Source organism: Gopherus evgoodei, chromosome 4, assembly GCF_007399415.2.
Source record: "Gopherus evgoodei ecotype Sinaloan lineage chromosome 4, rGopEvg1_v1.p, whole genome shotgun sequence".
In the NCBI taxonomy this organism is placed as follows: domain Eukaryota; kingdom Metazoa; phylum Chordata; order Testudines; family Testudinidae; genus Gopherus; species Gopherus evgoodei.
In genome coordinates, this window is record NC_044325.1 from 132,935,271 (window position 1) to 133,036,531 (window position 101,261).

Genomic DNA, 101,261 nt, shown 5'->3' on the forward strand with positions numbered 1-101,261 from the left:
AGTGCAGGGGTAAATGGATTAAATTCTCTGGCCTGTGGTATACAGAAGATCAGGCTAGATGATGGCATGGTCCCATCTGGCTTTAAAAGCAGTGAATCCTGACAAACATGAAGAGGTCAGTGTGCATGGAGGACATCAAGGAGAAGCCGGAGAGCGTTGGGATGCAACACGCCCTGCTGTATCAGTAGGGCATAGGGAATTATACAGCTCCCATTACTGTAATATCCATGCACTGTATTTACTCTCACACACCTCTATAAGGCAGGGCAGTGCTATTATCCCCCCTGGACGGATGGGCAAATGAGGCACAGGGGGACTAAGTGACTCACTCAAGGAGCCTGTGGGTGAGTGGAGACTTCACCTCATGTCTCTTAAGCCCTAGGCTAGTGCCTACCCACTGGCCTATCCTTCCTCTCTAGCTATACTGTCCTCCTCTCTGCCCAGATCACCTCCATGTCCTGTGCAGAGCACAAAGACATTTCTGAACCCAAAGACGTCACCAGTTACCTCCAATTCACAGCTCTGGCCCCACACAAAGTTGCCTTTGAAGATGCTGGACAAATTTATGCGTGTGGCTGCATGCCAGGGTCATGGGTGCTGGAACTAGGGGTAGGGGTGAGGTGCTGCAGCACCCCCAAACTTGAATTGATTTCCATCATATACAGGGTTTACAGTTTGGTTCAATGGCTCTCAACACCTTCACTATAAAAATTGTTCCTGCACCCCTGGCCGGGGCTGCTTGTGACAGTGTGAAGCAGGGCTCGGCCGCCCTGGGGCTCACTTCCTGTTTGTCTTACTTTCCTAAAAGCTCATGCTTCAGGGTTTCAGCCGGCCACCGACAGGAGTCAGGAAGGGACTGTCCCCCTCTAATGTATTCTGGGTTGTTGTTTCTTGGTCTCTTTCCTCTGAAGCATGAGAGATGGCCATGGGTGGAGATGGGATATTGGGCAAGGTGGGTCAGGGCTTTGAGGTGGCACTCAGCATTCGCTCTCTCAGGTGCTTGGCTTGGCTAGCTCACATACTCAGCGTCTCGCTGATCACCATATGTAGGGTCAGGAAGGAATTTCCTCCGAGTCAGATTAAAAGGGACCTGGAGGCTTTTTCGTTTTTCTCTGCAACATGGAGGTCACTTGCCAGGATTATCTGGGTAGATCTCACTTAATCATTTCCCGCCAATATTAAGGCTTCACGCACTGTGCATCTCGGTCCCTAGTCTATTCTCTGCCTATGGCACATAATAGGCACTATTATGTGCCACAGGCAGAAAATAGACTAGGGACCGAGGTGCACCAGTGTGTGAAGCCTTCATAATATTTGGATACTTCATAATACTTGGGTACTTCATAATACTGTGATACTTAGGTCTGATTTCAGTTGCTGGACTCAGTGAGCAGGTGCTGGGAGGGGCTGGTGGCCTGTGACATACGAGAGATCAGACTGGATGACCTGGTCCCTTACACTCTATGATTCTATGCCAGTGGAGAATGGTCCCTTTGAAAATCAGGTCACGGAGGAATCTTGCCTTCAGTGCTTTACCCGGCTCCACTCAAATCTCTTAGAGAATTGCCCAGAACACAAACAGTCCTCTCAATGAGCCAAACAAATGTGTTGCCTGTATTATAAGATCCTTTGTTCTCCAGACAATAGTCATGCTCGCCTGAGTGCTGCAGGGTAATGGAGCCCCGTGTTCTGTTCAGTTTGTTGTTACCCAAAACAGAGCATTGGAACTGGAAAAGCGCAAAGGAGAAGGGGTATTTAAATCAAGCTGTCTGGCTGGCTAGTGGGGTCCTGGTAATGTCACCCGACACCTGATGGCCTGTGTTATGCAGGAGATCAAACTAGACGCTCTTAGTGTTCTGTTCTGCCCTTAAACCCTGTGAAATCTGTGTGCCTCCCAGTCCTGCAGATAACAAACAATGTTGTAATAGGTTGAATATTCTGCCCAGTGTCTGGACTGGGTTGTTTTAAAAGTTTGGGTTTTTTTCCCTTCTCTGCTGTTTTCAATTTCAGTTCTCTTCCATCCCTGTCCTTTCTATCTTGCAACCTCTCTCTTCGCATCACCCTGCTTTCTGCTTTGCCTGGCAAAACTCCCTTCTTGCATTGCACTTTTCTTGTGCCTCTCTCCAAGTGCTCTGCAAACAGATCATTTCCCCCATGTGATAAATGCAGAAGCTGAGGCAGAGGAAGCAGCTCGCCCAAGGTCACGCAGCACAGCGATGGCAAATGTAGGAATAGCCCAGTTCTCTGGGGTCTCCAGATGTGTCTACACTGGAGGTTAGTGGCAGGAGAGGCTGGCTGCCCTGAGAACGATTCTGGCTGAAACCCTAGGTAGGTACTCAGGCCGCTAGCCCCTGGCACCACTGCTCTATACTGCTTGTTTAATGTGCTCGCTTCATTGGATATTGGGCACGTCTACCTAACCTGGGAATTGAACCTTTTAGTCAATGCAGAGAAACCCTCAGTCCAGTGTGCTGCCCACTAGCCCACACTGCCATGCACAGGGGTGGTGGTTGTGTTCTACCCGTATCTCCATCATCCATCACTCCTGTACACCAAAGCAACCCGCCCACTCTGTAATTCCCACTGACTCTTGGCTCCTATTTAGCTCCTCTCTTTCTTCCTCTTTCCCATTCGCTTATTTAATGATCTTAAAAACACTTAAACAGGCTCTTAGGTCCATTAAGGAAAAAGGTTTTAGCCTGTTGTGAATCTTCCCTGACAAACAACACGTAACTTGGGCACTCATGCAAAGCCTCTAGTGAGATGGGTTTTTTCTTTATTTTTCTTGACGTGATTGGTTCCCCTGGGCCTCTTGCACAAGGAAAATTCATCCTTTTCTGGAGTTAAAATCTAGAAGATTCAGAGGCCTGGTCTACACTAGAAAATTAGGTTGGTTTAACGACAGTGCTCAGGGGTGTGAAAAATCCACACCTGTGAGTGGCATAATTAAGCTGACCTGCCCCCCTCCCTCCGGGAGTGGATTACTGATGCCAACAGGAGAATCCCTCCCTAAGGGAGGGGATAGGTCAGTTTAACTAAGACAATCAGGTAGTAGCTACACTGAACAGCCACAGCTGTGCGTGGTAACCTGTTTTATGTTCTGCGTTTCTACAGCTCTCTCCCTCTGGAAGAGATGGGCGTAGTGGGGAGCAATGATCTTATTTCTGCTGTGACCGCCAATGAGCTGTTTTTTTCCAGTGGAAACATTTGGCCTGCTCCTGCAATGCCCTGAACATAACTTCATTGTACATGGTTATTAGGAATTGCTCTTGGATTAGGTCCCAGATTGATAACATTAGTACTAACTCTTTCCAGTGCTGGCTTGGGATTAAAATAGGCTCTGTTCATGGAAAAAGTGTCCATGAATAAAAAGGAAAAAAAAAAACACCTGGATCCTAATGCAAAGTGCTGATGTTCGCCTGTTTCGGGAGACACGGTCCGCTCATGTGGAGCCTGACAAACTCAGGGGCGGGTCAGGAATTTGTTACTTCAGGCAAATCAGATAGTGTAAAAATGTGCCTGGTAGAGCTACTGAGCCTGCCAAGGACAAAACTGGCAGAGATGTCATTTCTGGAGCTTTGGAATGCTCACCTATTTTCCATTCCATCGAGTGCTGTTTCAGCCGTCCCAGGGTACACCGCGAACAGCTCCTCAGGGGCACCTTGTAAGCGCCTGTTTCTCCCCACTTGGCAGGTATGGTGGTTGAGGCTTGGATTTCTATAAACAAAGCATAAATCCTTGCGAGTCCATGCTCGCTGTGGTATGTTTTGGTACTATCACTTTAAAATTACAGAGACAAGGTGGGTGACGGAGTATCTTTTACTGGACCAACTTCCACAGTGGAAAGAATTGAGCTCTTCAGAAGCTCTGTGTATCTCAAAAACTTCTCTCTCTCACCAGCAGAACTTGGTCCAATAACAGATATTCCCTCACCCTCCTTGTCTCTCAAATATCCTGGGACCCTCATGGCTACAATGCTGCAGTCATCTGTAAAATTAGTCATGCGTCATCACCGAGAGGGCTATGTAAGGGGTCTCTTGCAGCCTCCCTCCTACTATACATTAGTCCTCTGAACTAGGGAGCTACACAGTGCTGAACAGGAGATAGACACAAGATTTGTGTCCTTCAGCCCCAGCCCGCCTGCTGCCATACTTAGGGTCTGTCTACACTACCAACAGGGGGTGTGATTGCCCCTTTAATCCAGCTAGTTCAGTGACCGAGAGCATGACGGTTGTGTGGAAGTCCCGCTGGGACCCTGGGTAATCACTTGGGTGGTCAGCCCATGCTGATGTCCATGTTGCTGCAGCTTCACTGCTCTTGGTACTCTTGGGTGCATCAAACATGTGCCGTGTCACAGACCCAATTGCCATATAGACGTACCCTGAGCTTTAGACTAAGCCATGCCCTAGATGACCAGCCAGTGTCTTGGCAGCCCACACATTTGACCTAGTGGCACAGACAGGTCCTCTCTCCGCCACTCGGACTCCTCTCGATGCTGAACCTGGTGTCTTTCTCTCTGAAAGACTTGTACCAGGGAACCACAAATAGCATTCTGTAACAAGGAGCTCATCCTCCCAGCTCCCTGTCATGCTAAGAGATCATCGTGCTTATAGGGGGAAGTATGGCCCACTATACAGAGCACTGGGCTGGGACCCTATTCTTGTCTCTCACACTGGCCTGCTGGGTGAGTTTAGGCAAGTCATTTTTCTCTGCACCTCAGTTTCTCTATCTGTAAAATGGGAGAAATGATACTGATTTCCTTTGTAAAGCGCTTCTGGATCTACGGCTGAAAAGTGCTAGATAAGAATTAGGTACTATTGTCCCCATTGTATAAATAGAAAAGCCGTGTTACCAATTCTTGTGATATTTGATGTTCTTCTTACAGCCTTAGCTCTTGGAGTCATGTGATTATGTGAAAATCTCACTTCTTTTTTTTTTTAATAAAAGCTAAGTTTATAGTCCACATGGCAGAGGATAAAAGCTTGGAAATGTGACCTGATGGCTCAGAAAGCGGACAGCAACTGAAAGAAGCCTGAGTGGTGGACCAAAAAAAGGAAGCCCACACAGCCAGACAATTAGAGCCAGCCTCTTTCCTGGCGCATGGGGTGTGGAGTCAGAGCACTGCTGCACTGCAGTTATACTTAGCTGCCCACCGTCGCATAGGGGCCTCGGACAGCCTACACACAAAATAAAACACCCTGAAGGTTGCTCTAACTTACATCAGGAGCTGGCTGGGACCCGAAGACCAGGAGGCAAAAAGGTATTCTTGCCCTATTTTGCCTCATATCTCCCTGCTCCTGCAGTAAGTGTGTTTTCGGCCCCCCCCTTCTGTTGCCAGTCAGCAGAGGATATAAGTCTGTCATACAGCTAATGAGGGAGTTTTTAGCTCAAGCTGTAGCAGTTTGTGCTTTTAGCTCTGGAGATCCCTAGTTTGGGCCCTGGTGTGTCGGCCAACATGGCAGCCATCATGAATGCAACACAGCACCAGTGGCGATTCAGGTCCTGAGGGAGGCCTGATCATTCTGGGTTGATTGTTGCACAGAATGTATGCAGCTTCTGCAGCATGAGCCACTCCTCTGGGGGGGGCTGCTTCATATCCCCCCAGGGCAGCTGACTCTTGGCCCCTGTGCAGAGCTTCCTGGGCCATTTCTAGACAGCAGAGAGGTGGGCTGGGTGTCTAGCAGCCAGGCCTGAGGTGCAGAGTTTGCCATGTTGGAGCTCTGCTGTGCCTGCATGGTCTGTTTCATGTCAGACTTTCTCTGTATTTGGGGTGGCTTAGAGCTGTTCCCAAGCTCCTGTTCATGTGTCACTCTGACACCCTTTGTCATGGTCCTGCTTTGAGCAGGGGGTGGGACTAGATGACTTCCTGAGGTCGCTTCCAACCCTGATATTCTATGATTCTATATGAGAGTGCATGGATAGTGCAGTGTCCATATAACATCCTCACTGGACATCTCAGGACTCCCCCCACATGTGTCCTTGGAGATGCTGAGTTCCTCAAAGAGCACACAACCCCCACCCAGTACCCTTGGCACGCACGAGTCTCCCCTGGAGGACCAGAGAATGAAAGTTGTGTTGCCAACTCTCAAGATTTCATCATGAGTCCGGTGAGTTTTTGAGGGTTCCCATGAATGTCTGATTTCAGCTTCCAGTTTTGTGATGGTCTGCCCTTATCCAAAATGGCTGCCCTCTCCCATTACTGTTAGTGGGACTGGAGCCACAGGCTGCCCTCACCAAGCTGGCCCCCATCTTCCATTGTGTCCAAAGGGGCTGAAATCAGGTTGCCCTCAGGGAAGATGGTGGCCCCTATAGTCACCGTGGGAGAGCCCAGCAGAGGACAGGAAAACATAGTGGTCCAGGGAATGAGATGGTGCGGGAGGGGGAATGTGATCTGAAACTGGACAGGAAACTAATGGGAGTCAGAGGAAAGCAGGGGAGCAAGGCAGACTGTGGGGTACATGGGAGGTAGGCAAGGCCAAGGGGAAAGGGAAGGAAATATATGGGGTGGGGGTTTCAAGTGAATGTGGAGACTATGGGAGAGCACATAAGAAAAATGTGACAGGGGCCGGTTTCTATCCTGTGTAGCTAAGAAGGGGGTGGGGTGGGGGCATAGAAGAGCAGCTCCCACCATCTCAGTGGTAGGCAAGGGTAGATGGAGCCTCCTCCAATCCATGACCAGGGAAGTCACACTTTTGGGTGCGTACTGAAAGTTGATTTTTTTTTTTTACCTTGGGGCAATCAAGTACACAATGGGCAAGGGTGGAGTTTTAAGCCAGACTCATGCTTTCAAATGCCTGGCATCGGCAGTCCTGGATTTGGATTTTTTCCTGAACCATTCTTGAAACAGAACAGTCCAAAAAAGGTGAACTGACCTGAAAAAATGCAGTCATTCACCTGAGACAATCATACCTCTGATTTCAGTGTAGACCTACCCTTGTGGGATGCGACATCACTGCTTCCTGGTCCCATCACACAAGGCTTCTGGTGTCACACACAGGAATGCTGCTACATGTAACTTCAGCATACAGCTGTGAGAGCATGATTTGGAGTTCCATGTGGGGTCAATTCATCACCTAGAAGGCTTGCACAAGGCCTACCTTCAGGCAGTTTTATCTTTCTCTGATGGAGGTTTCTTCACATTCATTCCTAAACAGAGATTCTCCAAAAAGACTTTCCCACTCTAAAGTGCAGGTGGCGACAAGGCTGGACCATTAGCAGATGGCTTCTAACCAACGTCGTGGGCTGGATTTTCCATTATGCAGCAGCTGCTAAAGCTGACCCTGGAGTCCCACTTTAAACCCCATAACTTTAACGAGAGGTTTGCGGCCTGTAATCAGTGTAAACTTCCTCCCACAAGGCAATACGGAACTTTCCTGATTCACTTACATTCCTCCCTTCACGCACACACACATTCCCGTTGTCCTCTACTGCCAGAGCAGAGTTTCCCTCTGCTTTCGCTGAGGCTCAGAATGTGAGAGCAAATGGCTTTTCTGCCATAGCCGGGTCAAAATCCTGCCGCTTCTTCTTTCAGGACAGTTGTGAGATCGGCCAGTCCACTGTCCACATGGCTAAACCTCTCGTCCAGGCCCCTCGTCATCTCACATCTTCACTACTATGTCCTCCCGCCCTCCCCCAGCCACACCCACAACCACACACCCCCTTCCCAGCCTGTATAAATCCACTTGCATCCATTCAACAAACTGCTGTTTTTGGCTTGCTGCTTTGGCCATATCACTCCTCTCTGCATGTCCCTCAGCTGCCCTTCCATTCCCTGCCACATCAGATGCTAGCTACTCATCTTTGCTTTTAAGGCTCATCATGGCCTATCACCACCCTACGTTATCTCATCCACACTACAGAGATGCCCACTCCTGCCTCCGCTCTGCCAATGGTGCCATCCTCCAGTGCCCATTGGTCAAATTGTCCAACCAGCACCTCTGTGCTTCCTCCCCTGGCGCCCCATAAACTTCCGCTAATCACCTGCCTCTGAACACTCTCCGCTGCTGGAAGGCAGACAAAGAACTCGACAACAGGGTGGCCGCTGGTGTGCCGAGAGCGCAGCTTGTCACGTCGCTCCAGTGGCCTCGTTATTACCTAGTGCCTGCTCCCGTCTGTGTGTTGTAATCGCTTGTTATATACTTGCTTTGTCTTGCACTTCCATTGTGAGCTCTTCAGAGAAGGGGCCATCCTCGTTCTGTTTGTACAGCACCAAGCACGCTGTACAAACCGGCCCCTGTCACATTTTTCTTATGTGCTCTCCCATAGTCTCCACATTCACTTGAAACCCTGCTCCCTTATGCTACCATAATACCAATAATAACTAATATGGTCACACTGACATCTCGCAGTCAGGAGGCATCCTAGCACCCACCAGCAGCCCCCCATCAGCTCCCCCCCCCAGAACCTCCCTCCTGCCAGTGGGCCCACAGATCAGCATCTCCCCCTCCCTCCCTGTGCCTCCCATGAGGCGAGGGGGGAGGAGCAGGGACAGGGCACGCTCAAGGGAGGGGGTGGAACTGGCCAGGAAAGGGTGGGGGAGAGCAGAGGCAGGGCAGGGGTGGGGCCTTAGGGGAAGGGGTGGATGGAGATGGGGCCTGGAGAAGAGCCGGGGGTCCAAGCACCCCTCCCCCCTACACTTTGGAAAGTTGACGCCTGTGATCAAAACTCCCCACTTTGTTGTCAAGAGATGGTCCCACTACTCGAGGCTTCAGCTGTCTGTATTGTCTGTATTTTCCTTGGGACATGGTCCCGATGTTCTCTATAGATCCAGCCAGCAATGATAAATGATCATGCTAAGATGATGGCACCTGAATTATCTAATTCTGTTCTGCAGGAACTTGTTGGTCCATTCTAATGTTAGTTACACTTTCATTCCCAATCCAAGTGTCTGCCCACAGCTCTCTGATGATCCGTTTGCTGCTGGATGATAATCAGAGTGCTTTACTATCTTGAGGAATATTTGAAATTCCTCAGACGCAAACATTATCTGATGTGATCTGGTCAGGTGACCTAGAAGTGGCAAACATTATGCAATGCATCACAGGGCCTGGCCAAAGGAGTGTTCTTCCTATGGCCACCTCGAATTAAGCATCAATCACAACTTATTCTTTTCTGCAAAATGAATGTGCAGTCCTTGCCAGAACCCAGTGAAAGCTTTGGCAGACTGGCTAGAAATCCAGAGATATTTTCACCTTCCATTTGTGCCCTTAGATGGAACTTAGATCTTTCAGCTACAAGGTTAGTTTTAGGCAACTCCTGCTTTTTAAAAACCTCTGGCAAGACTTTCTACTGGAAGTCACTTAGTCCCAGTGGAAAACCTAAACCCTGCAAATGCCAGTTGACCCTACAACATTAGAAAAATGATCTTTTTTATCAATATCCTTCACAACACACTTTGAACCTGAAGACATAAAATCCCCCTTGTTCCTCCTTTTAGTGAAACTGGAAACAGCCCCATATTTCCATAGTTGTCCTTCTAGTTTTTCTGTTTGCTTGTTTTTACCAGGAGACAGGTTTGTTACTCCTTCACTGTCTTGGAGCTCCTCCCTTGGAGGAAGGCCGGCCAGGGGTTAGTGCACTAGCCTGGGTCTTTGGAGAGCTGGTTCAATTCCCCACTCTGCCACAGAGGCCCTACATAAGAACTGTCATACTGGGTCAGACCAAAGGTCCATCTAACCCAGTATCCTACCAACAGTGGCTAATGCCAGGTGTCCCAGAGGGAGTGAACCTAACAGGTAATGATCAAGGGATCTCTCTCCCGCCATCCATCTCCATCCTCTGACAAACAGAGGCTACAGACACCATTCCTTACCCATCCTAGCTAATAGCCATTAGTGGACTTAACCTCCATGAATTTATCCAGTTCTCTTTTAAATGCTGTTATAGTCCTAGCCTTCACAACCTCCTCAGGCAAGGAGTTCCACAGGTTGATTGTGCGCTGTGTGAAGAACTTCCTTTTATTTGTTTTAAACCTGCTGCCCATTAATTTCATTTGGTGCCCCCTAGGCCTTGTATTATGAGAATAAGTAAAAAACTTTTCCTTATCTACTTTCTCCATGTCACTCATGATATTATATACCTCTATTATATCCCCCCTTAGTCTCCTCTTTCCCAAGTTGAAAAGTCTTAGCTTTCAGCTATGAAACAGCACTGCCTTTCACTTTGTGTCCCGAACCTTTAAAGAGGGGAGCTCACACTGGTCAGCAGCCATTATGTTCCCAGGATTCAGCAGGGATACACGCTGTGCTCTCTCTAGGGGGAGTGGTTGAAAACCACTGTTCTAAATCCAAATGGCCTTTCATTTAGGTTTGTGAGACCAGCTGAAGAAGAAAGAACAAAAGTCCACTCCCCCTAGAAGAGACCTCAGGAGGTCATCTAGTCCAACCCCCTGCTCAAAGCAGGACCAACACCAACTAAATCATCCCAGCCAAGGCTTTGTCAAGCCTGACCTTAAAAACCTCTAAGGAAGGAGATTCCACCACCTCCCTACATAACCCATTCCAGTGCTTCACCACCTTCCTTGTGAAATAGTGTTTCCTAATATCCAACCTAGACCTCCCCCACTGCAACTAGAGACCATTGCTCCTTGTTCTCTCATCTGCCACCACTGAGAACAGCGGAGCTCCATCCTCTTTGGAACCCCCCTTCAGGTAGTTGAAGGCTGCTATCAAATCTCCCCTCACTCTTCTCTTCTGTAGACTAAATAATACCATGCCCTCAGCCTCTCCTCCTAAGCCATGTGCCCCAGCCCCCTAATCACTTTCCTTGCCCTCTGCTGGACTCTCTCCAACATGAGCAAGGGGGTCCAAATCTGACTCTGGTGAATTAAACACAAGCGTGCAGATGAGACCATGAGTATGTCTCCTGCATCTCTTCTGTTCGCAGGCACTTCCAGCCAAGCTCCTTGGGAGCTTGATTTGGACAGGGCCCAGGAAGTGCTGGGGGAATTCATCCCCAGAACGCAGGCGGTGTTTACGTGCCGTCCCCCTGGGAATTCTGCCCCGGCTGACAGCCCCACTGTCGGGCTGCGCCGGGTCCCTTGGCAAATGGGAGCTGCAGGCGCTTTCCACCGGGGCAAGGACACAGCCCGTGCCTGGCACTTCATCGGAGCCTGAGGGCAGACGCCGCTGTCGGACCCACTAATCTACCACCCTGCAAAAAAACCCACGCAGCGAGGGGTGAGGCTCGGGTGGGGCCGGGGTGTGGTTCTGGGTGGGGCGGCCCTGGAGAGGGGGCTCGTGCTGAAGCTCGCTGTGGGGCGGGGGGCTGAGTCTGGGTCAGCTGCCTCGGGCGCTGATCCGGATCCTGGGGCTGGAGCACGCCCCCGCCCTGCAGTCCCTGCTTCTTTTTCGCCACTCCCGGCGCCTGGGCAGCCGAAGGGCTCCGAGCCCCTGCCCGGCGCGGCGCGGCGGAGCTGCCGCTAGCTAGTTACCATGTTGCAGGGGCTGAGCGCGGCGCGCGTGGCCATGTGATTGCCGGGGAGGCTGCAGACGGGTCTGGCTGCTGAGCGCTGCGGGGGCGCCAAGCGCAAGGAGTCGGGGTCCCCGGGAGGCGCGCTGGGAGCGGGGTGGCGGAGACCCCAGTAGCCGCGGCGGCCGCTCGCATGGGCTGAGTCCGCCGCTGCCCCGCCGGGAGCCGCGCGTCGCCTGCCAGCCAGGGGCGTGCGGGGCGCAGCCACTTCGGAGCCCGCTGCTCCGGGGGGCAGGAACCTGCCTAGGTGAGGGGGGTGGCCGGCTGGGGGGACAGGTGAGGGAGGGGGTGCACAGGTGGGAGTTGGTGGCCGGCTGAGGGGTGGACAGGTGGGGGTGTGGCCAGGTGGAAGTTGGTGACCAGCTGGGGGGGGGGGGCGGGTTGGGTGGACAGTTGGAAGGGGGGTGGACAGGTGGGGGAGGAGTGGACAGTTGGGAGGTGTACAGGTGGGGAAGGGGTGGACAAGTGAGAGGAGGTGGGCCAACAAGGGGGGGTGGACAAGTGGGAGAGGCGGTGGCTGGCTGGAGGGTGAGTGTACAGTGAGGGAGGGATGGCCAGAGAGGTGGTGGCTGGTGGAGGGGACGGTGAGGGAGTTGGCCAGCAAGGGGGCAGACAGGTGAGGGTTTCTGTCCTCACAGCTGCTCTCCAGTTGGTGGGCTAGGCATAATGCTAATGCCAGGAGTAACTGTCTTCCCTATGTGCTTGCAGGTGGCCGATGGGCCCTGTCTTCAGTGGGGACCAGGGCACTATGGCACAGTTCGTCTCTGCCTTCCAGGCTGCCTACATCACCATCGAAGTGCTGATTGCCTTAGTGTCCGTGCCAGGGAACATCCTGGTGATCTGGGCTGTCAAGAAGAACCAGGCTCTGCAGGATGCCACCTTCAGCTTCATCGTCTCGCTGGCCGTGGCTGATGTGGCGGTGGGCACCCTGGTCATCCCACTCGCCGTCGTTATCAACATTGGGCCGCGGATGGAGTTCTACACCTGCCTGATGGTGGCCTGCCCCGTCCTCATCCTCACCGAAAGCTCCATCCTGGCTCTGCTGGCTATCGCTGTGGATCGTTACCTGCGTGTGAAGATCCCCCTAAGGTAGGAAATCCCCTGAGCACAGCAGAGCCTCTGCTGTCACCTTGTGATGGAGCCAGGACACTGCTGCTGGCAGCATGAAGACGGGTCCATCTATGATCCTGGCTGAGATCAGGAACACCCCAGCTCCCTCTGCAGTAGCAGGGCCACTCTGATGTCTCCAACCCCCTCATGTCTCCAACACGCTTTAAGGGCTGGATGGCCAGGGGGTCTGTCTGTCCATCATAGTGTACACACCTGCCACATAGAAAGGCCAGCCCGTAGTGATCATGACGGCAGTGAATGTGTCCAGCTCCACAAGGGGTGCTGGCAGTGACCGGCTGCCCTAGATGCTGTGGGGAGAAGAGGCCCAGAAGCTGTACCTGATACAGAGCTGCTTGCTCTACTCTGGCCTGCCCACACACTTAACACTTTGCTTCAACACTTCCTCCAGGGATGTGTTTATTTAGAATGTGCCTGCGAATTGTGCTCCTGTTGCCATGTGCCTTGCACCACGTGGCTATGTAATGCCTGACCCCCGCCCCCACTGCCCCACACACTCCCACGCCAGCACAGAACAAAGAAGTGTGCCCTGGAGCTGAGCGCCACTAGAGAGAGGATTAGCTGCATGACAGTGGCATGCTTCAGACAGCAGGAATGTGAAGACAGCCCGGGCTTGACTCCTGGCTCAGAGTGGGGCATGGAAACCCAGTGTCTGATTATAAAGGCTCTGGGGCATCCAAAGCCCCCAGCGAATCTGGTGCCCGTGCTCTGTGGGGGCTCCTGAGGGGCCAGTGCTGGTGCTGCCTTGAGGCAGAGAGAGAGCCAGTGTTCTAATCAGCGCTTGCCACCTGCTCCCCTCTCTGTCCTGGGGCAGAACTGCTTCCCAGAGGAAGCATTGGCTAGGGAGATGCTCCAGAAGTTAGGAACTGTTGAGACTCTTCTTCCTGGCTATTTTGTTTGCTGACAGAGCCAATCCCGTAGTGAGTGATGTCTAATTGCCATCATCTTGTGCCTGGGCAGAATGTGGGGTATAAATCAGGGAATGCCCTTTGTTTGAACTCTGTAGCGCTGATAGGAGATGTTTAACCCCTTCACTTCTCCGCTGCTCCCCTGGTGCACTTGGGCTGCCAGGCTTCATGGCCTTTTCACAGCAGAGACCCTGAAACACATGGTGGCATGGGAGCTGGGTAGAGGGGCTGGCTATGCATAGAGGGTGGGGAGCTGTGTGGTTGCTAAATGGGGTGCATAGATGTGTGGCTTCTAGATGCATATGTACTGTAGGAAGTTCTCTGAATGTCCTGAGGTTCCTGCTTTGGCTGCTTCTGCTCCTACTGATTGGAGTCCCTGGCTAGCTCCTCTCTGCTGTTTTTTCCCAGGGCTTGGCAGAGGGAGAGGGGTGGCACCCCCAGACCATGCTGCACATAGTGATCATGGGGTTCATTAAGCAACAAAGCAGTGAATGAGAAAAGAATAAAACTTTGAATAAAACAAACTAGACACATCTGTGGTGAACAGCTGTGCACAGCTACTCTGGGTTCTCCACCCAGCTTCCAGGGCACATCTCTAAACTCCTTGAGTCATCATACTGACCCTCATGAGGGAGCATCTCTACATTATAATCTTCCACAAACATCTCTCTGCATCTTCCCTCTTAAAGAAAAAAACAATTAGTTCTTGAATACACACGTATATAAATAAACGGCTAACAACTGTCTAATATCTCTCTGGAGTGAGTCTTTACAACTCACTTTCCCTTTCTCCAGGCAGGTTAGCAAGTCTCTCTGTCTTTCAGGCGGTTTTATCTCCCTGTCTGATCTTCTCGGTATTAGCCTTTCATTAGTTGTTATCTTGTTCCTTGCCAGTTTCTCCTTTGTCTGTTGATGATAAAGGATTAGTCAGTTGGGAAATGCCAGAGTCCACATAGCTGTCAATGTGTTGGAACTTTCTTGGATTACTCATAGATCCCTTTGATCAAAATGTGTCCCCCTTGTCTGTCTGGACTACATAAAAACTTGGATGCAGCCGTTCTTTAATAGTATCCCTTTGGCCCCAAATATTAGACGTGTGATTCCTCAGGCATACTCTATCACCTGGGTAAAGAGATGGGCCCCTTTGTCAAAATAATTCAGCTTCCACTTCTGATTTTCTTTCATCTTCTGCATGGTTTCATTCTCATGAGATTTCAGCAAGTTATCAGTGATTGGTACATTAGATCTGATCCTTCTTCCCATTACCAGATGAGCTGGAGAAAAGCCATTCTCCAGGGGCGTACTTTAGTAAACTACTAATGCTTTATACAAATCACCCCACTGTCAAAAATCTTTTTAAAGAGTGCGTTACTGTCCGTATTGACCTTTCCACAAGCCCGTTTGATTGGGGGTAATTTGGGCTTGATGTTTTGTGATGGAAATCCCAATCTATGACAGATTGCCTAAATCTGCACTGGAAAATTGTGAACCATTTAGGGTGATCAGATAGCAAGTGTGAAAAATTGGAATGGGAGTGGGAGGTAATAGGAGCCTATATAGGAAAAAGCCCCAAATATCAGGACTGTCCCTATAAAATCAGGACATCTGGTCACCCTAGAACCATTAGCACTAAAGACTTCATCTGCAATTCCATGTCTGGAGAAGATTCCCTTCATGCCAGCTATCACTGACTTGCTGTTAGTAATGTGCAGTGTGCAAATTTCTGGATACAGAGAATAATAAGCTGTGACTATTAAAGAATCCTTTGATTGCCAAGTGGATAGGTCAAAGCTGACCTTCTCATAAGGCCTTTGTGGAACTGGGTGAGGTCTCAGCAGCTCTGCCTGTTGGCATGGCTTGTATTTCAAGCATGAAAAGCAGTTTCCTACCACATTAGTAATGTTGTGGTTGATCCGCGGCCAATACAGCACCTCTCATGCTCGTTGTTTGGACTTCTCAATTCTTAAATGACTCTCATGGATCTTCTGTAGCATCTCTTTTCAGGGGTTCATTGGACTTACAACCTTACTGCCCAGGAAAATCACCCCATCTATCACAGCAAGCTCAGGCCCGCAGTTCCAATGGTCTCTCCTACTTGGACTGCAATTGCTTATTTCTACAGGCCACCCTTTAATAATCACTTCTTTAAGGATCCCCAATGATTCAGCTTTCTCTGTTTTTTCTCTTATTAGTTGCGGTTTCCTTCTCATTCGGCACTTGTGACAGCAAGTAATGATCTTGGGGTTCATTAAGCAACAAAGTGCTGAATGAGTAAGGAATAAAACTTTTAATAAAACAAACTAGAGAGCATCTGTGGTGAACCGCTCTGCACAGTTACACTGGATTCTGCGCCTCCCCCCCGCCTCCCCCACTCGCTGGGCACAGCTCTAAACTCCTATATTCATCATACTGTCTCTTATGAGGGAACGTCTCTAAATTATAATCTTCCGCAAACTTATCTCTACACTGTATGGACCTTCTGTGGCCGCAACCCAGCTGAACAGCCAGCGTTTGCTTTTTTGGACTGTTTAGACAGGGTATCCTGGCAGAGCTACCATCCCCTCTGCAAGCAACACCCCCTACCCCCACCCCCCAGCTCTTGAGGTGAGCATGATGGCCTGATTATTCCAGACTGGCTTTCTCCTTTTATAAGAATGTTCTATTTATCCCACATTTAAAAAAAAAATTGGCCACAGTTTGGCCAGGAGGTAAGAATTTAAACACTGCAACTGAGGGATGCACAGTTGAAATTCCAGCACCAGGTTTGTCCCTGCAGCTTGCCCATCTCCTATCTAACAGCCTTCCTAAGGCAGTATCCATGCACCCCTCCCATCTGAGAGCTGTACTCTCCCCTCCACCAAATTGAGCTCTGACCGCACTTTTGGATACCTGATGATATGACCGTTGTTATTCCATATTATTATTAATTTCTATTGCGGTAGCACTTAGGAACCCCAGCCACGGGCGGCCAGGAGCCCCATGTGCAAGGCGCTGCACAAGCACGGAACTAAAAGACGATCTCTAGGCCTTCTCAGGAGGGTGAATGAAAAGGTGGGGGTTGTCTTACCAACTCTGAGAGGCAACTCCCACCTTTTCATGCTCTCTGTATGTGTATATATATATATCTCCTCAATATATGTTCCATTCCATGCATCCGAAGAAGTGGGCTGTAGTCCACGAAAGCTTATGCTCAAATAGATTTGTTAGTCTCTAAGGTGCCACAAGTACTCCTGTTCTTTTTGCGGATACAGACTAACACGGCTGCTACTCTGAGAAATGTTTATAAAAGATTTTTTCTGAGCTAGAACCAGGTATAATTTTATACCTGGTTTATCACTGTGTAACCCCCACTCCCAGCTGTTAATATTACTCCAAAAATATTCTTACTGGGTCTGGAACTTGCACCTTTAAGCACCATTGATCAGGATGATGCTAAGGACAGGTTGACCCAGCTACAATACTCAGGGAGGGGTGTGAAAAATCCACACACCTCAGCAATGTTGTTAAGCCAACCCAGTGCAGACGGTACGAGGTAGACGAATGACTTCTACTGCCTCTCGGGGTGGTGGATGAACTCTGCTGACGGGAGAGCCCTTCCTCTTGCTGCAGTCAGCAGCTACAGTGGCGCAGCTGCCCAGCTTGACCCCTGGGTCAGCGGAGTTGATCGGCACACCTGGGTGCTCAGCATCTCTGCAGATCAGGCTGCTTGGGAGAAGTATGGCGATAAAGTGCCGGGCAGTGTCCCTGCCCTGTGTAGCCTGGCTCGGCCAGTGCCAGGGGTGAGCGGGCTGTGATTGGCTTGTGGGATAGGGCAGAGGAATAGGTGCCTTCTAAAGGGGGTGTGAGTCAGGAAGGGCAGTTTGGAGACATTCAGAGCATAAGCCCCATGCCTCTATGCCCCAGCTGGCATTTGGGAAGCCACAGGGAGGGCTGCTAGCCCAGGGGCCTGTGTCTGGCATTTCAGGCACCAAGACACTAGAGAGCAGAGAATCAGGCTGTGGCCTGGTCTACACTACGTGTTTAAACCAAATTTAGCAGTGTTAAACTGAATTAACCCTGCACCCGTCCACACAACGAAGCCCTTTATATCGATATAAAGGGCTCTTAAAACCGATTTCTGTACTCCTCCCCGACGAGGGGAGTAACGTTGAAATTGGTATTGCCGTGTTGGATTAGGGTTAGTGTGGCCGCAATTCGACAGTATTGGCCTCTGGGCAGTATCCCACAGTGCACCATTGTGATCGCTATGGAAAGCAATCTGAACTCGGATGCACTGGCCAGGTAGACAGGAAAAGCCCCGCGAACTTTTGAATTTCATTTCCTGTTTGCCCAGCATGGAGCGCTGATCAGCACGGGTGGCCATGCAGTCCCAAATCCAAAAAGAGCTCCAGCATGGACCATACGGGAGATACTAGATCTGATCGCTGTATGGGGAAACAAATCTGTTCTATCAGAGCTCCATGACCGAAGATGAAATGCCAAAGCATTTGAAAAAATCTCCAGGCTATGATACAGAGTCCACAGCAGGGACTCAGCACAGAATCAAATGGACGCTCATGGAGAAAGGGAGGGGGGACTGAGGACTCCAGCTATCCCACAGTCCCCGTAGTCTCCAAAAAGCATTTGCATTCTTGGCTGAGCTCCCAATGCCTGAAGGGTCAAAAACATTTTCCCGGGTGTTTCAGAGTGTATGTCATCAATTTACCCACTCCCCTCCCCACCTCCGAAAGAAAAGGGGAAAAAATAGTTTCTCGCCTTTTTTCAATGTCACCCTATGTCTACTGCATGCTGGTAGATGGGGTGCTGCAGCGCTGAACAGCAGCATCCCCTCCCTGGTGGCAGATGGTGTAAAATGACTGATATCCGTCCTCATCATCAGCCAGTGAGTGCTCCTGGCTGGCCTCGGTGAGGTCGGCTGGGTGCACCTGTGCAAAAATGGGAATGACTCCCGGTCATTCCTGGCAGACGGTACAAAAGGATTGAAATCCGTCCTCATCATAGCAGCTGGAGGCTGAGCTCCATCAGCCCCCACTTTCAAGTCTAATGAAGATTCTGTACTGCCTGGACTATCATAGCAGCGGGAGGCTGCGCTCCTCTCCTCCCCACCCTTTAATGTCCTGCCTGGACTATCATAGCAGCTGGAGGCTGCCTCTCCCTCATTTTATCTTACTAAAAAGTCAGTGTTTCTTATTCCTGCATTCTTTATTACTTCATCACACAAATGGGGGGATAACTGCCACGGTAGCCTAGGAGGGTTGGGGGAGGAGGGAAGCAATGGGTGGGGTTGTTGAAGGGGCACCCCCTAGAATGGCATGCAGCTCATCATTTCTGCGGGATCTCTGGGGCTGTAACACGGAACGGCTGTGCTCTCTGGTTCTCTAGTACACTTGTCCCATATTCTAGGCAGGACTGACTCTATTTTTAGACAAAACATAAAGAAGGGAATGACCCGGGGAGTCATTCCCATTTTTGTCCATGCGCCCTCGGACGACCTCAGTAGGCCAGCCGGAAGCACCCATAGCAGCAGCAGACGGTACAAAAGGATTGATAACCGTCATCGCCAATTTCCAATTGCAAACGGTGCAAAATGACTGATAACCGTCATCTCATCGCCAATTTACAGTTGCAGATGGTGCAATGGGGATAGTAACCGTCTCTGCTACCTTGCAAAGGCAAATGAACGCTGCTGTGTAGCACTGCAGTACCGCGTCTGTCAGCAGCATCCAGTACACATACGATGACAGTGACAAAAGGCTAAACGGGCTCCATGGTTGCCATGCTATGGCGTCTGCCAGGGCAATCCAGGGAAGAAGGGCACAAAATGATTGTCTGATGTTGCTTTCACAGAGGAAGGATTGAGTGACGACATTTACCGAGAATCACCCGCGACACTGTTTTTGCATTGGGATCTCAACCCAGAATTTCAATGGGCAGGAGAGACTGCGGGAACTATGGGACAGCTATGGGATAGCTACCCACAGTGCAATGCTCCGGAAATCGACACTAGCCTTGGTACATGGACGCACACCACCGAATTAATGTGCTTAGTGTGGCCGCGTGCAGTCAAGTTTATACAATTTGTTTTAAAAAACTGGTTTCTGTAAAATCAGAATAATCCTGTAGTGTAGACATACCCTGTGATAGGATTCTGGAGAAACATGCCGCCACCCTGTCACACAGCAGGGTGGGCTCAGCTCTGACTTTCTCGGCACTAGCTGTTTCTCATCTCTTTTTACCTCCGTCCCATTGGGCTGGGGAGGACTCGGGACTGACAGGTCAAAGGCAGAGCACGCAGTGCAAGCAGGCATTGTCTTCCAGGCGGAGAAAGCAGGCTGTCTTCCAGCGTGAGCATGGCACAGGTGGCTGATGAACCAGCCCTTGCTGGATCATGCTGTTAGCCACGATCAGGCTGTTGGCTATGCTGGAAGGATGGCCAAGTGATGTGCGAGCTAGTCTGGGAACTTGGAGACTTGAGTTTAATTCTTGCTGCGCCACAGCCTTCCTAGATGACCTTGGGAAAGTCACTTAGTTTCTCTCTGTGCCTCACTTCCCCATCTGTACAGAGGGGATAATAGCACCTAATATTGTTCCAGACTGGGTGGGGCTCAGATACTACAGTAGTAGGAGCCATATAAGCAGAGGCGGATTTACAGTGAAACACAGAGTGCCCTGGCAGGAGCCCCCAGGGCCAGGCAGCTGTAGGGCAGAAGCTTGGTCCTGCCAGCTCCTGGGGCTCCTGCTGCAGGCTCCGCATTCACCGGCAGCTAAGCTCCCCACTCCCACACCTCCTCCCTGAGCGTGCCACATTCCCGCCCCTCCCTCTCCCTCCCAGTGATTCTCCCGCCACCAAACAGCTGTTTGCCGATGCTCAGGTAAGTCTGGGAGGGAGGGGGAGGAGTGAGGCCACAATGCTCTCAGGGGAGGAGGTGGAGAAGAGGTGGGGACTGGGCCTTGGGGAAGTGGGTGGAATCAGGGCAGGGTGGAGCAAAGGTGGGGTCCCTGCACTCCCTCTACATATACCCCTCCCAGCCCCCTGCCATGAGCCACTCAGGGCAGGGGGCTGGGGGCACCCCCATGACCCCAGCCTGCACCCCCAGCCCCCTGCCCTCCCTGACTCCTGCGCACACACCTCCCCCCCCCACAATCCCACCTGCACCCCTCGCACCAAACGGGAGCTGCCCCATGTAAGCGCTCCACACCTGAACCGCCTGCCCCAGTCCTGAGCCCGTTCCCTCACCCTAGCTCCTGGACAGACCCTGCACCCCCCAGCCTGCTCCTGCACCCTAACTTCCTCCCAGACCCTGCACCCCCATCCTGAGCCCTGTCCCATACCCTAAGTCCTGGCTAGACCCCAATGTTTTTTTACATTTTTTTATAAAGCGCTCTTATCCAAAGCTCTTTACAATAGCTAGCTAATGGTATGAACAGTATTTGGAAAGATCATTAAGTGGTCCGCTGACACCCTCAGCAATTTTTCAAGTGGTCTGTGGAAAAATAAGTTAGACTACAAAAAACAATCAAGGTACCTCACTTTATTTTCATTTATTTCCTATTACTTATAGGAGGAGGGTGAAGGAAAAAAAGAATGAAAAACGAGGACGGGGGGGAGATAAGAGGGAGTGTTCTTTTTCTTGGCTGGGTCCCAAGGAGAGGCCCCAAAAATGAAGCTAGGTATAGGGCCCTACTAATTCTAAATCCGCCACTGCATATAAGTACTGAAGATAAGTTAAGCAGAGTAGCTCTGAGGAAGGGAGGTTTCCAGCATGGACCACTGTCACTGACCGCCCAAGGCAGGGCAGTTGCTTGGTGGACATCAGTGGCAAGGTGGGGCTCTGACAAGCAGCATCCACCTTGTCTGCTGAAAGGCAATAAGGCCAACCCTTTCAGCTGTTCTGTTTGTTCTTAAATTGTCCTAGAGCCCTAGCTCCTATCAGCAGCTCCCACAGCAAGCACCGGCTCTGTGTTTGTTGGCAGGGCAGGCGCGCTGGTAGCAGATGGGGAATGCTTGTCTGATGCTGCTGACTCCCTGTGAGTGGAGCAGGAGCACTGGGTCTTTGGCCAGCACCTCAGCTCCATCTTCGTGCAAGCAGCCATGCTGGTCTTCAGCCAAAATCAGCGTCTGCCTGAGTTCTGGGGCTTCTGTTCAGGGTTCTGCTTGTTTTTCAGACCCCAGAGTAGTGGAGTCACTTGGCTTCAGGAGGGCTCTTCACATTCAGCCATTTACTGGCAATGGGGAAGTTATGCTCCAGTAGGGACCACTGGCCAGATGAGAGAACAACATGAATGGACTGAATTTGGCCCCATGTTTGAACAGTTTGACTTGACCTCCTCTGCCTCTGTTATCCGCACCTGCAAAATGGTGATAACACCCAGCTAGCTCACAGGGTTATTTCACAAAAGCTCCTCAGATGGAAGCCCCACAGCAAGGTAGCATATTATCGCTACCCACAATGCCTAGTATTTTCTGTTCTGCAGACTAGTGCTCACCTAGCAGGGCAGGCAGACTTTGCAGTTACCACTATAAAATAGGCAGGCTGGCGCACTGGGAAATGCTTTGTTTTGCAAAAGCAAATAGACTCCTGAGCGTTAACTCAGTGATTAAAGCTAAAGCTCCTGGTTCAACTCTGTGCCCCTCCTCCCCCACAATGCACTTTCCCAGAAACCTGCGTGATCAAATTAAATCAAGGAGCAGAGCAGCAGATGTGAGGGAACCCAGAGTGCTGAGTGCTTTCCTTGCCTGGCTCCCATTTTTTGCTGCGTAAGAAGCCACGTGTGAAGTGATCCAAATGTTAATCAGATGCCTTGGTCGCTTTAGAACATGCTGAACCTCGTGCCTGTAAGACAAACTGGGGATATTTGCAGCATGGACACACTCTGCAGCCAGAGCTGACCCACAGAGCTGGTGGGCAGGGATCAGCAGTGGCTTGGCTGCTCGGGGTAAAACGCCCGGCTTCTGTCTCTACTTGGCTGGGTGCATGTCTCACTCCAAAGTTTGCATTCACAGATCCAAGGCCAAATCAGTGCAGAGAAGAACTCTTTGCTTGGGAATGGAACGCATGGTTCAAAACAGGGGAATAACCTTCCTTCATGCTTTCTAAGCACTCCCCCGACCATGATTTTCAGTACAGCTCAGGGCAAGATTCCCAAGCATAGCCAGGGGCAGATGTTCCAAAGAACTCAGTCCCCAATGTGCACCCAGCATGCTGAGCTCTTGGCAAGTTCTTACTGCTTGTAGAGGTGTCTGACTGAGAACAGGCTGTCTTGGAAAATGACTGCCAAGCAATGCTAGTGAGTGCCTGGTTTGGGGAGAACCCAGGAACTCTTTGGATGATGTGTTCAGACTCTAATGCACAGGAGGCTGAGACACCAGCAGGCCCAGGTGACGTTTTACTTTGGTTTTTTTGTGACAAACAGGAGATTTAGCCTTTTTAGTGATCTTCCTACATTCATAGAGGTTAAGGCCAGAAGGGACCATTATGATCATCTAGCTGCCGCTCCTGTCTAACACCGGCCCTAGGACTCCCCTGAATGAATGTACCTGCTTTTGTCTAAAGCTACATCACCAATTTTTCTGCATCTACCTTCCCAGTGAAAGAGCGGGGTAAACTGCTTAAATAACTGACCCTGTCAGTTAATAAATAGATACAGGTCGACAGGCAGAAGGAAAGAAAAATAAAACAGCCTGTAAGTGACTTTCTTTGATGTCCATGCAGAGAAGATTGTAGGCTTGGTGGGGCAGGGGCTATCATCACAATACAATAAAATAATAATAATCTGAACACAGCTGGACTGGTTCGGGTTGTGCTGCAGCACCCTATGTATCTGTTCCCTCTTTCTGGGAGAACAGCGTATGGGGCATCACCACTGAAAGCCAGTAGATACCAACCCAGGCACCTTCCTCTGCTGGGTCATCTCAGAAATAATGGTGGGGCAGCTGCACTGATCTCTCTCTCTCATACATAGTCACACACGCACTTGTGCAAGGAGAAATCTGCTCGTGCCGCTGCTGCTGCTTTAGCAGCTTCCCACAACAATCTCATCTCTTAACCCTTCATTCCTTTTTAAAACCCTCTGCTTTCTGTCCTGACTCTCAACGTCCCTGGATTGAATTAAATCCCAACTTAAATCACCGAGTGGAAAGCCTCCATTTAAATTATGTGTTGTAATCAACTTCCCCATTTGCACGTCAGTTATTTTCTAAAGAACGGCGCCTTTTTACTGCTTGACGTAGCCTTTTAAAATGTGTTGATTTACAATTAAATAAAACCTTTACAGTAGATTTGGTTCATCTTTTTTGCTTCCGAGGAGGGAATACCATAACTATATATATAATTGCTTAAATAAATGAATAGCTTAATATTTTCAGGTTCTTAGTAATTATACACCTTTAGTACGGCGGAAAATGGTGAATGATACACTGCTTATTTACTGCTATTGTGTAATATTTATAAAGCGTGACCTCAAAAGCTTGATGTTTTGCCCCGATTCTTTGTATAGAAAAGCAGGGTTTTTGCTAGAGGCTCACGGATTCAGCGTATACAAAAGGAAGTATTTTTTCACACAACTCACAGTGAACGCGTGGATCTCCTTACAGAGGATGTTGTGAAGGCCAAGACTATGGCAGGGTTCAAAACAGAGCTAGATAAATTCATGGAGGATAGGTCCATCAGTGGCTATTAGCCAGGATGGGCAGGGATGGTGTCTCTAGCCTCTGTTTGCCAGACACTGGGAATAGGCGACAGGGGATGGATCACTTGATGATTCCCTGTTCTGTTCATTCCCTCTGAAGCACCTGGCATTGGCCATTGTCAGAAGCCAGAATACTGGACTAGATAGAACCATTGGTCTGACCCAGTATGGCTGTTCTTAAGGCCTAACGTTTATTTTTTATTTAAATGTTGTAATAGGTTATAATTAGTTTACCCCTGTTGTATTAATTTAGATGGAATATATGGGCTAAAGGTGTTAACATAACCCAGCCATTGTCCAACGATAAACAGTGTTAAATAAGCTTTGGCATATAGCGACCTCCACCTGCTCAGTACCATGGCAAACACACCATGAAAACTCCTTTTAACCTTCTAATAAAGAGACAGAATAGGAGGAAAAACAGCTAAAGCCTTTGCAATGCAAATTATTAAATCAGGCTTTCATTCTAACAACATCCCTTGTTCCCTTTCGGTGGAAAGAGTGTTTTGGAAAACCCCTCTTGCAAGACAGTCTTTTAGCTGGAATCCAAGATGATGGTAACTGTCCTTCTGAGGAAGAGAGAAGTTGAGATAACCACAGCAACAGCTGCTCTAGCTTAAAACTTGGTCCTGACACCCTAGAAAAGAGCCTTATATGCTGATGATATGCAATTATTATTATCTAACCCAAATGTTTTCCTAAAATTAGTTTCTGAAGAAATGAGAACTTTGGGAAAGTGCCTATATTTATCATAAATGATGCCAAATCTGAAACGCTAGCTGTAAATTTGCCAGACTCTGAAAAGTCACTCCTTTAGAAAACAGTTGAGTACAAACAAGTAACGATTTCTATGAGGTACCTGGAAATTTAAATCTCAAACAACCTCAAACTGCTCCAAGATTAAATGTCAAATCACTCTGTCAGCCAATGAACCAAGCTCTGGCACGCTGGGGGCAGTGTGCAATTTCTTGGTTGGGAAGAATAGTAAAAATGAATGTTCCGCTAAGGATCTCTATCTTGTTTCAAAATCTTTCTGTGATTATCCCAGATAAAACCCTAGCAGAAATACAGAAGCGCTTGTTTAGAATTTATATGGAATAAAAAAAGAGTGAAAGCAGATACTTTGTACAGACCCAGTTAACAGGATGGACTAACTGCTTCAGATATTCTATGGTGCTAGCAGGCCAACCAGCTCGCTGCAGAAGTGGACTGGGGATGCTGTAACCCAGTCCAACAGTGGGTCCCGTCGAACAAGAAAATTGCTACAGTGTAAACATTGCTAGGCTACCATGGATTAATAAAAAAGTCTTCCAAGAAATTTAGACAAATCCTTTAGCAAAGGCTTCTCTGGGGGTTTGGGATAGAACCAGAGATAAGAGCAGTTCTTTTCCCTCATCAGTGACACCCATTCCACATAATCCAGCTCTTATCCCAAATTGCAAACCAGAGAGCTTCAAAGACTGGGACAGCCATGGAATACTGACAGTTGGCCAGCTATTCCGTAAAGAAACTTTTCTATCTTACTTAGAGATCAAAACTACTGTAACTTTAACTGGCCCACTGGCACTGGTGTGATCACTTCTGGAACACTATGTCCAGTTCTGTGCCCATAATTCAAGAAGGATGTTGATAAATTGGAGAGGGGTCAGAGAAGAGTCACGAGAATGATTGAAAGTTTAGAGTGATAGAGCTCAATTTATTCATCTTAACAAAGAAAAGGTTAAAGGGAGTCTTGACCACAGTCTACAAGTGTCTACCTGGAGAACAAATTTAATAATGGGCTCTTCAGTCTAGCAGAGAAGGTCTAATATTTGGGCAGAGGGATAGCTCAGTGGTTTAAGCATTAGCCTCCTAAACCCAGGGTTGTGAGGTCAATCCTTGAGGGGACCATTTAGGGATCTGGGGCAAAATCAGTACTTGCTCCTGCTAGTGAAGGCAGGGGCTGGACTCAGTGACCATTTGGGGTCACTTCTAGTTCTATGAGATAGGTATATCTCCATATTTCTTCAGGGGGAGGGATAGCTCAGTGGTTTGAGCATTGGCCTGCTAAACCCAGGGTTGTGAGTTCAATCCTTGAGGGGGCCATCTGGGGCAAAAACCAGTACTTGGTCCTGCTAGTGGAGGCAGGGAGCTGGACTTGATGACCTTTCAAGGTCCCTTCCAGTTCTAGGAGGTAGGATATCTCCACTAATTTAAAGAAAAAAAACACAATCCAATGGCTGGAAGTTGAAGTCAGACAAATTCAGACTGGAAATAAGGCATATAACTTTAATTGTGAGAGCAGCCACTGGAACTGTTTATCAGAGGTCGTGGTGGATTCTCCATCACTGACCATCTTTAAATCAAGATTGGATGTTTTTCTGAAAGCTCTGCTCTAGGAATTATATTGGGGAAGTTCTCTGGCCTGTGCTCAGACTAGATGATCACAGTTGTCCCTCCTGACCTTAATATCTATGGGTCTATGAACATATAGGCCGAGAGTGTTAGCGTAACCAAGTCATTGTCCAACATTAAATAGTGTTAAACAAGATTTGAGGTTTGGTCTACAGAGACCTCCACCTGCTTTGAGCCATGGCAAACACACCATTAAACAGCCTTTTCACCTTTTATTAAAATTGCAGAAAAGAAGGAAAAACAGTTAAAGCCTTTGCAATGCAAAGTAGTAAATAAGAGTTTTGTTCTAACATCCTGTGTTCCCTTTAGCTGGAGAGAGGTTTTAGAGAGAAGACCCTCCCTTGTTTGACAGCCTCTTAGCTGGTATCCAAGATGATATAATTGTTGTTTGAGGGAAAAGAGAGTTATTTGAGCAGGGCTGGAGCTGTTGTTAAATCCGATCCCATCTCATCTTAGGTGGTGGTTGGGATCAACCCAGAGCTGGTAGTGTCATCTGCGTCTCTCTCTCTAGCCTGGTTTGGTCAGGACATTTCTCAAGATCAGGATAACAAAGGCCTAGGTCTCAGGAAAGGGTGCAGGCAGCAGCTGTGATGGTGAAGCTTTTGCTCTAGTAGCCTCTGTCTGTTCCTCCCTCCCATCCTTTTCTTTGTTCTTCAATAAAATTCTGTTCTTTAAAGACCCACAAAGGAAAACAGTTATTTTGTCCACCAATTAGGCCTACTGTCTGACACATCAGTTTTGATTCATTAACTTCTGGCTCCACGTCTCCTGTTTTCACCATGCATGATTTTAGCTCAGCCCTGGAATTAAAATAAAAATAAAAATGGAGATATGCCTATCTTATAGAACTGAAAGGGACCCTGAAGGGTCATTGAGTCCAGCCCCCTGCCTTCATTAGCAGGACCAAGTACTGATTTTGCCCCAGATCCCTAAGTAGCCCCCTCAATGACTGAGCTCACAACCCTGGGTTTAGCAGGCCTACGCTCAAACCACTGAGCTATCCCTCCCCTTATATCTGGAGGCCTTCTCTTGTTGATGTTCTGTTGCACCTGTTTATAATGTTCTTTACTGGGAAAAAAGTGACCTACTTTCCTTGGTAAATTCCTAAGCAGGCAAAAATTACAGACCAGTTGTCACGCATTTTATACAAATGTCAGGTTTACTCATTTAAATAACAATCCAGAATCTGATTTAAATAAAATCCAATTTAATTTTTTTTCCAAGAAATCGTTGATTTTTATCCTGTCCACTTGCTTGCCAGTCATAGCACTGCTGAGTGCAGTGTCTTAGCTCTCACCTCCCACGTCCACCCAACCTTTTCCTTAGAGCAGTGGAATGAGGAGCTCAGCTGGTCTGCACCTGAAAATGGAGCTTCCCTCCCTTGTCTGTGCAAGCTGTGCCCAGGAGACGCCAGGTTCAGAAATATCACAGGCAAAGCCTTTTGCAAGCTCCTTGGACCAAAAGTATAGGCACTGCAAAAGGGTTTTAATGAAATGTCTCTGATCTCCAAGCAGGCTCAGCTTGCTGCTGGTTTTAAGAATGTGCGAGGCTTCTTATTTGCTCTGACTTGATACCCACCACCCCTCTCTCTTTCAGAGATTCCTCCCCTACGCACGCTGCCATCTCCACAGCAGCAACCTGGGCAACACCGCCCAATATTGTCTTAAAGTGTGAGGTGTAATTCTGTAAGGGGGAGGCAGGCAGCGCAGTCTAGAGGGTGGAGCCCAAGGCTGGAAGCCCCAGACTAGGATCCTGGGCCTGCTTTTGGACAAGTCACTTCTTTTATCTGAGCCTTCGTTGCCTGTCAAATGGGGTTGTTGATGATGCTCCCTGTGTGTCACGTGTGAGAGGAGGGAGGGTCCAGTGGTCAGGTGCCAGCCTGGTTCTTGGGAGAGCTGGGCTTAATTCCCTGTTCTGCCACAGTAGCTTTATAACCTTGGGCAAGTCCTTTAGTCCTCTCCAGGCTTCAGTTCCCCATCTGTACAATGGAGATAATAGCACTGCCCTCCTGGAGGGCGGGGAGATGAGGGTAAAAATGGTAATGACTGAGCTGCTCAGATCCTGTTATATGATGAAGGGGGCCAGAGAAATACCATGTGATGTGAGTTTGCTGGAGGAATCTTGTAGGAAAATCGCGATGTTCCTAAAGGCGGTGGTGGTGGTGATGGGATAACGTGTCTCTTTTCGCTTCAACGCTGTGCCTTGCATGCCACAGCAACATGGAAGCAAAGGACACTTCAGGAGCCCCAGCTATACCTAGCAGAACAGAGCAGGGACTCTCCCCTCACCCCATCTGCAATGTCTCCGACCCCTTGACACACAGGCCTGCACTTCCTGTACTGCAGCCACTCTCTGGACTCATTGTGCTAACTACTGGGAAGCCGGACCAAGTTCAAAGGGCCGGAAATGAATGAAAGGGAGCATCTGACAGGAACAGAACCCCGCCGAGGGCCACTTCCGCTTATAGGTTTCCCTATCCAGGATGCTGGTAGAGATATCAACAGAGGGAAACAGCGGGTGGGACTGGCTCCCTCCTCTGTGTCTTTACCGAAGTCTTGACTTTCCTGCAAGATTCCTGGGGGGAAATCACACGGTGGAGGCAAGCTCTGAAGGCCTGTCTGCAGAGAGCCTGCACCTTTGATCGGAGAAACTGCTTCAGGCCTGATACTCCTATGGCACAGTGCCCCAAAGGCAGAGCTCAGAGGCCAGCCCGCTGCCTTAAAGTTATCCTCCAGGTGAGCACCCAAAGTTGTTGCCTGCCTCTGCGCCTGTTTGCAGAGTGAGCCTTGATATGGAGAGGTCAGTGCCTGCCAGGGACATGACCCATCTGAACCAACAGGCTGCTGGGAGATGGACTTTCATAAACAACACCAGCAATTGCAATCGCCGGGAGGAAGGCACGGATTAGTGTTGTCTCACTGTTGGGCTCTTGCATCTGTCTGTGTCCAAATCCAGCTGTTATCTCTTGTTTGATACTCGGTGCTTAATTTGTGCCTGGGCTTGCTAGTGCTGAGTCCTGCCACCTCTAGCTTGGCAGTTCAGATCCCTGGCGCTGCTGGGCTTGCTGCATTGGTTATGAATGTAAAAAAAATTGCTTGAGTCCCATCACCTCTTTCATTACAAATTAAGCACTGCTGATAATGTAAGTTCCCTGGGGTAAGGACCGTCTTTTGATTTTGCGTTTGTACAGCTCCTAGCACTGTGGGACCTGGTCCATGGCTGGGGCTCCTAGATGATACTGCAATGCAAATAGTAAATTGTAATCACCATCCCTGGGTTGGCAAAAAGCTCTCTGGACACCGCTGACTAGTGAATCCCACCCTTCGCTCAGCAGAGGCCAGTAGAGCAAGTTTAAATGTTTCAGGAGAATAGGAAATTCACCTGGAAATGCAGTTTTGGGGTGATCAAAATTATCTGCAAGTGTGGCGAATAGGTTCAGACCAGTAAAAACAAGGACTTTGAAATGGTTCATTCTGACTTTTCGTTTTCAAAATGTTGTTTCGAAACAAGGTTTGAAAACGTTCTATTATTATAATGAGAACATCTCCAATCACACTAACTAGGGGGAAAATAACATAAGGGGTGTGAGCCCTTATAAACCAGCTATGTGTCAGAAATTGGAGGAACTTTCCCTTGGCAGGTGATTCCATAATCATCCACTGGGGCTTTCTTGCACCTTCCTTTGCAACATGTTGCACTGGCCATTGTTGGAGCTGAGACACTGGACCAGATGGGCCCCCTGCTCTGATCTGACAGGTCAATCTTATAGTGTGAGAAAGGGTAGCTGGGAGCTCCTGGCTGACTTTTCCCACACCACTCATTGCATATATTAGTACTATTATTATTTGTATTAATGTAGCACCTAGCAGCCCTAGTCACGGATCAGGGCTCCACTGTGCTAGGTGCTGTACAAACACAGAACAAAAAGACAGCCCCTCCTTCTGAGAGGTTACAATCCAAGTATAAAACAAGAGACAGCAGGTGGACACAGACAGACTGGGGAGCACAAGGAAAGAATGAGAGAATATTGGTCAGCATGAGAGGCGCAGTGGTCTCAGCACACCGGCAGGCTAGCCCTTGCCAATATTTTGTGCCAGAATCGTGACCCAGGGGAGTTTTCAGGCAGGAGTCCAAGCCGGGTGAGGAGGTTGTTCTGTATCCTCAATCTCTGTGTAGTGAAGGCTAAGGGTATATTTACTCCTCAGCAGGGTCCATGCAACATGCAGAGTCCAAGAGAGGTCCCCAGGAGATGCTGCATGGAGGGGAAGCCAAGATGCTACAGTGGGTTTTAACATCAAACAGAGCAGCCCAGGGTAGGGTGACCAGATGTCCCAATTTTGTAGGGACAGTCCCGATAGGGCTTTTTCTTATATAGGGACCTATTACCCCCCACCCTCTGGCCTGATTTTTCACACTTGCTATCTGGTCACCCTACCCCGGGGCCAGTGGTTTAAAATGCAAAGCGCCGCACCTCATTGTTGCTCTGTGAGTGTCTCCCCTGGGTGCTTATTCGTTTGTAGGGAGTCAGACGGGTTCATTTTCCAGAGCCCTGACACACAAACCATTTCCTTCTGGCCTGACAGTTTGCATATCAAAAGGAGTTTTAGGTTATGGTTTGGGGCTGGAGAAAGGGGTGAGTGGCAAGGCTGTTACCATCTAGCCTGTGGTGTAGTGACGGGGCACAGCTCATGAATCCATTTCATGCGATTGCCTCAAGCGAGGCTGAAAAGTCACTCGGAGGTGCAAACTGGACAGCCGCTCCATGGGGCAGAGAAAGGTGTAAATGCCTCTCCAGCTAAGTGAAGGGAACACGTGGGAGGTGGTGATACAGGCGCTACGTGATGGATCCAAGGGGGCTGCAGAGGAACAGCTCTATGTATGGTAACACCAGCACCTTTCAGACGCTGAGCTGTGCATTAAGCTGAGTCTTCCGAGATAAAACAGCTGAGCTAAACCAGGGGCATAAATCTTCCTGATAAGCCTTGTCACAGACTACAGGGAGGCTTCTGGCCCCCCACAGCCAGCAGTAGGGAGAATTCCAGACATCCTTCTGGCAAGACACCCATTCTAGCTAAGGCATGGGAATGATTCTAGCCTGCCAGTCTGCAGCTTTGGGCCAGCAGACCCTACCCTTCAAGGGCAATAAAAAATGTGGAGCTGCTTCTGAGCAGTAGCTCCCGTGGAGCTCAGGTGAATGAAGAGTGGCACTGTGACCCCCAAAATACAGGAGACCTGCAGGAGGTTCATTGCAGGCTGGGGTGGGGTTGATGATGCTGGAGCTCCGTTCCCTCCCCCCCGTTTTGGGGTGCTATCTGAGATGAGCATGATGGTCTCTTCCGGCCTTCAAGTCTATGAGCCTATGAGGCTGTGGCAAGCTGAGCCAGGAGTGATCAGAGAGGAACATTGCTGAGAGATGGAAGCAGCACTGAAAACCTCACGTGTTCAAAAATCATGAGTTAGGATCCCCCCAAAATCATAAGATTAAAACAATGAATAATTCTTGCTTCCCTTTTGGGTTTTGAAACTTTAGGAGTTGTGTTTTCCAGCTTTTCTCTGCAACTATGAAGGCCAGAAACGTCTGTTTGTTTGTTTTATTCTTTACTTGATAGCTGAGATTACCCACAATAACAACATGACTCCAGAAGGTGGGGCTCTAAGAAAAACACCAAATATTGTCAGTTGCAGTACGTTCGCACAAGTTAACAAGGCTATATCTAGTTTAGTGTGAGAGATGGGTCAATCCAGAGATGTGAAGCAAACCACTTCTTCTGTGTTTTCTCCCTCTTTTTTAAATAAATCATGTTTTTAAGGTAACTACTGGAATCTGAAGTGATTTCACCTCATCCACCCCCAAAAGACGAGGACCTCTCAGCTCTCTAAACACATAGAGAAGGTTAAAGACTTTCTGCAGTCTCAACCTTGACTAGGATTTTGGTCAAATGCCCTGTCCTGGGAGGTATGTCACCCAGGACAATGGTCAGGAGCACACAAGATGAGGCCTAAAGACCACGGAGGAGATGTGCATTGGTGCAGGTGATAGCAGAACAGACTGAGTGCATGGGTGGTGTGGCCACAATACTGCTGACACCTGCCCCTTTGGGGTAAGGTGTAACCTCATAGTTTAGGCTAGAAGAGAACGTTCTGATTCTGTAGTCTGCCCTCCTGTCTCACACAAGCCAGAGAACCTTGCTCAGGGACTCCTGCATCTAGCCCAGAGCTTGTGGCTGAGCTACAGCAAAGCACATGGAAAGAGACATGTAATTTAAGACAACCCTGGGGGCATGTGGAGGGAGGAGTTTCACTGCAAGTCCAGTGACTGCAAAGGTGGCTGGTTCACCCGTAGCTGCTCCAGTGTTGCGCACTCTGTTTGTGAGCCCTATGGGACAATCTTGGAACTGTGTTTTCATCGAGTTAGTGAAGAGGTGCTGAGCCTGGGATTTTGTACCAAAGCAGGGAAGCCACTGCAGACCCACAGCACAAACTATTGGTGTGAACTCATGTCCCCTCCTCTTGCTACTACTCCATTGTACGGGCACCCAGCCTGGGGAAATCGGCTGCAATAACTTGCTGACTAGCTCCCAGTGCGGGCACTCTTCTTCCAGAACAAGAGTGCTTTTTTCTGATTTACTTTAATCCCTGTGGTCTTAGTCTAGAGGTGAGAGAGCTGAGGGGCGACATAAGTCTTCAAATATAGAAAGGTTCTTAAAAGGACAGTGGTCAGTGGTTCACCATGGCCACCAAGGGTAGACCAGAAGGAATCAGCTTAGTTTATAGCAAGAGAGATTTGGTTGGGTTTTTAGGAAAAACTTTCTAACTCTCAGGGCAGGGGCGGCTCTAGGCATTTTGCCGCCCCAAGCACGGCAGGCAGGCTGCCTTCGGCAGCTTGTCTGCAGAGGGTTCGTCAAAGCCGCGGGACCAGCGGGCCCTCCGCAGACAAGCAGTTGAATGCAGCCTGCCTGCCACCCTTGCGGCAACTGGCAGAGTGCCCCCAGTGGCTTGCTGCCCCAAGCACACTCTTGGCGTGCTGGTGCCTGGAGCCGCCCCTGTCTCAGGGTAGTTCTGTGCTGGATCAGGTGACTTAAGGAGGCTGTGGAATCCCCAGCACTGCAGGTTTTTAAGACCAGGCTGGACACACCCCTGTCAAGGCTGGTCTAGGTTTACTTGGCCCTGGGGGACGGGCTAGATGACCTCTCAAGGGCCCTTCCCACTCCCCATTTCTTTGATTCTATAAGTGTGTCCACACAGGGACCTATTCCGCAATAGCTATAGCACTGTAAATCCCCAGCCTGCCTTATTCTGGAGTAACTTTCCCATAAAACAGTCACCATCCCACGGTGATTTTCCAGCACCCCTCTGCCAGTGATGAGCCTGAAGCCTAGGGGAGCTCTCACCCCAGTTAGCTGTATGTGCATCGACCAGTGTGAGACTGTGGAAATGGTGGGCATTGGAATGGACTGTAGCAGGGGAAGAAACTGCCTTCTGCTTTGCTTGACAATCTGAGTGCAGCTTTATTTGTGTCCTGGCCCCCGCAAGTGCTTTGCACTGCAAGCTCTGCTGCGGCTAGTCCAAGTGGTTCACCAACTCCTGAGAGCCGGCCGTCAGACTGGCTACGCCATGAACGGGAGGTGTTCTTACAAGCAGGGTACTGCTGTGCTGTGTCCCTGGGTGGATCATCAGCTGTATGGTTTGAACCGGGAACTTCTGAGTCTTAAAGCATGAGTTTCCACTGCTTGCGGTAAAAGGTCCGGCTCTGTCAGCCAAGAATGTAACAGGATCATTGATATCTGTACGTGGCCCAGCCAGCACTGGAGGGCGACAGAGCATCACACTGATGGGTGGGTTACACTGACATCCAATATGTATTGCTCCCTGTGATGACAATACTAAGTGACATCATGTCCTGTTGCCAGTGACCAAAAAGCACCACGAACAAGGTCAAAGCCAGCCTGACAGCAGGTGCCAGGATGCTCATTCTCTAGTAGCACTTCCCTTGTGTAACAGCAATTATTCCTGATCGATGTAGGGCTGCCCTAGGGGCATGTGCTGTTTTAGCTCCTGTTCCGATGCACAGCACAGGCTTCTCCTTAGGTAGAAAGAGCTTATGAATTTGCTTTGAAAAACTATGGATTCCAATAATGGGTGGGGGGAATTCCCCAACTGGAACTTCTTCTAGGACTCCTGCAGACCCATAAAGTCCTTTGTGAAGTTTGGGAAAGCACAGACACCAGGAGACCTGGCCATCCTTGCTTGAGACCTGGATTTGACGTGAGGGATGATTCAACTTGGCAGATGCAAGCAATGGTAGCGCACCAGAGGAGGAAGCTGTAATGTTGCAAGAGACCGAGAGCAGAGAGGCCACAGCCAATTAGACGTGAGTTTGCAACGTGATATGGCAGCAAAAGAGACTTGTGTTTTTTGGCAACACGCTTGCAGAAGGATCAGATCATGGAGCAAGGGGCTAGGGGGTGCTAGAGTCCCCATGGCCCTGAGGAGGCCAAGCCTACAATCTTGCAATCTGTTCGAAGCACTGCTGCCAGGAAGAGAGAGATCAAGTGCAAGGAGTTCAGAAAGCAGTGACCAAAATCATTAGCACCACAATTGCCAGGAGGGCTCAGCTCCCAAAGGTAGTGGACAGATTTTCAAAGAGCCAGGCACATCGAATCATAGAAACGAAGGGCAGGAAGGGCCCTCAAGAGATCATGTAGTCCAGCCCCCTCTGCTGAGGCAGGAGTAAGTAAACCTAGACCACCCCTGCCAGATGTTTGTCCAGCCTGTTCTTAAAAACCTCCAGTGCTGGGGGTTCTACAACCTCCCTTGGAAACCTGTTCTACCTCCTAACTATCCTTAGAGTTAGTTTTCCCTAATCTCTTACCTCAATCTCCCTGGCTGCAGATTAAGCCCATTACTTCTTGTCCCACCTCCAGTGGATATGTTGGGTGCTGAGTGTGTGGAAATCTGTCTGGGCAATCTTTGGCTCCAAGAGAACAAGTGGGTTGAGTTGGGAAGAGAATTAAAATTAGTAAGTGTAGGTGGCTTGGCTGAGGGGCCACCTCCCATCTTCACCGTGCAGAGAGTGGGTGAGCTGGGTGTGGGTGCGAGGAGAATTGGAATAATTGTGTATATCCGAAGGGTGGAACCATCAAGAGAAGTTCGTTAGGGTGGCTCATGGGTTCGGCTAAGAATGGCGGGCGGGGGGTGACGTTAAGAAAGGGAACTGTATGTTGAATATAAGGAAAGTCTTCCTCTCAGTGAGCTGTAGCTGGTTGGGAACTCCCTGTGGATACAGCTGGAAGCCTAGACACTGAGGGTATTGAGATGTAGGCTGGACGGAGTTCCAGATACCGTGCAAATGCAGTTGGGAGCAATTCTGCTCAGCCGATTGAATAAACTACTGAATGGCTCTTTCACTGCTTATTTTTAGTATATGGGTGAAATTTTCAAGAGTGTCTAAGGGCCAGATTTGTGAAGGTATTTGAACTCAGACCGAGATAGGCACCTAAATAGTTAAAAAAATCTGGCCTTAAGCATCTAAATCTCATTTCCAAAAGAGACTTGGGCATTTAGGAGCCTTAATTTCCCTGGAAATCAATGGGACTTAAGATCCTATGTTAATTATGTGCTTTTGAAAAATGTACCTGATACCATTATTAGAATCTCACACCATTCTTACTGGGGTGTGAGCAAAGGCTGGAGGAAACTGATTTCCCATGCTGTTTGAAAAGAGGAAAGTGATAAAAACTGGAGGAGTTAGATCCCTCCAGAAATCGCACAGAGCTGTATTTCTCCTGCAGTGCAGAGCAAAACCTGCAAGAAAGAAAGCAAGCTGCTCTGATGAATCCAATTATTATCCAGGCTGGTATCTAGTTGTAGCTCCTGGAGCTTTAGTTCCATGTGTCTGAAAATACTGGCCGTACTTCTAAGGAAGATCTCCATTTTCCAGAGCTGGGGGGCTCTTGTACAACCCACTCACTCTGTCAGTGGCCCTCCCCCAGAACAATTTCAGTCTCTTCTCTTGCTTCCCACTGGTGCAGAATGATATTTTTAGCTACTGAGGGTGCCCGGAGGGCACCTTTATTCCCAGGAAATAGGTAAAATCCATTGAAAACTCCACTGTCACCAAGGACAAAGAATAAAAGATCAGGAGATGGATCAAAGTCCAGAATCTGGTTTAGCTGCGGCCAGAAATTTTTGACTCCCTCAAGGTCACGTTTTTAAATGCTCCAATTTGAGTTTTCAGGCTTCAGCAAGTTAGGTGTTTAATCCAGCCACAAGTGTCACAACGGGAGATGAGCGGTTCTCAGGCCCTGGCCCTCAATGTTTCAAAGCCATGGATGGGCCATTCAGGCACCTGCCTCCACAATCCCTTTTCTGAGAAAGCAGCAAGGAGTCCTGTGGCACCTTATAGACTAACAGACGTATTGGAGTGGGTGAGCTGGGTGTGGATGCATGCATCTGACGAAGTGTGTATTCACCCACGAAAGCTCATGCTCCAATATGTCTGTTAGTGTATAAGGTGCCACAGGACTCCTTGCTGCTTTTACAGATCCAGACTAACACAGCTACCCTTCTGATACTTTTCTGAGAAAAACTTCTTTCCATCTCTAGTGCCCTAGATTTTTAGTCTTCAGGGTGGATAGCGATTTGTGAGCATTTGACCACCTAGATGCCAAGCGTCAGATGCTCCCCAGGTGGCATTTGATGTCAGGGAGACCCAGATATTATTTGTATTGCAGTAATGTCCAGGAGCCGCAGTCCTGGACCAGGACATCGCTAGGCTGGATGCTGCTCAAGCAGAACAAAAAGACAGTCCCTGTCCCAACACACTGACAGTTTCCGTAAGATACTGACCAACAGTGCAACCCCTGATGTTCGGGCTCATCTTCAAAGGCTCCAGGTACCAATGTAATTTCTGCAAATCTGGGAACAGACACTTGTGTCTAGCTACCTAGATTGGGAGGGCTCAGTGGGAACTGGGATAATCCACTGTCCCCCGCTAGCCACTGTTGTCAGTTTGCCTGCGTGTGTGTTCTCTCTGTGTGTGGCTCAGCTCTGCACAGGTAGCTGGCTCAGCAGTTCTCGAGGGAACTGCCCAGAAAGACCAGACTCGGTTCAATGGCAAAGGTGCCAGCCAAGGCCTGGTTTATCACCCTCAGCACACAGTACTAACATCCCATAGACGCTACAGGGCCACTCACACGAGTATACAGGGGCAAGGACCAGCATAGTTAGCATCAGGACTTTCTGCTGCCCCCGAGGCTGGACAAAGGTGCCCCTCCTAGGATTTCTCTTTTAGACATTGACACGTATTACACTCCTGACATGAGTAGTTACTAACTCCTTGTACCTGCTGTAGGGTGACCAGACAGCAAGTGTGAAAAATCAAGACATGGGTTGGGGGGTAATAAGAACCTATATAAGAAAAAGACCCAAAAATCAGGACTGTCCCTATAAAATCAGGACATCTGGTCACCCTAACCTGCTGCTTCAAACAAAACAGCCCTGTTCATCCTGGCCTCCTGTCTTTGTCTTTGCTCGGGATCACTGTGTTCTTGTACCGTCTCCTGGGATTGTGTTTACACCATAGCTCTGTATTGGCACACACCTGTATTAGCTTCTGGAATGTGTTTACATGAATACCCTGTGCCTAGTACTTCTTGGGAGTGCCTGTGTTTTAGCAACACCAGCTGTGCTTTTGCAAAGTTCATGTACCAGACAAGGAACTTGCAGACAAGCGCCTGCTTTCTGACAGGGCCTGACTTCTGCCCAGAACATGGCTTTTGCTTACTTTGGTTCAGGCCTCAGGCTTGCACCTGGCCCAGTGCCCCAGGCAGGGCTGGCTTCAGGCACCAGCTTAGCAAGCAGGTGCTTAGGTCAGCCACTCTGGAGAGGGGGTGGCACGTCCAGCTATTTGGTGGCAATTCGGTGGAGGGTCCCTCACTCCCGCTCAGAGCAAAGGACCTCCCGCTAAATTGCCACAGATGGCAATCACAGCTTTTTTGAGGGAGGTGGGGGCTGCTTGGGGAGGCTGAACCCCTGGAGCCGGCCCTGGCCCCAGGCTGTCTCTCTCTATTACAGCCACATCCTTGTCTCCTAGGGTACGTCAACACTGCAGTGTAAACCAAGGGTTCAAACTCAGGTCAGGCTTAACCCCTCTTCTGTTTACACACAAATCTCACTAACCCAGGGCTCAGACCAGGTTCCAAGACCCCACCACATTGGGGGGTTCAAGCCTGAGTCAAGCCGGACCTAGGGTTCAAGCCCTGTTGCTTTGCAGTGTAGACACAACCCCACTGGACTTGTGCTCCAGGAATCAGACAAAAGTATCCCACAATCCCCCAGGCCCGCTTTCTTTGTCCTAGGAACAGTCATGTTTTCGCACACTGCACCATGAACAAAGGGCTAGAGCAGTCACATTTTGGGAGGAAGCAGGGAAATCTGGGATATGAGTGGGTGGACTCAGGCCCACATAATGCAGTGTAGACACTGGAGCCCCATGATGGGACCTGGGTTAAATGAATTTCAACCTAGTGTTTCAAATGAGTATAGATGCTCTGCTAACTCAAGTTCTACTAACCCTGGTGTAAACAGTGTAGACAGATCCTCTCAAAGGTCTCACAAAACTAAGTGTTTGGGCAACAAAATGGCAAATGAAATTTAATGTGGATAAATGTAAAGTAATGCACATTGGAAATAATAACCCCAACTATACATACAATATGATAGGGGCTAACTTAGCTACAGCTAATCAGGAAAGAGATCTTGGAGTCATCGTGGGTAGTTCTCTGAAGAAGTCCATGCAGTGTGCAGCAGCAGTCAAAAAAGCAAACAGGATGTTAGGAATCATTAAAAAAGAGACAGAGAATAAGACAGAGAATATCTTATTGCCCTTATATAAATCCATACGTGCAGATGGATTTATATACAAAAAGCTATACTGGCATTAGAAAAGGTTCAGAGAAGAGCAACTAATATGATTAGGGGCTTTGGAATGGGTCCCATCTGAGGAGAGATTAAAGAGGCTAGGACTTTTCAGCCTGGAAAAGAGGAGACTAAGGGGGGATATGATAGAGGTATATAAAATCATGAGTGGTATGGAGAAGGTAAATAAGGAAAAGTTATTTTCTTGTTCCATAATATAAGAACTAGGGGCCACCAAATGAAATTAATGGGCAGCAGGCTTAAAACAAATAAAAGGAAGTTCTTCACACAGCACACAGTCAACCTGTGGAACTCCTTGCCTGAGGAGGTTGTGACGGCTAGGACTATAACAGGGTTTAAAAGAGAACTAGATAAATTCATAGAGGTTAAGTCCATTAATGGCTATTAGCCAGGATGAGATAAGGAATGGTATCCCTAGCCTCTGTTTGTCAGAGGGTGGAGATGGATGGCAGGAGAGAGATCATTTGATCATTACCTGTTAGATTCACTCCCGCGGGGGCACCTGGCATTGGCCACTGTCGGCAGACATGATACTGGGCTGGATGGACCTGTGATCTGACCCAGTATGGCCGTTCTTATGTTCTCTGAGTTTTCCCATGTAAGGCATCCTCTGAGCTTGCTGTGCTTAATGGATGGCACCAGGGAAAAGAAGCTGATTATATATCCCTGGTCACGAGGCAGGGACAGGACTTGAGGATGAGAGGAGCCTCTGCAGCAGAGTTAAGTGAATAATGCATTTTTCAGTACAGGAAATGTTTTGATTCAAACTGAAACCTTGTTATTGTTATTTTTCATCAAATCAAAGAGATTTTGTTTCAAATTGACCTGAACATTTTGGGTTGATTAGCAACAAATATTTTTCAGGTTTTCAATTTGTTCAGAGTTGACCAAACCATTTTGGTTGGCTCAAAACAGTTTTTTGGTCAAGATTTTTGTTAAGATTCAGCCATTTTCAGGTGTGTTTCACCCTCTTTTTGTATTTGGTTTTTGAAAACAAAATAGCTAAAACAAAACATTTAAACGTAAAACAAAAAATCAGATTTTTTTCAGCCAAAACTACATGCCGAATTCCATGTGAATTCACAAGATTGGGAGAAAAATATGTTCACGCAAATAATGCCTTGAACTCTGCTCCCAAGAGTTCAGGAGAAAGCTGATTTAGACAGCGTTGGCTCTGAATCAGCATTCAAAGCCCTTTGAAGAGGACAGGTGTCTTGGGGCCCCAGGTTTGTCTACATGGGTATAGTATTGCCACTAAATTTCCTCATGTAAACAAGCCCTAAGTGTGACTCGCGCGATCCATTCAGGCATTCTGTAGCTCAGTGTTCATTAAGCCAGAGATCAAAGCTAGCTCTGCTCAGCAGGGAGCTTCTCTTGGCAGGGCAGGCGGAAGTCCGGATTACACGGCACTTTCTGCTCTCGAAAGGCGCACAGCTGCCGCTCTGCCGCCGTGGGACGTTTGTTGACAGTCACATACACAATCAGGTCACTTCAGTAAGCCGCAGATCCACCAAGCCAGTCAGAAAGGGATTAACCTGGGCTCTAATCATTGAGTCTGCTGCTTTATCCCTGTTGCAAGTGCCTGGATTTCCCATGGCATCAGCAACCCTCCCTGTGATGGAAGCAGGGCATGGTGACGGGGGGTGGGGGGTCCATAAACCAGTAGGGGAGTATCAGAGGGTAGCCGTGTTAGTCTGGATCTGTAAAAGCAGCAAAGAATCCTGTGGCACCTTATAGACTAACAGACGTTTTGGAGCATGAGCTTTCGTGGGTGAATACCCACTTCCTCAGATGCATGACAGTAGGGGAGGTAATAGGACACTTCATCCCAGCAATAAGGAGGGGGAAGGGCACTGCATCTTGCTTATTCCCCAGAGGGGTATAACGGGACTTCCTGGCATTTTCAGGAGTGTCAATTCCTGGACTTTTAGGACTAAAATTCTGAGGTGATACATAAGCCATGCGAGTGAATTGTGCAGTTGGGCACACCTATTGCACATTGGTGTATGACTGTTGTGGTTCTAGGGCCCCGTGCATGAGGTGCTCACGGTGGCTGCATCATGTGTGAAGCATCAGTAAGTGTTTCAGGATGACAGCGTGATGCAGACGGTGTGCTCAGATGAGAGAGAGCAGGTGGGGTTGTGGGAACAAGGCAGTTTGCATCACCGGGCGCAGCTTGCCTCCTTGACCTGAGCCACATACCCGTAGACAGAGCAGCTCAGAGCACTGACTCACCTTACTCATGCTCCTCTTGCTGACGGTAGCTGATCACACTAGCTGCAGAGGGCAGTGGGAGAAACATTGCTGTAGTAATTATGGATAACGTCCACATAGGGTCATTCTCCTCCTGAGGCCTGCTAGCAGGGGATTACGCCCTTCTGCACATTCAAGGGCATGTGAGTCATTAACCATCTCTCTTTGCCTGATGCTCTGCTCTCCGTTCCCCTCGGGTTGGGCGGTGGGGGAAGATTTGATTCGAAAGATTTTCATTGTTATTGTGACAGGTGAAGATGCCACCTGATGTGCTGAGATATCACTGAGCCCACCTGCTCTGCCAGCCTGGGCATCCTTTTTACCCATCTTACAGAGCCAGGCTATTAAGCCTCCTCCAGCACACACCCAAGCAGGGCCACTCCTGACTGCAGAACGACACAGACACTGAGATCAGCTCCTGTAAGACTCAGCTTAAGGGACTTGCCTCAGCACTCAGGTGTCCCTTGGAATGCAGACCCAAAGGTCCTGCTTTGAGCAGGGGGTTGGACTAGATGACCTCCTGAAGTCCCTTCCAACCCGGATATTCTATGATTCTATGATTGTGAAATCCGCCTCCTCCATCAATGTGGAGGAAGGTGTGCACTGCCTCTGGCACTTCCCCCCATTATGAATTGTACAAACGAGCTTATATTGTAAACAAGAAATAAGTTTATTAACTACAAAAGGTGAATTATAAGTGGCTAAAGAGATAGCAAACAGAACAAAGCAGATTACTAAGCAAATAAAACAAAACACACATACTAAGCTTGTTTCACTAAAGAGATTCTCGCCCTAGATATTGTTGCAGGCAGATTGCAGAAAGTCTTGAAAGGCACCTGCACTGGTCTGCAGCTTGAGACCTCAGGTATTATTACTCACAAGATAGACCTCCTTCCAGCTTGGGCTCAAGCCTTCTCCCCCCAGTTCAGTTCTTGCTTCGAGGTCTTTTTCAGTGTCTTTTTGGGGGGGAGGCAGAGGAGAACCATGGTGATGTCACCTCCCTGCCTTATATAGCTCTTGTGTAAGGCGGGAACCCTTTGTCTTCCAGTGGAAAAACACTGGCATTCCAAAAGGAGAGGAGGGGTGTGCAAGGGTGACTCGGACCCGTGTCTCTGCAGGGCTGTGGCAGCCATTACTCGTAGGCTGTCTCCAGCGCCCATAGGAAGACAAAGCTCTTTTACAGATCATTGTCTCTGTGAATGGGCCATTAGCACTGTCTGGCATTCTCATTGTTGTACCTGAAGGGCTGGGTGGGGGTGATACCCAAGGTAACCCATTTGAAATACAGATACATGGTCAATATTCCTAACTTCAGATACAGGAATGATACAGGCATGCAAATTGGATAATCACATTTAGTAAATCATACCTTTTCCAATGCTATCTTACATGAGCCATCTTGCATAAAGTACATCTCAGTTTTGTCATAGCCATATCATAAGCATATTTCCATAAAGAATATGGAGTGTAACATCAAGTTGTGTCTGAAATTTTGGCCGGTTTCCAAGGTTGAAAAGACACCCACAAACAACGTCCCCTAAATCCAGGCGAATGGAGAGAGCCATGCACAAATAAAGCTGTTCTCAGCATTGCAGCAGGATGGGAATCTGACCTCAGCAGCCCCATTATAAGAGAAACACCTCACCCTTGGCTAAGCCACTCACATGTACATATTCAGCTGAAAATGGATGTAGGCTGGGAGAGAGCCCGAAATGCCATCATCTCTCCCGGTCCACACTCCCAGCTCTGTCTGCACAGGTCACAAGGAGCTCACACGTCGTGAGTGAGGAGAGAAGAGGCTTTTCACTGCTCAGACGGACTCTAGACCCAGGTTCTGGGTGGCATGAGTGCTCCCCACATGTCGCTGGGGGCGGGGGTGATGGGAATGGATAGCCCCCCCCCACTGTGACAGCCAGGAAGGAGTTAATAGACAGACTAGTTACCCACCAGCTGTGACTCAGGGCAATTTAGCAGCAGCTGGCATAAAGGGCCGCAGCTTAGACAGAGATGTGAGGCTGCCAGAGAGGCTAAGCGTGGCCTTGAGGAGGCGAGAAGACAGAAGTCCAGCATGGGAGTAGTGGAGATGTGACAAACAGGAAGGGTAGGAGCAGCCCAGAGAAGGGCTGAGGGTGTGTAAGGTGCAGTCCTTAGCTGCCCAACACAGAGTCCCTGGGCTGGGACCCAGGGGAGAGGGCAGACCTGGTTTCCCTGCATGATGGGAAACACAACCTCAGGCCTAAGAGAGGCACAGAGTGGCAAGTCTGAGAGGGGGATTCAAAAGCCTGACATAAAGACTATTAGACTTCGGGTTTTTCTGTTCCCCCAGAAGGGACGGAATTGAAAGATGACCCACTAGGATGGGAGGAAGCGTCTGACAGCTGGGAGTGGTAGACTAGAGAAACCCCTACGAAAGCCTGGCATGAGGGGGCACTCCAGCCATGAGGACAAACCAAAACTTCCATCTGTGAGGGATTAAGGCCCATTGAATTCAGTGGGAGCTGGCTCAGGCCCTTAAAGAGGATTTGGAGGGGGAGAGTGTTCCTGTTTTTAGTTTCAGCCCCACAGAGGCCTCCAAAAGGGAGTTTGCAAAGACAGGATGTCACTGAGGTGTGTTTGGAAACAGCTGCCAAGCTGAGCCCCAGTCCCAATTTCAATGCATGAAAAGCTGACCCTGCTTGGTAGCAAGGAGGAGCCAAGAGCTAAAGGTGGAATGGAGATTTCCTCAGGAGCACAGGGTCCAGGGTCACCTGTCTGGCAGAGTTCAGAGATGCGAGGAGGATCGGATGTCATTGAATCAATATGCTCCTGATGATGCTGTTTGCAGTGAGAGTCACATTCTCTGCTTTGACCTGTGAATCCAAATCAGTTCATCCCAGGGAACGAGCCCTCAGTGCCAGGCTGGTGCGTGATCTGCAAGGACCAAGGGATCGTCAAAATTCATTTTTCTGTGCTCATGAAAATGCACCACAAGGTTCGGAGGATGCTGTAAGACGCCTCAGACCAGCGCGGTCACTCTGCCATGTTTTCCAAAGCACTCAGCAGGTTGGGTGCGAAGGAGGAGCTCACATGAAAATCCAGACCCACACTAAGCAACCAACAGTTGTGAAGCCCTTGTGCTCTAATAAAGAAAGGAAGCCACAGAACTCGCAGCCATGGTGTGTGTGACGATTGTTGGGAGGGATGCAATGGGTTTTGCAGGGACAAAAGGACAGCAAGGGGGTCACTGTAATTTTGCAAGCAGGAGACACCGGCTCCTAAAAGTTTGTGGAGCAAAACCAGCTGGAAGCTCCTTGGAATTTGAGGAGAGATTGTTCAGGTTCCCACAAGTCTTATTGTCAAAGTTACAGGGGGGAAAAATGGGGAAAGTGATACAAGAAAACAGGAGGAGGCAGGGAAAGCCAAAAGCACAAACTCCAAGCCGCCAAGCCCCTGTTCAAGGATCTGGAGCCTGGGGCCAGCTTGACCTGGTGGTTAATCAGATGCAGAAGGAAACAGGTGTTTCCTACAGAGAGTAGGGCCCTCCTTTGGGAGGGGGAACAGGACGCAGGAGTAGTCAGGTGGCCCCTGGGAAAGGCTGCCAGAGCCCCTTAGGAAGGGTGGCAGAGGGAACCTGCTGGGGAAAAAGGCCTTCAGAACTACAGCGGTGGGCTTGGCTAAAAGAGCAGGGAATAGGAAGGGCTCGCCAGAAGTTGGTGCATAGAAGAGGTGCTTAGAAAGGGGGGTGACCTTCACGTTGTTGTTGTGTTGAGGAAGGGCTTGGTACCCAGCGTTGAAGGCTGGCTTGCAAGAAGCCTCGCTGGCGGTGGAAGAGTGTCAATGATTTTGAAGCTGTTGAACATTGTCTGTCAGGGAGAAAGAGCAGAACCAGCCCAAACTCTTTACAAGGAGCTGGAGAGTCCCAGGAAAGCAGGACTGAGTTTGTTTCTTGCTGACACATATCTTACGTAATGCTTGCCACGGTCTTTGCCCACAAGGGAAGCTGCGGGCAGCCCACTACCGTGCTTGCATGACCTGTGTCCTGGAGTACAGGCTGTCCAGCTGCACGGCCCTTAAGTCTGTCCCATTAACTCCTGACAGAGGCGACTCAGGCGCAGTGGGACCACTCACACGAGTAACTGCTCCCCGGCATAAGTAAGAGTGGCCCAGTCAGACCCAGAAAGGGGAGGAATCCCAAAGAAACCCAACGTGAGCCATACTTTGACAACAAGACTGGGTTATAAATAGCTCATGAGACATACTATGAGATGATAATACCTCGCCACAGCACTTCCCATCCATAGATCTCCTAGTGCTCTACAAGGGTGGTCAGTATCATTATCCCCACTTTACAGATGGGGAAACTGAGGCACAGAGCTGGGACATAACTTGCCCAGGGGCACCTTGCAGGTCAGTGGCAGAGCTAGGACATTTCTAAAAGCATTAGCCTGCTTTTGTTACGTTATTAATAATTCACGATATTTTCTGAACCTAAGGAAAGCTAGGCGGAAATGCAATTTAATATACTCTGCACTGAACTGGCATAGCTCATTAATTTTAATGTTGAAATCAGTCTGTGTTAATAGGGATTAAACAGCAGCCCCCAGAACACTGATCTGCAGAGATATTAGATCATTCATGCCGGCAGAGGCTGACGCTTTCTCTGTTGAACTGTTCAATGTTTTGAAGTCCGATCAGGGCCGGTGCTACCATTAAGGCGAACTAGGCGGTTGCCTAGGGCGCCAAGATTTGGGGGCGCCAAAAAGCAGTGCCCCCAATTTTTTTTTTTTTGGCAGCGGGTTCTCCTGGAGCGCGCGGTCGCTGCTCCACTTCTCCCGCCTCCCAGGCTAGCAGCACCAATCAGCTGTTTGGCACCACAAGCCTGGGAGGGGAGGTGAATTAGAGCAGGGGTGGCGTGCTAGGGGAGGGTGCGTAGCAGAGGTGAGCTGGGGTGGGGAGGTGCCGCATGGCTCCCTGGGGGGGGGAACTGCCACGAGGGTGGGGGTGTCCTCAGGGCAGCGGGGGAGAGTTGCCACAAGGCTGAGGGGAGGTGCAAGGTGGAAGTTTCGCCTAGGGTGCGAAACTTCCTTGCACTGGCCCTGAGTCCGATGCAGCTTTAGCTAACATGCTACCCTGAAATTGTTGACTACATTAGTCAACGCCCGAACTCCCAGGCAAGGTCCACTTCCAGAGAGTTCATTCTGCACCACAGCGGAGAGGAATTTTTTCATTGGCTAGTAAATTAACTGGAAAATGCATTTTTCAGAGCACAGAAACTATTTGTGAATTGAGGTTGAATCTGGCAAAGACTTTGAGCAAAACAAATATCTATAAAGTGGAAATGTTTTGTTTCAGTTTTTCATTTAGAACCATTTTGTTCTTGCAACTTCAAACATTTTGATTTTTTGTTTCAAAACAGACTTACATTTCAAAATTCCATTTTTTTTACAAGCGTGCGCGCGCACGCACACACACACACACACACACACACACACACACACACACACAAAGGTGAAAAAACACCTGGAAAAATGGCCACAAAAAATGGAAAAAAATGTTTTGGTTAAACGAAATGTTTTGTTTGAGCTGAAATTAATTTTTTCTTCCAGATCTGGGTAAAATAAATAGATCAGTTTTGGTTTTATTTTCAGAGTGTGTTGTTTGGCCCCTGAACTGAGAAATCAATTATTCTCTCAGCTCTGTTCTGCACTGCTGATATCTGCTAACCCTAAGGGAGTGGTTAAATGCACAAGTGATTAAAAGTAATCAGCCTGTATATACACATACAAAGCAAAGTGATTGGATCCCTGCTCTGGTCTGGTCTACATGGGTTTTTATAAAAGCAGCAAAGAATCCTGTGGCACCTTATAGACTAACAGACGTTTTGGAGCATGAGCTTTCGTGGGTGAATACCCACTTCCTCAGATGCATGTAATGGAAATATCCAGGGGCAGGTATATATATGTGTGCTAGCAAGCAAGCTAGAGATAATAAGGTCAGTTCAATCAGGGAGGATGAGGCCCTGTTCTAGCAGTTGAGATGTGAAAACCAAGAGAGGAGAAACTGGTTCTGTAATTGGCAAGCCATTCACAGTCTTTGTTCAATCCTGAGCTGATGGTGTCAAATTTGCAGATGAACTGAAGCTCAGCAGTTTCTCTTTGAAGTCTGGTCCTGAAGTTTTTTTGCTGCAGGATGGCCACCTTAAGGTCTGCTATAGTGTGGCCAGGGAGGTTGAAGTGCTCTCCTACAGGTTTTTGTATATTGCCATTCCTAATGTCTGATTTGTGTCCATTTATCCTTTTCCGTAGAGACTGTCCAGTTTGGCCGATGTACATAGCAGAGGGGCATTGCTGGCATATGATGGCGTATATTACATTGGTGGATGTGCAGGTGAATGAACCAGTGATGGTGTGGCTGATCTGGTTAGGTCCTGTGATGGTGTCGCTGGTGTAGATATGTGGGCAGAGTTGGCATCGAGGTTTGTTGCATGGATTGGTTCCTGAGCTAGAGTTATTATGGTGTGGTGTGCAGTTACTGGTGAGAATATGTTTCAGGTTGGCAGATTGTCTGTGGGCAAGGATTGGCCTGCCACCCAAGGCCTGTGAAAGTGTGGGATCATTGTCCAGGATGGGTTGTAGATCCTTGATGATGCGTTGGAGGGGTTTTAGCTGGGGGCTGTATGTGATGGCCAGTGGAGTCCCGTTGGTTTCTCTCTTGGGTTTGTCTTGCAGTAGGAGGCTTCTGGGTACACGTCTGGCTCTGTTGATCTGTTTCCTTATTTCCTCATGTGGGTATTGTAGTTTTGAGAATGCTTGGTGGAGATTTTGTAGGTGTTGGTCTCTGTCTGAGGGGTTAGAGCAGATGCGGTTGTACCTCAGTGCTTGGCTATAGACAATGGATCGTGTGATGTGCCCGGGATGGAAGCTGGAGGCATGAAGGTAGGCATAGCGGTCGGTGGATTTTCGATATAGGGTGGTGTTAATGTGACCATCCCTTATTTGCACCGTGGTGTCAAGAAAGTGGACCTCCCGTGTAGATTGGTCCAGGCTGAGGTTGATGGTGGGGTGGAAGCTGTTGAAATCATGGTGGAATTTTTCCAGAGTCTCCTTCCCATGGGTCCAGATGATGAAGATGTCATCAATGTAGCGTAGATAGAGAAGGGGTGTGAGTGGACGAGAGCTGAGGAAGCGTTGTTCCAGGTCGGCCATGAAAATATTGGCATATTGTGGGTTTTTATGCCACACTCATCCCTGCAGTATCTGAGCGCCTTCCCGAGTCTAGGTGCAAAGTGCAGCTCACCCATAACTCTGCAGCCACAAGCAGCGCTTTCCCAGTAACTTAATTTTGATACACTCTTCTAAGTGGCATAATAATTTGGCCTGAGCATCCATGAAAGAAGTTTTCAGGGCTGTTTGTTTGAAGGGAGACGGGAAAAGGAGCTGTTGGCAGCTGTTCATGGAGGGCCATTTCCTAGTCCTTAATCCCATTGGGACTGGGTGTGAGCCCATAGCCCAGTGGGGGAAAGCAAAGCCAGTAGCAGGCCACCGAGGCCTTTGGCACAATCTGTGCTGTGGGGGCCCCCCACAGGACAGTGCAACTTGGATGTAAAGTGCTCCACATTCACATTTCCCACTCACGTGGGGCAGCATAGGGCATGCACTCTGCACAGGTGCACATGGCACACCAGATGAAAGGAAGGGGGCTAGCCCAGGTGGGCTAGCCTGCAGCAGTGGCTCCAGGCACCAGTGCTCCCAGCACGTACCTGGGGCAGTAAGCCGCAGGGGGTGCCCTGCTGGTTCCTGCGAGGGTGGAAGTCAGGCAGCCTTCGGTGGCTTGCCTGCGGGAGGTCCGCTGGTCTCGTGGATTCAGCGGCAATTCGGCGGCGGACATGCTGAAGACGCGGGACTAGTGGACCTCCCACAGTCGTGCCACTGAAGGCTGTCTAACTACTGTGCTTGGGGCGGCAAAAAAACTAGAGCCGCACCTGCTAGCTTGGGCAATGCAGATGTGGGTTCAAGACCCTGCTCTGCCACAGACTCTCTGTGTGACTTTGGGCAAGTCACTTAGCCTTTCTGGGCCTGTATCCCTGGGGACATTGTGAGGGTAAATACATCATCCTCTAGTGATAAGTCCCAAATATAGTGAGCAGGAGAGAATCAGGCCTGTGGTGTTTTCCAAGAGCCCTTCCTTGCTGGACCAAATTGACCCTTTGAAATCAGTTAGCAGAATGAAACACTCCTGGGAGTGGGAAAGGTACCAGCCACTGTCTCCTCTGAGCAACCCTTGGAGACTAGGGAAAGGCAGGTGATGCCAGAAACCATAATCAATCTGTGAGTTCAGTTCAAGTGAAGTGCTGTTAACCCCACTGCCTGGAGAGTTTAAATGAGCCTGGACACATGTATAGAGCCCTTTCCATCAGCTTAGTGCCACGCATCCAAGAATCAGTCCTGTAGCCAAGGCAGCTGGCCAAGAAAGCAGGATCTCCAGGGGCTTTGCCATCTCCTCCTCTGACGATGTATAGCTTTAAAAGTCTTAGCACAGCTCACTTGGTGAGGTGAAAGCACTACCTGCCTGAGCATGTGAGGAACGAACCCTTTGCAGCTGCTCCTCTGTCACACTTGACATTAGACAATGGGAACTCAAAAAGCATCTTGTTTCTTTCAAAAGTGATTTGACACCTTGTACGGGTCCCTGCAACATCGGGGCTCACCTGAGCTAAGTCAGACAGGGACGGAATCAGTTAAAAGCTGAATGCAGCCGCTTAATTATTAAAGGTGCGAAATACGGTAGAACAAAGGCGGTTTCACGTGCCTGTTAATAACCAGGAGGGACTTACAATGACCCAGGTCATAGAGAGCTGGGAGGGTTCGCAGCTGGGGCTGGCCGAAGAGCCACAGTTTTGTTTTACGACCAATTTTGAAATGTGTTTTGTCCCTTGTTAGAATGCAGAGAGAGATCCTTCCTGCCTGAATATCCAATAGCCCAGTGGGATGGGAGAGACCTGGGTTCGAGTCCCTATTCCACATAACTGAAGCAGACAGTGTAGAGACTGGGATAGTCCACTGGGTTATTCTGGACATCCAGGCTTCCTTTTCCCAACAAAATTTCCATCAAAACCAACATGTTCTTGTGAAACAGTTTGATTTTGATGAAACAGGATTTCCCAACAGGGAAGAAGTTTTATTGGAAAATTTTCAACTAGCTCTGGTAGCATCTCCTGCAGAAGAGGAAGACCGAGGCAGAAGGAAACTTGCTGAGATTAGGATGGTGGAGAGTGATAAAAAGCAATGGGATCATCTTCAAAGGAAAAGGCAATACGCCACGTTTATTGGAGATACAACAGTTAACATATGGATTCAATCACACGCACACACTGTCCTGCCAGTCAATGTTATAGTTACCAGTCCAGAGTCTGAAGCAACCTAGTGGCCAGCTAAGTTGATCACGGGTAGGGAGGAGCCAGGTTCTGTCGGTCACAACATGATGCTCTGGGAAAGTCTTGGCAGGATGAACCTAAAGTTTCGTGGCAAGGCCCATTGTTTATATAGTAATCTTCCTTCATTGGAACCAATGAGTTTTGCACCGTCATGTTGTAAACAATCACCATTTGACGAGTGCTTGTTTTCTTACATTGTTTTTCTCATCCTTTATCTTGTTCCTTCATCAGTCTCTCGGGGAGTTACTCCATGCTGGTTTTGATCACACCTATCTTGTCCCCATTGATAGGTGCCTCCCTCATTTTTAGAGTAATCAATCTACCCTCCTTTGACATCTCAATGGGGCATGTTGCAATCTCCTGGCACCTTTACGTCTGTCCTTGGTTCCTCCCTAGAACATCTGGTCCAGTGACGGCCTTCACATATATCTTCTAACACACACGTTCCTCATTCACACACAAAATAGGATTGATTTACATAGAACATTTGAACAGGAACATCAGATTGCAATGCAGGATAAAACAACCCTTGCATTCTTTTACTTATTTCAAAATGCTAATTTTAAACCTACAACAAAACGGTGATCCCAAAGGTCTATTACTGCCTTGAAATCAGCTTCAGACACACAATTCAGCTGATGCATCTTTACCAGTGGCACACTAGGCCATTCCTTTCTGCTTTCATAACATTTCTGCTTTACATAACACATCAAATCCTAGTACTACAGTGAGCACTAATACAAGCATCAACAGAGACAATGCAAAGTGGCTGAAATTCAGAAATCTAGCAGGCTGGCCCGAGTGTAGCACTGCAGGGATGGCCCTGGCATTATGCACAGAGCAACAGGAATGGAGTGCGGGATATGAGAGCAAAAGGCAAAGGATGTTGTCACACGCTCAGTGAGCTGACTCCGACAAGGGGTGCTAGAGGAGAAGTGCCCGCTGTGCCAGCCCAGCCACGAGGGAGTGCACCAGCGGTGAGCGCACTCTGTCGCTGACGCTTATGGAATGGAAGAGAAACTCTGCCCTGAGAAATGGAGACAGCCAGAGTGGCTGTATGAAGAAATATAAGGGACAGATCTTGGTCTAAGGCAGCAGTTCCCAAACTTCATTGCAACCCCCCACCCTCTTCTGACAACAAAAATTACTATGGCTCCAGGAGGGGGGACAGAAACCTGGGCGCGCCTGAGCCCCCCCACCCTGGGCAGGGGGAGCCAAAGCTGAAACCCAAGGGCCTTATCCCCGGGAGTGGGGGCGGGTCTGTAACCTGGGCCCTTCTGCCCAGGGCTGAATCCAAAGCCTGCGCCCCAGGCCCTGGGTCCCAGCCAGTTTAACACCAGCCCTAGTGACCCCACTAGAGAGGGGTTGCGACCCACAGTTTGAGAACTGCTGATCTAAGGCACACTAGTGTGAACCGAGAGCGGTGGAATTACTCCTGATTCACACTAATATAACTTAGGATCATAGGAATTGCCATAACAGATCAGAGCAATGTATACCGCCTCCAACAGTGGCCAGGGGAAGGTGCAAGACAAGAACCCCCTAGTGGGCAATTATGGAATAACCTGCCTACAGGGGAAGTATCTGCCTAATCAAAACTTTGCTTTCTGCCTAGAAGCTTGAAGGGTTATAGCTCTTCCAGGCTTTGTTTTAAAAAAATAAAATAAAATAAAATCTATCTTTTCAATGCTTAATGAGCAAATCACATATCTGTCACTCGAGGTGACCTTTAGTTCAAATTGAGGAAAACCACAGAGAAAGAAAGAACCAGTATAATGTCTTATGGTTGAGAGAGAGAGCATAGGGTGATTCACTCGGTACCAATCTGCATATGAAATGAGCCACAAAATGGCAGGGGGATTTCTCTGCTTTTAAAGGCGCAGTTCACAGGAAGCAGGATGACAACCGCTCTTGTTCGTTGTGTAGATACATCAGGTAAAAAGCCAAATACTGTAACCTTTGAAATATGATCAGTAAGAAGGAGGAACCCCAGTGGAGAATCATCAAGGCCACTAGACAGGCAGAGAATGAAGGGACTGTCAAAGCAATTGCAGCACAGCTAAATGAGCACCGTGCATGAGCTTTCACCACAGAGGATGCTTGGGGAACCATCTCCCCCCAGGGTGACTCATTACAGGTAGCAAAGAGCAAGCTGTGTTGGAGTGAGAGAGGCATCGAGAGATGATGGGACAATCTGGGAGGTTAAACAGCGATAAATCCCCAGGAGTGAATGGCATCAGCGGGAATGACAGCCAGCACAGCTGAGCTGCTACCAACAGTAGCAATTTATCCCTGAAAACAGCTGTTGTCTTTCCCTGGGGATCCTGCTTCGGGGAAGGGAGCTTTATATTTCATCGGACAAATTGGAGCGGAGCAAGGTGGAGAGGACAGGGGTGGGGAGGGGCGCACAGTGGTTGAGGCAGGATGATCGGGAGACCCGTCCTGTACATCCAGGCTGGTTTCTTCTAAGGTACATGGGCTTTTAACTGAATTGAAGTCTTATCACCTGGCCCAGGCCCCTCTCTGTGCTCAGAGATGAGCATCACTTGGGCCGGTGCTTCAGAGAAGGAGGCTACAAGCGTGGTCGGAAACAAGTGTGCTAATTGTGCAGAGCATCCTCGTTGGGTGCTGGCAGGAAGGGTGACTCCCCTGAGCTGTTTCTGGCGAGCCCTGGGCTCTCACACAGGAAACCTGATCCCAAGAAAGAACGATTGACAAAGTCCAGAGCAGTCACAAAGAGCCATACAGCACTCAGGGTCCCTTCCTGAACAGCTGTGAGCCAAATGCACCACACTAGCCAGCCCGCCAGCCAGCCCACCCCCCTCCTTAGCCTGGTTGGGGGCACGTTGCCATGTTCAGATACCAGTGCCAGCTTTGAACTGACAGCATCCTGGTTTTAAAAAAAATCATAGGCATCGAGCTGAAATAAACTCGTAGGTGGTAAAAATCTCCCTTGCGCAGAGATGGTCCATGCATCACTTATGTGTAGGGCTACAGTTTTGGCACAAGTATTTTTATTAAAAGTCACAGACAGGATGCGAGCAATAATAAATCATGGATTTATTGGCCCGAGCCTGAGCCCTGCTGCCCTGGGCTGAGTTATTGGAGTTCTCAAGAAGTCAGAGAGATCTCGTAAAATGGCAGACTCCGTGATAGGTTCGTAGCCTTACTTTTGTGCCATTTTAGTGGAGGGGACTCTAGTGGTGGGATTTGAGTGGCTTTGGGTGCTGGCCATTGGCATGGGAGTGGGTTTCCCCTTTGAGGTGTACGAAATTGCAATGACACAGTATATGTAGGGTGAAATCCTGACTTCATCGAAATCAATGGGTCCAATGGGGTCAGGATCCTTAAACCACTCGTAGTGATGCGAGATGCTGCATCAGTCCTGCCTCCTACCAGCTCTTCCTCTTCCCTTTTCTCTCCCTTAGCTTTTGTTTCCTGTTTCTTGTGGAACAAGAGCCCCAATTCCCTCCACTGACAGAATTGGGGCATGCTGCACCCAGCGCCGGTTTCTTTGTAGCTGGTTGGCACTTTTGATTATTTTAATGAATATCTTTATGCAAATAGGAGCTGGAGAAGGAGGTGGAAAATTCCCACAGCCCGTGAATCCGTCCTCATTAACATGGTCTGCACTCACCTGTTTGAGAAGCCTGCAGCATAAATGAATGAACAGAGGAAACTGCCTTCTCTCATTAACTGGAGGCCCTGCCCACCACCCCTGCTCCTCTGGAACTAGTTACTCTCCCAAGTCAGTTTCTTCCTACCTACCTTACCACAGTATCTGGAGCTGCAGCAAAGCACAGGCAACATGCCTTGTGTCTGCCTCTAGTGTCTGGCTGGGGGAGTACAACAGCCTTCTACTGCTACCAGCTAATGGAGTTTCTTTTTATCTATCTCACAGGGCAGTTCTTTTGTTCTCCAGTTCAAACATTAACGCTGTCTCCTGCTTCTCATCGGCCTGCCCCTTATCTGTTCCTCCACAGGCCCACCCCCTCCTCTTCCCCAGTCCCTCCCTGGCTGCTGCTGTCTATTCTTTGGATAACCAAAGCCATCTTCCCCAACCGCTGTCTCCTGCCATCAGGCAAAGTTGACTTTCTAGCTGTAAACTGCAAGATCCAGACAAATGTGCTCAGCTACCAGGGGAATGAGTGCAGAGTGAGACCCTGACTGGAACAGAAAGATGTGCAGGGCAAATGTGTAGCTTCTCTGCACAACCACACAGTAATGCCACTGTCAGTCTAAAGACAAATGGTGCACCTGACCCTGCTGCTGTCTAAGGTACTCACCTGCCATTTTGTCTGAGCACCTCACAGTCTTCAATGGATTGACCCTCATCACACCCCCATGAGGCCAGGCAGCGCTATTATCCCTGACTGACACATGGCAACTGAGCTTTAGAAAGGCTAAGTGATGTGACCAGGGTCACACAGGAAATCTGGTAGAGCAGGGACTTGAATACAGGTCTTCAAAATTCTAGGCTAGTGCTCTTGCCACTGGGCAATCCTGCCTGACTACTGGAGACCTCCTCTTATCCGTGATCAAGCAGAAAGAGGAAAGGTCTGGTGAAGGGCAGCAAAACTGACTAGTGAATGTGACGGGGAGGAGAGATTAAAGAAAGAGAGAGTGTTTAGTGTGGGTGGAATTCCCTCCATGCAGAGGGCCAGCAAAAGTCCCCCCCTCCCTTAACGCCCTTCACTAATGCACAGGCCTTTTCTCAGGGGTGAATTTCACCCATGTGACTCCATATCTTGTACAAAGAGAGCCTTTCTTTGGCATTACCAGAGCAGATATGAGCTGTTCTGGCAACAGATTGTGATGGTGGGTTGAGTGGGACCTTTGAAATCATCCTGGGTAAATGAGCTTAGCAACTGCAGAGGTGCTGAAGGAGAGGTGTGTCACGGAGTGTGGGGGAGTCCGGCCCTGCACCCCTCTTCCTGGGACCCACAGTGACTCTTAGCCAGCCAGTAAAACAGAAGGTTTATTGGACAACAGGAACACAGGTTACAGCAGAGCTTGCAGGCACAGTCAGGACCCCTCCACCGAGTCCTTCTGGGCTTTCAGGGTGCTTGGATCCTAGCTAGGATCCCCTGAATTCCGCCCACACAGCCCCAAGCCCAAACTCAAACTGCTTCCCTCCTGCCACTCCCTTCCTTTGTCCCCTTCCTGGGCAAAGGTGTTGACATTTCCCCTCCCTTACCTAGCTCAGGTTACAGCCCTGGCATCGTCCATCCCCTAAAGTCCTCCCCTGCTCTCCCACTCCCCACACAGACAGTCCCTACTGCATCACATCTCTCCCCCCTTCGAGACTGAACTGAGCGGGGTCACTCTGCCCAGTGACCTGGGGAAGTTCAGGGCCCCCTCTCCGGGACAACGCATCCGCTGTCAGGTTGGCACTTCCCTTCACATGGACCACGTCCATGTCATAGTCCTGCAGGAGCAGGCTCCACCTCAGGAGCTTGGCGTTGGCGCCTTTCATCTGGTGCAGCCAGGTCAGGGGAGAGTGGTCGGTATACACGGTGAAGTGTCGCCCAAAGAGATATGGCTCTAGCTTCTTAAGGGCCCACACCATGGCCAGGCATTCCTTCTCGATGGCCGTGTAGCTTTGTTCCCGGGGTAGCAGCTTCTTACTCAGGTACACGATGGGGTGTCTCTCTCCCTTTTCATCCTCCTGCATTAACACTGCCCCCAGTCCCATGTCTGAGGCATCAGTGAACACCATAAAGGGTTTGTCAAAATCTGGGTTTGCCAGAACTGGGCCACTAACCAGAGCCTCCTTCAGCGCCCGGAAAGCCTCCTGGCACTGCTCAGTCCAGATCACCTTGTCTGGCTTCCCCTTTTTGCACAGTTCAGTGATGGGGCCTGCTATGGCACTAAAGTGGGGCACGAACCTCCGATAGTACCCCGCCATCCCAATAAAGGCCTGGACCTGCTTTTTGGTTTGGGGAGTAGGCCAGTCTCTGATCACCTCCACCTTGGCTGGTTCCGGCTTCAGGTAGCCGCTCCCCACCCGATGGCCCAGGTAAGATACTTCAGCCCTCCCCACCTTGCACTTCTCAGCCTTTACTGTTAACCCAGCCTTTCGGAGTCGGTCCAGGACTTGTTTAACCTGGAACATGTGGTTCTCCCAGGTCTGGCTGAAGACGCAGATGTCGTCAATATACGCCACGGCAAAACTCTCCATCCCCCGCAGTAGCTGATCCACCAGGCGCTGGAAGGTGGCCGGCGCTCCCTTGAGGCCGAAGGGCAGGGTCAGAAACTCATAGAGACCCAGAGGGGTGATAAAGGCCGATTTCAGCCTGGCATCTGCGTCCAGCGGCACTTGCCAGTAGCCCTTGGTAAGATCCATGGTGATGAGGTACCGAGCGCCTCCCAGCTTGTCTAGGAGCTCGTCAGGCCTGGGCATGGGGTAGGCATCAGATACGGTGATGGCACTGAGCTTTCGAAAGTCCACACAGAACCGGATTGACCCATCCTTCTTGGGGACTAGCACCACTGGCGAGGCCCAAGGGCTGGAAGACGGCTGCATCACCCCCAAAGCCAGCATGTCCCTGACCTCTCTTTCAAGATCCTGGGCAGTTTTACCAGTGACCCGAAAAGGGGAGCATCTTATAGGGGGATGTGACCCGGTCTCCACCCGGTGGACAGTCAAATTAGTGCGTCCAGGCTGGTTGGAAAACAGCTGTCGGTACAGATGCAGCACCCCTCTGATCTCAGCGTGCTGGCCCGGGGTCAGTTGCTCAGAGAGGGGAATCGCCTCCAGGGGGGAACCAGCTTTTGTCCCAGGGAATAGATCTACTAAGGGGTCATCTCCCTGCCCCTCCCAATGTCCACACTTGGCCAACCCCACATTCCCCGTCATAGTATGGTTTCATCATGTTCACATGGTACACCCGACGGTGATGTGCCCGGTTTGACAGCTCCACCACATAGTTTACCTCATTCAGTTGCTTCATAACCTTGAAGGGCCCTTCCCAGGTGGCCTGGAGTTTGTTTCTCCTCACGGGGATGAGAACCATCACCTGATCCCCGGTGGCGAAGGCACGGGCTCGTGCTGTGCGGTCATACCAGACCTTCTGCCTCCTCTGGGCTCAGGCCAGATTCTCCCTGGCCAGGCCCATGAGCTCGGCCAGTCTTTCCCGGAAGGTCAGGACATACTCCACCACTGACTCTCCCTCGGGAGCGGCCTTCCCCTCACATTCATCCCTCATCAGGTCTAGGGGCCCCCTCACCCACCTTCCATACAACAGTTCGAAAGGTAAAAACCCAGTAGATTCCTGGGGTACCTCCCTGTACACAAACAGCAGGTGAGGTAAGTACTTGTCCCAATCTTGCGGGTGCTGATTCATAAATGTTTTTAGCATCATCTTCAGTGTCCCGTTGAACCTTTCTACCAGCCTGTTGGACTGGGGGTGATACGCTGAGGCCCAGTTGTGCTGGACCCCACATTTCTGCCATAAGGACTGGAGCAGGGCCGACATGAAGTTGGACCCCTGGTCCGTTAAGACCTCCTTGGGGAATCCCACCCGGCTGAAAATTGTCAGCAGCGCATCTGCCACTGTGTCTGCTTCGATAGAGGACAAGGCCACCACCTCGGGGTAGCGAGTGGCAAAATCCACCACCACCAGGATGTATTTCTTCCATGACCGGGTCGTCTTGCTGAGGGGTCCCACTATGTCCATGACCACCTTCTGGAAAGGTTCTTCTATGATGGGTAAAGGCCTCAAAGCCGCTTTCCCCTTGTCCCGGGCCTTCCCCACCATCTGGCAGGGGTCACAGGATTGGCAGTACTGTCGGACATGGGTAAAGACCCCAGGCCAGTAAAAGTTCTGTAGCAGCCTCTGCCTGGTGCGCCGGATTCCCTGGTGCCCTGCGAGAGGGATGTCATGGGCCAGGTACAACAGCTTGTGACGGAACTTCTGGGGAACCACCAGCTGCCTCCTGATCCCCCATGACTCTACTTCCCCTGGGGGAGCCCATTCTCCCACAGGAACCTCTCCTTGCAACCTCTCCTCATGGTCTGTACCGCACTAAGGTCAGCCCGGTCCCTGTGCTTCCGCAAGGAGGGATCTTTCTGCAACTCGGCCTGGAACTCAGCAGCTGGGACAGGGATGGGGACCGGCTCTCTCTTGCTGGCGGGTCTGAGGCCGCAGCCTCTCCGAACCATGCCCCTGGGCATTCTCCGCTCCCTGGGTTAGGATCCTGCACCTCGGGTCGAGTACCTTCCCCGTTGTCGGGGAGCAGTGCCCTTTGCCGACTCTGACTACGAGTCACGACCAGGGCACTCTGGGTGTTACTAGGCCAGTCCTCAAGGTCCCCTCCCATTAACACGTCAGTGGGCAAATATTGGTGTACCCCCACATCCTTGGGGCCCTCCTTGGCCCCCCATTTCAGGTGTACCCTTGCCACGGGTACCTTGAATGGGGTCCCGCCCACGCCCATCAGGGTCAGGTAGGTGTCGGGCACCATCCGATCTGAGGCCACCACCTCGGGCCGGGCCAGCGTCACCTCTGCGCCCGTGTCCCAGTACCCAGTGACCTTCCTCCCATCCACTTCCAGGGAAACAATGCACTCTTTCTGGAGGGGCAGCCCCGTGCCCACCCGGTAAACCAAAAACCCGGAACCTGGAGCATCCACAGGTGGTATGTTGCCAGCCCCACTTTCCTGGGAATGTAGCCCCTCCTCCGATTGGGTTTTTACCCAGTCCACCCTCTGCGGGTTGGGTCTGCTTGGTCTGTCCCTGAGCTTGGGGCACTGGGCCCGTATGTGACCTCGTTGGCCACAGCGATAGCAGCCCATGTCTCGTGGGTCCCCTTGAGTGGGTCGGAGGGACCTGCCACTGGATGTTCCCCTTTTGGGGGGGTTCTCCATAGGCCCCCTTTGGGAGGTCCCATGATGACTCTCTCTCTGCATTGAGGCAGGCCTGCTCCTTCGAGACTCCTCCCTGCCATCCCCTGCCCGACTGTCCACAAATTGGTCGGCCAGCTGGCCTGCATGCTGCGGGTTCTCCGGCTTCTGGTCCATCAACCACAGCCTCAGGTCGGACGGGCACTGCTCGTACAGGTGCTCCAGTACGAATAGGTCAAGCAGGTCCTCTTTAGTTTGGGCCCCAGCTGTCCACTTGCGGGCATACCCCTGCGCCCAGTTGACCAGTTGTAGGTATGTGACCTCACGAGTTTTACGCTGGTTCCGGAACTTTTTCTGGTACATCTCCGGAGTCAGCCCAAACTCGTGGAGCAGGGCCTGTTTGAACAGTTCGTAGTCCCCTGCCTCCGCCCCTTTCAGTCGGCTGTACACCTCCACGGCTGTGGAGTCCAGTAAGGGGGTGAGAACTGCGATCCTGTCTGCAGGGTCAACCCTGTGCAGCTCGCAGGCATTCTCAAAGGCCGTCAGGAAGGTATCTATGTCCTCCCCCTCCTTACGCCGGGGCAGCAAGTGCTTATCAAAGCTCTTTGTAGGCTTGGGTCCCCCCTCACTCACCGCAGCCGGGGCCTCACTGCTCCTCAGCTGGGCCAGGTCCAGCTCATGTTTACGCTGTTTCTCCTTCTCCTCCCGCTCATGTTTACGCTGGTTCTCCTCATGTTTACGCTGTTTCGCCTTCTCCTCCAGCTCTTGCCTCTTTAACTCGAGCTCTTCCCATCTCAGCTCCCTTTCATATTCCAGCCGCCTCCGCTCCACGGATGCCGAGTGTTGCCGGGAGGATCCCCTGCTGGGGGGTGAGCTTCGCCGGGAGGCTCCCCTGCTGGCCGAGGGTGTCACGGTGCCCTCGGTATACACTGGGCTCCTCCCCGCCCTTCCCCTACGCCTAGGAAGGGGAGGTCTCGGGAAGCCCTCGTCCGCCGGCTGACCACTCCCAGCGGGGACAGACACTGGTGCCTGCGCTGCATCTGCTCGGCTGCTTCCCTCAGAGACAGGGCTCCGTTCATTCATGTGGTCTCCCTGCTCCAGCTGGGCAATCAGCTGGTCCTTGGTGCGTCTCCCCGGGCGCAGCCCCCTCTGCTTGCATAGCTCCAGCAGGTTGCACTTGCGCCGCTTGGCATACATCTTCCTGCTGACCACTCACAGGCCGGGGTGCTCGCAGCTCCCCATGGTTTCCAGGGGGACCCCTAGTGCACCAGCCCTTCGTGAGGTCACCACCTATCTGCCAGGGTCGAGCTGCAGACTCCTTCGCCCCTGGGACCGCTCGCTGCAATCCCCTGGGGGACCCTGTTACTGCAAAGTCCTTCTCACTGGGCACACACTCCCAGGGGTTAATCACCCCTTCGTTTTACTGCTCCCCAGTCACTTACTGCAGGAAGCGCCGTCCACTGGGTGCAGTATATTCCACCGCTGCCACCAGTTGTCACGGAGTGTGGGGGAGTCCGGCCCTGCACCCCTCTTCCTGGGACCCACAGTGACTCTTAGCCAGCCAGTAAAACAGAAGGTTTATTGGACAACAGGAACACAGGTTACAGCAGAGCTTGCAGGCACAGTCAGGACCCCTCCACCGAGTCCTTCTGGGCTTTCAGGGTGCTTGGATCCTAGCTAGGATCCCCTGAATTCTGCCCACACAGGCCCAAGCCCAAACTCAAACTGCTTCCCTCCTGCCACTCCCTTCCTTTGTCCCCTTCCCGGGCAAAGGTGTTGACCTTTCCCCTCCCTTACCTAGCTCAGGTTACAGCCCTGGCATCGTCCATCCCCTAAAGTCCTCCCCTGCTCTCCCACTCCCCACACAGACAGTCCCTACTGCATCACAAGGTGTCCTGCAGGGCTCCCAGCTGGATGCAGCTTCAGTGAGGGTTCTCACTGCTGTTTGCATTCTCCTCTCTCTCTGTCTTTGGCCTGACAACTACATCTGCCCTGAGGAGAGAATATTTACCCACGTCAACATCTGCTTTTCCTTCAAGGAGAGACTGTGACTATTTTGTGACCCTCCTGGCTGAGAGTTTAAACCAGGAAGATGGTAGTGAGTCACATAAGACACAAATTCTTGTGGTTTGATTCATCTTGATCTGTTGGGTGATCTGGAGCAAAACCTTCCCCAGGAAGAGTGGTCCATTGTACCTACCCCTATTGACCCAGCCCTCGCTCTGTGCTGGTGTGACTTGCCACCCAAAGCACAGGGCAGAGGAGAAGCGCCTCGTGTCTAAGGCTGGCATGGGCCAGAGTGAATGGGGCTTCGAGGGCACTCCTCCCATGCCAGCCTTCCTTGACCAGCCTGAGGAGTGACTGGCCCAAGCCCTGGCCTTGTCTGGCCCACATATCACAGTTCTAGTGTTCAGAGGGCATGTTGTGCCCCCATGCTGGTTACCTGTGCAGCGCCAGACTCAATCTGCTCCGAGGACAGCTCCGCCTGAGTGGATGCCTCACTGCCAGAGAGCAGCATCATAGTGAGACAGAGGAGAGCTGTCCTGGCTCTGTGAGAGTTGGCAGGAGAGACTCCTCTGTGTCCCTGGGAGTCCCAGCCCTGTCCTGTGCTGTCTCCAGAGTGGGCACTTCAGAGCCATTTTGGCACTGGTTTTATTTTCATGGTGTTTGTTTTCTGCTCTAATACCAGCCTGACTGGTGCTGGAGAATCTGCCTGAGGACTCGCTCACTGCCCCCGGGTTGGATCCACATTGCCAGTGCAAGGGGCCACCGCCTGCTTTCCTTTCTCCTCGGCATGGTGGTAGCAGTGGGAGTGCTTCCGCAGCGGGAAGGGTTGAGAATGGGCAGCCCTGTGTCTCCCACGGCGCCTCTTCTCCGTCACTAGCTGGACACCTCTGTGGCCTTCCCGCTCTTCCTCCTGCTTCTCCCCACATGTTCCCTTCCCACAGTCCAGAAGCAGCAGTGGGAGGAGAAGCCCTTGCAGATTTAGGACTGGTTTACAGATTTAGGCCCTGGCATTACTCTTGCAGGCTAACTAGACAGCTCTAGTTATACTTGTCTTGCTCCACCACGGTCACTCTTATTCCCACGGGGGAGTTATACTGGTATATCGATAGCTGTATAACCATACCCAGAGTAATGCTGTGACATTTCTACCTGTAGACCAGTCCTGCTTCTGCTCTTCTTCTGCCTGCAGCCATGGCAGCCCCGTGAACATCACAGGGAAATGTGTAGGGAAGCAGCTACATCTCGGAGGGCAACCTTCACCTGTAGGTCAAGTCTGTCCGTTGTTCCTGGTGCAGGCCTCATTGCCAGCATCACCAGTAGGCTGATGGCTTACAATGAATGACACAATGTTCGTTCCATCACCGGTGTCCATTGCCCTCACCTTGGGGTCTAAGATTCTGCTCTCCGTTATCGAGAGCAATTCCCCTGCAGTCCGTGGGTTTACACTGGGGTAACTCAGAGCACTTTGGTCTCGCCCCTGGCCTCTAGTATTTCCTGGGCACAGAACTACCTTTCCCCTTATTATACAACTGGTTACTGAAAGTGAGTGGTTGGATTGGCTGATGAGTCACACCCGTGTCATCATCTACCAACTAATCATTACGTGAGGGACAAGGAGCTCCTGTGGACTGGTGTGACTATTATGACCTGGCTAGCAAGACAAGGTTACTGTATAATGTGGGTGGTGATCAGAATGTCCTCTGTCAATGTATGCATTTGACTTTATAGGGGAAGAGCAAACAGGAAAGCCACACAACCGGTTTAGATAAGGACACCCCAGCACACACTTGAAAGACAGTGGGGCAAGCTGTTAGCATCCAGGAGCCTGTATATTATCTTCAACAAGCTACAAGTGCTGCCAAGGCTGGGAGCTTGGAGATCAAACGAGCACCCCAGGTTAAACCAGCTGTTGTCAGGAGTGGAAAGGGGTCAGGGGTCAGCCACTGGCTAGGGAGACAGGCTGACACAGAGGGAGGCATTACAGTAGAAGCCTGTGGGTCTGATTAGTAATACTTTGTGGGAAGAAGGCTGTTTGGTCCCTGCTAGCCACTGGCACTGCTCCTGGAGAAGGAACAGAACTGCAGGTTCTGAGCCCAGGTCAGCCCTGTGGAGGTAATTATGGTGAGCACCAGCGGACTGCCACCCCAGCTAGTCTGAGTGGAAGAATCATGAGTCCACCCCCGAGACACCTGAGAATGGAGGTTCTCTTCATGAGAGCAGGTGGGGGTCGGAGGGGCAGGTCACCCAGGAACTGTGACAGGAATGTTCAGGTTGGAGTTTATTAGACCTCTCACCAGTGTTAAACTTAGAAACTGCAGCTGTACCATTTGCAAACATTCCCAATCATGAGTCACCCTCCCAAAAAATGGTAAGATTGATGTAAAAGTCAGGAGATTATAAAAATAATAAATGTTGGGTTCTTGTTCTTCACTTTCCGGGTCCTGAGTCATTGGGAGTCACATTTTCCAACTCTTCTCCACAACCAGGAGGGCTGGGAACTTTCTTTCTTAAAGCAAAGCTGAGATTCTTCTCTAATCGCGTGATGCCAGGACATGAGGCTTCAAGAAAAGTGTGACTCATGAGACTCGTAATAAAGCCATGTGAGCTGGCAACACTGGGATGTTTCTAGTCCCAGATCCTGGTGTCAGGTGGTGATGACAGAATCTCAGTTTACAGTTTAAAAAATTATGATTTTAGCCTTCATGGCTGTGAAGAAAAGCTTGAGTTGAGTGAGATCGTAGGAGAGTCACCTTCCCCAATTCATTGTTAGTACAGATTTTAAAGAAAGTATCCTGTGTCCAGATTTAATCTAGGAAGGGTGGCCAATCGCCGCTATATTGGTTTGTAGTCTCAAAAGTGTAAATACAATGTACTATTCTTTACCAAAACAGCAGATGTTCAGTTGTGAGGATGGAAATGGCTTTTATAAACATCTCGATATTTTCTTTTGTCTTGTAATGCATGACGGCTTGGCGAGAAAAATCAGTGTAGCCAACTATTGCTAGTTTCATGATATTTGGTGTTTTACTTAAAGCCCCAGCTCCTGGAATCATGTTATTATGTGAGAACCTTAGCTTTCATTTTAAAGAAAGCAAGTTTCTAACCCCTGTGATTGCAGAGAATAGCTTGAAAATGTGACCAGGGTGGGATCCAAAGGCTCAATAACCAGAAAACAAACAAACAAACACCCAGCTTTTATTTTTCACTGTCTTAAGGTTAAGCCAATTGCATTGTTTCATGCCTCAGCTATTATTTTTGAGTGCTCTGGGTTGGCAATATGGTGAAATCGTCCCTTGCCAAGATCTCATGGTCTCTGGGCACAAAAACCCAGTGCAGCGCCCTGAAAATCCAGGGAACAAATGCTGCAGCGTGGAGTGCTCTAACCCAGGCAGGCGTTCACTAATGGATGGGCTCAGCAGAGGGGCCAAGAATAGAATGGGCCATAAAGACTGAGCTACCTCTGAGGAATCCTCCAGATCAGAGTTGATGCCTGCTGGCAGGGCCATATATGTGGGTAGCTTCCCCTACTGCTGCCCTGTAGATACATGGATCATGTAAAACACCAGGGATATTAATCCAAGACCTTTCACCTGCCTTAAATCCGTGACACGGTGTTTTAAAACTAAAGTTTATGGTCAGATGCAAACGTGCGGTGTATGCATCTATGCAAATTAGATCACTACAATATTTGCATAGAACAATAACGTAGCAGTGACAAGGTGTCCCTAGCTTTTTCCCCAGAGGTCTCTTTGGAAGCCACGCAGAGGCGTCTGCCTGAGTCTGGACAGAGCCTGACATGACAGATCAAACCGGGGGTTTAGGCACCTCCCGCTGATGCCACACCAGCAGTTGGCTTTGGTAGAAGGGGCCACTGCTGCCTCTTAGCATGGCTTTGCTTGAGTGGATGGGTTCAACAGAAGCTCTTTGAGCCAGGGACTGTCGTTTTGCTGTGTGTTGTACAGCACCTGTCACCACAGAGTCCCGGTCCATGACAGTGGCTCCTAGGAGCTGCGGAGCTAAAAAAAAAAATAGTAGTAGTAGTAATAATAATAATAATAATAATTTTGATTGGAAACAGGCTGTTTGAAAAGCACATGGCACTTTTCTGACGCCAGTGATACATTTCTGGCCTTCTGGATTTCATTTGCATCGTCCATGTTATTAAATAACAACATTATATTGCTGAGATAATGTCCCCATTCTGTTTTGAACCGTGCCTCACAGCACCCGAGCGCTGCGTGTCAGAGACGGTAAACCCAGCCTTCGTGAGGTATCATTGCTCATATCTTGCGAGTTTATTTTAAACCCGTCGGGAACAGAGTGAATGCTACAAATCAAAGAGGGTCAGTCAGTGAGTAAAACATTCCCAGAGGATGAGGATCAACTTTATGAACATTAAATCACTGTTTTTACTGCTTGGCTGAAGTATGAAATATGTGAGAATATGCCCATATCACACACTGATCACTGGTTACTTCCATTTCTTTGCCTTCTTTGGACAACATCCATTACATCCTGTGCAGTATCGTATGGTACGAAGGACGCAGAAGGGGTGAGAGGTTGCCATGCACGCCACACATCTTACATAGCGATCCCACCTGCTCCTTACTTCCCACATTCCAGTGGTTATTTCCTAAAGGCCTCGCTAATTTGCAGCACTTCTTCTTTGTTCTCTGTTTTCGCTGGCTGGTTCCATTCAGTTGTCATAGGGAGTAGGACGTTGTCTGTGGGTGGATCTGGAGCTAATGTTACTTTGCTGTACTACTGGATGAGGGCAGGGCACCTAGCAGGGGATCTGTAGCTTCCTGGAAGTCTGTGGCTTGCTTCTGGAGAGTGGAATGTGGATCTTTCTTCATAAATTCCTACATTAAAGCAAGAAGAATCCATCAGATCGTCTAGTTTGACTTCCTATATATAGAGCCCTACTAAATTCATAGTCCATTTTGGTCAATTTAACATGATTTTAAAAAGAGTACATTTTATGATTTCAGCTACTTAAATTTGAAATTTCCCGTTATTGTAATTGTAGAGGTCCTGACCCAAAAAGGACTTGTGGGGGGGTTGGAAGGGAGGTTGCAGTACTGCTTCCCTTACTTCTGCCCTGCTGCTGGTGGCAGCGCTGCCTTCAGAGCTGGGCAGCTGGAGAGCAGCAGCACGGTATTGCCACCCTTACTTCTGTGCTGCTGCCTGCAGAGCTGTCAGCAGCCGCCATTCTCCAGCCACCCAGCTCTGAAGATAGCAGTGCAGAAGTAAGGGTGGCAATACCATGCCAGGCCATCCTTACTTCTGTGCTGCTCCTGGTGGTGGCTCTGCCTTCAGAGCTGGTACGATATGGTACTGCCACCCTTATTTCTGCGCTGCTGTTGGCAGGGCACTGCCTTCGGAGCTGGGTGCCTGGCCAAAAGCACTGCTCTCCGACTGCCTAGCTCTGAAGGCAGCACAGAAGTAAGGGTGGCAATACCACAACCAACCCGTAAAATAACCTTGTAACCCCCCCTCTCCCCCTCCACAACTCCCTTTCGGGTCGGGACCCCCAATTTGAGAAATGCTGGTTTCCCCCCGTGAAATCTGTGTAGTAGAGGATAAAAGCACACAAAAGACCAGATTTCACGGGGGGAGACCAGATTTCATGGTCCATGACACATTTTTCATGGCTACGAATTTGGTAGGGCCCTACTTATATAACACCGGCCATAGAATTCCACCCAGTTACTTCCCTACATTGAGCCTAATATCAACTCTCAATTAACACGCCCCAGTCGGTATCGTTGTGACTATTTCTAAGGTCCTGGAGAACAGCAGTGTCTGAAGAGAGAGCTCTTCAGTTTAGCAGGCAAAGGTATAACAAGTTCCAGTGGGTGGACTGGGTTAGACAAGAAATAAGACGCAGTTTTTAAAGTGAGGATAATTAACCATTGGAACAACTTGCCAAGGGCTAGGTGGATTTGCCATTGCTGGGAAATTTTAAATCAAGACTGGATGTTTTTCTAGAAGATCTGCTGTCGTTCCAACAGGAATTAACTCAGGGCAGGTCTCTGGCCTGTGCTATGCAGGAGGTCAGGCCAGATGATCACAGTGGTCCCTTCTGGCCTTGGAATTTATGAAGGTTCTGGGCTAAATGTGTCTTCTACTTAATATGCATGAGAGCTGGCCTGAACCTGTAGTCAACAGTGCTTGTGAACACTCATTCAGCCTCCAAACAGGTGTGCAGTCTAACTGTGGCAATATCCCTTGTTAGTTCCTATTTGTTGATATCTGAGCTTTTGTTTGCATAGAGTGGTCCTCAATCTGTATTCACTACTCATTCATTGTCCTAATGGATTAAACAACTTCAGTTCACCAGTCAGGGAGCAGTGCCAACTCTGTATGATTCCGGTAACTCTCTATAAAGAGAGGCCAAGCGTTGTAAAACACCCTCCAGGTATCTAGTTGGGCACCCTTCTACCACGCAAGTGTCTGCACCCACAGTCACAGCATGGAGAGGAAACCAGGCCAAGCCAGGCTATGGATGTGGCTACTTTGAACTAGCCCACTGAGCCTGGGCCCTGTCACGCTGCAAGTTGAGTGTGCCCAACTGATAACATGACCTGGCCCCAGAATTTTTTCCCAGACAGTTCTGACCCATTTCTCCCAGGTCCCTGCACTTAGGCTATGTCGGTGGAACTGGAGTCAGAGGGCCCGTGTTCCCTGGAGGGACTGTTCCTGGGGGAGTGGGGACACCAGATGCACAGGGAACCAGGTGAGTTAGACTGGAAGCAGCTCAGCCACACGGACAGAACAGTGCACAGGGTATAATGGAATCACTCTGGTTCAGCTTCACCTGCAGGCAGCCTTGCTCTTTGTAAATGAAACACACTCTGTGCTGTGATAACGCTGGGAGCAGCGTTCTCATCCCCATCCTCTTCAAGCCTTAAGCAAAGTGAGGGAGCGAGTGTAGAATGAAGCAAATTCGTGCCAATGGCTCCCTGTTTGTTGTCGCTCTCGTTTATCCACCGGGAGAGATCTGTTGGCCTCCAGTGCTGGGATTCACCTTGATCTGCTCGTCCTTGCTCTGCTTGGTCTGGCTTTGAATCAATGCCGTATGTCCATGCAAAGATAGCCAGGAGAACTTGCTAACATCTGCAGCAAGCTCTTCTTTGGCGACAGGCCTGGACAGGGGGTCAAAGTCCCTGTCGTGGTCCTGTGACTCTCCGAGCCCAGAGCTGGGCAGGGATGGGTGTGTGAGGAACAGGGAGAAGGCCAGGCAGGGTCCTCTCCATCCATGCTATGAGGGCAGCGTGTGTCCTAGTTCCCAGGGCTTTCCACTCTGAGCCATACAGGGGATGGGGAAATAGGCTTTCTGTATTAAGGACCCTAATACAGGGTTCAATGCTGACTTGAAAGCATCTGCCTGGAGACTGAAAGTCCTAGATCAGATGCAGCTGACCCTCCCTGGGCAGCTGAGCCTGGGTCAACCCTTCCCTGAGCCATGCATCATTTACATCCGTGCAAATGAAGTATGAAATGCACCCAAATCAGACCAGAAAGGTTTGCACCACTCTGGACACGTCTACACTACGGTAGCCTCACACACATTCCCAGAACACTAGACATTACTTCCGGAAGCAGCATGGGCCAGCCCTCACTCATGTGACCTCTCATGTGCAGTGATTGTGAGGTCACGCCCCACAAGGGATGCCATTTTGATGAGTGCACTGCCTCACCCCTGCTGGTGTGACCTCGCACACACAGTGCGTGTGACGACATGCCGCCAGAGGGGGTACCATCTTTAAGGGCACACTGTGCAGCCCCCAGCAGCATGACCCCACATGCATGTTGCTTTCCAGGTCATGCCAAAGGAGAAAGAGCGGTGTGCTGTTAAAAATGGTGTCTCCTGTCTAACAAAAGCACATCTGATTTTGTCCCACTACCAGATGTGGGAGAAACTACATCTCCAGCTCGAAGTGTAAACATACCCTGTAAATGACACACAAGGTGCAAAGCTGGTGAAAAGTCAGACCTCTGCAGCCTGAAAGCTGGAGGAGTTTGGGTATATACCATAAATACTGTAGGAATGGCCGCTTGTATGGGATATGAGTTTGGAAGAATCCTGTTTTTCCTGGAATTTTTGCAGATTTTGGCAGAACACTGGACAATTGGGTATAAGGGCACATACACAGCAATTAGCACCAAAAAATTCCTGACCTGGTGCCCCTGGGATGCCTTTTGTGCAGGACCAACTCCAGTAGGCTTGCTCTGAGCATTACGGCTGGCTTGGGCCCCACAGGCAAGATAGGTGGGGGAACACGTCGTTAGAGAAGCCAGCTGGGATTCAGTTAGGCTGGGACTATATACAGATATTGTACCAGTGTCAGTGGAGAGGTGTGGGGTGACTTTTTATCAACAGAGTGGCACTATTACCACCCGTAGTGTTGGCTAGTATAAATGTGATCATCCTGTATGGGAATCATCTACACTGGTGTCTGCTTTTATACCCGGATAACTTCATCTGCCCCAGGGAAGCTGTCCAGCTTTCACTGTACAGGTATAATTAAAGGGATATAACTTCTATGTGTAGGCAAGATGCTTTGGAAAATGTTAGCCATTATGCCATCCTAATTTACCCTCACTGGCGCTTTCTGCAAAACTGTCATTTTCTTGTTCGTCTTATGTTGCCTGCTCTCACTCAGTAGGACAGATTCACTGATCCATTTATTCTTCAGCCGACTTGGCCCATTTGCCTTCATAAATTCTCTCCCTCTCACCCCTGCCTTTTCCTCCTCTCCTGGACACAGTCATTTCCATACAAGTGTCCTGAAGGGTCATTCTCCTGCTTTAATTGTCAGGCCTAAGCAAATGCAGCTGTCACATTTGCATTTTGCTTTTCCTGGACCCGGCTTCTCCCCGTCACTTTGACAAGGCTGGAAGCACAGAACTGGTCACGTTTCTGCTGATTTTTTATTTTTTGCCGCCGTTTGTTGTTTATCCAATGTTTAGTGCTTTTCCAACAAGGATGCTAGTCAGATCCGACTCCACTCATTGAGCCGCTAAGAAAACACTGTGGGCACTGTGGACAGGAAAAGGAAGGACTGGTCAATTTCTGCAACATGGATTTTTTTTCTCTCGTATTTCTCTTCATCGATGTCACTAGGACATTTCCATCAAAACTAGTGATCAGTGACTTCTGGGGTCATGAACACTGCTGCCAGCAGAGCTACCAGTAAACATCAGAGTGTCTTTATTAATAAAACACGCTATAATCCTGGCCCTGGACACGCACTGGACTTGTTAAACAATTTAGTTAAACCAGAGTAAACCCAGGGTGGGGACACAAAATCCTGGTTTCCAGTGGCCTTCAATTAGTTCAGCTTGTGTCTGTAAAGCCAATGCAGCATCAGTGGGCAGTGCAGAACTAGGAAGCAGGATGTTGCTTGGTGTACGGGTTTACAATGCAGTTAAAGGTGTAGTTGGTGGCCTGTGGACAGAGGACAGGCTGCTAGCGATTAGCTGTGTTCACAGTTCATATTTAGTATCAACCACAGGGCATTCTTCTCCACTGGCTGCCCCTGCATGTGTAGATGTGCTCTAGCTAGCTTTAATCTGGCTAGTTTGCACCAGGAGCAGAGAAGCTATGCCCATCCAGACTAGCCACCTGAGCACATGCCCAGAGAGCCTGAAAGCCAGCAGCACTGTTCCCCTGTGTGTAGACAAGGCCCGAGAGCATTTCTCTCTGGGGATCTCAAAGAGCCTCACACTCTCTGTGCAGCAGAGATGGGGTTAAGGTAAGAGAAAGTAGGTGAGCTCTTTTCCCCCTCGACTGCTCTAGCTTATATCATGGAGCAAGATGGACCCTGGACAGCCCACGAATCAAGGAGCTGCAAAGGGACTGAAAGCCACCTTGGCTGCAGTCCCCGGAGCTGCTCGGATACTGGCCAGGGTCAGGGCCTGTGGGTTCAGGTTGCTTTTGCTAATGCTCAAATGCCTGAATAAAGAGCTGAAAGGCAAGTTTTTGGGTTTAAGATTAAATAGGCAGGAGCCTCTCCATATCCACCAGAGTGGGGACGCTCAGGCTGACCTTCCTAGCGCTGCTGCGGCCTTGTCTCCACTAGTAAGTTGCACTGAGTTAACTCTACTGGTATAGCTAAAGCAGAGCCACCGCCCACACCCACATCCTAGTGTGGGCTCACTTACAGCCAGGGCCGGTGCAACCATTTAGGCAAACTAGGCAGCCGCCTAGGGCGCCTGGTGGTTGGGGGCACCTAAAAGCCTCCTCAGGTGAGGAGGTGGAGGTGAGCTGGGGGAGGGGGGGACTCGGAGAGCGTTGCCCGCAATAACAAGGGGGGGCGCACAGGGGAACCGCTCCCTGCCCCAGCTCACCTCCGCTCTGGCTCCTCCGCTGAGCACACAGCCCAGCTCTAAGTCTCCTCCAATCAGCGCTGCAAGCCTGGGTTTGGAGGAGAATTTGAGCAGCGCCAACGCGCTCTGTGGAGGAGGCGGAGCCGAGGTGAGCTGGGGCGGGCTACTCAGGCAGGCTTAGTTTCCGCAGGAGGTCTCCCCAGGCAGGGTTTGCTGCAGGGGGAAGAGGGGAAGTCTCCCCAGGCAGGGTTAGTTGCCATGGGGTGGCGGGGGGGAGAGGGGTTAGCTGTCGCGGTGGGGGGGTAGCTGCTGCAGTGGGGGGGCTCCCCAGGTGGAGGACTGAGTTAGCTGCTTGGGGGCGGGCAGGGTTAGCTGGGGGGCATGCAAGGTGGAAGTTTCGCGCCCTAGGCGAAACTTCCTTGCACCGGCCCTGCTTACAGTCGTATAAAGAAGCTTTCTGCTGGTACAGCAGTTCTGCTTGGGAAGGGGATATGTGTACTAGGAGAAGGCACTGGTGTAACTGCATCCACAGTGGAGCTGGTCCTGGTATGAAAGACTGGTAAATAAAACCACACCCTGACCGACAGAGTTCTCCCCGCTGAACTTTGAAGTGTAGGCCAGGCCTAAGGTTTAAAAAAGGGCAGGAGAAGAAACATTGTACGTGCGTGTGCAGAGCCCTTTCCTGCCCTCGTCACCCACTGTGATGAAACAAACAAGGGCACTGACCCAAGTGGTGTTTAAATGATTTGCCCGTGGTCAGGTAAGGAGTCTGAGGCCGAGCCTTAAATAGAAGCCTGCTGTGCCAACTCCTGGCCAGGTGCTTTAACCACAGGTCGCCCTTTCACAGCTCTCTCAGGCACGATGGAGTTCTAGTCACAACAGTATCTATAATGGCCCTGTCAGGGTTCCCCCCCCCCACAACTCTGAACTCTGGGGTACAGATGTGGGGACCTGCATGAAAGACCCCATAAGCTTATATTCTACCGGATTAGGTTAAAAACTTCCCCAAGGCACAAATTCCTTTCCTTGTTCTTGGATGGTATTGCTGCCACCACCAAGTGATTTACACAAAAATTCAGGGAATGGTCTCTTGGAATCCCTATCCCCCCAAAATATCCCCCCAAGTCGCTTCACCCCCTTTCCTGGGGAGGTTTGAGAATAATATACCAACTAATTTTCTTAGCAATGTGAGTACAGACCAGACCCTTTATCTTCAGGACACTAAAATCAAATCGGGTTCTTAAAAGAAGAACTTTATTATAAAGAAAAAGTAAAAAAAAAAAAAAAAGTAAAAGAATCACACCTGGAAAATCAAGATGGAAGGTAACTTTTCAGGGTAATAAAAAGATTTTAAACACAGAGGACTCCCCTCTGGACTCAGCTTCACAGTTACAAAAACAGGAATAAAACTACCTTTGTAGAATAGGAAAACTCACAAGCCAAAACAAAAGATAACTTAACACATTTCCTTGCCCTACTTACAATTTCTGTAATTTTAGAAGGGTCATTCCAGGTTTTTTCAGGAGATGTACCTGCTTGGTCTCTCCCTCCATCCTGAGAGGGAACAAACAAAGAGAGCCACAAACAAATCCTACTTCCCCAGATTTGAAAGTATCTTCTTTCCTCATTGGTCCTTCTGGTCAGGTGCCAACTAGGTTATTTGAGCTTTTTAACCCCTTGCAGGTAAAGCAATTCAGTACAGCTGCCAAGGAGGGATTTTATGCTACTCTTTTCTCTATATTTATGACAGGCCCTGTTTATTCATAGCCCTTATGACCAGCTATTTGGAGCTACTGAGAATGCATCTAATTCAGAAGCATATGTTTTGCTTTGGAGCAGAGAAGCAGTGGCAGCCCGGGGGCTCCTGCATGTCGGTGCATTGGGTGGGTCCTGGATAGCACCGAAGGTTCCTGGTAGGTGGAGGCTGGTGGGAGACTGTGGAGAATAGCAGCTTCCATGACCAGCTAACCCCATTGCACGTTACTGGCCCAACAGAAAGACTCCCATTACTTTCAATGGGGCTTTGGATCAGGCTTTTAAAAAACAAAAGGCACTGAGGCATTTACACAAAAGAAATGACACCTCTCATTGTATCTGCGGATGTTTCTGCTTCCCCGTGGTGCTGACCTGACTGCTTGGGAGCCATCCACTTGGTTGTGTTACTCCCACTGCCAGTCGCACCTCTGAGCCCCGCTCACCACCCTGGCCCTGGTACATCACTTACACTGTCCAGGTTCACCCTGAGAGGAAGGACCTGAGCCATTTCTGGGAGTTTCCATTCCACAGGTGACGCAGGAGGATTTAGACTCCAAAGCTGCAGAGGGACCCAGCAGGATGAGTGTGGATGGACATCCCATGCCTACGAACAGGAGGAGGCCACCCACCGGAGCAACAGGTTCTGTCTCCATACCATCCTCTGACCTGAAGCTTGACAGTGATTGAAGATACTGGCAGTTAGCACTGCAGACTGTTTGCTAGATTTTCAATAAGCTTGCTTAGGAGAGGAAGCCTAGACCCAGGTAGTCTGCAAAGTCAAAGGCGAGGCTTCCACATGCTGTAGCGTAGGTGGTAGATTCCACTCATGGGAGATGTTGACAGTTCTTTAGAGGCAGGGTCCCAACTGTTCTCCATACCACCCAGACACGCCCAGGGTCAGCGTCGCAGCTGGTTGGCATCAGTACCTCCAGGACTCATTGTGTGACTGGGATGAATGCTTTGGAGAAGGGTGCTGTGCATCTGGTCTTGCTCTCAGTGGCCCATGCAGCTGTCCCCAATGTGACAGATTTTCTCTACAAAGTGAGAAGACAGCAGAAGGTGCTGGACTCTGGCTGAGTTTATGCAGAGTTCTGTGGGTTGTGTTTTTGCAGCCTGTCTGGTGAAGAAGTTGGAACTCTTCCCATCTTCTTGGCCATGGTGTCAGTTCGGAGACATTCTTTGTGTCTGAGACTCTCTGTACCAGACTGTCTTGTCCATCAGTCAAACACTAGTTCTCTTCTTTCCTATGTTTTCTGCCATAAGTCTGTAAGGGTGACTTCATGGTTATAGAGCCCTTTCTGTGTCTGATCTGCAGGGGTGGGAGTCTGTTACAGTCCCACCTGGTGAGGTAGCCTCTGGAGCTCAAGCTGTAGCAGCTCGTGCTTTTAGCTCTGGAGATCCCTGGCTGCTAGCCGTGATGAGGGCTTTCATGTAGGGGGTTTCAGCCAGGGTCTGAATGGTTGCTGCTTTCAGACATTTGAAATGAGCGTCCTTGGCCCAGAACCCTCTGGTGGTGTGTGCTGTGTACTCCTCTGTGCCTGATCCAGAGGGTGCGAGTCTGTTACAGCTCTAACAGCTGTGGAGATCCCTGAGTCAATTCCTGGGTCTGGCCAAGATGGCAGCCATCACATGAGCCATCACATGAGCTCCCTAGGGCAGAGGCTGTGGTTTCTGGAGTTACAGAGTTTTAGGCCAGAAGGAACCAGCAGATCATCCAGCCTGCCTTCTCATGTATCACAGGACACCAACCCCACCCAGCATCCGTACACTAAACCACACAATTGAAATGAGACCAAAGTCTTACAGCTCACAGAAGACTAGACTATTATGGGCCACAGGCAGGGAACAGGAGGGTCTGAAGTGCACCAGTGCCCAAGGCCCCCGCAACGGCAGAGAAATGATTACATGAGAGAGACCAATATAATCCTGGCAAGTGACCTGCGCCACGTGATGCAGATAGGGTTGCTAGGTGTCCGGTTTTTGACTAGAAGTCCGGTCAGCGGTGCAGTGGGGCTAAGGCAGGCTCCCTGCCCGGCTCCACACAACTCCCAGAAGTGGCTGGCATGTCCCTGCGGTGCAGGGGCAATCAAGGAAGCTCCACTCTGCCCAAGCGCCGGCTCCGCAGCTCCCATTGGCCAGGAACCATGGACAATGGGAGCTGCGGGGGCAGCACCTGCGGGGGCAGGCAGCACACACGGTACAGAGCCGCCTGGTTGTCCCTGCGCCTAGGAGCCAGACATGCTGGCCACTTCCCGGAGCCGCGTGGAGCCAGGGCAGGCAGGGAACCTCTCTTAGCCCCACTGCACCACCGACTGGGAACCACCTGAGGTAAGCACTGCCCAGCCAGAACCCACACCCCACATCACCTCCCACACCCCAAGCCCACCTGAGTCCCCACCCGCACCCAAACTCCCTCCCAGAGTCTGCACCCCAACCCTCTGCCCCAGCCCTGAGCCCCCTCCCACACCCTACTCCCCAGGCCTAAGCACCCTCCCAGAGCCTACACCCCCACCTCCTCCTGTACCCCAACCCCCTAACCCTGAGCCCCTTCCTGCACCACAAACCCCTCATCTTTCCCAGAGCGTGCACCCCCTCCCACACACCAACCCCCTGCCCCAGCCCTTAGCCTGCTCTCGCACCCCTTGGCTCCAGCCTGGAGCCCCCTCCTGCACCCCAAACCACTCATCCCTGGCCCCACGCCAGAGCTTGAACCCCCAGCCGGAGCTCTCACCCCTCCTGCACCCCAACCACTTTCCCCAGCCCTGATCCCCCTCCTGTACCCTAAACCCCTCATCCCCAACCCCATCGCAGAGCCCAGACCCACAGATGGAGCCTGTGCCCCCTCCTGCACACCAACCCCCTGCCTCAGCCCTGAGCCTGCTCCCGCACCCCTCGGCTCCAGCCCAGAGTCCCCTCCTGCACCCCCCAACTCATCCCCAGCCCCACTGCAGAGCTTGAACCCCCAGCTGGAGCCCTCACTCCCTCCTGCACCCCAACCCCCTGCCCCAGCCTGGTGAAAGTGAGTGAGGATGGGGGAAAGCGAGCAACGGAGGGAGGGAGGATGGAGGGAGTGGAGGTGGGGCCTCAGGGAGGGGGCAGGGCAAAGGTGTTCAGTTTTGTGTGATTAGAAAGTTGGCAGCCCTAGCTGTGGAGGAAGGCAAAAAACCCCAGGGCCCTGGCCAATCTGACCTGGGGGGAAATTCCTTGCCAACCCCACATCTGGCAATCAGTTAGACCCGGGACATGTGAGCAAGAAACAGCCAGCCAAGCTCCTCAGAGAGCAGTTGCTCAGTGCCACCACAGAGCCCTGGCACTCCTCTTCCTATGTCCCATCTCCAGCTGCAGCCATCCTGGATGCTTCAGAGGAAGGAGATTTAAAAAAACAAAAACAGAACGCATTGCGAGGGGACATCCCTTTCTGACCCCTGCGAGTGGCTGGTTGAAACCTTGAAGCGTGAGCTTTTAGGAACATAAGACATAGCCCTGGGCCTAGAGCTCACTTCCAGCATATGCGGACTGCACCCAGTAACCCTTTGGGGGGCTGTTATCACAGAAGTAAAGAACAGTGATAAATTAACAAGTTTACATTATGACTCCCTCTGGTGATAAGTGATTATTTCCAGTCAGTGAGCAAGCAGCTGGGAATAAGTATCCAACTTCAGTCTCATAAATCTTTAACTTTTTTACAAAGTGTCCTTTAAACGCTTCCTGGAGAAACATCTGAGGTTTCACAATTCTTCATAGCGCTCATCCTCCATGTCTTTGTGCAGCGGCCTCCAGGAGTCTGCAAGATCTGAAGCAAAGATAGGCAAGGGAAAAAGGATCAGAAACCTAAGCCACCAGAGATCAAAGCCTTTTTGTCAGGGGGTTTCCGTGAGATCAGCAGCCATTCTGGCTTTTATTTCTGCATAATAATAACTCAGATAAGCTGCATTTCAGTTTTACTTTCCCATCCCCACTCACTTTGTCCAGCTTCATGTGATTAGCTGAGCCCTGTTTTCTTAGAGAACTTTTCACTGATTTATTTCCCTGGGGATCTTATTGGAATAAGATGTACCATGTAAGAATTACTTTATTTGAGTCCAGCACAGCTGCTAGGGCTACTTGGAAAATTATAGCTATTTTCTACAAACAAAAAAGCCAAAGAAACTAAAAACATTTGTTTCATGTGAAAATTTTCTCCAAAATTTTTCATTTTTTGTGAAAACAAAATGGAAACATTTCATTTTGATTTGAATCTAAATTAATAATTTGGGGGGAGGGGCAGTTTTGAGGGTATTTCCCCCCATCTCTCCCTCCCCCTCCTTTTTCCACTGGAAAAGGATGGGAAGGGCCCAAAACCTGAAAATATTTTGTTTCAAATTAAACCCAAATGAAATTGAAAAATTCCAAACGACCTGGCCATTAAAAATGTTTGAACTGCCCAAAAAACATTTTTTGTAAGAAATAAAATCCTTTTGGATGAAGAAACATGTCTTCCGGCTCCATTCGTGGTTTGCCCTGGAGAATGGAATCATAGATAATACATGAGTACAAATTTCTCTAATGTCAACAGGGCCATGCTCAGCCACCAACTCTGACTGGCAGTAAGAGGTGGTTGCTGGAAATGGAATCAGGCTAAGCTTTAAAGCAGAGGTTGTTTTGAAAAATACTGTAATTGTAACTTGAATGTTGTGCTGTTCAGTGTGAAGCTCCCCTATCGTGGTGATAGGGGGAGCTGAAAACCAAGAAAGAAGGAAAACCCATTAGCACAATGATGAGATACTGAAGGGGGATGTAATAAAAGTGTAAATTCATAGAGCTGAAGGCCAGACGGGACCATTACATCAGCTAGTCTAGCTTCCTGCATAACAGAAGTCATTAAATTTCACTCAGTTATCTCTGTATTGAGCCCAATAATGTGTGTTTGGCTAAAGTCTCTTTTCCAGAAAGGCTCCAGTCTGGGTCTGAAGACATCAAGAGATGGAGAATCTGCCACTTCCCTGGGGAGTTTGTTCCAAGGGTCAATCATCCTCATAGTTAAACATTTGACCCTGATTTCTAATTTGAATCAGTCTGGTTTTAACTCCCAGCCGTCTCTCCTTGTTCTGCCTTTCTTCACTTCTAACCATGAGGCATAACAATAATGAAGGTATTTGCTATTAATGTGATTTTTCGAGCACCTGAACAAGTGCCAGGTACCACATAAACCCACAGTCCTGCCCTGAGGAGGACTAAATTCAGGATGACATAAATGAAGGTAAAAACAGTCCTGGAGATGGATGGAGGACAGAGGAGGGTGAGGTCCATTCACACTCCGATGGTCCCTCACTTCACATGGGCTCCGTGGCTGGAGTTGAGTGTTGGGTGGGATTTCAATGAGGCGAGGGAGTGATGTGAAGATGGAAGAAGCATGAGGAAGAAAACGAAAAGGGTACCCAGGGGGGCACTGGCAGAGCAGAGAGGACTTGAGGGGATGACATAAAAGAGGATGACATCTATCTATCTGTCAGAGTTTTATGCCGGTGCCCATCACAATAGGAACTGGGCACCTTCCATGTGAGATAGTCAAGTCCCTAGTGGACTTTCTGGTATCTCTGACGCTTCTGTTTTCAGGGTCAATCCTTGGGGTAGGATGTTTGGTTCTGATTGGGTTAGGTGTTATTAATTCCACTATTTCACTTTGTTTATTTATCCGGATAAGTCAGCGGTTCGGTAGATGGCAGTACCTGGGTGGGGGGTGTCATGCTTATGATGGAAGAAAACTTTACCGCCCCCAGCCTTGGGCATTAGTGTCTCCCAAGTGAGCTCACACTAGTGCTGTTCTATGTCTTGTCCTACCCTTCTCCCAGTGTCGCTGACTCCTCCTGCCTCTTCTTGCAAGCTCTTCGAGAGGCATGTGCACCATTATCCATGGTGCAACGTGTCATTCTCGGGCACAAAGCAATAATGGTAACAAAGGGAAGGGAAGCGTGCACAAACACCTATTCACAGACATGCGAGTGCCTATGCACGTGTGCACACCGACACAGAAACATGCAAACGCACACATTCCGATCCCATCTCTGACATAGTCTCCTGCCAACATTTTATATTCCCACCCACAGGCTGTGGAGAAGAGCTGTCTGAGGGTCCCTGAATCTGGGGTCTGTTCTCCCCAGTGCAATTGAGGGAAGGGAGTCCTCTATGGCTTGTGAAACCCGTACAGTACCGGGAACTGAATCGTGGGCACGTGCAGAGACAGGGGAGCAGGCAGGATGGCAGGTGATGTGCTGATGCATGGCCGTTACAAATGCCCAAGATGGATCAGACAGGTTATGTAGAGGGCTGATGGGGGCTTTAGGGCAGGATGTATGTGGGTGGGGGGGTCGGAAGGTAGGATTGTGGGAGGGTTGGGTGGGAGAGTGGTTACACTCTGTGTGTGTGATCAGGGGAGATGGTGTGCAAGGGACCTGTGTGAGTAGGGAGTGGGTGCAGGCAGGAGAAGGTGTATAGTGGGGCATAGGTAGTAGCTGTGGCGGGATCTTTGTGTTGGTGGGGGTGGAGAGGCCGGGCGTGATCTAGGTGTGTCACCAGGTAGGGAGGGCGCTGAAGGTGTCGCCAATGGGATGTGGGATGCAAAGGGGATGGGTTTAGCAAGCTGGGCGTGACGTGGCTGGGCCGTGTGGGGAAGCGGGGGTGCAGGCACTGGGAGGGTGTAGTGGAGTACAGGGGGACCATGGGGCTGAGTGTTATTTGCGTTACCATAGCCCGTAGGGAACCCCCTGACATGGCCCAGCCCCCGTTGTGCCAGGCACTGTACAAACACAGCAAAACGACTGCCCACCCCCCAAGGAGCTTCTGATTGAAGTAGAAGGCAAGACCCCAGGTGGATACAGACAGATGAGGGAGCACAGGGAATGGGGTTCGGTGGCGTGGAAGTGAGAAGGGAGTGTGTTTGTGCGTGCAGCGAGGGTGCGTGCTGTGTGCTGCTTCTGGGCAGCACTGGCTTGCACACACCCCGGAGCTTTGCAGGGTGCTTATCATTTCCAGCTGGCTGAAGTGCTTTGCTGCAGGGTGGGGAAGGCATCCAGCAAAGACAGGTTCCCTGCATGTCCCCCCCACCCCCCAACGTCCTCCCTCCTCTGGGATACCATGCCAGCCATATGGCCACTGGTTAGTGGAAAGCGGGAGCGACACAGCCAGAGCTCCTTTCTCCTGGGGTTCAAATACACAAGCTGTAAATACCTAGAATCGAAACAGGCAATGGCAGAGATGCTGTCTGAGCAGCTTCCTGGCTGCTGTCCCGGGTCCGAGCCCAGAAAGGGCTCCTCACCAGGGGCCTCTGGGCACTGGAGACAGATTCATCAGACTGAGACAGCATCAATCCCTGCTGTAAAATGCAGTATGTGGAGGCAATTAAAGTATCACGCCCTCTGTCCACCCCACCCCCCTACTCTCCGCACTGGCCCAGCTCTCCAACTACCTCCAGCCCTGACAAGCCCCACAGCAGATTCAAGGAGCCCCAATCTCTGAGCTATCCCTCTCGCCAGAGATACAGCCCCTCCTCACCATTCCCTCCCTGCTAAGTGACGCTGCTCTGAGGGGCCTGCACCAGGACTGGTATGGAACCTGCTCAGCTCCCACTCAAATCAACAGAAGCCTGGACACGCCACTCCCAGAAAATCCACTATCTGAAGCTGAGAAATGGGAGCTGCAGCTCGTTGGATGGGGGTTCCCAGTGGCTTGTTCCTAGCCCGGCGAGGGCCGGAGAGAATAGGCTGCATGTGGGCATGGCTGTAGGCAGGTCCTTGCGAGAGGGTTTGAAACCGGTCGGTTATAATTCCCCTTTCCCCTGAGCTTGGCACCACCGGACTCAGGGTGGCAAAGGCGCTGGCTTTCCCAGTTGGAGGGATACAAGAAATAGTCCCAATGGCAGTATTTAGACATCTGTAAAAGATGTGGCATATACAGGGGATGTTCCACCCCACTCCCTCTGAGGGAGTCCCCATCCCAGCCCCCTGCCTGGCTCCCTGGAGGAGCTCTCTATCCCAGCTTCGCTGCCCCTCCAGTCCACAGCCCTTCCAGGGGCTCGCCATTTTCCGGAGTTCTCTCTAGTCCTGGAGGATCCTGCCCCCAATTGCTCCAAGGGAGGAATATCCCCCTTTTCCCTGCTCTGTCCAAATTCACAAGACCACTCTGAGTAGAGAGTGATGCCACCCAAGCTCCCCTGTGCTTGCCGCCAGCCAGCCCTTCCTTGCTCCCTCTGCTCCCAGGGCCCCTGCCTTGCTTTTCAAGCCACATGGCGCCTTTCTCCTGAGTCACCCGCTTCTTCCCAGAGGCTGCTCCCTTCCTGGAGTATAAATCACCAACTCAGAACACGGGCTCAGCTCGCAAAGGGAACAGCAAGCAATTCTCAGCCCCGCCATCCTTCCCGTGGGAACCAGCCTGCCCCTCTGGTTGATAGGAATCATTTCCCAGACAAGAGGTGCTTAGCAGGGGAAACAAATGGGGATTGACTGCAACAAACCCTTCTCCGCTGATAGATAGACCAGAGCACGCTTATGGTTATTGAATAATTTATGCTCAGTGCTCTAATGAGATTAGCAGCCTTTCCTTCCGCACCTCCCCTCCTCACACTGCTCTGGGGGGCCATGACACACTCCATTAGGCTCACTCCACCTTCTGACATCCTGCGTATTAGGACAGCAAAAGCCCAGAGAGCTGACGTTGAAGGTGACCTGCAATGGGGAAAGATTGGGTTGAGCCCTTACTTTGCTTTCTTGTGTATAACCCCCCCTGAAGTGACGGGGGATGGTACAGTTCCTTTCGGTTTTGTCTTTTCATCCGAGCTACTGGGCTTGTCTCCCCAGTTTTCCCTAGGAGACTCTAGAGATCTGGTAGGATTATGATACCATCAGCACCACAGACGTGAAACCTGAGCAATGGGTGAGGGAGGGAGGGTTAGTCAGACTGAGCTACGTTCTAGTTTGTTGGTGTTCACACCTATGCAATTGAAATGCCCAACAAACTGTAGATAGAAAGGCATTCTTGGTTAAAGTTTCAACACCTCCATCCCTTCAGTTAAGCACTGCTAAAACTTTTGCCCCTCACCTCCAAACCCTCCTCGGAGATCTTCTGCTAAAGCAGGGAAGGCAAGACCTGCTGTTCTGATGCTAAAACTTTTGTTAGGCGGGTGAAATAAGACCTTCCAGGCTTTATTGATTGGTCATGACAATATTTTGAAAAGGGGAACAACCCCAGAATGTTTTCCTGTGGCAGGTGGGTACATTGGAGAGCTGAACAGAGGTGCTGGGAGCTGAGCCGTGCAAAGCACCACCTAAGAATAGACAATCTTTGTCTCTCCCGCCCCTCAGCCCAGGCCTCAGAGAAGGCAGGCGTGGTCCTCGGGAACTGATATATTAGGAAATGAAAAAGCCCTTATCCAGAAGCTTCTCATACTGGCAGCAGTGGGGGATTGTAAAAGCAGCAAAGAATCCTGTGGCACCTTATAGACTAACAGACGTTTTGGAGCATGAGCTTTCATGGGTGAATACCCACTTCGTCAGATGCATGTAGTGGAAATTTCCAGGGGCAGATATATATATGCAGGCAAGCTAGAGATAATGAGGTAGTTCAATCAGGGAGGATGAGGCCCTGTTCTAGCAGTTGAGGTGTGAAAACCAAGGGAGGAGAAACTGTTTTTGTAATTGGCAAGCCATTCACAGTCTATGTTTAATCCTGAGCTGATGGTGTCAAATTTGCAGATGAACTGAAGCTCAGCAGTTTCTCTTTGAAGTCTGGTCCTGAAGTTTTTTTGCTGCAGGATGGCCACCTTAAGGTCTGCTATAGTGTGGCCAGGGAGGTTGAAGTGTTCTCCTACAGGTTTTTGTATATTGCCATTCCTAATATCTGATTTGTGTCCGTTTATCCTTTTCCGTAGCGACTGTCCAGTTTGGCCGATGTACATAGCAGAGGGGCACTGCTGGCATATGATGGCGTATATTACATTGGTGGACGTGCAGGTGAATGAACCGGTGATGGTGTGGCTGATCTGGTTAGGTCCTGTGATGGTGTAGCTGGTGTAGATATGTGGGCAGAGTTGGCATCGAGGTTTGTTGCATGGATTGGTTCCTGAGCTAGAGTTACTATGGTGCGGTGTGCAGTTACTGGTGAGAATATGTTTCAGGTTGGCAGGTTGCCTGTGGGCGAGGACTGGCCTGCCACCCAAGGCCTGTGAAAGTGTGGGATCATTGTCCAGGATGGGTTGTAGATCCCTGATGATGCGTTGGAGGGGTTTTAGCTGGGGACTGTATGTGATGGCCAGTGGAGTCCTGTTGGTTTCTTTCTTGGGTTTGTCTTGCAGTAGGAGGCTTCTGGGTACACGTCTGGCTCTGTTGATCTGTTTCCTTATTTCCTCATGCGGGTATTGTAGTTTTGAGAATGCTTGGTGGAGATTTTGTAGGTGTTGGTCTCTGTCTGAGGGGTTAGAGCAGATGCGGTTGTACCTCAGTGCTTGGCTGTAGACAATGGATCGTGTGATGTGCCCGGGATGGAAGCTGGAGGCATGAAGGTAGGCATAGCAGTCGGTAGGTTTTTGGTATAGGGTGGTGGTAATGTGACCATCACTTATTTGCACCGTGGTGTTTAGGAAGTGGACCTCCTGTGTTGATTGATCCAGGCTGAGGTTGATGGTGGAGTGGAAGCTGTTGAAATTGTGGTGGAATTTTTCTAGAGACTCCTTCCCATGGGTCCAGATGATGAAGATGTCATCAATGTAGCGTAGGTAGAGAAGGAGCGTGAGTGGACGAGAGCTGAGGAAGCATTGTTCCAGGTCAGCCATAAAAATGTTGGCATATTGTGGGGCCATGCGGGTGCCCATAGCGGTGCCACTGATCTGGAGATATATATGTCATCAAATTTGAAATAGTTGTGTGTGAGGGTAAAGGCACAGAGTTCAGCAGCCAGTTGTGCTGTGGCATCATCAGGGATACTGTTCCTGACAGCTTGTATTCCATCTGTGTGTGGGATGTTCGTGTAGAGAGCCTCTACATCCATGGTGGCTAGGATGGTGTTTTCTGGAAGGTCACCAATGCATTGTAGTTTCCTCAGGAAATCAGTGGTGTCACGGAGATAACTGGGAGTGCTGGTGGCATAGGGTCTGAGTAGAGAGTCCACATATCCAGACAGTCCTTCAGTGAGAGTGCCAATGCCCGAGATGATGGGGTGTCCAGGATTTCTGGGTTTGTGGATCTTGGGTAGTAGATAGAATAACCCTGGTCGGGGCTCTAAGGGTATGTTGATTTGTTCCGGTATTAGTGTAGGGAGTGTCCTGAGTAGATGCTGCAGTTTCTTAGTGTATTTCTCAGTGGGATCTGAGGGAAGTGGCCTGTAGAATTCGGTGTTGGAGAGTTGTCTGGCAGCCTCCTTTTGGTAGTCAGACCTGTCCATGATGACAACAGCACCTCCTTTATCACCCTCTTTGATGATAATGTCTGGGTGGTTTCTGAGGCTGTGGACGGCATTGCGTTCTGCACGACTTAGGTTATGAGGCAAGCAATGTTGTTTTTCCACAATTTCTGCCTGTGCACGTCGGCGGAAGCATTCAATGTAGAGGTCCAGACTGTCATTTCGACCCTCAGGAGGAGTCCATGTGGATTTCTTCTTGTGCTGTTAGTGGGAGGGTACCTGTGTATCAGTGCGCTGTTCAGTGTTGTCCTGAAAGTATTCTTTGAGTCGGAGACGGCGAAAGTAGGCTTCCAGATCGCCGCAGAACTGTATCATTTTGGTGGGAGTGGCAGGGCAGAAAGAGAGTCCGCAAGATAGGACAGACTTTTCTTCTGGGCTGAGTGTGTAGTTGGATAGACTGACAATATTGCTCGGTGGGTTGGGGATACCACGGTTGTGGCCCCATGAGGCAGGTAGGAGTTTAGACAGCTTACAGTCCTTTTTCCTTTGTAGAGAGGTGAAGTGAGTAATGTAGATCTCCTGTCTTATTTTAGTGAAGTCCGTTTGTATGGAAGTTTAGTTATTAATGAGAGTCTCCAGGTTGGAGAGCTCTTTTTTGATGTTTTCCTGTTTGCTGTATAGGATGCTGATCAGATGGTTCCTCAGTTTCTTTGATAGAGCATGGCATAATCTCTCACTGTGGTCTGTGTAGTATGTAGATAGCAGTGGATTTTTTACCTTTAGTCCATTTGGTATGATGTCCATCCATTTGCATTTGGAAAGGAAGATGATATCTGTCTGTATTTGTGCAAGTTTCTTCATGAGGTTGATGGATTTCCACTCCATACGGCTAAATGCAGTGCCTTGCATGGTGTCAAGTATCAGAGGGGTAGCCGTGTTAGTCTGGATCTGTAAAAGCAGCAAAGAATCCTGTGGCACCTTATAGACTAACAGACGTTTTGGAGCATGAGCTTTCGTGGATGAATACCCATTTCGTCAGATGCATGTAGTGGAAATTTCCAGGGGCAGGTATATATATGCAGGCAAGCTAGAGATAATGAGGTAGTTCAATCAGGGAGGATGAGGCCCTGTTCCAGCAGTTGAGGTGTGAAAACCAAGGGAGGAGAAACTGTTTTTGTAATTGGCAAGCCATTCACAGTCTTTGTTTAATCCTGAGCTGATGGTGTCAAATTTGCAGATGAACTGAAGTTCAGCAGTTTCTCTTTGAAGTCTGGTCCTGAAGTTTTTTTGCTGCAGGATGGCCACCTTAAGGTCTTCTATAGTGTGGCCAGGGAGGTTGAAGTGTTCTACAGGTTTTTGTATATTGCCATTCCTAATATCTGATTTGTGTCCATTTATCCTTTTCCGTAGCGACTGTCCAGTTTGGCCGATGTACATAGCAGAGGGGCATTGCTGGCATATGATGCCGTATGTTACATTGGTGGACGTGCAGGTGAATGAACCGGTGATGGTGTGGCTAATCTCGTTAGGTCCTGTGATGGTGTAGCTGGTGTAGATATGTGGGCAGAGTTGGCATCGAGGTTTGTTGCATGGATTGGTTCCTGAGCTAGAGTTACTATGGTGCGGTGTGCAGTTACTGGTGAGAATATGTTTCAGGTTGGCAGGTTGCCTGTGGGCAAGGACTGGCCTGTCACCCAAGGCCTGTGAAAGTGTGGGATCATTGTCCAGGATGGGTTGTAGATCCCTGATGATGCATTGGAGAGGTTTTAGCTGGGGACTGTATGTGGGGATTGATTTCTCCTCCAGCCACCAGATGGTACAGGAGGAAGGTTTTTGTTGATTGCTGCCTCGGTGTCAGGACTCTTTTCTGTGGGGCTTCCCAGGTCACTCCACACCAGCTGAACACAGCCATATGGAGCTGGAGAGCTCCCTTGGGCAGAGCGCCAGAAAGCCATAATGTCATTCTGCTGGGACACCCTGACTTTGCCATGTCAGTGTCACCCGATATTTATGCCACACGGTGATGCCAAATAACAGGGCGTTGTGCTGTGGTTACAATCCGGGCCCTTTAAAATCCCTCCTGACTTACAGGTAGGGGATAATTTTGTCACAGGATCTGAGAGCCCGGCCCTGCCCATTGTGTGTCATTTGCACCTGTGCAAAGTGAGTGTGAAATGCTCCCACCGTGGGAGTGGAGTGTTCTGCTTCCAGCCACTGCTAACTTGGCTGGGCTGCAAACAGTAACCTAGAAGTGAATGGCCCATAGCAATTCTCTGACCCCCACCCTCTTTGGGCTTAAAACTGCCTCTGGCCTCTGAGGTCAATGTAAAACCACTGGAAGACCAGATTCAGTCTCCATCCCTCTCTCAGCCTCCACAAAGTCTCACCCCTCCTAGCACAGGAGCTTTCTCCTCTGCAGCCTCTGACCAGCCTGCCTGTGCCTCTTTGCCTCTCCATTTCATCTCAGCACCTTGATCCGTGCTCCCCTCCTGGTGCACCCTCACTACCCTCCTCAGGCATTCACTGTATGGGTGGATGCTGAGGCCAGATTTTCCAAAGAGCTCAGTATCCCACATGTATCCATCATGGGCTCTTCTGCAGATTGGGCCACTTGTTTGGGTGATTCCCTGGGAGCTTATCTCTCAAAATCCCCTTTTGCTGCAGGGCATGGAGCTAAGAAGTGACCCAAGCTGTGATTTCACCTGTATCTAACACCACGTGGTGTTTTCTGTCTCCTCCGCAGGTACAAGAATGTAGTGACCCCCAGACGAGCAGCTGCAGCCATCGCTTGCTGCTGGATCGTTTCCCTGCTCGTGGGACTGACCCCCATATTTGGCTGGAACAACCTGAACAAGATGAGGAGGACTCAGGAGGCAAACGCCAGCCACAAGGCATTCGTCATCAGGTGCCAGTTCGAGAATGTCATCAGCATGGAGTACATGGTCTATTTTAACTTCTTTGTCTGGGTGCTGCCTCCCTTGCTGCTGATGCTCATCATCTACCTGGAGGTCTTCAACCTGATCCGCAAGCAGCTCGACAAGAAGGTCTCCTCCAACTCATCGGATCCTCAGAAATATTATGGGAAGGAGCTGAAGATTGCCAAGTCCTTGGCACTGGTCCTCTTCCTGTTTGCACTGAGCTGGCTTCCGCTGCACACGCTCAACTGCATCACCTTGTTCTGCCCATCCTGCCAGACTCCCAGCATCCTGACATACATTGCTATTTTTTTGACTCATGGGAACTCGGCCATGAACCCCATCGTCTATGCCTTCCGGATCCAAAAATTCAGGACCACGTTCCTGCAAATCTGGCACCAGTACATCTGCTGTGAAACCGACAATACTAACAACCTGGACAACACCGAGCTAGGCAACTGGCCACTAGAGAGAGCAGGGACCGTCCCAGATGTGCCGTACCTTGATTTACAAAAGCCCCTTTAATGTCTAAAGAGCAAACTTGGCTTCACCCCCTCCACACAATCGTAAATGACTGGTATGGGGAAGGGGCACCAACGACCCCGGAGACCTGAGATGGTCAGACCAAGGAGATGTTTACCTGAGCTAGCATAGAGTATTATTTATTCACAGCCGTTGTACTGTTCTGATATTGTAGCCTGCACTGTTCTTTTTTTTCTTTCTTTTTTTAGGGTGAAGTGTATCTAGGTATTCAAAGGGGAACTGTACAGACAAGGATGTGATTTACCTTTAACTCAAATAAAAAAGGAAGACAGCAGCTCTGCAGCATTACGGATGGGTTCTCGCTCCCGGGGTCTCACTGTGGTGCTCACTCTTAAAACTGGGACAGCCAGAGGCTGCTCAAATCAAAAAGGATTATGAGATGGGAGAGGGGTACAGAGCGGGACAAGGGGAAAGTGGCTCAGGTTGTAAATGTCCCCATGCCCTTCTCTCCTACATCTCCCATAATGTTTCCTGTGATGCGGCCCCTCCCCTCATCAAGGGGGAGAGAGTGGTGCATCATGGGAGATGTAGTCCCACCAAGGAGTCCAGTCTGTAATAGAGAATGGGAGCATAAGGCACCCAAACTATTACTCCCATGAGGCACCGTGGCACCATGTTGAATAGAAACATTTCAAAATTTGACCAAATTATTTTGCTGAAAAGTTAATTTTCTGAGGGAAAAAAACCCTTATTTTCCAATCGGATTTAGGCAGATGACGTGGGGGCTAAGTTGCCCAAGTCTAGCAGGTCAGGCATCCTGTATGAAGCCGGAGAGTCATATTTTTTGAAAGGTTTGTCCCTGTCCAGTACCGGACATGGCTCTGCCCCAGGCAGAATGACCTCATATGCACAGTGCCTGCAAGGTCACAATGGTTCATGTCAGGTCATGGTGGCAGGGTATGGCCGGTATTCCTGGGGATGTGTCAGAGGCCACCCTGTCCTGCCTGCACTATAGCTTTCACTGGTGGAGTTGGGACACCTGAAACTCCCAGTGCAGATGCAAAGCCAGGGACTCTGGGGATGAGCCCGTGGGGACTACAAATAGGTGGCCTCTCTGTCTACACTGAACGCACAACTTGCTTCCAGGAAGGCCTCCGATGTGGAGCCTAGCCCGGACCTTAACTATGCTTCATAACCGGGCTAAGAAGGGCCTGACAGGACATCGTCCTACTTTTAGCTGCAGCTTCTCTCGCTGGTGCCTTGGACTGCATGCTGAGCTGGAGGCCTTCCCGAGGTAAGTGAGGTTGGCTTTTTCAGGTTTGTAAGCCTGAGTTGGTTGCTCTGGAAGCTCTGGAGCCCGATGGTGCCTGTATTTAGATGCTGCAATAGTGTAAATACACAGACAGCCATAGCCAGTGCTGCCACGTCAAGGACATAGCAGGCCATGATCTGTGGACTGGCAGATATTCAGGCTGCCCTTTAGTGGCACTGGCCAAAGCAGATGCCATCTGCCCCAGAATCCATCATGGTAGGAGCTTGTATCATGGGGGCTGAAGCCTCTTTGTTCACATGCTTTAGTTGTGAGTCACTGATCTGAGCTCTGAGCTCCCCTAGAAAGTCTTACATCCGTGGGAGAGCGCGCGACCCAGAGCTGCAACCTCCCCAGCCCCAGGAAAGCCTTTCACCGACATGTAGCTACCTGCGCAGCGTGGGCACAGCCTGCTTTTTACTGTGACGGACAGCTACATGTACGCTGCAGCTGGTGGTGCGTAATGTAGACATGGCCATTGCTGCTTGCGCCCAGCTTACCAGATGGTCCAGTTTGTGCCGTATCAGTGACCTGTCCTTTATCACTTTATCTTGTGCAAACTTTATCACTCATTATTTGAAGTTTTCTTCCAGGTCATTGGTAAAGATGTTAAATAGCATAGGATCAAGAACTGATTGCTGTGGGACCCCCACTGGAAACAGACCCGCTCAGCAATGATTCCTTGCTCACAATTACATTTTGAGAGCTAGCTGTGAGTCCGTTTTTAATCCATTTAATATGTGCCATGTTGATTTTGTATCATTCTAGTTTCTTAATTGAAATTGCATTCAGTACCAAGTCAAATGCCTTATAGAAGTCTAACTATATTACATTAACACTATTACCTTTATCAGCAAACTTGTAATCTTATCAGAAAAAAAGATATGCAATTACTTTGACAGGCTCTGTTTTCCATAAGCCCGTGGTGATTGGTACTAATTATATTCCCCTCCTTTAGTTCTTTATTAATTGACTCCTGTATCAGCCTCCCCATTATCTTGCCCGGGATCAATGTCAGACTGACAGGCCTATAATTACCCAGGTTGGCCCATTTATACTTTTTCAATATTGGCACAGCACTAGCTTTCTTCCACTCCTCCGGAACTTCCCCAGAGTTCCAAGCCAAGTTGAAAAAAAATCAACATTAACAGTACATGGAAGTCTTCAAACAAGTCTTAAAATTCTTGGCTGCATTTTATCCAGACCTGCTGATTTTAAAATGTCTAACTTTAGTAACTGCTGTTTAACATCCTCCCAAGTTACTGTTGGGAGGGAAGTATTTCATTATCATTATATGATATGACTACTTCAATCTGTCTTTTCCCCCCCAAATACAAAATAGAAATCCTTATTGAACACTTCTGCCTTTTCTGCATTATTATTAACAATTTTACCATTTTCATCTAGTAATGGACCAGTACCATGGTTAGGATTCCCTTTGTTCTTGATATACTTCAAAAACTCCTTGTTGTCCTTAACTCCATTGGCCATAGATTTCTCCTTGCATCTTTTTGCTTCTCTTATCAATTTTATACAGTTCCTTCTTTCTAATTTATATTCATTGCTATCTATTTCCCCTTTTTTCATTTGTTTATATACATAATATATAATATTTTATAGCTGCTTTCACTTCCCCTCTAAGGAAGGTTGGTTTTTCAACCAATGTAGCCTTCTTTCTCCATTGTGAGATTATGGGTTTTGGGGCATTTAGGAAAATGTTCTTAACCAGCTCCCAATTATCATTCACATTTTTCTGTTTAAATTCTTTCTTCCAGCTGTTTTGGCTCATAGTTGTTTTCAGCTTTGTGACATCATCTTGGCTGACATACCAGGGACCTCCAGAGCTAAAAGCACGCTCTGCTCCATCTTGAGTTAAAGGGTCAAGCTTGTCTAACAAACTCATCCTCTGTGGATCCAGCACAGAATGGTACCTCTGAAACACACGAACCAATGGGTTACATGAGATTTCCCCAGGCTTATATTTGCTCTCCTGTCCCATTTGAGCTGTAGGAGAACCCTCCAAGCACTTATGGGCTTTGCCTGGCCTAATGGAAGCTGCATTCTCCACTGGCATAGATACCAGGAGTTATCATTTCTACAAGCACAATATTTGACAGGAACTTCAAATATCTCCCGGTGCTCTCACTTGCTTTAAAATCTCCAGTGACCAGCAACCTGGAGAACGTTCAACGTCCATGCAGCCTCTATAACCAAGTAAACAAATACACCGACCGAAAAGAGTCTTTGTTAATTAACCTTAGCTCTGCCCCTATAATTCTGCACACTGTCTGCCTAATTGGTGTGGGAGGGTTCGCTGGTATCAACCACTGCAGCTTTAGAAATATTTGAAATGCCTAACTTTCAATGATAACATTACACAAACTACAAACATGCTCTCCTTCAGGATAAGTGGGTAAATTGAGAATTAGGGTGAGACTTGAGGTTGGTTTTAGAATCTTTTCATTTTCATGTCTCTTTGTTTGTAAAACATCATGCTAATAATGTTGTTTCAACTCAAGCACTCTTTATTCACGTCTATAACTCTGTCTTCCAAGACTTTAATTTGGCAAAAATATGGCACGAAGGAGTGCACATGACCTGCACTGGGTGATGTGTTCCTGTCAAGCAACCTCTAGGATGTTTGTAGTTTATTGCTGATGTTGCTGTAGATCATGGGGCCTTGTTCCCACTTTGAATCATATTCAGCCAAGCAGCCAGGTTCCTGTAATCGACATGTTTAGCTGGGACTTGCAAAGGCACCCAGAGGCCCTGGGGCTGGGAGGCTCATAAATGAAAGGCCATTCTGATGATTGTTCTCAGCAGAGTTCTGCAAAATTTTTCCACTCTGTGACCTCTGGAGAGAACTCTGTATTTGAGGAGGCAGGTCAGTGCCCTCACCATGGCTGCACATTGCAGCGAATTCACTTAGTACCAGTTACCCTTCAGAGTCGTAGATTCCCAAACCCATAAGGCACCGCTCTGATCGTCAAGTCTGACCTCCTACATAACACAGGCCTGAGAACCTCCCCATAATCATTCCTACAGCTGATCTTTTAGAAAAACATCCAGTCTTGATTTAGAAATAGTCAGTGATGGAGAATCCACCTCAACCCTTGCTAAATTGTTCCAGTGGTTAATTACCCTCCCTGTGAACAATTTACACCTTTTTTCTCCTTTGAACTTGTCTGGCTTCAGCTTCCAGCCATTGGGTCATGTTAGAGCTTTGTCTGCTAGTCTGAAGAGCCCATTATTAAATATTTGTTCTCCATGTAGGTGCTTATAGACAGTGGTAGGGTGACCAGATGTCCCGATTTTATAGGGACAGTCCCAATTTTTGGGTCTTTTTCTTATATAGGCTCCTATTACCCGCCACCCCCTGTCCCGATTTTTCACATTTGCTGTCCGGTCACCTTAGATGGTGATCAAGTCACCCGTTAACCATCTCTTTTTGAAGCTGACTAGATTGAGCTCCTGGAGTCTGTCACTCTGAGGCAGGCTTTCTAATCCTTTAACCATTCTCCTGGCTTGTCTCTGACCCCTCTCCAATTCATCAATATCCATCCTGAACTGTGGACACCAGAACCAGACATAGGATTCCAGCAGCGGTGGCACCTATTTGAGAGTCCCCCTGCATTACTATCAACTTCTCCTTTCTTCCATTTGTACATAATATTTTTTATAACTGTCTTCACTTCCCCTCTAAACTGGGTCATTTTTTAAAACTAGTATGACCTTCTTCCTTGATTGTGGGATTGTGGCTTTCAGGGCATCTAGTAATGTGGTCTTAAACAATTTCTAATTATCCTTCATATTTTTCTTATTACATTTTCCCCCCAGATGATTTGATTCGTAACTATTTTCAACTTTCTGCAACTGGCCCTTTAAAATCACCATATATATTTTACTGGTTTGGACATTATTTTATTTGCACATAAATACGAACAAGTCATGATCACTCAAACCTAAGCTACCACTGATTTTTAGTTCTGTGATCAATTCCTCTTTACTTGTCAAGAGAAGGTCTAATATAACCCATCCACCCCATCCCCCACCCTGGATTGGTTGCGACACTTTGTGAGTTAGAAATGTATCATCTATAATTTTTGAAATTCTGAGGATGTTTGAGTACTGGCAGCATGCGACCTCCAGCAGAGGTCACTCAAATTGAAGTCCCCCATGATCAGACAGCCTTTTTCCCCTACACACTATAGATAGGTGCTTAAGGAGCCAGTTATTCTGCTCTCTTGTGTGATTTGATGGTCATGTGCCAACACCAACTAATATCCCATCTTGTGCTTTAGGACGTCGATAAGCATTCAGGATTATCTTTTTCTGAGCTATCTGACTTGGAAGCAGATAATACCATTTTTTGCATACAGTGTCACTTTTGCCTGCTCAATCCTTCCTACATAGGTTATAATCATTGATTTTAAGATATCAGTCATAGGAATCATCCCATCAGGTTTCAATAATAGCAACTAGATCAAAGTTATGCTCCTAAAATGTGGTGTTGATCTTTAAAGCACCATGACGAAGCCAGATGGTCCAGTGGATACAGTAGTGAAATGGGAGTCCCTGATTCTATCCCTGGCTCTGCTGCTGGGTGACCTTGCATGCATCACCGCCCTTATCTGTGCTTCAGTTTTCCCATCTGTAAAATGGGGATAATGATACTGACCTCTTTGGTAAAGTGCTTAGAGATGTACTGATAAAAGGTCCTGTATAAAAACTAGGGATTATAATGTTCAAAATTCATGAATCAGCCCCTCCCTCCCCAAAACCATCAGACTGGTTCAAAAAAAATCATGGTATATTAAAAGCAGCAAAGAATCCTGTGGCACTTTATAGACTAACAGACGTTTTGGAGCATGAGCTTTCGTGGGTGAATACGAAGTGGGTATTCACCCACGAAAGCTCATGCTGCAAAACGTCTGTTAGTCTATAAGGTGCCACAGGATTCTTTGCTGCTTTTACAGATCCAGACTAACACGGCTACCCCTCTGATACATGGTATATTAAACACAGTAACGACTGGGGGTTCTTCCTTTGCCTTCTGGTGTTGGCTCTCAGGACCACATATTCCAGCTTTTCTGTCCCCTAGGTAAAAGGGGTTAGAAACTTTTTAAAACTGAAAGCTGAGCCCCCCATGTAATCCCTGCTTCCAGGAGCTGGGGCTTTAACATCAGGAGACTTGTGCTAAAATCAGTGTGAGAGCCAGCAATGCTACCATGACGGGGAAGTTTCCACATGGGACACAGGATACACGGTCACCCAGCTCCTGAACACCTGGGGATGGTGAGGGGGCTTTGGTGGTGGCTGTGATGATGACTACACACAGCTCCATACACTCAGCACCATAGACCTCTTTCTTGTGTGAGTGGCAATCCATGGGCACAGCTGTGCCATGGGGAATACTGATCTGTATCAAAAGTAGGGTAAGGATCTTGGTGTAATTACAGGGGTGATTTTAGAACTGGGGGGAAGGGGGTGGGCTGATTTTACTGTTGAATTTCCTGCACTTGTATGTGCTGAACGGGAGCTGCCCTGCTAAGCACAGGAGGCCACAGCCGGATAGTGTGTTTGAGATGAAGAGCAGCCCATGGGAGGTGGAGAAGAGAGACCCGGCCCGTACAAGCTCTAAAAGGACAGGACATGAGTTGTTAATCTTGCTTTTCCCCAAAAGGAGCTGCGTTCCCGAAGGTGCAACACTAGCACCGGGGGTGGGGCTGGATGAATAGGGTGTTGCTAGTGAGTAGTAGAGCCTTTCACCTGCAGGGTGCCAGTCTGAATCCAACATCCCCGTTCCTCCCCAGCACTCGACTGCACCATTGGGAATTATATTCCTTTGTTCTCATCTAAGAGCTAGTTGGTGGCTCCTATACAAAGTGCTTTGCATAGATGGATGTGGGAGGTGCTCGATCTGCAAGGAGGCCATCCCCTGGAGATTGCCATCATGATGAAGTGAGTTTGGTGGGTCCCAGTTCACACCCCAAACCCACCTCCAAGCTTTGCACTAGATTTAGGTTACATCTGCACTGCAGGAAATGTAGATACACCCACACCAGCTTTAATCTAGCTAGTTCAGGTGCTGAGAGGCCATGGCAGCATAGGCTAATCAGTATGTATCCAGGGTTCCAGGCAGGTGTCTACGGCCCTGGCTGAAGCAGCTTCCCCACTATCGGTACCCAAGCTTAGCTAGATTAAAGCTGCCCTGGGGAAGTCTACACATGCTGCAGTCACATCCCTTGATTGCAGTGTGGTATGACCCTGACTGAAGATGGGTGATTTCATGAGTGCTCCTGCAGTGGGGGTCGAAATCACCCGCCTCGTTCTGCCTGGCGAGAGCTGGTGACGCTGTGCTTGGCGCGCACACACCATGGGTGAGGGTGAAGGCAGATAAAATGCAAACTAACTAGGAGTTCATTTAAAAACAAAACAGCTCGTGATTCTTCAGCCAATCCCAGGATATCTGGGGGCCTGATGCCTTGACCTTGCCGGGTTGATGACACTGAACCCAATGGCCATGGCGTGTGGCTGACAAGTGTGTATGGTTACCAAGCCCCTCGCTGTCCTGCTTTGCCCACCCTGGGGGCATGGGCTGTGGCGTACATCACCCAGAACTGTGTGCCTGTGGGCTGGGGAGATTCTCCCGGGCCTGGCTCCCCTGTTCAGCATTGGAAGCCGAACACAAATGGCTAAGGGAGAGGTGTGCTCTCCATGCCTTTTGGTGCTGGGGCCCCTGAATGTGCCGCCCAAGTGGCTGAAGCACCCAGCTCCCCTAGCATCGCTCACTGGCAGTCATCCAAGCTGTTTATGCACCTCCCTGCAGAGATGGGGGGAGGGCAATTGGTGCAATGGCGCCCTCTTGTGGTGGACGTAACGTGAGTGAGCTGCCCTGTGACCTTTGCTCTGGAGCGCAGGGTGGGGCTGGTGAGGATGGTGGATGCTCCCGCTGGGGCTGGAGTCTGCCTGTGCCAGTTCCCAGCTCCCAGGGTGCTTGTGGACATTGGAAATGGGGCAGCGGGGAGGGGCAGCAGAAGCGGGGTCCCCTATATCGGGGTGGGCTGCAGAGACAGTGGGATGAACCACAGCGGTGGGGAGGGGTATCTGCAACACGGCCTGGCTGGGGTCCCGCTGCGAGCCCTTCCCAGGGCAGCACGGCTGAGCTCGGAGGGTGACATTGCTGAGCCACGGGTGGTGGAATAGGAGGCCCCTTAGCTGTAAGGTGTGACTCTGGGATGCAGCTGGGCCTGGGGAGGCCATGTTCCAGTGGCAGGCCGGGGGCAGAGTGGCAGGGTCAGGGCTAGCTGTCCAGCCCAGCAGCCTGACATCCTAGTGCACTTGCCCCTGGGGAAGGCCCTTGTTCAGACACGTCCTCCAGCTCTTCAGTCTGCGCCTTTCAGCTGTTCCCACACCCTCAGGGTTAGAAAGAGCCTGCAGCCCAATTCCCCAGTGCTCCCACAGATGCAGGAATTCATCAGTGCCATACAGCCCCTTCATAGCAGCTATGCCAGCACCAAGCAGCCCCAGAACAGCTGTCCAGCTGTCCCCGCCTTGGGAGATTCCCCACATGCATGGACTCGCTGCCAGGGACAGAGCTGATGCCACCAGTCCCACACATCCCCTGCAGGAGGTATGCTTGGGACCGGGCTGAGACATGCCTAAATCCCAGCTCCTCTGCAATGCTGCAGCCTATAGGGACCACGGCAGCAGGGGTGCATGATAAAGCAGCCTGTAAAGCTAACCTAGCCCCTGGGGGGCAGTCTGCCTTGAATGGGTATTAAACTGACCAGGGGGGAGAGGGGTGCGGGCAGCTGCTTTGTGATTTGTCCCCAGCCTCAGACAGACAGTCTCTACACAAGTGAGCTCTGATCTCTTGTCGGCGCCATTGCACAAACCTGCTACCAAGACAATTTTTTAGCAAGCGGAAAGAAAACCAATACCCAGCTTGTCTGATGCATGGTGGGGATTCAGTATACGTGTAGTGTGCTAGAAATGCTGAGCATTACTCCTCTGCTTTGCCACGTTATTACCTAATATCCAAGGTTTGATCCATATTCTGTCTGACATATCTGAGCTGGGTTGGCCAGCTGACGCCGCTGATGTACACTTACCAGCCCCAGTCAGGGACCAGGACCCAGGGCACTGGGTGCAATGCGAGCAGATTCCCTCCCTGAGCCCTTAATTATTTGGACAAGGCCGGAAGGCCACTGTTTCTGTCTGCCCACATGCAGTGATTCTCCTGTAAGCAAGAAGAATTCATGCTTCGTTGTCCGGTGGATTTGTGTCTGGCACAAACCCTTGGTCATGGAGACTTGACATGCAGCCTGTATGGCTGCAGGGTTGTGACCACTGACTTGGCTTGATTGTTGAATGACTGAATGGGGAAAAAATAATTGGGTGAGACTACTGCATAAGGAGATTAAAGCCCTTTCACTGCCATGCAGTTTCCAGTATTTTTTTTTTAACCTGATGGATCAGTCGAGGGGTTATGTTAATAAACAGCCTCTGACCTGAGCAGTCTTCGATCTGTAAGTAATGAAGCTTCCTCACTGTATTTGAGCTATTGTTAGTTAAAGGGTTTTATTCCATCTCCCTGTAACATATTGATCCATTTTATCATGCCCGCTTCTTGCTACTGAGACTTGATGGGGCTTGTTAACTCACAAAGGGGCTATGGGCCACTCGTTGTTGTGTAGCAGGGATATTATTTTCCTTTTATATATTGTGCCATAAGTGAATTGCCCTTTTCAGCACCAGCTTATTGAGCACTCTGCTGGGGATTTTGTGTTATTCAAGATACAGAACATTTGGGACGCTGCTGTGTCATTCTATCCGGGTTCAGGGATTAGCCCAATGTTCTACCACGCAGGCTGCAAGAGAGAACAACTGAGGTGCTCGAAAATATACTTTTAATACAGGGGAATGCGCAGCTCTCAGATTTCTAGGAGGCAGGACCGGGGCCGGCTCCAGGGTTTTTGCCACCCCAAGTGGTGGGGAAAAAAAAGGTGCAATCATGATCAGCGGCATCTCCACTGCGCCGCTTTCTTCTTCAGCTGCAATTCGGCGGCAGGTACTTCCCTCCGAGAGGGACCAAGGGACCCACCACCAAAGCGCCCGACATGCCGCCCCCTCCCCTTGGCCACCCCATGCACCTGCTTGCTGAGCTGGTGCCTGGAGCTGGCCCTGGGCAGGACATGTTGCAGGGAAATTCTAGCTTACTCTGGGATCAGCATGAGCTTTGCAATTATTTGGGGTGAGTTCCTGGCCCCAGTGACATTAATGTCTGTACCCAGTTGGCTTCTGCAGGGGCGCCCTTTGTGTTTCATTCTGCTGGGAATTTTAAAATGAGAAGGAAGCAATAGCAGTTGGTCTGATGAATGTGTCAGGGAGCTCGGTTGCTTTGGAAAGTCAGCCTGGATCACATTCAATAGCTTGTGTTGCTGAGACCTTTATGAATTAAACCCGCAGCATAATGTGAACCCCATGCTCTTGGACTGCATGGTGCCCCCAAGATCCTGACATGGAAGAGACCCCACCATCACCACCGATCGACCCCCGTGCATGGAAAGAGGGCTCAGGTAAAGTCTGCGGCTGCATTCCCCTTTCCAGGATTCCTGACGCCCAGGCCTATGCTCGCTCCAAAGGCGTCACTGTCTGTTGGCTTTCCTTTGCCCTGGGGGGACCATCCGCTCTAGGGTGCCAGAAAGCAGCCACCTAGAAATGCTGCTTATTGTATATGAAACACTATACCCCAGGGCACAACAGCGCTTCAAGGAAGCAATGCCTCTGTGGCGCATGGGGTACTTGGGTATCCTTCCTCGAGACTCCGGGGAAGCAGCAGTGTCTGCTGCCAGGTTCTGGGAAGGGAGTGATCATCGTAGCACAGCGTCCCATCATGAAGGCAGGGTCAGAGGTAGGAGGCCCTGCAGATCAGTGGAGGTATGGGGGGAAGCTGGCAGAAGGAAGGGGTCTGTGTGAGACCAAGCCCTGAGTTCCCAGGCTCTGTGCCTTTCACGGGTAGGGTGCAAATGCTGGGAGAGTCTCAGAGCCCCCGGAGATGGGTTAAGGGTGTAGAGATCACTGTTCAGGGGTGGGCTCAGTGTGAGACCCCAGCCAGCTACAGCAAGGCAATGCACCCCTCCAGGGTAGGCAGCTGCTGGTTTAAAGTGCCCAGCAAGGCCATGCCACAGTGCAGGATAGGACATGAAGAATAACACTGTATGCAGCTGGGGTGGGGGGCAGAGCGGGTAAGGGGCAGAGGGTGGAGAGGTGGCCATACGCTGCACTGAGACTGCAGGGCTGAGGCAGGAAAGGGAATTCTCTCTGCAGCTAGCGTGGGTGCGGAAGGGGCAGTTTGGAGGGGAAGGCGGCAGCATCACCAGCCGACAGCCCTGCTCCTGCCACACACTCAGTTTCCACTAGGCCAGGGCCAGTGTTTCACCAGCGCAGCACTCAGTGCAATGGGTCCTGAGTTCTTTGGAAAATCAGGCCCTGGAGGTGGGACCTGAGCGCCTGAAAACGTGGCCTGAAATGCTCCAGCCCTCCGCTTCCCAGCTCTGCAGAAAGAAAGCAGCAGCATGGCCCCCTGGGGTATTAGCTCGTTAAGGAATAGCGGACATCAGCTGAGCCAGCCAGGCCACTTCCTGCAGCACAGCGGGACCGAACCCCCCAGTCTTGCAGCCAGGGCTAAGGGTGTAAAACAGCACATTGCATGCTGAGATCTTTAGCAAAACTGCTCCCATGTGCCTGCCCTCCTGTTCCCCCCAGGGGTCAGCAACTTGTCCGTACAAAGACACGAGTGTCCGTGGTAAACATGTTGAGGTCCATGGTAATGAACGACATAACCCTCCCCATGTCCATTGCTAAGTCCAGTAATTTTGTCAAGCGTCCGTCGTGCAACATGGTGATGCTGACCCCTGATTCCCCCCACTCATCTGACTGCCCCCTGTCCACTCCCCATCCTCCTCACGGATCCCATTTCATCTGCCTCCCCCCAGCGCTTCCTCTGCCTCATGGCTTTGCTAACACCTGCACGCTGCACCCTGGTCGCC

General features: G+C 49.9%; 1 protein-coding gene across 3 annotated transcripts; it reads left to right on the plus strand.

Annotated features, from left to right (window-relative positions):
- The first annotated feature begins 2,153 nt into the window (after positions 1-2,153).
- On the plus strand, positions 2,154-89,368 carry ADORA1 (adenosine A1 receptor). Of its 3 annotated transcripts, none has more exons than XM_030561142.1 (3): positions 2,154-2,225; positions 12,178-12,558; positions 88,244-89,368. In XM_030561142.1, exons 1-3 carry the CDS (start codon positions 2,164-2,166, stop codon positions 88,938-88,940), a joined length of 1,140 nt encoding a protein of 379 aa, XP_030417002.1. In that variant the 5' UTR covers positions 2,154-2,163; the 3' UTR covers positions 88,941-89,368. The 3 variants fall into 3 exon arrangements, with proteins under 3 accessions (XP_030417002.1, XP_030417004.1, XP_030417003.1); XM_030561144.1 differs by lacking the exon at positions 2,154-2,225 and adding an exon at positions 11,020-11,177; XM_030561143.1 differs by lacking the exon at positions 2,154-2,225 and adding an exon at positions 11,664-11,716.
- The last annotated feature ends 11,893 nt before the right edge of the window (positions 89,369-101,261 follow it).

Bases quoted from the DNA above. Each gene is read 5' to 3' on its own strand.
- ADORA1 (XM_030561142.1), top strand. From the start codon at position 2,164: ATGCAGAAGCTGAGGCAGAGGAAGCAGCTCGCCCAAGGTCACGCAGCA. The intron at 2,226-12,177 runs GTAGGAATAGCC...ATGTGCTTGCAG, and splicing joins GCAGCACAGCGATGGCAAAT to GTGGCCGATGGGCCCTGTCT. The intron at 12,559-88,243 runs GTAGGAAATCCC...TCTCCTCCGCAG, and splicing joins CGTGTGAAGATCCCCCTAAG to GTACAAGAATGTAGTGACCC.